The sequence below is a fragment of the Puntigrus tetrazona genome, chromosome 15, assembly GCF_018831695.1.
Source record: "Puntigrus tetrazona isolate hp1 chromosome 15, ASM1883169v1, whole genome shotgun sequence".
In the NCBI taxonomy this organism is placed as follows: domain Eukaryota; kingdom Metazoa; phylum Chordata; class Actinopteri; order Cypriniformes; family Cyprinidae; genus Puntigrus; species Puntigrus tetrazona.
In genome coordinates, this window is record NC_056713.1 from 8,804,666 (window position 1) to 8,948,844 (window position 144,179).

Sequence of the window (144,179 nt, forward strand, 5' to 3'; positions counted from 1 at the left end):
TGGCCATAGTCTGGGGTTTGTAGAGCAGCAGCCTTTGCCATGTCCCCTTTTAGGGTAATGAAGGCCTGTTCAGCCTCTGTTGTCCAATTCAATTCACCCTTACTGTTTTTCATTCCAATTTCCTTCACTAAAGCTCTCAGAAAAGCTGTTCTTTCAGTGTAATTCACAATATACTCTCTGCTGTAACCTTTTAGGCCCAGAAAAGACAACATATCTTTCACATTTTTGGATTTTGGGTGGTTTAGTATGGCTTGTTTGGTGTCATTTGTCATAGAGGTTCCCTGCCGACCCACTAATCGTCCTAGAAAAGTGACCTCTGACCTGCAGACTTGCAACTTTTGTTTGCTTGCCTACAACCCTACCTCAGCCAGAAGTGACAGCACCCTCTCTGTGTCTGTCAGACAGGTGGCAGCAGATGTAGATGCAATGAGCAAATCATCCACATATTGAACCACAATTGTGTTGGTATCGACTGTCAGATTGTCCAGCAGCTTTCTTAGCTCTTGGTTGAAAATGCCAGGGTTCAAAATGAAGCCTTGTGGTAATCTAGTGTAAGTGTACTTCCGGTCGTTGTATGTGAAGGCAAACACGTCCCTACTCTGCTCTGCTAAAGGTATACAGAAAAATGCATTTGCCAGATCTATACAGGAGAAGTGGGTGTGTTCTGGGGTCAATCTGGTTAAAATGGTGTAAAGAATAGTGGGCAGTGGTGTTGTCAGAACCCTCTCATTTATTTTTCTCAGGTCATAGACCATTCTATATTTCCCTGTGGAGTGTTTAATGACAGGCAGTATTGGGGTGTTCCACTCAGAGGTGGTCTCACACAGCACTCCCTTGTTCAATAGACTCTGAATGGTGGGGGCAATACCAGTCATGGCCTCACAATTATTTCTGTACTGTTTTTCCTTTACCACTGTTGTTTTGTCTATTTCAAAAGACACTGGCTGAATATCACAATAACCCACATCCTCACTTCCTGTTGACCATAACTTTTCTGGCAGGTTGGCTAGCATCTCCTCTGCTCCTGGCCCATCCATTATGGCATTAGTCTTTTCTCTGTTTGACCTTAACTTCTCGTAGCTGCCCTCACATATTTCCTCTATGTGTAGTCTGTGACCTCCTGTCATGTGGGATCTTTCCCAACCCTGTCTCTCATCTTCCCAATCTGCTGCCTGTTTTAGTCTTTTTACCATGGGGCCTAAGGCTTTGGCTCCATGGTGTTTACTGATCATTAAGGAGATGTGTGGTCCAGAGACAGTTTTCATTTAAAACCAGTCATATTGTTCCTCACTTAACCTTACTTCCACAGCTACCCCTTCCTTTCCAATGTAGATGACTGAGCCTTTCAGGTTGGTATGTCTTTGATCTACTTATTGGCTAAACTCTGTTGCATAAACCTCATCATTACTTTTGTCATAGTATAGAGTACAGTGTAATGGGTCAGAAACTGGCAGGAAGTGTCTCAACAGGTCTGGGTTCTGGTTTATCAGCTGCCTAAAGTTGGTTTGTTCTGGATGCAGCACTCTGACCCAATAAATGTCCACCCCCACTCTTCCTGCTGTAGTTAATACCCATTGACCAGCTGCAGGTACTAGACCATCCTTAATGGAGCAGTTTTGTGTTTTTCCATTTGGAAAAGTTAAAATGATGCCCTCTGGGCTACACAGAATTTTCACCCCCAATTTTACTAACAGGTCTCGTCCGAGGAGAGCAGAGGGCACACTGGCAGAGCATAGGAAAGGGTGCATGACCTTTTGACCTGCTACTTCTACAGACAGAGGTTTGGATATTGGCCAGGCTACAATTTCCCCAGAGAACCCTTTGACTTCCTGTACTTCACAGAAGAGTGCATCCTTTCTCAACCATTTCCAGCCTGATCGTAGAGAAGGAGGCCCCAGTGTCCTCTAAGGCCTGTACTGGCTGTCTGTTGACCAGTATAGTTAGGTAGGGCTCAGCCTCAGCCCCCTTATTGGTTCTCTGTGGGTCTTGTCAATAATCCGCCTGGTCTGCCTGGTTGGTAGACCACAGGACATTTCTGGGGACACCTTTTCCTCTTCCCTGAGGCCCTCCTCTGACAGGAGCCCTTCCCCGTGCAGGAGGTTGTCCCCCTCTATTCAGTGGGCAGTCTCTTTTCCAGTGATCACCTGCGCCGCACAGATAACACCCTTGCTCTCTCCCTGCCCACTGTCCAGAAGGTGGCCAGTCTGGCAGCGGGTCATATGGATAATCACGTGGGCCCTGAGGCTGATAGTTTGCTGCCCCTTGTGACACTTCCTGTCCTTTCATCCCTTGATTCATTACAAGCATTTTTTTCTGCCTCTATTTGCAATTTTACTAGTTGTGTTTTCAGTTTTTCTACCTCAGAATCCTCCCTTTCTTGTTTTTCCACTACCCCCACACATTTCTGGACTGTTTTCTACTTGTTGTAGTACTGCATTCATGTCTGCATTTCCCCATGGTCTATACTCTGTACAGGATAGGAGGACACCAGAATCCAGTGGATACTGGGTTGGGTATGTTGTTCTAACCCCCATGTCTTTCTTTAAATTTAAGGCTTGTAATAAGGTGGTTCCTGAGGCACCACCTTCTTTGTGGGGGCTGGTAGCTGTACCAGCCCTGGGTGGGGCCTGTGCCACCTGTTTAGAACCTCAGTCTATGTCCAGCTCATATCCAGTGTTTGTTACACTATCATTTTCTTCACCCTGACCTTTAGCTAGGCTTAGCCCTTTCATTGAATCTTCCCTACATTCTTCTCTGATTTCCCTTTCCCTTCTTTCGAGTTCTGTCCTCAGCATTCTGACATTTTCCTCCTCATGTATACTTTCTTCTCCATACAGACTACCTACTCTGCTTCCACATGCTGCCTCCTCCTTATGCACACCCGTCAGTCTCTTCCTTTCTCCAGTCAGCTGCCCTACGTGTCACTCTAATTCCTCTACTTCCTGAGTTATTTCTCTGTCTAAACTACTGTTAATGATTGAACTCATGGGTTGTTTTGTCAGTTCTTCATTTATTAGCTCTTACTTTTTTTTTCTTCTAACCTAGCCTCCTCACTTGGTTCTACCTCAACTGTTTTCTTTAATTTCAGCCTGTGTCAACATTTGTCTACACAATTTATCCTATACTTCCTTATAGGTAGTCATTTTATCAGTTTATATTTTACCCTAGTCCAATTACACTTCTCACAATTTGTATTATGACCAAACAGTCTGCACCATCAGGTTATAGGGGTGTTTGTATGTCTAACTTTTTTATGCTTCCCTATGGGTAATAATTGGCTTTTTATTATATAATCTAACACCACCTACTTTCCCAGGATCAATGTCCTTAATACAGAAACCACTGTGTGTGTACTGCTTCTTTCACTCTTGTTTTATTTCTGTCATTCAGTGTCCCAATCTCTTGGGCTCATGCATTCAGCTTTCTCCGCACTTGAGGCCAAACCCTCGCGTCCGTTCCTACCGGGTCACACTTAAGTGACAGTCCAGAGAAGGTGCGCGACAATTTGGTCTCAAAATACTCGAGATCAGCTTATCTCATTCACACACGCACTCAGGTACACACACAGATCGATATAACACCACACTTCACAATATTTCTTATACCTTTTTTGTACCACGCCGGGTTTTACAAACTGTAGAGTACCACGCCAGGATTCACGAAATCACTCTTTTAGTGAATTTCAACCTTTCTAAAAGGACATTACCATTTTGCTATTCATTTTGACTGCATTTACTACTTTAAATCCTTTGAATTCGTCAATTATTCTGATTTCAATATACAGAAAACCACTGGTGCCTCCACCACTCTAACCAGATAATTTAGAGTAATCAATCCTGCAGTTCTTTTGTGAAAAAGGTGACTGCTTACCTGTTTCGTTGTTCAGTACTGATGGTTGAAGCAGAGGATTCCCAGCAGAGACCTCGTCTCAGACAGATCCGGGTGCCCCCTCCAAATTGTTGGGAAAATCTTCGTTGTTTCCCTTCCAGGTTCAGGTCTGTCAATGATGAGACTTACTTTTAAATTTACTATCTTATTAGTTTAATAAAGTCAGAATAATTGAGACTGAGCTCAGGATACTGAACAACAGCATTAAAGGCATGCAGGGCAGTCCTGTATGCTCACACTACATTTCACACAATATTCTTGTGCTTGCGTCTTCTTCCCACTCAGGGTGTCCTTCACAGAACCAGGTGCAGTTGTTTCTTCTCGACCAGTAGATGGGCTCAGCAGTCTCCACATCCTGTTTCTGTAGATAAGACATTTTGCACAGCACATACACATAATATCAAGTAGAAAAACTCAGAGCATTTATGAGGCCTGGGCACAGTGCTTCTATTGAGTAAAACCTGTAAAACATAAATCCCACAGGAGGCTGAGGAGAGCTCATCTCCCTCCACCCATCCTGACTATGTTCTATAGAGGGACCATTAAGAGCGTCCTGTGCAGCTGCATTACTGGCTGGTTTGGGAATTGCACCGTATCGGTTTGCAAGACCCTCCAAAGGATAGTGAGGACAGCTGAAAAGATCATTGGCGTCTCTCTGCCCTCTATCACGGACATCTACACCACACTCTGCTTCCACAAAGCCCACAATATAGCACAGGATCACCCACACATCCTTCACACACATTATTCACCCTTCTGCCATCTGGAAAGAGGTACCGGGGCATTTGGGCCCTCACAACCAGATTGCTTAACAGTTTCTTCCCACAAGCCATCAGACTCCTCAACCACACCTGAATGGACTTTCTGTTCCATAAGCAGTCTTGCATGTCATATTTATTGTTGTTTGTATTTTGTGTCCTTGCACTAATTATGTTTTTGCCTTGCACTGATCTTGTGTTTGCACACTGGGTTTTGCACTAGTCTGCACACTTTGCACATTATGTGGCTAAGACACTGTCTTAGCTCAGTATCTGAGTTTTTTGTATTGTGTATTTTGTTGAAAGTGTGACTACATGTAGCACCAGGTCCTAGAGAAACGTTGTCTCATTCTATGTACTGCACTATGTACTGCACAGCTATATGTAGTTGAAATGACAATAAAAAGCTACTTGACATAAAGGTCTATTTTGTAAATGAGTGTAACGCCTGACCAGCAGAGGGAGCCCTCACCGGAATACTAGCAGTACTCAACCATCTGGCTTCTTCTCCACTTCCTGTTGGCTCAGCATAAAGCCAGAACACCTGGTCTAATCAGTGCGAAGTACTGCGTTACTAAGTGATTATACTGCTACTGTTCTGATATGCCTGTGTATGACCATAGCCTGTTTTGTTTCGACTCACGTTCCCTGGATTCTGCCTCTCTGTATTGTTTGCCTGATTGGACTGTGTACCCGTTGCCGACTTTCTGCCTTAAGTTTGACTCTGCTGTACTACTACCCCGAACCTGTTCGCTTATTGGATTGCCTACCTGGTACTGACCTAACGCTTGTGTTACTGTTTATATCTTTTGTCTCTTCCTCAAATAAACGCCTGCGAATGGATTCTACTCGGTCTCTGGAGTCTGCCTTACAACGAGCTGGCAGTAACACAAAAAATGTTAAATGTTATCATTTAATATTAAACGGTTTAACATTGCACTTGCAAAATTAACCAAACCAAAATAGTAAAATTCTTGCAATATTCATAAAGATCTGTATAGTCAGTGTGTCAGTTTTGTGAGTCTGCAGTTGGTCTGTAGATCCCCAAGCTGCCGACGATTCAGGTATGTTTTATTCTTTTTTATTAATGCAAGACAAAATACAAGAATATTGAAGAATTATTGACCGCGAGGGAGGTGAAGCAGAGGCAGAACTGAGGCACAATGGAGAAGGGTCCATGTAGAAGGGGCTTGGCACCTGAGGCATGGGACAATTGGAGGATGGAGCCTTCATGGACCTAGGCCATGGAGCAAAAGCAAAGCTGGGGGCCACGGCGGCACAGACAAAGCTGGGACTCTCTAGGGTGGAGCTGGCAGATCCTGGATTTTCCAGGGTGGCGCAGCCAATAGTGAAAGCCCTTCAGGGCAGAGCAGGCAAGTCCAAAATCCTCCATGGTGGAACAGACAAAGCAGAAACGCACCAGAGCCCACAAGGACTGTGACAGCAGAGCGGGAGCACACCGGAGTGGTGACAGCAGGAGCCCACCAGGGCAGGGCAGGTGGAGCAGGGGGCCAGGTCAGAACATGTGGGATTGTAACAGAGAGGTTAACAACGGCCTCTGTGGCCGAGACATTACAGTTTGCAAGTTCACCGGTGGCCTTCATAGACTGAGCAGAACAAGGACTCATAAATGGCTTCCATAGCCATGACAGGACGGGATAGAGATTCAGGATCAGCCCCCATAGCTGTGTCAGGACAGGGTGAAAGTTCATAGACGACCTCCTTGGCTGTAAAGGGACAGGGTGACAGTTCACAGATGGCTTCTTTAAAACAGTGATGGGACAAAGTAAAATCAAAGGCAAGACAAGGACTCAGGGATGACCGTGACGGGGCAGGACGAGGTTTTGCAGAGGTTCTGCAGACTCTGGGGATATGTCTAGAGGATCTAAGGCATAAGCCGACACCTTGAGGGGTCTTGGAGGAGATTTGTGGGCAGATGAGGCCTCTGTAGCAGGCTGGTGGACAGGTGAGGCCTCTAGAGGAAAGTGTGCGGCCCACACTCTCAAGATAGTGTTGGAAACTTTTTTTAGCTTCTTTTTAAGAAGAGACCAGGAGATTCTTGGTAAAGCAGGAGTTCGTTTTTTTTATTTCGTTGCTGTAGTCATCTGCAAGAAGTCTTCAAGAAATCTTTAAGAAAATCGTCAAGCAATCTCCAAGAAAATCTTCAAGAAATCTCCAAGAAACAAATCTAACCGAAACATGTTAGGTTGAAGTATATATGTTTCAAAGGGGGAGTACAACACAGAGGTGGAGACCAGTAAAACAAGAGTATGCAAATGCGATCAGGAACTTAGCCCAGAACAGGAACTTTCCCGATCCTTGATCTATTTAGCATCCAGGTGTCATTCAAATGCATAGGTGAAACAAAAGGCACAGTTGTACCTTAGGATTAGCATTCACACTTGATTTAGGACACCTACCAGATGTTCAAGAACTGAAAGACAAAAGATAACTGTCTCGGAGCTTGGGCTTCCTGCTCTTAGAATGTAAATCACAATACACATTCAGCATATACTGTTATATTGGCGTCTGTGTTTAACCTTTTATAAATTTGTAATACAACAATAGCAACCACCATTACAGGGAGCACAGAGGATAAAGGGACACACTCAGATTAAATAAAGATTTGAATTATCAGGTGATTTTGGCCATTGATCTAAGAAGTTCTCTAAAGCCACATTGAAGTCCCCTCCAAAGATTAATAAAGATTTGGAGTACTTGGTTGGTAAACTCAAAACATGTTCTTCCGCTTGATCAAGTTTTCATAAATATTAGTTAATACCAATAAAATGTGAAATTGTAAGCTAAATATACCAGCCATTTGGGTATCAAGTACGTTTTCTTTTGCCCTGATATGCGAGTAAATGAGAGTTGCCTAGAAAAACATAGTGGCCACATAGGAAACAGAAAGTATTAAGTTGCTATGACAACACATGTTGTGCTCTTACACTACCAAGATAGCACATGTATGTCTGCAAGATCTGAAAAAGCTCTTGATTTGGAAAGCATCTGCTGTTTACAAACATCTGGCAAACATCTTTCAGATGTCAGTTTTTCATACATTCTAATTCATAAACATTTTAAAGACATCTGATAGATGTATATTTGACATCTAATAAGAGACGTCCAATAGACGTATATCAGATAAGCAAACAACCTAAATAATACGTCTTGCAGATGCAAACGCAAACATGTAAGAGATGTCTGTGTGTTATGTAATATGTGTGCTATCATGATACTTAAATGAAGGAAAATTATTTATAAATTTGAAAAGTAATTAAAAAACCAAAAAGGTTTTACTTTTATATTTTTCAGTGTTTGAGGAGCTGAAGTATATGTACAGTAATGTTAGAAAAAAATCAAGGAAGATATTAAGATTTTCTTTTTTTTTTGTTAGTTTTACTGGATGCAGTTTAAAATAATGTTAAGTTGTAAACACCTTCTGTAAGGAGGCATTCAAAGGTTGCGTGCATAGTGTACTACTTGCTTTTCTGAAATGAGAAATCCTCAGGTGACATATACAGCCATCAAAGTCAGCCTCCAGAGGGTGCAGTCTATTACATGTGGAACAACGACATCCACTGTTTGGTTCCAATGTCCTCTTCTTTTTTGAAAAACTGACGATACCTGTTGTTAAACTCACTAAAACTACTGTAAACCTGTGATCTTAATATGTTACTACCAGCAGGAAACTAAAAGTTTAGCATTTTCCTAAAACAGTTTCTATGTTAAAAAAGACTTTTAGTGATTTGTTTGTGCAGTCTAATAATAAAAATTCCACAGACAAAAGAATCGTATGTCTATTAGGTTTTTATGTCTGTAAAATGACAAATTTTCAATTTACATAACCATTATTATGTGATAGGATATCCTGCTTATAAGTGTGTTTTAATGAAAATTTTTTTTCTTTTTTTCTGTTTTTGTGTAGGACCGAAAACCAGTATCAATTTACTTCACAATCTCTGGTTAAACAAACCCAGTGCTTTTACCCTGTATTACTGAGTGATTGTTTTAAGCTAACTTGTTAAACAGAGCTAATCCACCATGGCACGGGAACAAGACTACTATGCTATCATGTATGGGCTGGAGGAGCTTGATTTTAAAGGGAAAGCAGTGCCCAGTGATCTTGTACTAATAGGTGAACATGCCTTTCCACTTGTCATGAATCCAAGAGGTCAGGTGCTGATGGCTGCATCTCATTACGGTCAGGGACGTGTGGTGGTGTTTGGACATGAGCAATACCTAACACATTTCCCTGGCCTGATGGAAAATGCTCTTAAGTGGCTCATGCCACGTAATGGTGATGCTGCCATTGTAGGGATTCAGAAGAGATTATGTTTGGTAGCTGAAAACTTAAACCACTGTCCTTTTAAGATAGAGCTAGGAGACTTCCAGAATAGATTTGCTATATATATCACGGATGCTTACAGTGTTGAGAATTGTGCAAAGAATCTGATCGCTTTCATCAAAGCTGGGGGTGGCTTAATCATCGCTGGCCAGGCCTGGCATTGGGCTGCTACCCACCCGCAAAAAAACACTATAAGGAACTTCCCAGGAAACAAAGTGTGCAGTGTTGCTGGAATTTACTTCTCTGAACACTATGGAGAAGTTGGCATCTTTCCTGTTCCAAGAAACATCCCTTCTAGTTGGCTTGCTTTATCGTAAGTTCAGCAGACATTCTTAATTTTTACCAGTTCTTTAAGAAACATACATTTCACCAACTGATTTTTAATTGTTTCTTTTCAGTATAGGCAAGGACTTCAAAGATGACCTAGAGTTCTTGCTAGAAGGTGTGTCTGAGTTTGATGTCCAAGGTGAGGCTATAGCATCCGAGGTGATGGTGCACGGACCATTAGCATTTCCTATTGCAGTCACTCCAGATGGAAAAGCATTCATTGCTGGTGCCTATTACGGGCAAGGTCGAGTAATCCTGGTATCGCAAGAAGCCTACATGAAAAAGGACTCGCTGTCCACTTTTCTGATCAATGCTATCAAGTGGCTTGACGAGGGTCGCAAGGGTGTTATCGGGATTGTACCCAACCTAACCGCAGCCCACACAGTACTGAGCAAATCTGGTCTAGATTGCCAGTTGACTGGTTTCAGAAAAGATCTAAGCATCTACGTTTGTACTTCATACAGTGATGCCCAGTGTGCAGAGATCCAAGAATTTGTTGCAGAAGGTGGAGGTCTTATGATTGGGGGTCATGCCTGGTATTGGGCCCAGACCCACTGTGGCTGCAATGTGATGACTGATTATCCAGGAAATCACATTCTCAATAAGATGGGATTGAGTCTCTTGGGCAGCACCTTGTGTGGAGGGTTATACAAAGCTCCAGAAATTGAGCATAGTTGTAAAGAGGGGTACCACTTTCGTAGAATGCTGCATCGGTTTGCTGAACATGCAAGCCTGGGGCGAGAACTGACTAATCAAGAACAGAGCTGTTTGAAACAGCTGGGCAATGACTGTGCCAGTTACCTTGACATGCGATGCCATGACAGTGCCGACTATACTTCAGTGGTAGGGCTTCTTAGTGACATAGTGAAGAAAGTAGGTGTTCCACAAGTGTGTAGTAACTGCCCTGTTGAAAGTGCCAAAGACCACCTGATGCTCCGCATTGGATCTGAGGTGTACAAGGTGTCACCCGATCCAGATGCCCTTCTTCCATACATCATTAAAGACAGACCTAACTTTCCAACTGTGTCTAATGCAAGAGTTCGGATCACTGCCAACACTGGAGGTATGAAAGTTTTCCCACTACATATTATTTCTTGTTAAGGTTTCAAAATACTTGAACACTTTAAAATAAACATGTACTCAATTGTTTCAGGTTGTGAAGAATGGTTAAGCACAGGGTTATATCTTGCCCCTGGTATGAAGACATACATAGCAGTACCTCCAGAGATCGTCGGGAAAAACTGGCAGGTGATGAATCAAGTCTACACATTTATCTAATCAAGGAATTGTTGCTGAATGTAGTATACATGTAGTATACATGTTAAACACTTTGTGCAGGTGCAGCTTGGTTGCCAAACAGATAATATTGGTGGATCAAATGTTCTGAAACGAGCTCCTGTGGTCCATGAACGATTTCCTTTGAACACAGAAATGGTCCAAATCTGCAATCTATGGGGAGGGCTCATCTACTTAATAGCACCTCCTCAAAGCAAAGTGGATGGGGTGGAAATTGTCGTGCAGGACTCAGTACAGGTTCCATATTTCAAGTCTGGTAAGAATTCTGAATGAGCGTGAATGAGTTTCTGTTCAAAACAATACACTAACTTGTTTTGTGCCCTTAGGAGAGACTAGTGTAGATGACTGGGTAAACAGGATTCGTCAGGCTCCCGCTCCCTGGGCGGAGCTTGAGTTTGAGAACATAATCATGACACTAGAATCAGAAAATATAAGGAATCTGGACCGCCCCGACGAGGTGGCTAAATTTTGGGACACCATAATGAAAAGCATAGCTAACCTGGCAGCAAGTCCTTCCAAGTTTCCCCGCAAGGAGCGGTTTGTTGCAGATGTTCAGATCTCTAATGGTTGGTGGTATTATCTTTGTTAAAATAAAGGTCACTATTACAATAGAATCACTTAATTACACTCCCACTGTCCTGGTGATAACACTGTTCCGCCTTCTCCCCTTGCAGGTTTCATGCATGCTGGATATCCCATCATGATGCACTCCACATCTGCCCCAGATCTAGTAAATGTACAGGAAGCCTACAAAAGTGGTATTTGGGGACCCATTCACGAGCTGGGCCATAACCAACAGCGTGCAGTCTGGGAGTTCCCTCCACACACCACTGAGTGCACTTGCAACCTGTGGTCAGTGTACATACATGAGGAAGTGCTGGGTATAAATAGGTCAAATGCTCATCCAGACATGACTCTAAAAGAACGTCAGGCTCGTACCAAGATGTATTGCAGTGGCGGTAAGGATTTAAAAAGCTGGAGTATGTGGACAGCGCTCGAGACATACATGCAGGTATGAACATATATAACATTTCATATAATTATCATGAAAAATACAATTATGTAAAAACCAAATGACATATTTATACCTATTTTATCTCACCTTCAACATCACATTAAATATTTTTCCAGCTTCAAGAAAAATTTGGCTGGGATGCTTTCAAGAAAGTTTTTACTGCTTACCGAGACATGAAAGGAGTGCCAAATGACAATGCAGGCAAGATGAATCTATACGCTGAGACCTTCTCCAAGGTGGTCAACCTGAACCTTTGCGCTTTCTTCAAATCGTGGGGTTGGCCCATCCAGCCCAGCACACAAGAGAAAATCTCTCATCTCCCTGAATGGAGTGACCATCCTATGGTCTAGTAAGAACATCTCAGATAGCTTTTAACATGCAGTGTAAGTTTTAATGTAGCTAATGGGTAAGATTAAGTATAAAATGACATATTACTAACTTTAATGTAATGGAAATTAACATTTTTTTATTTCATTTAATAAGTACGTAGATGGTGTTGGGAAAATCTTCGTTGTTTCCCTCCCAGGTTCAGGTCTGTCAATGATGAGACTTACTTTTAAATTTACTATCTTAATTAGTTTAATAAATTCAGAATAATTGAGACTGAGCTCAGGATACTGAACAACAGCATTAAAGGCATGCAGGGAAGTCCTGTATGCTCACACTACATTTCACACAATATTTATATTCTTGTGCTTGCGTCTTCCTCCCACTCAGGGTGTCCTTCACAGAACCAGGTGCAGTTGTTTCTTCTCGACCAGTAGATGGGCTCAGCAGTCTCCACATCCTGTTTCTGTAGATAAGACATTTTGCACAGCACATACACATAATATCAAGTAGAAAAACTCAGAGCCTTTTTGAGGCCTGGGCACAGTGCTTCTATTGAGTAAAACCTGTAAAACAAATCCTTTAAGACATAAATCCCACAATGGGCAATTGATTTATGTCATGTAAAGTTATAAAATAATCAGAGCACTTGCTATCAACTAAAGGTGGCTATAGGCTACTGGAATAGAACATGTATGTAAAAAGCATGCATTGTAGTGTACGTTTTATGAATACTAAAAACTGCATGCACTGCAATTAACATTTGGGCATGGTTTGTTGTACTGGTTTATTTCCCTTTTTTATTCAAAAGAATAAATCATATATTGCTTTAAAGGACTCTGAATGGTTAATAGTTTTGATGTGATTTGAAAATACAAAATTAAGCCCTGTTGCTAATGCTCAAGAGTTATTAAATTCATATGAATGTGTTAGGCTAAAATTTGCATTGGCCACTGAACAGCTCATTCACCGGTGCATCAGAGAATTGCTGAAGGAAGTCGACCATTTCATTTAAGCAGCATTCTACAACAACTTTTGAAGTGATTTAAGGATAATTTTCTTCAGGAAAACTCATTTTAAATCTGTATTTTCTCTAAGTACATGGTACTACCTTCTAACATACTAACATGACAAATCTGAATGTTAGGGAAGAGTAGGGGGAAACGCCCCCATACTTTTGTCCCAAAATAACCACAAGATAAAATCAAGATGTATTTGCAGTACAAGTTTTACCATAACAGTTATGGCTCCTTTTTTCACTGAGCAGTAAGGTTCGGTACAGTGCGGTACGGTACGCCATTATGTTTGTTTCCATTGTAAATTTTTGCACCACTTTCAGAAGGTTACCTAGAACAACAAAAGGTACAAAAAACTAAACTGATTGGTTGACTAGAATCTTTATTTTTGTGAGTTTATTTACATTGGCTTATTTACATCACTGTGCACAAACACACACACAAAAAAAAAATGTGTATTTTCAAATTTATATTTTCATACAGACAATAGCTACTTTGCAACATGCATTCTTTTCTGTTTTTGTGGACTGGTGAAACGTCATTGCCCAAATCGCAGGTAATTTTACTCTTATGTCATGAAGTGTAATTTTAGTTGTTTAAAACAGAAATCTGTGGTTTATTTATAAAGATAGCGCCTGTATGAAAAATTACAATGCTGATTTCAGAGCTCCAGGGGATCACCGGAACATCAGTGCTTATGTATTCACCCGAGAGCAGCCTCAAGCTTGGCTAGTTCTTCTGACATTTGCCACTGATTCTGAATTCTCTGTAGTGATTAAACATGAGATACAATTCTATTTGGGATACGTTATATTTAACAGGCATTCATGGTCTCATGCATCTTTTTGTTCTTGGTCATATTTCTGGTTAACCACAAAGTTATATTTATCTTTATATATACTTTATTTTGAATTTGACCATAGTACAGCGCTTTGTTTGCATTCGTCTTTATTTCCTCTTTAGCCTCTTATACTTTTATAACGGTTAACACTGTACATTAAAACTTTATTGTATTACTGTAATGACCCATACCGCTCAGTGGAAATGAGCCAATACACCTGAGAGAAAATGGATTTCACAAATTCTATTCAGCAGCAAGAAAAAAAAAAAAAAAAAAAGTTGTTTTGTAGAACATCACGGTTCTGATATGAGAACAGCAGGACATGTAGATAGGGAGAATGTGTTATTTAATAAAAATATTATTATAATTTCAGAACAAAAGTCTTTGGGGAAAAACACTCCCAGGGGGCAATGGGTAATTACTGTAGTTATTCTGTTCTGAACATCAAGTCTTTTGATTTTCCATCAGATGTATTATAGTTATATTATAGTTGGTTGAATAAAATATTTGGATTTTATATTTAAATATTACTTCAATTAGCATCAGCCAGCAAAATATTTGAAATTATATTCTTTTTCATCTAAAGCTAAAACTGGAGTAAAATACCCCTTGAAACACGTTCAATTTTTGTAAAAGAAAATCTAATTGTAACAGGACAAACAAGATTTGACATGCAGATCCATCTGCAGGTTTTTATCATAAGACATGGTCATAAATACAGGCAGGGTCAAGCACCAGAAGACCGATATGGCAAAGGGAAAGCACAAGAATATTCCAGGAAACATGCAAGGGTCAAAAACAGGACAAAAAAAGAGAGAAAGATAATCCAGGCAAACAAGCAATAGTCCAAACAGGGGCAAACACATCTGGCACAAATGGCACAACTTTGACAATCTGTAACAGTCTTTTGCTTAAATAAGTAGCTGTGTAACAGATTTGGTCTGTTACAAATGTATAACGTTAGCAGACTGTTACTTCTATATAATTACAAACAGTAAGTACACTGTTTCATAACGTAGTTACGTGGTAAGTACATTTTATTTTATGTACAATGGCTACTACTACTAAGTACTTAGTATTTACTCTGTATTATGGACACCTTAAAAAAAGTGTTACCAATAATGTTTTGTGTTTATAAGTAACTTATAAACTTAATGTGAGAATCCAACAAGATGTTCAACAGGAACCAAAAGCAACAATCAACATATACTGAAGGCACTAATAATAATAGATAAAACTCACCTCAACAAAGCAGCGTGTCTCTCTGCCTTCACCATTGCTTGGTTGAAATATGTAAGCAGAATAGACAGCTGTGTGGTAGTGTGTGTTGTACAGTGTGGCGAAGTGATATGTGTTTAGAAAGAGCAGACATAAATGGACCACATCTGTCAGGGAAGCTCCCAAATCGGGAACTTTCTCTTTGTAGAAGAACTCAATGCAGTCAGGTGAATCCCTGAAATTAGCCACCACATGTCCATCTGTGGGGCCCAGGAACACACCAACGAGGACACACACAATGAAAGAGACCTCCATAAAGCAACAGACTACTGACAGACAGCTGAGAATAGAAGTAAATAACACCGCTCTCCTTTAACCTCTGTTTTCACTCCTTGTGATTCTGAAAGTTTCCAAATTTAGGGTGTTTGTTTCCCATGACTCAAAAGTGACCCAGGGAATAGCACTGATGTCTGACCTCGACATAACCCAAGAAAGGCCCTAGTTAACAGAAAAAAATGGTGCCCTCCAATTTATGCTCACTGTTTGTATTACTGATCACACGTCAAAGGTAAATCAAGGACAGCTTTATTTTTAACAGTGAACATGTTTCATTTCTAGCTAGATATATCAGAATAGATTACTTAAATTTAGCACATTGCCTATTACTGAACACAGGACATGGCTGTAATAATGGACTAAAGAAAAATGTTTTAAAACACAGGACTTAAATACACAAGGTAATTAACTAAATTAACAAGTCACGGCTGAAGACAATAATACAATTAAACATGAAGGGAAGGTAGGGCACAGAGAGCACGTGGCACGAGACAAAAACAATAACAAAAGAGTCCAAAGACAGGACAGTCGCATAGATCATTGAATCTGGTTAGACCAGAAGCATCTCGTTGTAAAAGGGGCTAAGCGAGGGTAATATAAATGTCTTGGTAATATAAATGACATGATCTCGCTCTCTGAGAGAGAGAGAGAAAAAGCGCAGCTGATATTTTATCAGTCCTATGGTTTTGATTATTTCTTTATAATATGTTTTTGAAAAAGTATATTTGACAATTTTTTTTTTTAATTTATATAAAAGCATGATTTAAGGAATTAGTTATGAAGTTATTATGAAGCACTACATCACTATCACATGCAGCCGCTATCTCAATATTTAAACAAATGTAATTTTGTAATGTTTTTGAACAAAATCTGCAATAAATGCGTCGCTCCATAGATAAAATAATGCATTGTTATTTCTAAACAAATGTCTAACTACACCGATTAACAGAGCAACAGCTCACTATCAGTTAGACAGGACACTGAAATTCTATTCTAGTTGCATTTTTCATCAATTGATTTCTTAAATTATCTTTTGATGCCAAACCTACTTGCCGACCAATGATAGAGAAAAGGTTTTTTTTGTAGTTCAATGCAAAAAGGCAAATTAGAGTCATTTTTTTGGGTCTCTGAAAGTGTTCCAGCCAGGTGTGACCCTGGAGCATGGAAACCTAAACACCAAAAGGTTTTTACAATTACATTTGGGATCTCTTTGTCTGGTCTGAGTATATAAGGAAAGTGACAAAACACAACAGGGTGCGATTCTGTAGCCAGATCGGCCCGTAGTGTGGTGTGTGTCCTGTAAGGGTCCCCCTTTTCCTGCAGAACGGAATCCAGAGGCTCATGGATATGCATACCCAAACTGCAGTATGACCGTACCTTAAAGCAGCAAAATTTTAATTTTTAATGAGCGCTTCAGTCAGGCATGGGCTTTACTGTTTATAGTCATTTCATAGAGATGAAGAACACAGAATAAAGACTTTGGGTGTGTTCCTCTCAGTTATATAGATCTGGAAGAGTTGGATTACAGCGCACAAATAAAATTCTTTAATTTTGTAATTGTTGCGTTTTTTGTGTACTTGCATATGTCATAGAAAACACCTTTTGTGGCCCATGGCACATAAGTTAGACAATAAGTGACAAGTAAAGGTAAAAACGTTGCAGAAATTGTATATATTTTAAGGGTTTCAAATTGAGGCCTTGTTTAACAAAGGCATATTTTGTAAACGAGCTGGCAGTAACACAAAGAATGTTAAATGTTATCATTTAATATTAAGTAAACAGTTCAATATTGCAGTTGCAAACAAGGTCATTTATATGACAACCAAAAACCAAAATAGTCAAATGAATGCAATATTCATAAGGATCTGTATAGTCAGTGTGTCAGTTTTGTCGGTTTGCAATCAGTCTATAGATCCCCAAGCTGCTGACGATTCAAGTAAGTTTTTTTTTGTTTTTTTTTTTTTTTTTTTATTAAAATGTAAGACAAAATACAAGTATATGAAAGAATTATTGAGCGGGAGGGAGGTGAAGCGGAGGAAGAACTGAGGCACAATGGAGGGCCAGGTCCATGTAGAAGGGGCGTGGCACCTGAGGCATGGGACAATTGTAGTCCTGGAGGATGGAGCCTTCATGGATCTAGGCCATGGAGCAAAAGCAGAGCTGGGAGCCACGGCTGCACAGACAAAGCTGGGACTCTCCAGGGTGGAGCTGGCAGAACCTGGACTTTCCAGGGCAGAGCAGCCATAGCGAAAGCCCTCCAGGGCAGAGCAGGCAAGTCCAAAATCCTCCATGGTGGAACAGACAAAGTAGAAACACACCAGGGCGGTGCAGGTGGAGAGGGAGCCCACAAGGGTGGAGCAGGGTTCCAGGGCGGAACATGCAGGACATTACAGTTTGCAAGTTCACAGGTGACCTTCATTAGTTGTGACTGAGCAGAACAAGGACTCATAAACAGCTTCCATAGCCATGACAGGACTGGATAAAGATGCAGGAACAGCCCCATAGCTGTGTCAGGACAGGGTGAAAGTTCATAGACGGCCTCCTTAGCTGTAAAGTGACAGGGTGACAGTTCACAGATTGCTTTTTTCTGATAGATGTCTTTTTGACATCTAATAGGAGACGTCCAATAGACGTATATCAGATAAGCAAACAACCTAAATAATATGTCTTGCTTTTTTTTACTTCTCTGAACACTGTGGAGAAGCTCGAGACATACATGCAGGTATGAACATAAAATGTAATACTTGTTTATATAATTATGAAAAATACAGTTATGTAATAACCAAATAACATTTATACCTATTTTCTTCAACATCACATTAAATATTTTTCCAGCTTCAAGAAAAAATTGGCTGGGAGGCTTAAGAAAGTTTTTACTGCCTACCGAGACATGAAAGGAGTGCCAAGTGACAATGCAGGCAAGATGAATCTATACGCTGAGACCTTCTCCAAGGTGGTCAACCTGAACCTTTGCGCTTTCTTCAAATCGTGGGGTTGGCCCATCCAGCCCAGCCCAGCAAGAAACTATTCTTGCCTGGCAAAATAAACGTTAATCTTGGTTAACTTATAATATTGTCTGAAATAACTTTTCTAGTAGGTTAGTGATTTTAGTGGTTTTCCGCATTGTTGGCGTGCTAGGGTGATTCAGATCAACGATCAATGGATGGAGCCGAGGGGAACGTTTTTGAGATCTTGATTGTCATGTGATAATGTTTTGTTCTGATACTGTTGCTTTAAATCTCGGGTACAGAGATAATAGGGGAGGTTGAGAGGGACAGTGTATTTTTGTGTTGAGGGTTGTTAATAAACGTGTGTTCATCAAAGACGTTGCCTTTACGGTCACTTTACATGGTGTCAGAAGTGACAAAATGGCGAAGTTTAATCCACCATCAAGTTTTTCCTAAGATAAACTGACGGAGTGGACTGATTGGAGAAAGATTCAAGCGCTTCTGTACTGCTACGAAGTTAGACAAGGAGGACGGAGAAGTGCAAGTGAGTTGTCTCATTTGGAGAACATTTATAAGTCGTTTGTATTCGCAAGTGAGGAACACAGAAATGACTTTGTGAAATCAATGAAATCGTCCTGGGAAAGTTTAACGAGTTAACGATTTTCTGAGGAAAACGTCATTCACGAACGCGCATGCTTTCATCAACGAGTGCAACAACCCGGAGAAAGAGCAGAGGCGTTCATCAGAGCACTGTATGAGTTGTCTGAGCACTGTGAATTCGGCGCCATGAGAAACAAAACATGCATCGTGGTCGGAATTGTGGATAAATATCTCTTTTGGAGACTGCAGTTGATCACGGATCTCATACTAGCACAAACAATTCAGACTCTTCGCCAGTCGGAGGAGGTAGCCACACAAGTCAGTATGCAAAGCGAAATGGTGAGCGCGGTCAGAGCAGTTGTCAGCACAGGTAAGCCACCTGTGAGGAGACAGCGCAAGCTAAGAGACAAAGTCTGAACCGACAGTCATGTAAAGTGCGGCTAGAAAAAAGGTAAAGAAAAGTAAATGTCACAAATGCCATAAAATTGGACAGTGGGCCAGAGTATTCTACAATAACAATAACAAGTCAGTGAGAGAGGTAACAGAATGTCTTCAGCAGCCTTCATACTGGGTCAGCAGCCATCTGGGTTCAGTTTACAATGCAAATGGACTAGAGGAGCAGTGGATGGTACAACTGCTGATAGAGGAAACCCTTATAAAATTCAAAATTGATACAGGGGCTGACTTGAACATAGTGGCAGAAGAGACTTTTAGCAAACTAGTTCCAGCAAAGAGACTAGAGACAGCCAATGTTACACTGGCCAGCCCTGGAGGTAAGAAAACCTGTCTGAGTTAGTTTCGAGCCACAGCAGGGTACAAAGGACAGTAATACCCATTCTCTGCCTATGTGGTCTGCAGATATAATGTCAATAACCTGCTGAGTTGGTCTCTATCAGCTGACATGAACCTTGTAATGAGAGTGGAGGAGACAAATAGATTGGCCACTGAACACAATGATGCGTTTGGGGAGCATGGCACACTCAAAACCGACCCTGTCATAATTCGGGTAAAAGACTCAGCAGTGCCTTGTGCAGTACACATTGCGAGGTGTGTTACAATACCAATGCTGCAAAAAGTGAAAGAGGAGTTGGAGAGGATGGAGGAAAATGGAGTCAGAGCAGCTGAAACAACCAACAGAATGGTGTGCTCCAATTGTTCCCTCTCTGAAGAAAAATGGCAAAGCATGCATTTGTGTGGATCTAAAAAGATTAAATGAAGCCGTAAAAAGAGAACATTTTGTGCTACCTACTGCAGAAGAGATTGTTGCAAAACTGAGTGGTGCAAAATTTTTCTCCTCCTTAGATGCAGCCACTGGATTCTGGCAGATCCCTCTCCTTCCAGATAGCTGGAGACTTACCACCTTTATTACGCCGTTCGGGAGATATTGTTTCAGGAGGCTTCCCTTTGGGATCTCAAGCGCTCCAGAGATCTTGCAGAGGAAAATGCAGCAGATGCTTCAAGGGCTGGACGGGGTAGAGGTCTTTATGGATGACATACTTGTCTACGGGTCTTCCCTGGAACAACACGACTGACGGTTGGAACATGTTCTGCAGAGAGTGGAGTCTACGGGGCTGAAGTTGAATCCTGAGAAATGCACATACAGACAAAGCCAACTTCGTTTCCTGGGTCACTTCATTAACGAGACGGGGGTACGGCCAGATCCAGAGAAGGTGGATGCCATCAGACAGCTGCCATCACCAAAGAATGTGCAGGAATTAAAAAGTGTCCTAGGCATGGTAAATTACCTTGGGAGGTTCATTCCCAACCTCTCAACCATCAGGGGGGGTGCTCTTGCAGCTACACAAGGAAGGTTAGAAGCCAGTAGCATACTGTTCCAGATGCCTTACTGATGCGGAAACTCTATATGCACAGATTGAGAAGGAGTGTTTGGCTAGTGTGTGAGCATGAGAGCAGTTTGAAAAATATCTGTGTGGCTTAGATGAGTTTAAACTAGTGACAGATCATAAACCACTTGTTCCCCTCATTAACAACAGGAGTCTTGACAACGTTCCAGTTTGGTGCCAAAGAACAGGCTGTACAAACAACAAAACAAAAGGGAAAGTAGACATTCAGCCTACACATTCTGACAAAACAGAGACTGTGCCAACCCAAGCAGACAGGGAAACATTTTCTACTTCTAGGCCTGGACTGATACTTACTAGGTCTGGAAGAGTCATTAAACCTATTGCACGACTTGACCTATAAAGAAGTAGGAAGCTTTATGCTCAGGAACTAGTTACACTGGGCAATGGAGAAGTTTTAGAAGATTTAACTGTTCTGTTCATTAGAACAGTAAGAGTTACTCTAAGGATTTGATTTATGTTCGTAATCTGAAAGCATGCTGTTTGCCTTGCTTGATAAGGTTTACTGTGAAGGATTTCGGGAAAAAATGGGGAGATGTCATGTGATAATGTTTTGTTCTGATACCGTTACTTAAAATCGCAGGTACAGAGATCATAGGAGAAGTTGAGAGGGACACTGTATTGTGTGTTGCGGGTTGTTAATAAATGTTTGTTCATCAAAGACGTTACCTTACGGTCCAAACTAGCTTAGCATGCTATTACTTAGGGAATGCATAAAAAATTACTCTTTGTGAGTCTATTGAAGAATGACTGCATTAAGGTAAGTGATCTATGGGGTAGCCTCTGACTAAGACCTGGACTAGCCCAGATGTGACGCGAGTCTCTAAGCAACCCAGACTCCTAACAAACGATAAGTCGAAACTAGGAAGTATTATAGTTAATGATCCAAATTTAATGATAATTAGAGGGATCAGCAGTTACATTTAAATAAATATAACTTAAATCACGAAAGATTGGAGTCAGATAAAATTATGTGAAGGGTCAGAATTAAAATTGGAATAGCAAAATAATAATTAATAAATATGAGTGATTTTTAAAGAGGTGCAAGGAAAAGACTGAACGCGCATTAACCTTCGACCAGGGCCTCTGGATTCCGTTCTTCAGGAAAGGAGGGACCCTTACATTATTAAAACCAATACGCTCACCTGTCAAAAGACTCTGATTTCTAGACCTGAGCGGAACAGACCACAGAGAAGTCTCCTGTGACCTGTCTTGTCAGTATGATTAAATTCTTATGAAAGATAGGACAGACTCGACTTGCTTTACCTAACCTTAGGATAAACAAAATAAGGTAGAAAGTGCAGGGCATTTGAGCACCATAAAACAATACATAAGTGAAGGTTAAAAAAGGTCAGCAAATATGGAATTTAAGTCAAAGACTTTATGGAAATGAAGTCATCAACTGCATTCACTCTTTCCTCTATTCCTTTCATTTAATATAGATTGCGGAAAGACTAAAAACAAAAATATGATCTGGTTATGATTGCTATCGAGGTGTGTCTCTTAACTCCAAATATGGCATAACTGTCTATTTTCTAAAAATAAACATTAACTATAACGCATTTCATAAAATACAACTAATGGCCAGATTTCCGAGAGGTAATGCGTTAAACTGCTGTAATTTCCTCAACCACTGAAAAGAATGGACTTTAGTGCTAGAACTGGTTGTTTGGAACTATTGGCTGCTTTATGCCACTTTACTTCGCATTCCTCTGTTTCAATGGAAGCCTGTTGGGAGTTTCACAACTTTGTTTCTAAATGGCTGTAATTAATTTTTTCTGCATCCCAGGCAAGTTTTTGAGCCCGTGGGTCACGTCTTCAAGCCAAGACCGTTTCAGGCAAGTCAAGACAAACTGCCAGAGCACAAGGAAATTGTGGTAGCAGTTTGCAAAGAAATCAGCGAACCTTCATACCTTTCTCTATTCACACCATGTCTTTTGTCTGTTTTTTATGTTTTTAAAATGTAGTTGTTCACATGTTGCGTACGAAGAGAAACGCGGCTCATGGTGTCATATCCAGCCCCCGTCCATTTTCGCAGCTGTATACAACAAATAGCTGCATACCCAAACTACAGTATGACCGTACCTTAAAGCAGCAAAATTTTAACTTTTAATGAGCGCTTCAGTCAGGCGCGGGCTTTACTGTTTACAGTCACTTCATAGGGATGAAGAACACAGAATAAAGACTTTGGGTGTTTTCCTCTCAGTAGATCTGGAAGAGTTGGACTACAGCTCTCTAATAAAATTGTTTCATTTTGTAATTGTGTTGCGTTTTTTGTGTATTTTCATATGACATAGAAAACACCTTTTGTGGCCCATGGCCCATAAGTTAGACAATAAATGACAAGTAAAGGTAAAAATGTTGCAGAAATTGTATATATTTTAAGGGTTTTTAAAGTGAACAGCCTTAACATAAAGACCTATTTTGTAAACGAGCTGGCAGTAACACAAAGAATGTTAAATGTTATCATTAACAGTTCAATATTGCAGTTGCAAACAAGGTAATTTATATGACAACCAAAAACAACCAAAATAGTCAAATTAATGCAATATTCATTAGGATCTGTATAGTCAGTGTGTCAGTTTTGTCGGTCTGCAGATCTCCAAGCTCCTGATGATTCGGGTACATTTTTTTTCTTTTTTATTAATGCAAGACAAAATACAAGAATATTAAAGAATTATTGACTGGGAGGGAGGTCAAGCGGAGGCAGAACTGAGGCACAATGGAGTGCCAGGTCAATGTAGAAGGGAAGCCATAGTGAAAGCCTTCCAGGGCAGAGCAGGCAAGTCCAAAATCCTCCATGGTTGAACAGACAAAGCAGAAACGCACCAGAAAGTTATAGGTTGTAGAAAACTTATTACAGGTTAAATTTTTGCAATACCTACTTTACCACACAGCGTACAGTACACACATGCATGAAAAAAAAAACTACTGTATTTCATGAAAAAAAAACTAATTTTCTGAAGGTTGTAGTATGAACAGTTTGCCAGACCAAAACTGCAATAAGAACAACAGTAAAAACAACCAAGAAAAAGCAGGCAGGATGACAGATTAACATGGCATCAATGAACATCATACTCACCAACATTTATGGGTTTGCCTGAACAAGTAGGCAAGGACCGTAGACAAAGACAAACTTTTTTTTTTGACAAATTGAACCCAATAATTTGTGTTTCTGGTTTCAGGGCCTCGACTTAATATTAAAGCTCAACCATCTGACTGCTCCACCCAAGCTCCATTCACACTTGCTAGTGTGTATTGCAGTGTTTCCCAGTTTTTTTTAAAACTTCCCACAGATTTAGTTTTCCAAGTCTTGTGTCAAGACTTGTTTTTGCATTAATTAGCATACAAATGACGTCCTTACACTCAATTTGCATTTAGACAAGCTTGGGCACTTACAGCTATGAACTGTAGCATACTGTAATATGACTGAATGCCCAATAAAGCTGTTCGTTATATTTTCGGCTGTCATAACAAGTCTAAATACTAAACAGGACCCATTAATACCACACAGGAATCACTTTGTGTTTTATTCAGTGATCAGGGAAAAACTGGAGGAACTAGTAAACGTTATCATTATTTGATCCAAAAAAAAAAAAAAAAAAAAAAAAAAAAAAAAAAAAAATGCAGCTTACCCACTTACCTCCATTTGTTTTTTAAAGCAGTCTTGCACAGTTAAAAATGGCGGGTGCACCAAAACTGAAAACATTATTTTATAGTCAAGATGGTAAACAGATTATCTTTTTAACAAGTTGACTTACATGTTTGGATTATTCGGAAATCTGTTATTTAATTTGCCGTAACACCACTGCTCACAAACAACGGCCCAGATAGCACACGTACGTCTGCAAGATGTCCATTAAAGATCTCCTGATCTGGAAAGCATCTGCTGTCTACAAACGACTGGCAGATGTCTTACAGATGTTAGTTTTACATTCACTTTAAATCATAAACATCTTAAACACATCTTATAGACATCTAATTGACATTTCAAAGGAGCCGTCCAATAGACGTCTTGCAGATGTAAATGCAGACATCAAATAGATGTTTCCTAGATTTACGTGTGCTATCAGGGGAGACGCCAGAGTTGCAATTTCAAAAGTATCATACATTATCAACAAAAGCTTTTTGTCAAATGCACGACAGCAACGTTCAAGGGTTTCCTTAAAAATTCTTCAGTTACATTAAACAATGTTAAGGTCACAAAAACGTCTTAATTTTTAAGATGTCTTAAATTTGGGGACAAAAAGACATGAATTGCTATATAGATTAAAATGAGAATTAAACTTCAAAAACTGAAAAACCTCTGTACATTTGTTTGTTGCCCATTTTTATATATAGAATATTATCCTGTTTGATGCTGTAAAGCTGTTTTGTTTGTTTGTTAAAAGCACTAAGCACTTTTATATAAATAAAAGTGACTTGACTTACATTCATTTGACAAATTGCGTCAAATTTATAGAAATGACTAAAAAACCTTAAGGGACTGGATTACATTTATCAGCTGATTTCGGTGGTTTATGATCTACATGGACCCTGCCTCCAGTAGTTCTTTAATCAGACTTAAATTCATTTTTACGAAAAAAAAGTGAAAGCTCACACTCACACTGGTTGTTTTTGTTGTTGTTTTTAATAGCTTTTTCTGTCTTCAGGTCTTTTCTTGTGCCTCAGGTCAGAACACAGCTCATTCCCTTTAATACTGGGGACAAATCAAAATTGATTGTGTATTTAAACCTATTCTGACTACATTTTACACTTGCATTTTATTTTGGAAAGTGATGAACACATAGCATTAATGTATTTTTTATATGCTTATTTATATTACAATTGGCGTAGTATTTAGGGTTAAAATCGGTTACATTTTTCTTTTTAAATTCCAGTGCAAAGAGGCACATTAGAAGCGTTACATGTATGGCTGTTAAATTTGACCTACATAATTGCAGTCATAATAGCTTATTTCTATATTTATGTTTTGCTTTAAGACATTAAGTTTTGCTTCTTTTTTTTTTTAAATGTTGAAATTAAAAAATATTATACTCACCCAGTAGGTATTATTTATATTCATATTGTTGAGGGAAACAGGAAGTTTTTCCGAATTTGTAAGTTCGCCTTGTTTGAGTAGTACCTTGTATTGTGAACACATTTTGTTTGTTTAATACCGATTTATCAAGAAGAGACCAAACAGAATATTGTATTCTTTTATTTGATAAGTATTTATAAGATATACAGTGCACATAGTAATGTATTCACTTTATTAAATAGTAGAAAGACCACCATTGCATATTTAAAAGTATTTTATTGAGAAAAGACATTAAGTATGACATATGTAACATTTAGTTAAAGCATAGCCAGAGATGAAAGAATAGGAATGTTATCGTTGAGTGAGTTCCTGACGCAGAGAAGACAACATCTTAGAAAGACCTTCGTAGAAGAGCAGAACTGTCTTTTTATAGTGAGCTTCTTGAGAGGGAGGTCTCCAGCTGTATGGGACTTTCCCAAATGTGACGACTTGAACCTGTAGCCTATAAAGGAGGGCTGCACTTAGAAGTGAGCCAGAAGTTAAAGTTCCACCTCTGCGACACGTTTCTCCGTTTCCTGACAGCCTCACCACGACGCCTCCGAACGACCGAGCTCGCCGATTACACAACTTTGTTTTTATTTCTAATTTATATTAGTATTTTATTTGTAATTTAACCTATATATAATAAAACTATATCTTATTATAATCAATAAGCTCGGCTGCCAAAAGACAAAGCAGAACAGACCACGGAGAAGTCTTCTGTGACCTGTCTTGTGAGTATGATTAAATGCTTCTGAGAGATAGGACAGACTTATTTGACCTAACCTGAAGATAAACAAAATAAAAGGTAGAAAGTGCGTGAGATTTGAGCACCATAAAACAATAAGTGAAGGTTAAAAAAGGTCAGAAAATATGAAATCTAACCTAATAAAAAACACAAAGACATCAACTGCATTCAGGGAAACTCTCTCTTCTATGCCTTTCATTTAATTTAGATTGCAGAAAGACTAAAAACATCATCTGGTTATGATTGTTATCGAGGTGTGTCTCTTGCTAACTCCAAATATAGCATAACTGCCTAAAATAAACATTAACTATAATGTGTTTCATAAAATACAACTGATGGCCAGATTTCCGAGAGATAACGTGTTAAACTGCTGTAATTTCCTCAACCACTGAAAAGAATGGACTTCAGTGCTGGAACTGGTTGTTTGGAACTATTGGCCACTTTATGACGCTTTACTTCGCATTCCTCTGTTTCAATAGAAGCCTGTGGTAGTGTTGCAACTGTTTCTAAATGGCTCTAATTAATGTTTTTCTACATCCCAGGCAAGTTTTTGAGCCTGTGGGTCACGTCTTTAAGCTGCGACTTGTACAGTTTCAGGCAAGTCAAGACAAACTGCCAGAGCACAAGGAAATTGTGGTAGGAGTTTGCAAAGAAATCAGCAAACCTTCCTACTTTTCTCTATTCACGCTGTGATTTTTGTTTGTTTTGTATGTTTTTAAAATAAAGTTGTTCTACGAAGAGAAACGTGGATCGTGGCGTCATATCCAGCCCCGTCCATATTCGCATCTGTATACAACAAATAGCTGCATACCCAAATTACAATATGACCGTACCTTAAAGCAGCAAAATTTGGATTTTTAATGAGCTCTTTAGTAAATGACAAAAAATTAAATGTTATCATTTATATGACAACCAAAAACAACCAAAATAGTAAAATTAATGCAAGATTCATAAGGATCTGTATAGTCAAGGCGTCAGTTTTGTCGGTCTGCAGTCGGTCTTTAGATCCCCAAGCTGCCGACGATTCAGGTACGTTTGTTTTTTTTTTATTAAATGCAAGACAAAATACAAGAATATAACATAACAAAAGTGAACACAGACACAGGAACACAGACACGATGAGGAACAAACTTCACAATAAGAGAGAGCTCAGGGTGAAGTGTGCACTGAAGTTCATGGGCACTCCAGCTGCTGAACTTAACATAGGGCCCCCACCGAAGAGAGTCTTCCAGACACCCCTAACCAGAAATAGGCTAGAGATTAAGAGGGAGGTGAAGCAGAGGCAGAACTGAGGCACATTGGAAGGCCAGGTTCATGTAAAAGGGGCCTGGCAACTGAGGCATGGGACTATTGTAGTCCTGGAGGATGGACTTGGGCCATGGAGCAAAAGCTGAGCTGGGAGTTACAGCAGCCCAGACAAAGCTGGGACTCTCCAGTGCGGAGCAGGCCGAACCTGGACTTTCCAGGGTGGAGCAGCCATAGCGAAAGCCCTCCAGGGCAGAGAAGTCCAAAATCCTCCATGGTGGAACAGACAATGCAGAAATGCACCAAGGTGGTGCAGGCGGAGCTGGAGCCCACAAGAGCAGTGACAGCAGAGCGGGAGCACACCGTAGTGGTTACAGGGTGGGGCAGGGTTCCAGGACGGAACATGTGGGATTGTAACAGAGAGGTTAACATTGGCCTCTGTTGCCAAGACATTACATTTACAATGGTTTCATTTTGCAAGTTCGCAGGTGACCTTCATAGTTGTGACTGGGCAGAACAAAGACTCATAAATGGCTTCTATAGCCGTGACAGGATGGGATAGAGATGCAGGAACAGCCCCCATAGCTGTGTCAGGACAGGGTGAAAGTTCATAGACGGCCTCCTTAGCTGTAAAGGGACAGGGTGACAGTTCACATATTGCTTCTTTAACAGTGATGGGACAAGGTAAAATCAAGGGCAAGACAAGGACTCGGGGATGGCCTCCATGGCCATGACAGGGCAGGACGAGGCTTTGCAGATGTCCTACAATGGATCTGCGAAACAGGTCGACACCCCTACGGGTTTTGCAGACTCTGGGGATACATCTAGAGGATCTACGGCATAAGCCGACACCTTGAGCGGTCTTGGAGGAGATTTGTGGGCAGATGAGGCCTCTGTAGCAGGCTGGTGGACAGGTGAGGCCTCTAGAGGAAAGTGTGCGGCCCACACTCTCAAGATAGCAACCACCATTACAGGGAGCACAGAGGATAAAGGGACACACTCAGATGTCTTTAAATAAAGATTTGAATTATCAGGTGATTTTGGCCATCAATCTAAGAAGTTATCTGAAGCCACATTGAAGTCCCCTCCAAAGATTAAAAAAAGATTTGGAATACTTGGTTGGTAAACTCAAAACACGTTCTTCCACTTGATCAATTTCTCAAATATTAAAGTTAATACCAATATAATGTGAAATTGTAAGACAAATATACTGGCCATTTGGGTATCAAATATGTTTTCTTTTGCCTTGATATGTGAGTAAAGGGGAGTTGCTTAGAAAAACGTTGTGGTGACATAGGAAACAGAAAGTATTAAGTTGCTATACATGTTGTGCTCTTACACTACCAAGATAACATGTTTGCAAGATCTGAAAAAGCTCTTGATCTGGAAAGCATCTGCTGTTTACAAACATCTGGCAAACGTCTTTCAGATGTCAGTTTTACATGCATTTTAAAAAAAAAGTCGATAGATGTCTTTGACATCTAATAGGAGATGTCCAATAGACGTATATCAGATAAGCACACAACCTAAATAATACGTCTTGCAGATGTAAATGCAAACATGTAATAGAGGTCTCCTACATATGTGTGCTATCAGGATACTGAAATGAAGGAAAATTACTTATAAATTTGAAAAGTAATTAAAATAAAAAAAGCTTTTACTTTTATATTTTTCAGTGTTTGAGAAACTTTTTTTTGCTTTACTGGAAGCAATTTAAAATAATGTTAAGTTATAAACACCACTTCTGTAAGGATGCATTCAAAGGTTGCATGCATAGTGTCCTGCTTGCTTTTCTGAAATGAGACATCCTCTGTGACATACACAGTCATCAAAGGCAGCCTCCAGAGGGCACAGCCTATTACATGTGGAACAGCGACATCCACAGTTTGGTTCCAATGTCTCACGATAAACTCACGATAGCTGTTGTTAAACTCTCTAAAACTACTTGTAACCCTTCTTTTACCCCAAGGGGTTAATTTAATATTTGTCCCAGAAGAATCCTGGATCCCCGGCCATTTAGATGGTGAATTAGGCCGGTATTTTCCTCTTTCCCTTCGTTTAATTTATATAAACTGAGTTTTCAATTTGCCAATATATTAACTTGCCAAATTCAATAAAATACAAATTTACAAAGAGGTAAAGAAAAAAGAATAACAAAGATTTATTGTTTTACATATGCAATAACTCATTTGGAGGACAAAAAAAACAAAAATAATAATCAGACATTATAGAAAAACCAAAACAACCCCTTTCTGTGTTCTGAACCAAAAACCAAAATAAAGTACACGAAAACTCTTTCCGGATCACCCTTGAGAAAACTCAATCAAGTACAGCATGTCAGTATTATATGCACAATAGCTTCTCATATGCAAATCAACTCAAACGTTCGATCGTAAACGTTGGGGCCCAGTTCGTTGGTGCACTTAAAACAAGTGATGAATTCAAGATAATCCTTAACGGAAACAAGGCACTTACGTTCTTCCGATGAGTATTTGTGAAACAATCTTCTGTTCCTCACGCACTCCACGTCCTGTCACGATCCGTCGGGAACACGAGCTGAACGCAACCGATCCACTTCCAGCGATGAAGCACGCAACTCTCCTCAGTCCCTCATGCACCAAGACGTTTGGTTGATTCACAAAGAGAGTTCCAGAGTTTAACTGTCTCTATAGCCGCCAGGCCAACGTAACACACGGCATGTTGAAGTGATGACTCGCGGGATAAAAAAAAAACTCAAATAAAATTAGATACACTTTAAATAATAACACAAAACCAAACAAGAATCGTAATAAAACGCTTTGGGCCTTATATTTTGGTAAATATAACAGTCTCCAAACGAATTACAAACTTTTCCCCGACAACAGGTCTTAACTGAAACGCCACTCACACCATGTGCGATACCTTTTCCTCATTTTTAGCTAATTTGTTACGTTGCTAATGACGTGACTCACGCCACAACGTAACATTAAGCTTAACAGTCATTGGCTGGCTTTAGCATACCTACATTGAACGCACTTTTTTTTATTTGACACAACCCGAACACAACTATGTTTGTTATTTGCTATTTTCCCAAATAAAAAAAATAAAATACATTAATACTCCAAAAAAATCGTATGTCTATTAAGTTTTTTTTTTTTTTTATGTCTGTAAGATGACAAATTTTCAGTTTACATAACCATTATTATGTGATAGGATATCTTGCTTATGATTGTGTCTTGATAAACATTTTTTCTCTCTTTTTTCTGTTTTTGTGTAGGACCGAAAACCAGTATCGATTTACTTCACAATCTCTGGTTAAACAAACCCAGTGCTTTTACCCTGTATTACTGAGTGATTGTTTTAAGCTAACTTGTTAAACAGAGCTAATCCACCATGGCACGGGAACAAGACTACTATGCTATCATGTATGGGCTGGAGGAGCTTGATTTTAAAGGGAAAGCAGTGCCCAGTGATCTTGTACTAATAGGTGAACATGCCTTTCCACTTGTCATGAATCCAAGAGGTCAGGTGCTTATGGCTGCATCTCATTATGGTCAGGGACGTGTGGTGGTGTTTGGACATGAGCATTACCTAGAATGTTTCCCTGGCCTGATGGAAAATGCTCTTAAGTGGCTCATGCCACGTAATGGTGATGCTGCCATTGTAGGGATTCAGAAGAGTTTACGTTCGGTAGCTGAAAACTTAAACCACTTTCCTGTTAAGACAGAGCTAGGAGACTTCCAGAATAGATTTGCTATATATATCACGGATGCTTACAGTGTTGAGAATTGTGCAAAGGATCTGATCGCTTTCATCAAAGCTGGGGGTGGCTTAATCATCGCTGGCCAGGCCTGGCGTTGGGCTGCTGCCCACCCGCAAAGAAACACTATAAGGAACTTCCCAGGAAACAAAGTGTGCAGTGTTGCTGGAATTTACTTCTCTGAACACTGTGGAGAAGTTGGCATCATTCCTGTTCCAAGAAACATCCCTTGTAGTTGGCTTGCTTTATCGTAAGTTCAGCAGACATTCTTAATTTTTTCCAATTCTTTAAGAAACATACATTTCACCAACTGATTTTTAATTGTTTCTTTTCAGTGTAGGCAAGGACTTTAAAGATGACCTAGAGTTCCTGCTAGAAGGTGTGTCTGAGTTTGATGTCCAAGGTGAGGCTATAGCATCTGAGGTGATGGTGCACGGACCATTAGCATTTCCTATTGCAGTCACTCCAGATGGAAAAGCATTCATTGCTGGTGCCTATTACGGGCAAGGTCGAGTAATCCTGGTATCGCATGACGTCTACATGAAAAAGGACTCCCTGTCCACTTTTCTGATCAATGCTATCAAGTGGCTTGAGGAGGGTCGCAAGGGTGTTATCGGGATTGTACCCAAACTAACCGCAGCCCACAAAGTACTGAGCAAATCTGGTTTAGCTTGCCAGTTGACTGGTTTCAGAAAAGATCTAAGCATCTATGTTTGTACTTCATACAGTGATGCCCAGTGTGCAGAGATCCAAGAATTTGTTGCTGAAGGTGGAGGTCTTATGATTGGGGGTCATGCCTGGTATTGGGCCGATACCAACTGCGGGTGCAATGTGATGACTGATTATCCAGGAAATCACATTCTCAATAAGATGGGAATGAGTCTCTTGGGCAGCACCTTGTGTGGAGGGTTATACAAAGCTCCAGAAATTGAGCATAGTTGTAAAGAGGGGTACCACTTTCGTAGCATGCTGCATCGGTTTGCTGAACATGCAAGCCTGGGGCGAGAACTGACTAATCAAGAACAGAGCTGCTTGAAACAGCTGGGCAATGACTGTGCCAGTTACCTTGACATGCGATGCCATGACAGTGCCGACTATACTTCAGTGGTAGGGCTTCTTAGTGACATAGTGAAGAAAGTAGGTGTTCCACAAGTGTGTAGTAACTGCCCTGTTGAAAGTGCCAAAGACCACCTGATGCTCCGCATTGGATCTGAGGTGTACAAGGTGTCACCCGATCCAGATGCCCTTCTTCCATACATCATTAAAGACAGACCTAACTTTCCAACTGTGTCTAATGCAAGAGTTCGGGTTACTGCCAACACTGGAGGTATGAAAGTTTTCCCACTACATATTATTTCTTGTTAAGGTTTCAAAATACTTGAACACTTTAAAATAAACATGTACTCAATTGTTTCAGGTTGTGAAGAATGGTTAAGCACAGGGTTATATCTTGCCCCTGGTATGAAGACATACATAGCAGTACCTCCAGAGATTGTTGGGAAAAACTGGCAGGTGATGAATCAAGTCTACACATTTATCTAATCAAGGAATTGTTGCTGAATGTAGTATACTTGTCCTGATAGAAAAAACTTTATTGCTCATAGGCATGTTAAACTCTTTATGCAGGTGCAGCTTGGTTGCCAAACAGATAATATTGGTGAATTAAAGGTTCTGATACGAGCTCCTGTGGTCCATGAACGATTTCCTTTGAACACAGAAATGGTCCAAATCTGCAATCTATGGGGAGGGCTCATCTACTTAATAGCACCTCCTCAAAGCAAAGTGGATGGGGTGGAAATTGTCGTGCAGGATTCAGTACAGGCTCCATATTTCAAGTCTGGTAAGAATTCTGAATGAGCGTGAATGAGTTTCTGTTCAAAACAATACACTAACTTGTTATGTCCCTTAGGAGAGACCAGTGTAGATGAATGGGTAAACAGGATTCGTCAGGCTCCCGCTCCCTGGGCGGAGCTTGAGTTTGAGAACATCATCATGACACTAGAATCAGAAAATATAAGGAATCTGGACCGCCCCGACGAGGTGGCAAAATTTTGGGACACCATAATGAAAAGCATAGCTAACCTGGCAGCAAGTCCTTCCAAGTTTCCCCGCAAGGAGCGGTTTGTTGCAGATGTTCAGATCTCTAATGGTTGGTGGTATTATCTTTGTTAAAATAAAGAAAGGTCACTATTACAATAGAATCACTTAATTACACTCCCACTGTCCTGGTGATAACACTGTTCCGCCTTCTCCCCTTGCAGGTTTCATGCATGCTGGATATCCCATCATGATGCACTCCACCTCTGCCCCAGATCTAGTAAATGTACAGGAAGCCTATAAAAGTGGTATTTGGGGGCCCATTCACGAGCTGGGCCATAACCAACAGCTTGACGTCTGGGAGTTCCCTCCACACACCACTGAGTGCACTTGCAACCTGTGGTCAGTGTACATACATGAGGAAGTGCTGGGTATAAATAGGTCAAATGCTCATCCAGACATGACTCTAAAAAAACGTCAGACTCGTACCAAGAAGTATTGCAGTGGTGGTAAGGATTTAAAAAGCTGGAGTAAGTGGACCGCACTCGAGACATACATGCAGGTATGAACATATATAACATATTTCATATAATTATCATGAAAAATACAATTATGTAATAACCAAATAACATATTTATACCTATTTTATTCAACATCATATTAAATATTTTTCCAGCTTCAAGAAAAATTTGGCTGGGATGCTTTCAAGAAAGTTTTTACTGCTTACCAAGATATGAAAGGAGTGCCAAATGACAATGCAGGCAAGATGAATCTTTACGCTGAGACCTTCTCCAAGGTGGTCAACCTGAACCTTTGCGCTTTCTTCAAATCGTGGGGTTGGCCCATCCAGCCCAGCACGCACAAGAAAATCTCTCATCTCCCTGAATGGAGTGACCATCCTATGGTCCAGTATGCATAAGAACATCTCAGATAGCTTTTAACATGTAGTGTCGGTTTTAATGTAGCTAATGGGTAAGATTAAGTATAAAATGACATATTCTTAGCTTTAATGTAATGTAATGGAAATTAACGTTTCTTATTTAATTTAATAAGTACGTAAATGGACAATTGATTCATGTCATGTAAAGTTATAAAATAATCAGAGCACTTGCTATTAACTAAAGGTGGCTATAGGCTAGTAGAATAGAATTATTTCTATAAAAGCATGCATTTTATATACAAACCATGTAGTGTACATTTTATAAATACAAAAAACTTCATGCACTGCATTTGGCATGGTATTTTGTAACGGTGTGTAAGAATAAATCATATATATGACTTTAAAGGACTCTGAATGGTTAATAGTTTTGATGTGATTTGAAAATACAAAATTAAGCCCTGTTGCTAATGCTCAAGAGATTTATTAAATTCATGTGAATGCATTGGCCACTGAACAGCTCATTCACCGGTGCATCAGAGAATTACTCAAGGAAGTTGACCATTTCATCTAAGCTGCGTTCTACAACAACTTCTCAGGGGATTTAAGGACACTTTCCTTCAGGAAAACTCATTTTAAACCTATATTTTCTCTAAGTACACAGTACTACCTTCTAACATTAAATGTACAAACATAATAACATCATTTCAGTCCCTAAAAATGTCAGCAGGCATAGTAATCTACTTTATTAGCTGTTTACCTGCATGATGTCTATTGGGGTTTTAAGTGTCCATGGTCACAGTCTGCTGCTGTGTGAGCTCATACCCATCTTCCATTTCACTGGACTATGAGGGATTCACCAACTAGCAAAGCATCATAGTCAGCGAAACAACAATGTAAGGAGCTGAATCAAAAACCTGTAAATGCAATAAGACTAATCTGACAAGGGATATCCAAAGGAATAAAAGGACTTCAAAAGAGAGTAAACAACACCACCCCTCCCTGTTGCTTTTATGACACCCTCCTCACCTCTGCTCTTCCTGCTTTCCCTCCTTCTGCCCAAAAGACTTGGCTTAAAGTTCATTAGGAATAAAGCATTATATGTCATGTGTTTTGTGAACCTATTGTTTTTTTTTATGTTTGGTCTTATTTAAAAGGTTGATTGGCAAATTGGTCTCAATTTCACAGTAATCACTTTTATTATGGAAAAGATTAAGAACTTGGTAGAACTGTGCTTTGTTGAGAAGGAGTGTGTCCTCCTTTTGGGTCTCTGAAAGTGTTCCAGCCAAGTGTGACACTGGAGCATGGGAACCTAAACACCAAAAGGTTTTTACAACAAAATTTGGGATCTCTTTGTCTGGTTAGAGTATATAAGGAAAGTGACAAAAACAACAAGGTGCGATTCTGTAGCCAGATCGGCCCGTAGTGTGGTGTGTGTCCCCATACACCATACTATGTACTTCTAAAGACCAAGTATAATGACCTTTAATGTTTGTGGACTGATTGGAGACAAAGATTCAAGCGCTTCTGTTCTGCTATGAAGTTAGACAAGGAGGACAGAGAAGTGCAACTGAGTTGTCTCATTTACGCCATGGGGAGTGAGGCAGAGAACATTTATAAGTTGTTCGTGTTCGCAAGTGAGGAACAGATAAATTACTTTGAAATCGTCCTGGGAAAGTTTAATTAACGTCATTCACGAATGTGCATGCTTTCATCAACGAGTGCCACAACCCAGAGAAAGAGCAGAGGCATTCATCAGAGCACTGTACGAGTTGTCTGACCACTGTGAATTCGGCACCATGAGAGACGAAACACGCATAGTGGTCAGAATTTTGGATAAAGATCTCTCTCGGACACTGCAGTTGATCACTGATCAGTATGCAAGGCGAAATGGTAAGCGCGGTCAGAGCAGTTGTCAGCACAGGTAAGCCACCTGTGAGGAGACAGCGCAAGCTAAGAGACAAAGTCCAAACCAACAGTCATGTAAAGTGCGGCTAGAAAAAGGTAAAGAAAGGTAAATGTCACAAATGCCATAAAATTGGACAGTGCGCCAGAGTATTCTACAATAACAAGTCAGTGAGAGAGGTAACAGAATGTCTTCAGCAGCCTTCATACTGGGTCAGCAGCCATCTGGGTTCAGTTTACAATGCAAATGGACTAGAGGAGCAGTGGATGGTACAACTGCTGATAGGGGAAACCCTTATAAAATTCAAAATTGATACAGGGGCTGACTTGAACATAGTGGCAGAAGAGACTTTTAGCAAACTAGTTCCAGCAAAGAGACTAGAGCCAGCCAATGTTACACTGGCCAGCCCTGGAGATAAGAAAACCTGTCTGAGTTAGTTTCGTTAACCTGTCTGAGTTAGGGTACAAAGGACAGTCATACCCATTCTCTGCCTATGTGGTCCGTGGATATAATATCAATAACCTGCTGAGTCGGTCTCTATCAGCTGACATGAACTTTGTAATGAGAGTGGAGGAGACAAATAGATTGGCCACTGAACACAATGATGCGTTTGGGGAGCATGGCACACTCAAAACCGACCCTGTCATAATTCGAGTTAAAGACTCAGCAGTGCCTTGTGCAGTACACACTGCGAGGTGTGTTACAATACCAATGCTGCAAAAAGTGAAAGAGGAGTTGGAGAGGATGGAGGAAAATGGAGTCATAGAGCAGGTGAAACAACCAACAGAATGGTGTGCTTCAATTGTTCCATTTCTGAAGAAAAATGGCAAAGCACGCATTTGTGTGGATCTAAAAAGATTAAATGAAGCCGTAAAATGAGAACATTTTGTGCTACCTACTGCAGAAGAGATTGTTGCAAAACTGAGTGGTGCAAAATTTTTCTCCTCCTTAGATGCAGCCAGTGGATTCTGGCAGATTCCTCTCCATCCAGATAGCTGGAGACTTACCACCTTTATTACGCCGTTCGGGAGATATTGTTTCAGGAGGCTTCCCTTCGGGATCTCAAGCGCTCCAGAGATCTTGCAGAGGAAAATGCAGCAGACGCTTCAAGGGCTGGACAAGGTAGAGGTCTTTATGGATGACATACTTGTCTACGGGTCTTTCCTTGTTAGGATAGCCGCTTTGCACACAAACAGGGAGGTAGTGCAGCCTGATTGTGGCAATTCATTCGACGCAGGTAAATGATCTCCGCTGAAACGCCGTACTCCAACACTCGTAAATCGTCTTTGGAGCAGAATAGTCACGCTCGGCTCCGAAGCGAAAAGCTGAATATGTGCTGCACCCTCTGCTCATTTATACCCGCGCTGTGATCAGTGGCAGCTGGATGCGATTAGCGCATGCCAATCTTCAATTCACTCGTTTAGATACACTCGAAGTAGATTGGTCTCTCGAAGCGAGATCCCAATTCGTCGGTCATCCGACGTGACTCGGAGTGACCGACTGAAAGAGAACTGAGGTACTTTGTAAGGCCAGGTCCATGTAGAAGGGGTCTGGCAACTGAGGCATGGGACTATTGTAGTCCTGGAGTATGGACCTGGGCTATGGACCAAAAACAGAGCTGGGAGCTACAGGGAGCCCCATAGCTGTGTCAGGACAGGGTGAAAGTTCATAGACGGCCTGCTTAGCTGTAAAGGGACAGGGTGACAGTTCACAGATTGCTTCTTTAACAGTGATGGGACAAGGTAAAATCAAGGGCAAGACAAGGACTCAGGGATGGCCTCCATGGCCATGACAGGGCAGGTTGAGGCTTTGCAGATGTCCTACAAGGGATCTGCGGAACAGGTCGACACCCCTAGGGGTTCTGCAGACTGATCAATTCTTAATCAATTTTTAATAAATATTAAAGTTAATACCAATAAAATGTGAAATTGCAAGACAAATATAGCGGCCATTTGGGTATCAAGTACATTTTCTTTTGCCTTGATATGTGAGTAAAGGAGAGTTGCCTAGAAAAACATTGTGGTGACATAAGAAACAGAAAGTATTAAGTTGCTATGAAAACACATGTTGTGCTCTTACACTACCAAGATAGCACATGTATGTCTGCAAGATCTGAAAAGGCTCTTGATCTGGAAAGCATCTGCTGTTTACAAACATCTGGCAATGTCTTTCAGATGTCAGTTTTACATACATTCTAAATCATAAAAATTTTAAAGACATTTGATAGATGTCTTTTTGACATCTAATAGGAGATATCCAATAGACGTATATCAGATAAGCACACAACCTAAATAATACGTCTTGCAGATGTAAATGCAAACATGTAATAGACGTTTCCTACATATGTGTGCTGTCAGTACTTAAATCAGTACTTAAATGAAGGAAAATTATTTCTACATTTGAAAAGTAATGAAAAAAAGCTTTTACTTTTATATTTTTCAGTATTTGAGGAGCTCAAGTATATGTACAACAGTAATGTTAGAAAAAAACAAGGAAGATATTAAGAAGATTTTTTTTTTTGGTTTTACTGGAAGCAGTTTAAAATAATGTTAAGTTATAAACACCACTTCTGTAAGGATGCATTCAAAGGTTGCATGCATAGTGTCCTGCTTGTTTTTCTGAAATGAGACATCCTCGGTGACATACACAGCCTGCCTCCAGAGGGTGCAGTCTATTACATGTGGAACAGCTGTTTGGTTCCAATGTCCTCTTCTTTTTTGAAAAACTGACGATACCTGTTGTTAAACTCACTAAAACTACTGTAAACCTGTGATTTTAATACGTTACTACCAGCAGGAAACAAAAAGTTTTGCATTTTCCCAAAACAGTTTCTATGTTGAAAAAGACTTTTAATGATTTGTTTGTGCAGTCTAATAATAAAAATTGCACAGACAAAAGAATCGTACGTCTATTAAGTTTTTGTTTATGTCTGTAAGATGACAAATTTTCAGTTTACATAACCATTATTATGTAATGGGATATCTTGCTTATACATTTTTTTCTCTCTTTTTTGTGTTTTTGTGTAGGACTGAAAACCAGCCGAAATCGATTTGGTTAAACAAACTCAGTGCTTTTACCCTGTATTACTGAGTGATTGTTTTAAGCTAACTTGTTAAACAGAACTAATCCACCATGGCACGAGAACAAGACTACTATGCTATCATGTATGGGCTGGAGGAGCTTGATTTTAAAGGGAAAGCAGTGCCCAGTGATCTTGTACTAATAGGTGAACATGCCTTTCCACTTGTCATGAATCCAAGAGGTCAGGTGCTGATGGCTGCATCTCATTATGGTCAGGGACGTGTGGTGGTGTTTGGACATGAGCATTACCTAGAATGTTTCCCTGGCCTGATGGAAAATGCTCTTAAGTGGCTCATGCCATGTAAGGGTGATGCTGCCATTGTAGGGATTCAGAAGAGTTTATGTTCGGTAGCTGAAAACTTAAACCACTTTCCTGTTAAGACAGAACTAGGAGACTTCCAGAATAGATTTGCTATATATATCACGAATGCTTACAGTGTTGAGAATTGTGCAAAGAATCTGATCGCTTTCATCAAAGCTGGGGGTGGCTTAATCATCGCTGGCCAGGCCTGGCATTGGGCTGCTGCCCACCTGCAAGAAAACACTATAAGGAACTTCCCAGGAAACAAAGTGTGCAGTTTACTTCTCTGAACACTGTGGAGAAGTTGGCATCTTTCCTGTTCCAAGAAACATCCCTTCTAGTTGGCTTGCTTTATCGTAAGTTCAGCAGACATTCTTAATTTTTACCAGTTCTTTAAGAAACATACATTTCACCAACTGATTTTTAATTGTTTCTTTTCAGTATAGGCAAGGACTTCAAAGATGACCTAGAGTTCTTGCTAGAAGGTGTGTCTGAGTTTGATGTCCAAGGTCTGGCTAGAGCATCTGAGGTGATGGTGCACGGACCATTAGCATTTCCTATTGCAGTCACTCCAGATGGAAAAGCATTCATTGCTGGTGCCTATTATGGGCAAGGTCGTGTAATCCTGGTATCGCAAGAAGCCTACATGGAACAGGAATCTCTGTCCACTTTTCTGATCAATGCAATCAAGTGGCTTTACGAGGGTCACAAGGGTGTTATTGGAATTGGACCCAAACTAAAGGCAGTGCACACAGTACTGAGCAAATCTGGTTTAGATTGCCAGTTGACTGCTTTCAGAAAAGATCAAAGCGTCTACGTTCGTGCTTCAGACAGTGATGTCCAGTGTGCAGAGATCCAATAATTTGTTGCTGAAGGTGGAGGTCTTATGATTGGGGGTCAAGCCTGGGGTTGGTCCCGGACCCACTTTGGCCACACTGTGATGACTGATTATCCAGGAAATCACATTCTCAATAAGATGGGATTGAGTCTCTTGGGTGGCACCTTGTGTGGAGGGAAATTGAGCATAGTTGTAAAGAGGGGTACCACTTTCGTAGCATGCTGCATCGTTTTGCTGAACATGCAAGCCTGGAGCGAGAACTGACTAATCAAGAACAGAGCAGCTTGAAACAGCTGGGCAATGACTGTGCCAATTACCTTTGCATGCGATGCCATGACAGTGCCGACTATACTTCAATGGTAGGGCTTCTTAGTGACATAGTAAAGAAAGTAGGTGTTCCACAAGTGTGCAGTAAGTGCCCTGTTAAAAGTGCCAAAGACCACCTAATGCTCCGCATTGGGACTGAGGTGTACAAGGTGTCACCCGATCCTGATTCCCTTCTTCCATACATCATTAAAGACAGACCTAACTTGCCAGTTGTGTCTAATGCAAAAGTTCGGATCACTGCCAACACTGGAGGTACAAACGCTTTTTTTCACTACATATTATTTTTTGTTGACGTTTCAAAATACTTGAACACATTTTAAAATAAGAATGTACTCACTTACTTCAGGTGATAAAGAATGGTTAAGCACAGGGTTATATCTTTCCCCTGGTATGAAGACGTGCATAGTAGTACCTCCAGAGATCGTTGGGAAAAACTGGCAGGTGATGAATCATGTCTACACATCTATCCGATTAAGCAATTGTTACTGCATGCAGTATACTTGTCCTGATAGATATGACTTTATTGCTCATAGGCATGTTATTAACATGAAGGGAAAACTCTTTATGCAGGTGCAGCTTGGTTGCCAAACAGATAATATTGGTGAATTAAAGGTTCTGATACGAGCTCCTGTGGTGCATGAACGATTTCCTTTGAACACAGAAATGGTCCAAATCTGCAATCTATGGGGAGGGCTCATCTACTTAATAGCACCTCCTCAAAGCAAAGTGGATGGGGTGGAAATTGTCGTGCAGGACTCAGTACAGGCTCCATATTTCAAGTCTGGTAAGAATTCTGAATGAGCATAAATGAGTTTCTATCAAAAAAAACTTGTTTTGTCCCTTAGGAGAGACTACTGTAGATGAATGGGTAAACAGGATTTGAGTTTGAGAACATCCTCATGACACTAGAATCAGACTATATAAGGAATCTGGACCGCCCCGACGAGGTGGCTAAACTTTGGGACACCATAATGAAAAGCATAACTGACCTGGTAGCAAGTCCTCCCAAGTTACGCTGCAAGGAGCGCTTTGTTGCAGATGTTCAGATCTCTAAAGGTTGGTGGTATTATTAAATACTCTCAGTATCTTTGTTAGAATATAGACTATTACAACAGAAACACACTATTAATATTAATTACACTCCCACTGTCCTGATGATAACACTGTTCCCCCTTCTCTCCTTGCAGGTTTCATGCATTCTGGATATCCCATCATGATGCACCAGATCTATTAAATGTACAGGAAGCCTATAAAAGAGGTATTTGGGGACCCATTCACGAGCTGGGCCATAACCAACAGCGTGGAGTTTGGGAGTTCTTTCCACACACGACTGAGTGCACTTGCAACCTGTGGTCAGTGTACATACATGAGGAAGTGCTGGGTATAAATAGGTCAAATGCTACCCGAAACATGACTCTGAAAAAACGTCAGGCTCGTACCAAGAAGTATTGCAGTGGTGGTAAGGACCGCACTCGAGACATACATGCAGGTATGACCATAAAATGTAATATTTGTTTATATAATTATTATGAAAAATATAATTATGTAAAAACCAAATGACATATTTATACCTATTTTATCTCACCTTCAACATCACATTAAATATTTTTCCAGCTTCAAGAAAAATTTGGCTGGGATGCTTTCAAGAAAGTTTTTACTGCTTACCGAGACATGAAAGGAGTGCCAAATGACAATGCAGGCAAGATGAATCTATACGCTGAGACCTTCTCCAAGGTGGTCAACCTGAACCTTTGCGCTTTCTTCAAATTGTGGGGTTGGCCCATCCAGCCCAGCACGCACAAGAAAATTTCTTATCTCCCTGAATGGAGTGACCATCCTATGGTCCAGTATGCATAACATCTCAGATAGCTTTTAACATGCAGTGTAAGTTTTAATGTAGCTAATGGGTTAGATTAAGTATAAAATTACATATTATTAACTTTAATGTAATGGAAATTAACATTTATTTTTTCAAGTACGTAGATGGACAGTTGATTGTAGTGTACTTTTTATAAATACAAAAAACTGCATGCTCTGCAATTGGTATGGTATTTTGCAATGGTGTATAAGAATAAATCATATATATTCTTTTTAAAAACTCTAGTTTTGAATCCAAAAGCTGTATCCTATTAAGCTGTTGTGCTAATTTTCAAGAGATTTAATAAATTCATGTGAATGTGTAAGTCTAAGATTTGCATTGGCCACTGAACAGCTCATTCACCGTTGCATCAGAGAATTGCCAAAGAAAGTCGGCCATCTCATCTAAGCTGCGTTCTACAACAACATTCAGCTCTGTATTTAGGGCAGTTGCAGGACCGCTTAAGATGGGGCAGCCATTTTGATCGATGCAGCAGTAAGCATTCCAGATGTACTCTGGGATGTTGACCCTTTTGACATTGTTCTTGATGATCCAGTTGTTAGAGGAAGGAATGGCACCGACCAGCACGTAAGCCTGATCACAGTTGGCACACTTCTGAGGTAATTTAAGGATATTTTTCTTCAGGAAATCTCATTTTAAATCTGTATTTTCTCTAAGTACATGGTACTAACTTCTAACATACTAACATGATAACATGACCTCAGTCCCTAAAAATGTCAGCAGGCATAGTAATCTACTTTATTAGCTGTTTACCTGCATGATGTCCATTAGGATTTTAAGTGTCCATGGTCATGGTCAGCTGCTGTGAGAGCTCATACCCATCTTCCATTTACTGGACCAGGAGGGATTCACCAACTAGCAAAGCATCATAGTCAGCGAAACAACAACATACAAATCTGAATGTTAGGGAAGAGTAGGGGGAAACGCCCTCATACTTTTGTCCCAAAATAACCACAAGATAAAATCAAGATGTATTTGCAGTAGAAGTTTTACCATGACGGTTATGGCTCCTTTTTTCACTGAGCAGTAAGGTTCGGCACAGTGCGGTACGGTATGCTATGATGTTCGTTTCCATTTAATTTTTGCATCACTTTCACAAGGGTACCTAGCACAACATGAGAGTGGAACTAAACTGATTGATTGACAAGAATCTTTATTTTTGTGAGTTTATTTACATTAGCTTATTTACATCACTGTGCACAAACATTTTTCTAATTTAATTCATACAGACAATAGCTACTTTGCATTCTTTTCTGTTCTTGTTCTGACTGGTGAAACGCCACTGCCCAAATCCCCGGTAATTTTACTGTATGTCATGAAGTATAATTTTAAGATTTTTTCGTGTGAGAATGTAGTTGTTTAAAACGCAGAACTCCATGGGATCACTGGGACATCAGTGCTAATGTATTCACCCGAGAGCAGCCTCAAGCTTGGCTAGTTCTTCTGACATTTGCCACTGACTCTGACGTCTCTGTAGTGATGAAACATAATGAAACAAATCATTTTGGGATACTTTATATTTAAGAGGTATTCGTGGTCTCATGCATGTTTTGTTTGTTCTTGGTCATGTTTCTGGTTAAGCACAAAGTTATATTTAACTTTATATATACTTTATATATAATATATACTTCATATCTTATGTGCTGCCCTTGGTATATGTACTGTATATAACTTGAGAGCCAGGTAAACTTTTCCCTAACATCAAGACTCTGAAGACATAAGCTCCTCGTCCACAGGTTTATTGATGTTGTAAGGAAAGGTGAAACTGAAACATACAAAATACATAATCAACCGATATATTCAAAATAAACGAAATGAAATCCCTTTTTTACCTTTTATTGTTGCACGTGTATGAATTAACAAACTTTATCTAAATTCCTAAGTTATATTTATATAAACTTAGAATGTTTGAGAAACAGTACAAAAAACAACCGCAACGACAATTGGCTACGAACCATAAGCTTCATAAAGGTAACACGGCCTTAAAGTAATGCTCAGCAATCGTAGATATAGCTAAAACAGTCAATACATACCCACGATGCTAAAACAGATGCAAGAAGTATGCAAATATAACAGTATAGCTTCAAAAAATGCTACGAAAACTACTCTCTGTGCTGAACACGCTCGCTTCCTCAATCACATGGCACAACTCTTTACTTAGGTTTCGACCTAAGATTCATAAAGGGATCACGACCAAATAAAGAAAGGCATAAAAGAAAGTTTCAGATTAAACAATAAACATGTTAAAGATAACAGAACATCTTATATTTATTTTGAACCTGACCATAATACAGCACTTACTTCATTTGCATTCGTCTTTATTTCCTCTTTAGCCTCTTATACTTTTATAACGGCTTTACATTAAAACTTTATTGTATTACTGTAATGACCCATACCGCTCAGTGAAAATGAGCCAATACACCTGAGAGAAAATGGATTTCACAATAAATTCTATTCAGCAGCAAGAAAAAAAAAGTGTTGTTTTGTAGAACATCACGGTTCTGATATAAGAACAGCAGGACATGTAGATAGGGAGAATGTGTTATTTAATAAAAATATTATTATAATTTCAGAACGAAAGTCTTTGGGGAAAAACACCCCCAGGGGGCAATGGGTAATTACTGTAGTTATTCTGTTCTGAACATTAAGTCTTTTGATTTTCCATCAGATGTATTCTAACTAGTTGGTTGAATAAAATATTAGGATTTTATATTATATTTTATATTTAAATATTACCAAAAGTTAGCATCAGCCAGCAAAATATTTGAAAAAAATGCTATTATACTTCCTCTCCTAGGATCGCCACCTTAACGTGGTGGAGGGGTTTGAGTGCCTGAATGACCCTAGGAGCTAGGTTGTCCAGGGCTATATGCTCCTGGTAGGGTCTCCCAAGGCAAACAGGTCCTAGGTGACAAGCCAGACAAAGAGCGGTCCACCTCACCCCTAATGGAAAACAATAACAATAATGGAGTTGCGACATCGCCCGGTACGGCACAGCCGGGGCCCCGCCATGGAGCCAGGCCTGGGGCTAGGGCCAGCGTGCGAGCGTCTGGTGGCCGGGTCTTGCTCCACGGGACCCAACAGCGGCATGGGGCCATTCTCCTGCGGGCCCACCACCACACGCGGCTTGACAGACGAGAGATCGACAGACGAATCGGTGCAGCTTCTGCAGTAATGCAGTCGCTGTACTGGTCTGTCATGGTGAAGGAGGAACTGAGCCGCAGGGCGAAGCTCTCGATTTACCGGTCGATCTTTGTTCTTACTCTCACCTATGGTCATGAGCTTTGGGTCATGACCGAAAGGATGAGATCCCGGATACAAGCGGCTGAAATGAGTTTCCTCCGTAGGGTGGCTGGGCGCTCCCTTAGAGATAGGGTGAGGAATTCAGTCACTCGGGAGGAGCTCGGAGTAGACCCGCTGCTCCTCCACATCGAGAGAGGCCAGCTGAGGTGGCTCGGGCATCTGTTCCGGATGCCTCCTGGATGGAGGTATTCCAAGCATGTCCCACCAGGAGGAAGCCCCGGGGAAGACCTAAGACACGCTGGAGGGACTATGTCTATCAGCTGGCCTGGGAGCACCTCGGTGTTCCCCCGGAAGAGCTGGAGGAAGTGTCTGGGGAGAGGGAAGTCTGGGTGTCCCTGCTTAGATAAGTGGGCCCCGGATAAGTGGAAGAAGAAGAAGATGATGAAGAAGAAGAAGCTATTATAGTTCATAATTCATAATTATTGATTATATTCTTTTATATCTGAAGATAAACCTGGGGTAAAATACCCCTTGAAACAAATAGAATTTTTGTAAAAGAAAATCTAATTGTAACAGGACGAACAAGAATTGACATGCAGATCCATCTGCAGGTTTTTATTATGAGACATGGTCATAAATACAGGCAGGGTCGAGCACCAGAAGACAGATATGGCAAAGGGAAAGCACAAGAATATTCCAGGAAACATGCAAGGGTCAAAAACAGGACAAAAAAGACAGAGATAATCCAGGCAAACAAGTAATAGTCCAAACAGGGGCAAACACATCTGGCACAAATGGCACATCTTTGACAACCTGTAACTGTAACTGACAATCTTTTGTTTACATAAGCAGCTGTGTAACAGATTTGGTCTGTTACAAACGTGTAACAGTAGCAGACTGCTACTTCTGTTCACTAGTGCTACGTGCAAAAAGATAAAATCTCTGTGATTATTTCTTCTTTGTTATTAGAAAATAAGAACAAAATGTATGCAAATACACATACTGTGCAAATAAAACAAAGAGTGCTTTTTCTCAGGTGAGCAGTAACGTTCAAAAAATATTATATTAAATAAAGCACTATGTTTACATTTTAGTTAAAGCAACCAAGTAACCAAGCAGGTGCTTCGTTTTTTTTTCCTTAAGTCAGTGTGGACCAGCAAATGTTTAGTTACCCACATTTCTCAAATATCTTCTTTTGTGTTCAGCAAAAGAAATAAAAGAATACAAGGACAACATGTGAGTGAGTAAATAATGATAAAAAAAACACAAGCTTGCTCCTTTTCTATGCTATTTTATTTTTTATTTATTATACAATAATAAAAAGAAAAAAAAATGCTACTTGTACAGCTTTACTGATACTTGTCATATCATTGCTGGATTGCGTATCTTTTGTTGGATCTGCTAAATGACTAAATGTAATGTAAATGTAATAATATTTGTGTTTAGTTCTGTGGCTTTAAGAGCTGCACGCATCCGTTTAGCTTTATCAGGCTCGTAGTTCGCATGCTTCATGTAAACATGCAAAAATGTCTCTATCGCACGTGTGCTACAGGGGTAAATCAATTAATCGCACGGGTTTTCCAACATATATGTTGCACTGTACAGTGCTGTCTCTCCTTTACCATTTCATCTGTTTTCACTCCTTGTGACTCTGAATGTTTCCAAATTCAACAACATTTGGATAAGTTGATAAAATAATTAAATTAAGTTGCACATTAACGTACATGTAGTTAAATATTGTTTATTTTTTTCCAGAAAGGGTTATAAGTGACCCATGTGAACAGCACTGGTGTCTGACCTCTACATAACCCAAGAAAGGCCCTAGTTAACAGAAAAAAATGGTGCCCTCCAATTTATGCTCACTGTTTGCATTGTTGATCACACGTCAAAGGTAAATCAAGGACAGCTTTATTTTTAATAGTGAACATGTTTCTAGCTAGATATATCAGAATAGATGACTTAAATTTAGCACATTGCCTATTACTGGGACACGGCTGCAATAAGGGACTAAAGAAAAATGTTTAGAATATAATAAGTAATAATTTAGCAATAATTAGGTAAACAAAAATAGATAAATAAAGGTGGATTTTAGTATTATTTATATACTATTATGGCTTATGTATGGTTAGCTTTTATGTAATGATTTCATTTAAGTTTTATGTTATGCTTTTGCTTTAAGCTTACATTTTGTGTTGACCTTCACAGAATAGAAAGTGTAAGAAAAGTGTAAGAAGCATTGAAAATCCCCATTTCCATTATAAGGGCAATAATTAAGATGTTCCAGTGAGCAAAAAATGTTACGTATCTACCCGGAAGATGACATGTGTCTATATCTTCCTAATGCATGGTGAGAGGGAGAGTTTGAGCGGCCAAAGACTGTCCAAGTATCACAAATGGAGAATTGCAGAAAAAAAGTTGAGTCTTGGGCTGTTGAGTCAGTTGAGTCAAAAGTTGAGTCAGAAAAAGATCAAACAGCCCATAAATCAACACGTGTAGAAAATGAGTGAGGTGAACTAAAGAGTTGAAGTACCAACATGGAGCTGTGAATCTAAAGGGTCTGGAATGTTTCCGAATAAATGAATGAATGGTCTCTGATCTTCTCATGTGTTCTTCAAACTCATCAGGCATCATAGGAGAAAACTCAGAACCGTTGTCTTGGGAAAAGACTGTTGCAATATTTGGGTTCCAATAATTATGGTCAACATGAGCTATGAAGCGTTCATTTCACAAAGATCTCCCTCCACTTTCAATTGCTTTAGCTTTAGGTTAGAATTTGTACAATTTTGAATGAAAGAGCATCATCTTTGGTTAATGCAGATTTTTGCCTTTTGTTTAGCAAAGCAGCAGTGTTTTTGTTTATTAAAAGCCTGATCATATTAGCTTCCATACTGGCATATTAACAAATTCTTGAAATACACTTTGCATCTGAGTCATCATTCCAGAGTTAACCAACACTAGATGGCAGAATAGTGACAGAATTCATGTGCCATTAGAACTCAGCAGGTCTCTGGGCCTCAGATTCCTACAGAATATATAACAAGCTAGAAAAATAAGACCATCTGTAGGAATTGAGTATTTTTTTATTAAGGCTTGTATTCATATTTTCCTCATCCTATACATCTACATATGCACTTAAATTATCTTAATCTATTGATAACTCTACTGAAGTAAATGTAAAAATAAGATATCAATCATGCTGAAACATTAACAGTTAAACAATTCCAAGTGAAAAAAATGTTATAAATAAAGTGTATTGCTGCATGTTATTTAAATAGATGTTTTAAACGGTTAAATCTTACATATTAAAATCACACAAATCGGGCAAATTATCACAGATGCCTTTATGAAATGGTTTCAAAACAAACTCTTTGAGACAATGTACCTTAAAGAAGCCGCATATCTGTGATTTTCAGACCCGTTGCAGAGCAAAGGTGTGGAACGGGCCGAATTCAAACATACTCCATCCACTCTCCTCCTCTGTGTCCTTTAAGTCTATGCATTTCAGATTTATTCATACATTTCCAATATATTTATGCATGAGTTCTCTCCACTCACCCCTCCCTGCCTGCACACCCCATCCCATTACTGTAATCCATCACCCCAGCATCATCCGCCATGCAAGCAGCCCCTGAGTTGCCATGGCAACCACCTCAGGCCCCAGCTCTTTGCAGCCGTGCTCTTATTGGAAGGAAGGCTCAGGCAGTCTGAGGCTGTCTGGTGGATGTGGTAATTGGCTTGGAGTCTCCAATCACTCCCCCCCACCTTCCAAAACACACACACACACACACACACACACACACACAAACTCAAACACATATGCACAAATAATGCAGCAGAACACACAGACATTTTTGATTTAGAAATGAATGTTATGGACAGAATTTAGATTTGAGTGCAAACGGGTTTAAATTTTGTGATTTGCTAAAAGTCAAGCTAGAAAGGAAAAGACAGGCATATTGGAATTCCAGTTGTGTTTGTAAAAGGAAAGTTAGCATTCATATGTGCTTTTTTTCTCTGGACCAAGACTAAATAATTAAAATAGCATGGCATAAAATACACCGATTACTGTTTAGTTAATTGCATTTCTCCACAACAGGCAGGCAGAAGGTGCAAATATCTGTTTTACAATTCACTCTTCCAATTAAAAGCAGAGCTTTACAGTACAGTGTCTGCTAGATTGCATGTCATTTATCAAGATGTAATGTTCTAGTTGTGGGGAGAGAGAGAGAGAGAGAGAGAGAGAGAGAGAATGAGAGAAAGAGCCTTATTTTATCTCACAAACAGTTTTAAAATGGTTGCAGCCAGTCGGTTTTCTAGCACTATAGCGGAGGAATTATACGGTGACCAGTATTAAAGTATTAAAAGTGCTACACCTTTTCAACCTAAGGTCTCAAATGCCGCCAAGGTGTCTATTTTGCAGCGAGATATGTTTCATTTAAACGGCTTTTATGTCCCTCTTAGAATTTACCGGGGCGTTTTTCGCTGCTGTGCCTTTAAGAAATCTAGTTGCACACTCTCTTCACATGTGAAATGAGTAACAGCTCTTTTCTGCACTTTTTCAAGGGCTGTGGGGTTTCTGTTAGGCCTGAGACAAGCTTGAAGCAGCAGCATCATTGAAAAAACCTCTGCCTATTGCTTTGTGAAATATTCATAAATCGGGGCTGCAACCAAGGAGTATTTTTATAGTTAGATAGATAGATAGATTCATCTGTCAGTTATTTATTGTTAATCTGCTAAAAGAAATCTAATAAATGGTATTTAAAATAATCAACAATCATTGCAATTGCATGGATATGAAAAGAAATAGTCAGTGTGTATGTGTGCAGAAAAAAAAATGCAGGGCTTGCCCTCTAACCCTAAAAAGTGCAAAACCATAAAAAGACATCAGAAATTAAATCATTGCTATTTTTCATCTTATTAGTACCTAATAATAAAATGTAACAATTTTTCCCTCAAAACTTGACTTTTATATTTAATTTTAACTTCCCCTAGGATATGTTGCTCCTTTGAGGTTATAATTCACTGACAAAATAGCTATTGTTTATTAGTGCTACATGGTTATAATTCCTGAATAAGTCTCTTTTTTGAAATAAGTTGCGCACTAAAATTGCTATAAAATCAAAGCCATGTCTAACCAAGTTATGTTCCAAATTTGAAGTTGATATCATGAAAATTGTGGTACATATATCAAAAATAAACATTTTTAATGCAGTGTGTGTGTGTGTGTGTGTTTACATCTCGATTTTTAGTAGATGCAAACATTTAGAGACAGATTAAAATATAAGCAAAAGCTGAACAATAGCTTTGTGCACTCCAACATGTAGCCAATAGATCAGCTTTTATCGGAGGGCGCGCGTTCAATAAAATCAAGTGAAGAAGTTTAACAGAGATTACTCTGTTGATACCCTTTAAACAAAATGGAAATTGAGTGCCTACAAGTTTTTTGTGTATAACATAATTTTTATATGTACTTTAACATTAACATGGACACGTAGGCTAAAATATAAGCCATTTATATATAACATTTAGGAGGTACAAAGAAATACCTTTTAGCTTTTACCGCCACGGTGACTGTACAGTTACTGAGAGTGCACTAATCATACGACCTCATCATATTTGTATAATACTTCTATGGTACGTTTGTCCCTTTAGAAGCTTGAAAGCTCCAGTTCCTATTCATTGTAAATGGAGAAAAAATAAGAGTTCCTTATTAGCTCAACTACTTCGTAATTGCTCTAAAAGATCCAAATAACTGATGTAAAACACAACCAAATAAACCCACATATAAAATCTCGCATTTTAGCGCCGCTTCACTGCAAACATCACAGAAGACAAAAAGGGATAATGGTACTTTTTTTTTTTTTTTTATTTCCTGCTTGTCAAAATGGACAGAAACAAAAGAAAGGACATTCTTTAAAATGGATCACTGAGCAGCAGTCATCAGAGCCGCTCAGCTCCACGAGGAGCACCCATTTCAAGTTCAATGAAAACAAATGTACAACTCAGTCCTGAGTCAGAACACGCTTCTTTTCTCCATACGTCTGTTTTATTTTTCTATGGACAGTTACAAGAAAGGAAAACACTCACGCGTCCTCTCGCACAAGAGTATCTTTTGTGTTCGTGTGTCGGGTGGGGGGGACTGCAAGCGAAAATCACAGCACAACAATACACAGGTAGAGAAGACCCTGCAAAATCAGCGAGACAATAAAGACGAAAAGAGCACAGATCTCAACCGAAGCCGGACGGAGAGAGGACGCAGCGGTCCACGTTGAAACGGAAATGTGGTTGCTCACCATTTTAATGATCTGGTTAAGTGCTGTGTACCCATAATGCCACTCATACTCTCACATCACTAAGAATACAATCACATCGTTATGACTCCGCCCCTCATCAATAAAGGCTTGCGGACTAAAACATATTTTGGTACAAACCGATCACGGCCCCTCTTTTAGCTTGACAATCGTTTGAAAATACTACAGAACATAAAGGTTAGTTTCTAACCAAAAATCTCACCAAGGCAGACAAATCATGACGTTTTTTCCCCCTTAACACTTTTAAAAGTAATTTGTGCGCCACTGGAACTGCAAAAAGGATTTCAAAAGACTTTTAGAAGCCCTTCCATCTGCCATTGGTCACACATACAGACAGCTCTGCCTCCAAACTCTTGCTATTGGTTGAGCCAGTGTTGCTATGCTGGGCCACCCAAACAAACATAGCAACGTTTTGAAAACGCCACAGAGCCACAGTGTTTTGGCTTCAGGAACCGAGAGGGAAAGAATCGACACATTACATGTGTATTTATTGTCCGTAATCGATACCAGCACATGCAAAATGTGTCCGTAATTTCATCTCGGGTCTAACTGCTTTGATTTTATTATCAAAACTCTCCAATAGTGCCCTCATCCAATAAAATCACACAGACTGTGCAAAATAGTCCTAAGTACAAAAAAGAACAACGAGGGGTTGGCTGAACAGAGAAGTCGATCTATCAAAATGTGAAATCAAGACTATTTCTACCGAAGACGAAACATTTCTACAGCTCTTTGAAAAAGAATCGAAAAGATTTACATATCTGGCATCAGAGTTGCCAATGGCGTAGCGCTCATTAAAACCATAAACTGGAAAATTATACAAAAATAGAAATAACCCAATAACATGGATTAATATTCCACCGGCAGCGTAGAAAAAGCTGCTTTCACATTTTGATGCATTACAGCACATGGAACATTTCACTTGAGTCTATAACATGGACTGATTCTGGAAAGACAGAGCACTTATCTATTTACAGCAAACGTCTCGCAACTTAAAGCTCAAGGACTCGGTGTAGAGAAAATGGCAGGCAGTCTTTTCAGTTAGGCCACGGATAAGAGGGGACTTTGGGTTCAAAACAGTCACCTCAGCACAATCGCACACACGCACACACATGCTGCCGTCCCCGTAACACTCCTCTGGATTTAGCTTGACATTTTTTCTTCTTTTAAGCAGGCTGCAGTAGCAAGTCTCAGAACACAAAGCAGACTTACAGATAGTAAAGAGCTCATTCTACAAAAGAGGCGCACAATTTTCTTGTCACAAAAAAGGAAAAATGGCCCTCCAAAGAGACCGTGGAAAAAAAAAAAAAACCAAAAAACCCAGAGTCTCCAAAGCTGGTCTTCAGTTTGTCCAGGAAATCAAAATCGATGGCATCTGAAATCGTCAGAATGTCAGAAACCCCTCCCCGTTTTTCGATACGCCCCGCCCCGCTGCAGTCTCCGCCCACTTTCATTCTGCCGTTTACAGGTTCAAAGTTCCACGAGAGTTTTAAAGCGCACATACATACAGACGCAACTTCCCCAGAGAGGGTCACAAACACAAAAACATTATTGCAGATTAAGTGTGCTTTCTTCGATTTTTTGTCCTTAAATGATTTAAAAACGATACTATTACAACATGCAAGCAAGTCATCATAAAAAAAGAGAACAATCGAACATTTAACGCCCTGTTTTTAAAACAAGGACAGACGTTGCCCGATAAATATACACTCTTAGAAACGCACCCTGGCTGAGAGGGAATTTTATGTTGGCTTGTTCAGAATAGGAAGAGAAGGTGGGGGTCATGTTGGAAGTACGGAATAAATCAGCAGATTTTTGAAATCTGCGTCTGCTTTTCTTTTTTTTTTTTTCACACAGAGCAAATTTTACTCTGGCTTGTAGACATGCACCTCAGGCCTTCCTAATAAAGGGATCTATACTTACGAAAACAGCTTGCAGCATTAAGTCTTCCCTAAAAGTGACCGATATTCTGGAATTTTCCGGATTCAATACAAGTTACGTTGATTACCACAGAAGTCATTTCTACTGGTCCCTGTAAAATGTGCAATAATAAAGAGGGGTGGGGGGGTATAATGTGGACGATTTTTTGGTCATTTAAAAGCACAAATGTGAAACTTGCATTATTATAAAACCACTTACACTACTTTTGCAGTTAAAATGTCTGTTAAAACTGTTGTTCTCATCATTTTTATGGTTGTTTTAGGCTGATGTTGTCATGGCAACAAAGTTATAAAATTGGACGTAACTTCACAGAAAAGGTCAGTAAGTGTTTTTCACACAGAAATCATGTTAACACATACTGTTTGTGTCTTCTGGCTGTACTTTATAAAAAAAGTATTTAAATACAGTTTGGTTATTGTAAGTGCCTCACTAGCTACATTGAACGTATTCAAGTAATCCATTTAAAAACGGATTGATGGCTCAATCGGACTGAAAAGCTTTCATGTAAACAACTCCATCAATCCGAATGAAATTTCAATCATATTGAATTGACATTAACGCAGTGGCTTTCTCATACGCAGCAAATGTGCCTCACATACTGTATGTGCTGAATTTTTGCATGGAATATATATATATATATATATATATATATATATATATATATATATATATATATAATGCGCATGTAAACAAATTATGTGATTAAAGCATTTCGGGGTTCATATAAACAGATCTTCCATAATCTGAGGTCAAGCAGAATCAAAATGCAGTGCTTGTGAAGTGCAGAGGTCTGGGTGGGATGGATTCTTCAGTCCTGCTCCCTCAGTGATATGTTACATTTTGTCTTGTTGACGCCTACAACTTCATGTTTTGTTCCGCTCGTGTCCGCTAAAGCCCGCGGTAAGAGGTCGACGCAGATTTTTCAGTCTCGTTTAAGTGTCATAGCCTATTTTTTTCCAATTCCCACACACACAGCGCTCTCAGATCTGAAGTGCCAGACTTTTGTGTTAAGAACTTGTTTCAATCGTCGCAGCAGGAAATAGAATTTACTGTATAGTTTGGCATAAAAAATTAAAAAAACATTGAGAATATCCAACCATGCACCTGTAAATCGTTTCTTTTTTGTTGTTTCTATTCTATAGAAACAACAAAAAAATATATATTTGTATTTCGTCCCTTTCTCTCGCTTTTCCACACACACATATACTGTATATAAATGACTTTAAATGTGATTTTATTTGATTGATAAGAGACGGCGTGTGCGGGACAATGCTTATGTTTACGTAATCTTATTTCCACAACTATAAAAAAAAAAAATCCCAGAATTCAGACTTTTTTGAGTCAGAATTGCGGTACAGATTTGAGTCAGAAATGCGAGTTATAAACTCGAAATTCTGAGAAAAGTTATTTTAACTTGAGATAAAATAATTCTCTTTTATTTTTTAAACAAGATTGCATTGGATCCAGCAGATCCCAACCTCTCCCTCACTCTAACTACGATTTTTTTTTTAAAGAAAACAAGAGACCAGTGTTGCGGTAATCAACATTATTCCACAAAGGCTGTCCATTAACTTGTATCAAACCGGGAATATTCCTTTTAACGCAAACTACGTTAGCGATATATCACCTTTTAAAAAAAAATTGACTGTGATGTGTCGCAAGAACCAAAAGTTGTACCTTCGAGGGATATGAATTATTGAAGAATTCATTCATCTCTACAACAGAAGTCTAATTACAGCTAGAATAAGGCCAAATTGAATGACTAAACACGATCTCATTACGTGCTGGTGTCTGCTCCTGAAGAATATACAGCTAAGAATCAATGGCACGCTGATACCATCGCTCACTAGAGCTAAACCAACCGAAAGCTGTGGTGAGATCACGTGGCACTCGTCTCTTTTGCGGTTGGTGCGTCATGTAATGATGTCACAGAGACTCCTCCCACTGACACGCCCCCCTCAGACTCGTGTAAAATGTCTCCTCAGCGACAAACCGTTTGGCACTACTCGTCTAACCACCGTAATCTGGAGTCAAACAAGAAGAAGACCTCTCTGATCCATGAAGGAAAGAACTCTTTGGAGGGACTGTTGAGGAAAGGTCTGCTCGAGTCCCAACTGACGTACAAAAATGTTAATCGCACCCTACGTTTTCCTTGCAGTCACCGTACAGGCATTGGGCGGATGAAACATGTTCTCTTCTGGTGGATGCTGGGGGAGTCTCTTTGGATCTGTGATGATGGGATAGAGTAGGATGAGACTGCTAGGGTGAAGTAGGGCACGGAGATTAGGTTAGTGTGATGTAGGCGGACGCTTTTTCCTTTAGCTGGCGCAGACACAGATGGCAACTCCAGCTCCCTGCAAAGGAAGAGCCACAAATGTTGTATAATATTGAGGCGTGTAATATTTGGCCATAGTTAGAAATATAAGTACTTGTACACCGCAAAATGTATTGTTTATCAGTATTTTTGTTTTTCTTGTTTGTTTTGAGAATTTTTTGTCTTGCATTTAGACTGTTTTTCTTATCACATTAACAAATACTGTTTTGTTGTTGAATGCACAAACCTCTAAAGATTGGACTCAAAATAAAATATATTATATATATATATATATATATATATATATATATATATATATATATATATATATATATATATATATATATATATATTATTTATTTATTTATTTTTTCAAATATTATTTTATATTATATTATATTTAGGCAAAAACGTTTTTAATTATCATTTATTAGTATTTTTGGTAACAATTTTGTAATAAGGTCCCATTACGTAACATTAGTTAATGCACTGACTAACATTAAGAAACAACGAACAATACATTTGTTACAGTATTTATAATTTTTTTTTTATTAACTGATGTTAATTAATTAAAAAACTAAAAACACTAGATTAGCTAGATGTATGCTTAAAGCATAACAAAAAACATACACAAATTGTATTTGTTAATAAAGCATTTATTGATGTTAATTAATATTATAATAATATTGTCTAAAAAATATTATGTAACTATTATGTATCTATCTTCTGAATATTATATACGTATACTTATGTGTGTGTGTGTGTGCATATATATACTTATTTTTATATTTATACAAATTAATATGAAAATAACTATATACTTAAATATGGTTCTATAATATCTACTGTACATGAACATATTCGAAAAAATAATAATAGGAATACGACTCAATTTCACACATCAATTTCAAACACATTCAAGCACATACCCTCTGGAGGCTCCGACATAGGGGGGCTTAGACAATACATGTGATACCCTCTGTCACAATCATCACAGAATAAAAGCTGATCCTGTAAAAATAATGCAAGTTGATCCTTGTATGCACATGTCCCCAAACGCCAGCGCTGGGGCCCTGGATTAAACAGTTGAGAAACACAACAAAGAGTGCACCGTTTGGTCCGTTTGACTTACATCGTTCTCCGATGTTCCGCACAGGCTGCAGGACTTGCACTCGATGCACTGCCAGCGGTAGGTCCTCACCGCCGCCGTCATGTTGACCGTGAACTGCAGGCACGACGGATGACCTGCAAAGGCCCGAGAAGAAGGTAATATGTTGAGAAAATTAATAAATCCCATTTCCGAGCGGAGCTTACACGGGTACGGTCGCACCTGATCGGCCGCAGTCCGCACAGGAAATTAGATCTTCAGGACAGCCTGTTTTCTTAGAGCCTCCTAGACAGAAGTCGCAGTAGCCGTTCGGGATGACAGAACCATCGGCTGCTTTTTTGGCTGCAAAGAGAAGAGAAAAGCGCACACATTTAATTGCAAAAAAAAAGAAGTTAAAAATATGCTATTATAAATTAATATTAGTTGTCGTGGACTAACAATGGATATGTTTTTCAGGTGTATTATACTATTGTTCATCTGTATTTGACGATCGTTCAAACGTAAACCTACGGCACCGTTCAAAAGTTTGCGGTCTGAAAGATTAAATTAAATTTAATAAAAATGTATTATTTTATTTTAACGATGCAATGTATTCAGCAAAAATGCATTAAACTGAACAAACGTTATAGTAAAGACACAAATTATGTTGCATGTCAAAAATATGCTGTTCCTTTAAAATGCATATTTATTAAAAACTGCAAAATATTGTATTTTGTTTTCCACAGATATTAAGCACTATTAAGCACGATCAATCACGATTAATCAAAAATGATTAAATAAATGTAGCCTTTTTTTCCTGTTAGAAATACTGACTACAAACATTCAAACGGCAGTGTAGAATTATTCCAGTGTTGTTCACTGAGAGCTAATTCATTAGCAATAATTTGAACCTTTTTGTCAAGTGTTACGAGAAAGAATGGCGTAATGAATATACATACACATGAGTCTCATGCAATGCGATGGTAAATATAAACAAAGTTGTTTGCCGTTTTGTTATTCGCCCCAAAAAAAATCACATGTCTGACGGCTCAGCAAATAAGTATCATTCATGCAAACGCAAAAAACATTTTAATACCAAAAGCTTTCTTCAAATCCCACCCCTAAATATGAGCAATAGTGCGAGCAGCGCTAACTAGATGTGCTCGTACGAAGCCCGCCGGATCGTGTAGTGCGTTTCTGTCCATATGTTTCCTATCACAGTGTTATATGGGCCTGCTGAAGCCTGCAGTCGGAGCGGAGGGAGGAGGACGGGCTCTCCACTGGGAGAACTGGAGGTCTGTTAAATATTGTCACAGGAAGAGAGGAAACTGCTGTGGAGACAAACAAATACACAGCAGGAGACTGGTGTATATAATTAACAAGCAAGACAAGGACGGCTCTGTGCAGCGCTCGGATCGCCTTGAATTCATGGCTGAACGGTCTGGCTTTCAGCCGGTTGAATTTAGTGCAACAGTGCAACTGCTTTCGCTTGCGTATATATGGTTGAACAAACGTATGTGGCAGTGTAAAACACACACACACACACACACACACGCAGTGATCATGAGCGGGTGATTTGGAGAGCTCTGGCCCTCTCCAGCGAGGTCATTAATCCACTCCATCCTCTAGAGATCCTATCAGTGGGGGAGGGAGCGTGTGTGTGTATTAGACAGAGAGAGAGAGAGAACGGGGGAATCTGGGCTGTTTTCTTCCCTAATCTCTAGAGAGAAGAGAGAGAAAGGACCAGGATAAGATAAGAGACAGAGGAAGTATTAAAAAACCCAGTGCAGATGAAAAAGTGTCCACAGTCCAAACCTCTGCGCGAAATCATACGCAAAATAATAGCGCATGCAAAAGTTGAGCGGGGCCAGGACTTTCTAATTCAAGGTGGCACGGAGACGCACGGCAGAGCTTGTGGTGTGTGTGGATATCAGCAGCAGCGTCGTGCTCGGGAGCTGTCCAGGGTGCTTAAAGACACGTTTCAGCACAGGTCAGGCCTCTGAACAGTGAGAGAAAGAGAGCTGGAGGTACTCAGACTGTCTGCGGTCCACTGTTTCACTGCTATCTGCTTAAAACCCTATCAGAAATTCTCACTTAATGCGTTGTAACACGCGTATAATTCAATAAATACATTCATTTCATTTGTTGTTTCTGATTTTACAAATAAGTCTTTGTATTTGCTCTCGGCGTTGCAAAATGCATGTTAATGCTTTTGTGGAGGGAATCAAAAGAACACCTACAAAGCTGGAAAAATCTTGTTTCAGATTTCATTTCGGAAGCATTTCACTTCTATCAAACTTAATGCATTTGTCAAACAGTATAAGCAGCAGTATTAGAAACAATATAAACAATTCAGATTAGATGTATATCAAATAAGCTCTGGTTACATGTTTTATGATGATAATATATGGACAATTATTATTCTTAAAATTGTTATTGTTGTTATCCACGCCTTGTATAAACATATTATTATCATCATAAAACACAAAGACAGTGACCAGGGTTTGATTTTAAAACATACACCACCCCTACTACTACTACTACTAATAATAATAATAATAGTGCAATTTTATTCAATAATTATTCATTAATTTTATTCATTAATTACTATACTTGTAATAATAATAATAATATTAAGGATAATAATAAAGTACATGTTTTATTGTTATTATTATTATTATTATTATTATTATTATTATATTATTGTTGTTGTTGTGGTTGTTGTTATCCAGGCCAAAAAAATTATTATCATCATAAAACATAAAGACTAGAGACCAGGGCTGGTTTTTAAAACATATAATAATAATAATGTTGTTATCCAAGCCTGATAAAGCAGCAGCAGAATCTGGTTGTCAATCTTGTCTTTGAGTCCTTAATACGGTTACATTCACACACAGTTCAGATTTAAAAGCAGCTGTCGGTTAATGAAGGTCTTGATGAAAGAACTCGAGGCGCGATTAGACTTACGTCGTGTCAGAAAGTGATAAGACTTTCAGTTTTACGTACGCTGCCGATATTACTTCGGTCACTGTCGCTATGGTTACCGGCAAGGAATATGAGTTTGACTCTCGTTGCGCGTTCATACAGACAGATTTCTTACGACCGTAAACTGTGTGAACGAGACGCTTCGAGACTCACACCTGTAAAGAAAACACGGTTGTCAATCCAAAACACAGAACTGAGAACACTATTCTGCAGCTGTGTGAATGTGGCCTAAAAACATTTAATGAGCATTTAATGATTATTATAATAATAATAATCATAATGTTGTGGTTGTTGTTGCTATCCAAGCCTTAAATACAGATTATCATTATCATAAAACATAAAGACATTTGACCAAGGCTTGTTACTACATAAACATATACTACTACTACTACTACTTAAAATACTACTACTAATAATAACAATACAATTATTATTATTATTATAAAAAGTAATCACCATAATCATCATCATCAAATAAACAATTAAATTAAACAGTGTCACAAACTAATTTCTTCCATGAAAACAAAACAGAGGTGTTGGTTTTTTGTTTTTTTTTATAGCCAGTTTTTTTTTAATGTCTAAAAACAGCTCTTAAATAACACTGTGAAGTGCCGCTCTCTCAAATCCAGTGTAAATCTAACACGTCTATGACACTTGAGCACAGCGCTTCAAGAGCCTTTAAAGAAATTCTCTTTCGACAGTTGCTGTTTCCCTGTGAGCTGATCTGAAATCAAGACAGCCAATCAGACGGAAGCTTGGCGTTTTTTGTGTGTAACCAGATGGTCAGTCGATGGTTCTTTGGCCCGAAGCTGAGACTAGCATACAGTGAGCAACCAGTTTACACTTGCCATGCAACTCGCTTTAATATTCAGTGGGTTAAAATAGTAAAAGCTAGTTTAAATAGAGGACGAGAGGCTTGGAATGCAAATTCTAAGGATAATTACTGGACGCTGGGCAGCTCACCGAAAATAAGGAACAAAAGACTCAAAGGTTAGCTCCACATTCACACTTCATAATTAGAGCATAAAAAAACTGGTGAAGGAGTGAAGTGCACTCCAGAAAGAGTGCTACAATCTGTCCTACACCAATATTGGCTGCGGAATATGACATGAGGGTGAATACATAATGACTGCGTTTTCATTTTTGAATATTGAACTATTCCTTTAAAGAATGCAGAAGAATTCATTTTATAGAACATTTGACCTCATTGTTTAATATTTCTAAAATACTATTATGGTTTTTACTAATATTATGAATTAGTTTATACTTTCCATGTTCATTTTAATTAAAATAATTAAATGTATTATTAAAATTAATATTTTATAATAAATTTAATGTCAATTTTGTTTTGTTAATTTGAAGGTATTATTTTTTTAAATGTCTATATGTTTTTAATGGCTCTAATTTTCAATTAAAATTAAACAGTTCAATTTACTAATATAAATACAATTTAAATCTATAAATCTCTCCACTGAGTGATTTTCCACTGTCTACAATAAAAATATTTTATATATATTACAGTATTTAAAATCGCATGTAGAGATGATTAAAATCACTAGCATTTAGTGAAACTTATTTTTCATTTAATACTGATTAATAATAATAATAATAATAATAACTATTATTCCAGTTAATATTACATTTTATTTCTAACCCTGATTGGAATATAGCAAAGATTATTCTTATTATTCTTTAAATAATTTTTTAAAATTATATATATATATATATATATATATATATATATATATATATATATATATATATATATATATATATATATATATATATATAAATAAATAAATGTGTGTGTGTATATATATATATATATATATATATATTTCTATATATATATATATTTCTAAATATATATATATATATATTTCTAACCTATTAAAATTTGTTTTAGTTGGTTTAGGGATGTTAAAAAAAATTGTAGCTTGAATGAAACCTGTTGTTTGTAGACATTAAGATTTTAAAGTGCGTTTTGATTTCTTACAGCTTCGAAAATTCTTACAGAATTAAGAAGTTATGAGAAGAAATCTATTCTTTTGTCCCTCTATCTCAAAGCCGGCTGTGCTCACGAGTCCCTGAGGAGCGCACGCATACACAAACACACATCTCCCTCTGAACAAACCCTCCGCTGCCTCATATGTACTAAACACAAAAACAACATATATGTATAAAATAAAGGCTTGAATAAAAGATCTGAAAGAGCAGAGAGTGAATCAGCAGATTCTGGCACAAGAGCGGGGCTGCCCCGTAGCCTGCCTGACTCCAGCAAAAGCCCATCAATGATTAAAAGCCTGCAGTCGTGTTTAAGGTGTAGTGTTCGAATGTCAGCCACGGGCAATCAATCCTGCTTTCTCCAACATGCAGGCACACTCACGTACACATATTCACACAGAAAAGAAAGATGGGAGGACAGAGAGAAGCAGACAGATGCTCTGTTCCAAAATCCAGCGAGCTGCCTCCATAGGCGGCGTGTTAAGGCATCGTAAGGAGCGATCCCCACGCAAAGAATGTTCCAGAAGGTAGGAAGCTTCATTACCATGCCCTCTTAGATACCTCATTCCTCATTTCAGTCACATGTTTCCTTTGTGGAAAAGGAAATCCCAGAATGAGAGTTCACTTCACAAAACTCAAAACTAGAATGTCGAAAAAATCTGTTATGCAGTATAAAAAATATTTTAATCTATAAATATATATATAGAGTTGTACACTAGTACATAGTTACTGATGTCGGATAGAACAATAGAAAATAGAAATAATAGTAAATGTTTTTTTTAGATCTCAACAGACGATTCATCAAAAATAAATGTATTTCCATATAAACGTTTTTATATAAAATATTTAATTCAATAACAGTAATAATAATCATGATCATCATCATAATAATACTCATTTTGTATTTAAATATACTTATAATTATTATTGTTGTTATTAATAGAATTGTTATACATTTATATATAAGAGTTTGAATTTCATTCAATATGAAAGTTGTATTTAAGTAACATATTTACATATAATTTACAATAATTTATAATAATAATGCAGTATGTTTTATATTGCTAATATAATATGATTATTAAACAGTGAATTTATATATGATTATTAATTAATTCATTCATTCATTCATTTAGGGGCAAAAACTTAAGATGATAAATTCAACATGAAGCTTATATTTTAAATTCAATAAAAATAATAATAAAAACAATAACAACACTTTCCACTCATAAATATGCAGTTATTTTTATTACTATTATTATTTTTATTTTGTTAATATAATATAATTATTTTACACTGTATGTATATATATATATATATATATATATATATATATATATATATATATATATATATATATATATAAACAAATTCTTTCATTCAAAAACAATAACATGTTATTTCCATATACTTTGTTTAAAAATAACAATAATAATAGATTTGTCTCGATAGTTCATTAAATAACTTGTTTAATTAAGGTATTATAAGATGCATTTCATTAGCTAGTATCACGCTAACACCAGACTCTATTGAAGTTGGGGCAAGTCTCTCACGCAGAGCTGCTGCCTATGAAGAGTTTTCCAAATCAGTCACTTTTGAGTTTCCCTGACAGTTAGGAAGCTGCTTTTCTAGAAGACATCTGTCTATGCAGACAGCAGACAGCGAGGCTGCACACTAGGTACTGGAACAAAGCCCTACATTAACACAAAAAAGAAGATGTGAAGAACAGAGAGATGAGTCGAGCCAAAAAGAAAAACATCGATAGATAGTTTTAGAGAAAGACGCAGGAGTTTCTTTGCCATGCCTTCCCACCTCCCCAAATCTTTCCCAATGCAGCATTTGGCCAATTACGAGGAGAATGCAGGCAGAACAGCACACTTCACAGCTTTCAAGTGTGTCTGCAGCCCCATGGGAATCCAAAGACATAGATAGGAAGAGGAATCCTCAAATACCCCCCCTCCCTTATCATTTCTCGCTCTCTCCGCACCCCTCGCCTTCTCCAAATGATCCTATAGTGACACCATTCTATTTTAGCAAGATCACACGTCTCTAATTAGGACACAATCGGCTGGGAGAGAAAGCAGCTCAAAGTAACAGCGCCACGGGAAGTTCTCGCAAAGCACCTGTTGGCACAAAACCGATCCATGGTCACGCGCCCCAAAAAACTTGGGAAAATCAAACTGGAATCGCGCATTTTAGCGGCTTCTCTCGCAGTGATAAAGATGATTCCGCATGCCTGGTCTGACGTGCGCGTCACCGTGACTGAAATAAGGGTTAGGTTAAAGCTTAAGGAGAAAGACAGATGCACATTTAGGAAGTCAAGCAGCGCATGAGTCACTGAAGGAGCGCGATATCACTCTGCACCGTTTTTGATTTGTCCTTCAGTATCTTAACAACATGCACAGATACATAAACGTGACAAAAGAATAGCGTTTCTTTTCTATTTGAAATCTTTCGCCACATTAGAAATGTGTTTGCCATCGGTTTTATCAGTTGAACGAGTCTTCGCTACTTTAGTAGTGTCCACATAGAAATATTAACCGGTAACAGTGATGATTATGATACATTTTTATTGCAAAAAAGCATCTTGCAGTGATTTCTGAAGGAATAAATTACATCCTAAAATGTATGGTATCGCATCCAAAATAAAAGTTACTGTGTGTACTGTGTATATATATAATTTAAGAAAAAGATTGTTTATATATTATATATATATATATATATATATATATATATATATATATATATATATATATATATATATATATATATATATATATATCAGTTATACAAAGTATAAATATATACATGCAAATATTGCACATATTTTCAAAATATATACATAGTATGTATATATAAATACACACAGTCCACACAGATTATTATGTAATTGCAATTAATCACGATTCATCATTTAACAGCACAAAAAAAAATATATGTATTTATAAAAAAATTTATTTCTAATAATACAACAACACTTTCTGGTTCAAATCTTATTGGCCGAGAGCCTTTTCCAGGTGTGCTATATTCTAAATGTACTTTTAAGAGTTTTTTAGGCAAGAACATCAAATATGTAGTTTGTTAATAAAGAGCCATTTGAAAATTTGCTTCAGTGTTTGCTTCAGATGTGAGATGAGAGCGGCTTTATAATTTTTGACTGCATAGCAGTTTTTATGATGGCTGTTGATTTATTATTCAATAAATAATATTGTATATAAAGAAGGAAGTTATTTTTACTTTAAACTTCTGTTTGTAGGATGCAGCCAACAAATGCACTGAGCGGCGCAGATACCCTTAAAGGGATAGTACGACAAAGATATTGCTTTCCTCTGTCATTCAAACCAATGTTTTATTGTGAATATGAGTATGAGTAATCACAATCACTCTCTCATAATATTTCATATAATACGGTGACATTTTCTAATTAGTTACGGAGGATTCAAACTTGAGATCTGAATCCATGTCTGAAGAAAACAGTTTGCACACTTGTGCCGTCGAACTGTTGTATAATCGCAATATCGCACTCATAACCGTGCGATATGGCTGTATATCAGCACTGACGATTGCTTACGGCCAAATCACGGCCGTGCTGAAATACAGCCGTATCTCACTGCTGCTAAATTGTTTTTTGTTGTAATGAAGGTCATATTTACCCAAAATACTCCTTTATCATGCGTCTTGTACTGCGGTAAACCTCATACAATAGCGTCTCCCGAAACGAACTAGCTTTAAAATAGGACATAAGAGGCACCTCATTAAGTTTTGCTGCAGTGTGGATGGATTTTACACAAACAAACGACACATTCCACATACAAACCCCCTCCTGAGCTCGGCTTTATTACTGCTACATCTTTGCCTAATCAGTTTTTGAGGTTGCCCGCATGCTGCACCCCACTTCTTGACCATGACAAATGGGCGGACTTCTGCTTTTAATAACCCCCTTCATCATACTACCACAGACACACACATACGCATGTCCATGTATGCCTACACATAAACAAACAGCATTTTTGTATAATTGGATTAGGAATGCAACCAGACAAGTACCAATCATAAATCCAATATATTGGCCAGGACAATTAATTTGTTGATATTTGGCCATTTTGACATTATTAGCATCGAATGACATATAATGAGTTTTGTTGGTATAAATGAATGTATTCAGCTGATGTTAAAAAATAACTTGGACTTTAGTAAAACCAACTGTGCAAAATTATTTTAAGCAATTGGAAGTATATATATATATATATATATATATATATATATATATATATATATATATATATATATATATATATATATATATTTCCATATATAATATATTATATAATATATATAATATAATTAGTACTGTCAAATGATTAATTGAGATATATACATGATATTAATATAAATATATATATATTTTTTCTATTTTAAAAAATATAAGAATATAAATATATAAATATATATGCACATAATTATTTCCTAAAAATATTTCAATAAATACAAACGCATGCATGCATATATTTAAGAAAAATATGTTATTTATATATTAAATATATTTATATAAAATTATATATTACAAACACATATATTATGTAAACAAAAACTTTGGCTTTAGATGCGATTAATCATAATTAATCATTTTACAGCATTAAATATAACATTTTAGAATATTTTTTTATTTATATTTTGTAAATATTATATTACATTAAAATATTAAATTATTACAATATCATTTAAAACTAGTTTGATCACAGTATGGTGAAATATAATATAACTTATTTTAATATAAAATATTCTTTAAAATAACTGTTTTCTATCTATTTCAGCTCAAAATGTTCATATAAAAGGCATTTTAGTCTTGTATGGGCCTCAATTGTTTGTCCAGTCAGTGGCTGAGTTGCATAACAGACCTTAAACAGAATGACATTGTGAAAGGAGAGGAGGATCAGCTTTTGGTGCATAATAAAACCTGATCTATGGTTGCGGTGCAGTCAGTCTGACATGCACACACACACACACACACACACACACACACACACAAGCCGATGCTGTGAGAAGCATGGTGACACAGAGCTCTAGTATGGAGTATGGAGCAGCAGATACGCTCAGAATATTCTGCAGCTCAAAAACACTGAATTAATGCCATGATCACACCATTCTTGCAGTGTGTTCACAAAAGCAAAACTACTCTGCAGAACAAAAAAGAATAAAATAACACAAACTCCAGCGTAATGAAGCTTCAAGACAACATTCGCAGAAATTGACTCTATATGCGAGTGGGAAAAACACATTCCAGTGAGACTTTTCCACCCTCCAACTTTCATAGAACAGATGGAAACTATAAACATTTGAAAATCAATATTTCCAACTGCTCAACCATGGGATTGTGAATCCAGAACAACTTCATGCAATATATATTATACTTATGATACTCCATGATACACCTGATGCTGAATGACTATATATATATTATGCATGTCCTTTGATGCTTATGCTTATGAAGAATGTGAATGAGAGGTTAGGGGTGGAATAAGCTCTTTTTTGGGAGCATATGCAGAATTTGACTCTGTGCCTCCCATCTGGTTAAACTGAAGAGACTGCTGTGCCATAATAACAACTGCTATGTATATGCGCATGTCATTTTCAAGGTTAGGTCACTTACTAGAAGTAAAAATACTTTCCAGTACACAATACAAAATGTCATGATTTTTTTTATTATATATAAAAAAATAAACAAACAAAAATATAATGAAAAATAATGCATGTGATACATTTTTGTTAATAATATGAATAATAATATATATTAGTGCTGTGAAATTATTAATCGCATTACATGTATGTGTATATAAATTTTTATATATTTTTCTTAAATATATACACATGTTTGTATGTATGTATATATATATATATATATATATATATATATATATATATATATATATATATATATATATATATATAATGAATGTATACATATTATGTAAACAAATCTTTTACATGAGATACAATTGCAAGTAAGCGTTTCCTATATATATATATATATATATATATATATATATATATATATACACACACACACACACGCACACGCACATTAAAATTAATTCATAAATTCATTAAAAGTAAAGTGATTAACTCAACAGAAAATGTATTTTTAGTTTCTGGTGCTAAACTTTTTCATCTCAGCGTGTTTACGCGTACATGTGAGAAAGAAAGTGAAGAAAAGAAAGAGCAAAGAAAATGAGAGAAAGGACGGCGTGGTAAGAGTCTAAATTATCCTAAGGAGGCAGTCTAGCCAAACAGCCCTCGGCCCTCTTCTTAATACAGAATAGCAAATGAGGCAGAACGCAGTATAACTCAACACTACTGTCTGCCCTCATATATATGCCAAATCATAAAGAGAATTCAGCAAGTCTCTCTCTTTCTCTTTCTCTCCATCTCTCTCTCTCTCTCTCATTCTCTGATTTAATGAACCTCCCTCCCCTCCATCCTTAAACCTAGAGAAACTCCAAACTCCACTGCCTCTCTCTCTCTTTCTCTCCTTCCCTGCTCTCGATGTACATATAACAACCTATTCTTTATAGCGGGAGTCTGGCTGGCCAGTCTCCATGGCAACACTATCGCTAGGCAACGGCCAGTGCTCTTCCTGCTTTGTTGCGGAGCAGACAGAAGTGCAGCTGTGGCAGGTACGGCTGAGGCCTAGCGGAGCGTGGAGTGCAGACAGGTAAACTCACACAGACAAGTATACTTTTGAGTCTACTGTATAATTAGACTTTTCGTGAGACATTTTTATGTAATGCATAACCAAAGTATTCATAATGTCACATCATAATGCACATAATAAAGCACTACAGGTTTTCACAAGCAACTGCAAAGGCAGTTTTATAAATTCAAATAGCTGCCTGTTCCAATTTAAAGATTTTAATTCTTTTAAAGACTAAAACTCCTTATTTTCCAAAAATTTTCCTTATTTTTATTTTGAAAAATGTTTGTCTTTATTCAAAATGAAGTAATGTGTGTATATATATATATATATATATATATATATATATATATATATATATATATATATAAACAAAAATATTTACATTTATATGTATATTAATGTAATATTAAATATAGTATACTATGTAATATTAATATATACATGTAAATATTGTCTAAATATATACTGTATGCAGTGTGCCTTTATAGAGTGCACACACACATCTATTATATTCACACACACACACATATATATATATATTTTTTATATATATATATATATATATATATATATATATATATATATATATATATATATATATATATATATTATTGGCATTAATATAAATATATGCATGTAAATAATTTTAGAATATATGCCAATATAGGACAAATGTTTCCAGTCTAATCCCATTTATACAGGCTTAACACAAGTAACACAAGTAAAAATACCCATTTGTTGTAATACAGATAACATGATTTTAAAACGTGTTTGATTATCTAGTATTGTTTAAAGGCTCTTTGAGGCATAATGCTATTCATTATTGCTTTGTTTTAACCAGGATAGCATGATTTTTGCCATCAGTTTATTGCAATTGACTGTTGTGCTGCTGTTGATAAGTTCAGCCTCCTCTCGTTCCCAGGTGTGCTGATATGCCATTATTATTTGTGCCGTGATTCAGCCTCACAATCACGATTCCTCTCGTACAAACAGCATGAGGGAATTCATCTGAAGAAGGGAGTCATTCCGAGCTTTCAGAGCAGTTTGCTTACCAGCCATAATCACCGCAATTGTTCATAAAAAAAGAGTATGTGATTACTCAGGTGCTTGTGTATGTGTTACATGTAGAGGAGAAAAATAAAAGCGGGGAGCGGGGAAGAGAGGGGGAAAAATGAATATAATTTAGGAATGAATGCAGAAAGCAAACAAACAGACAGACAGACAGAAAGACAGATCAAATCTGACCTTCAACGCTATGAAAAAAATCAACCCCCACCACCATACAAAAAAAAAAAAAAAAAAAAAAACCCTGCTACCCTTCCAACTGTCCTCTTGCTGACCGTGTGTCTTCATAAACCTCATAAGCTCTCACTAGTTTATTCGTTCGGAAGAACTCATTTCATTTATTCGGAAAAACATTTCCGCGATCTCTCAAACGATGTGCTTTGCTTAATGATGGTGATGGAAGTCTAATTTGAAAATATTTCTTGAATAAAAAGGCCCAATCTTTTCATCTCATCTTTTCATAAATAAAACGATTATTAGATATTACATATTAGACGAAACTTTAACATTAGATAAAAAGTGTTCAAATATAAGTTTAAGTAAAAGCACCAAAAATGGAAATGAGTAAAAGTGAACTAAAAAAAATCTAATAATTATAAAAAAATAAAAATAACAAAATTAAAAATTTAAATTAAACTAAAATTAAAATGGAAACTGAAGATATAAAAGGCTATTTTAAAGCGATATTATTATATAATTAACACTAAAATTGTATCACCAGTAGATGATTAAACACACTAATTTTTACAGTATAATCTTGGCTAATATTTGCTGTACTTTCATATTAATTTTAAACAGTATACTATGAGTTAAAAGTGAACAGAACCAGGGATGCTGTAGAATCATCTTTTTATTATTATTATTATTATTATTATTACAGTAATCTCTTTTAAATCTCCAGAACGTCCGAGATGCTGAGATACCCAGTACTATGCTGGCTTTTGCTTCCCAGCATGCACTAGGACATAAATAAATGATGTTGTTGAATTTTTAACTATTTGTTGGGCGATCCGACTGTCATCGTATTCTCATAGGTCACTTGTATCGTAACGTTCAGGGTTTATTTTGATTGCCACTGCGTGCAACAGTATTTCTCAAAACCCATTACTTCCCTTTCCGTCCGTGCAAGATTATGATTTCTGTGCTTTAACATTCCATATTGCCAAATATAATATAAACTGCGAGAGTTAAGAGCTAATCATAGTGTCTGGCTTCTTGTCTCTATGTAAAACAATGCAAGGCATTGTATTCTGTAACACAATTACACTGGAAGGGAGAAAATTAATTAAAAGTTAAGAACTTCTCGGCTAAAGGGAATGTTAATTATCATAATGAAAAAGAACACAACTATTTATACTATTATCTCGCATTGCAGTGCGGTTATCTTTTTTTACCACAGTATGTAGGACAGAAAATGCCTCCGATTTTACTTTAAAATTCAGAAAATTAGGGTTCAATCTTTGCAAAATCCTGACGTTTTTTTTTTTTTAAGAGTGTGGGTGCAGAGTGTGTGTGTCTGTGTGTGTGTGTGTGTGTGTGTGTGTGTGTGGGGGAGGATTTTAACTAGAACTCCCAAATCCAATTTTCAGGTGCACATCTAGAGGGTCGACCTCAAATGCAAACAGCGATCCCCCCGCCATCTAGCCCTCTACCCTTTCTCCCTTCACACTGACACCAGACAGCACCCCCAACCACCCCACCCCCGGACCCTGCTGGACAGCCCCCAAAAAAACCCCCTCCGTCCCACCAGCAGCAGCACAACACTATATGAAAAAGAATATGAGCAGGCATGAATTTTAATGCAGTCGCTCATCTCAGCCAAGCAGCCTCACTTCTGCAGTGGAAATAAATAAAGAGGGGGGAAAAAAAAAAAAATACAGAGAACTGATAGATGAATCTTAAATCAAAAGGAGATCGAGCGAAAGGCATAGGCAGAAAGACAAGGGTGATGGGGGAAAGAGAGAGAAAAGGATGGCGAAGGAGTAGAAAGGGGGAAAGACGGAGAGCGAGAATGAGAGGTGAAATCTCATCTCTTGGCTGAATAATCTGTCATTCATCAAACCGATAGAACGGAGGGAGCTAGAACAGCCGTAAAACCAAATAAAGCCAGAGGATGGGAATTTCGGATTTGGTCCGGCTCCAGTTCTCTCCATTTTGAGTTGGACGGCTCTAGCTATCATGCCTACATCTACATCTTTCTCTTTTGGTCTAAATATTGCATGAATAATGCATGGGCCTAGGTTTCATTAAAACCTCTCTTATTAATAATATTGCTCGTGGTGGTGGAGTAGGGGAATATGGGATGTGTGTGTGTGTGTGTGTGTGTGTGTGTGTGTGCGAAATGAGAAAACGTACCATCCTGCAGACGCTCGCGTTTGCGTTCTGTTGGAAAATCCTGTAAAATTGAACCACTAATATTCTGCGCTAACCAGCTTTGGAATCAAAAAGCCAGTGGCGGTAAGAGGTAAACAGAGCGATGGGCAGGCCATTTCAGCCTAGCACTCAGCCAGATAACTCTGGGAGGCAAATGGGCATGATTTCACAAGGACACGGCAATGAGGTCGCTGTTACCTTGTCTTTGTCAGGGGAAAAAAAAAAAAGGATATAGACCGAACACAACAAAGCCATAAACAAGGAGTGGAAGATTGTGATACTGATACATGGCTTCTGCATGATACAGTGCGCACTGCAGTGCAGAAAAGCACTTTCCTAATCAGTATTTTTGTCTTCGTGTACCAGTAAAAATGTCAAAACTAAAAATGTATTAAATAAGGCCAATTTACATGTGCAGAACAAAAAAATCATAATAAATCAAAGAATATATAATGTTTTATATGTAAACTACCACTCAGAAGTTTGGGGTCAATGCTATTTTTATTCTTCTTATTATTTTTATGTAATAAGTTTGTAATAAATACTTTTATTCAGCAAGGACACATTAAACTGAACAAAAGCGATACAATTCTGTTTAAAAAAATATTTCTATTCATCAAAGGATCTTTAAAAAAAATAATGCATTAAATTAAGAAGCACAACTGTTTTCATTGATAATAATAAATGTTTCTTCAGCATCAAATCGGTTTATTAGAATTATTTCGTAAGGGTTATGTGGCACTGTAATTATGCTGAAAATCCAGGAATAAATATTTTAAAATATATTCAAAACAGTTGTTTTAAATGTAAATAATATATATAAAATTGAAATATGTAAAAATAAAAAAATATTTCATAATATTACTGTTTTTACCTTAATTTTTCTTTTTTTACATAAATTTTTACTTTCATGCAGCATCGGGAACATAAGAGACATTTCAGAAATATAAAAACTACCCTTAACTTCTGAACAGTAGTGCATATAAAATATTGTCATAATTATTATTTTGATATTATAACAATTTCATTATAATATTTTTTACATTTTTCAGTATGATTGGTCTAAAATGTTTTAACCAACACCGTGAAATAATTACCATCTGACAAAGTTGTTTTTAATAATAGTAAAATAAGCTGTTTTACTGTGTTCTTGATCAAATAAATTTCAGTTTGGTGACAAAAAAAAAATAAATAAATAAAATAAAATAATTCTTACTAAAACCAAACTTTGAACGGCAGTGTAAATCTCACAGAACTGTGTTAGGCGTATGCTTAAATATTCCCAATGAGGTAAAATAAATAAATAAGTAATTTAGGATAGGCTGTATATGATACATCAGGTTGTTGTCAGGACATTTGTACCGGACAATGACAAAATACTGATTATAATAACTGCAGTGTGGCTCCTCATAGTAATGCATGTGTGAGATGATTAATACCCTTTTCCACCAAAATGGTGCTGGTGCTCAGGGACGTCGCTCAGAATCGTACCACATTTTTACTTCAGAGCCAAATGATGAAATAACTGTTACTGCATAACCAAGTCTTTTTTTTTTCCATACAGATTTTTGGCATATCGCATTCAAATCCATTTCACAGAGGCAAAAAAAAAAACACACACACATTAAATCCAACGTTTTTTAAAAAAAAAAGCATCTCAGTCCAGCGGCTTTCAAATCATTGTTATTTTTGCCATTCTGTGCATGTAACATTATTACATACGAGTCAGCAGTCTGGGACACAGCATATGCATGAACGTGTAAAACATGCCTTGTGACTTTAGCCCCGCGGCGAGACGTGAAGACGTGAACAGAAGTAAAAAGTTCAATTTCTCCGTCGTGCTTTTCCAGCTATTCTTCGTTGCTCTATGAGAAAGTCTCTTGGCATCTCGCTGACTCATTATATCGTAACTCTAGCAGATATGGATATCGACAACAGCGTCTCCACAAACCGATCCGAATTCACCACTGGCGAAAAAATGACAGTACCGGATCCAAATCGGATTTGAGTGCAGTGTGAACACAAGCTTTGCTAAGCAGTCTTTCGCTCGTGGTAATAACCATAATTACAAGATGACAGGTCGCAGATTCTACTGCGTTAACGTCTTCAGGACCAGATGGATAATAATATAGCGGCAAACGGATCCAGGCGTCGTTGTTGATGACAAAATACTTAATAGCGATGTTAATTCACCACAAGAACAAAGAAAGAAGAAAACCGTTGATATTATAGGAGTTCAGTATGAAAAGAATAATAGTAATCAATTCACACATATTTGTAAATAAAATCTTTTTATTTCAGACAGATGGGGAAAATAAAGTGGCTGGAGTAGCTTCGCAGCACAACAAAAGTAGGAGGAAGAGGACAAAACAGGGAGTCAGCTGCTGCATTGCGCACTTCCAGTCAGCTCTGTTGATTAGAATGAACGATCTAGTTCGGTCATGAGTAGTTTTGTAAACTTTAAGTGAACGCCGCCCCTGGTTCCTGGCGATAACGGTGCCTGGTTTAAGACCAGCAGGATTACGAGGCCGAGTCAATTTGGTCCAGGCCAGAAGCACCTTTAATTCATTGGAAATGCGTGGAACAGGGCTAGATTGGACAGCGGCTCCAGCACCAGCACCGGGGTCAGTGGAAAAGGGGTATGAGAGTGGGTGAGTTGTGTTAGAATAGTGGTACTCTGTGGGTTGTGGTATGAGTGTGTAATCCATGGCTGAGGCTGATGCTGGGCTCACGTTTGTGGTTGTTCTTGCGCTGGAAGGGCAGTGTGTGCCGTTCGGAGTCTTCCTCACCCTCTTCGTCTGCCAGGTGTGTGTGAGTGTAATGGTAACTCAAACCTGGACGGTTCTTGTAGCGCTTCCCACAAACTAAACACAAAGGAACACACGAGGAAATAAAGAGAGTTGAGTTGTTTAGGTTGTCGTTTGGTTAATAAAATAAAATAAAATAAAATAAAATAAAATAAACTTTTTTACAATACACTAAACTATAAGAATAAATAGTTAATTTTATTTTAATTCAAGAAATTAAAAGTATTTAAAAATATTATATGTGTATAGTAATAGCTATTACATAGGTGTTGTTGTTGATATTATTATTATTAATTGTAATAATGAAAACTTTTAATTATTAATTTTAGTATTTAAATTATTTTAAATTATAAGTATTATCTTGTATAGTAATACTACTACTTCTACTAATACTACTACTACTACTACTACTACTACTAATAATAATAATAATAATAATAATTAGTAGTAGTAGTAACTTTTGGTTAATTTATTTTCAGATTTTAAGAATGTGAATGTGTGTGTGTGTAAAAGTGATCACTCGACACAATTAAACTTGACGTTAAATATCTCATTATCAGAAGAACTGCATGTTTATATGGCTGTATGGTCCTCTGTTACTTGTTCTTCCATTCCTTTCCCCATGCTGTGTTTAATAATGAATGTAGAATTCTATTCAGTGTTCTTTTGTTTATTTGAGCATGATACTCACTGTCACACACATATGGCTTGTCTCGATCCTCTAGGGATGCTGGTTCCTGTCTCTTTCTCATCCCCCCAACGCCACATGCCTGGACACATCAAAAATCGCATGTAAACACACACAGATTCGTTTACAGTTGGCAAGCAGTCTATTTTACACAGGTGCGGCTAAAGAAGCATTGTTATTCTGGCCTTGCGGAGCCCCCGTCCCACTTCCTCCTTCAAGCTTTAAGCAAATCCTTTACACAGCATTAATTACACCTAGCACACAATTATCGCAGCATCTCTTCCACACACTGCCGGATAACTATGTGGGGTGTGAGAGATCTTAGAGGAAGTAGTGTGCCCCAATTAACAGCACAGAAGGTGAGAGATTCTAGGGACTGAATCGAAGACATTCTGTTTTTTATTCTTGTATTTTTTTTCAGTACTGAATCTCGCATGCATTTCTAAATTACATATTTATTATAGAATTTATATATATATATATATATATATATATATATATATATATATATATATATATATATATATAGTAGTCAAATGGATAGAAAACATTGATCAAAGTTGTCCTAAAAACCAAAATGTGCTCGTCTTGGGAAACTTTCATAACCTTTTTCGATCTACTTCAAATGTATTATATATATTGAGTATTATATATATATATATATATATATATATATATATATATATATATATATACATATATATATATATATATATATATATATATATATACACACACATATATATATATATATATATATATATATATATATATACATATACTGTATATATGACATAAAATACAGTATATATTGTACAAATATTTAGATGTATTTACATATGTATTTATATTCATATAAGTATATTTAATGAATAAAAGCAACATATTTTTCGTAAGCATATATGTGCATGTGTGTGTATTTACATTTGAATTTATATAATGTGCAAATGAATAATTGCCCAGAATGTATTAATTATATAAAACTTAATAATCATGGCCTAGAATATATACAATATTTATGACTATTTCCTCTAGTTTCTGCATAGACAAGTACTGATTTATCATTATCATTACATGCCATCACACATGCCATATTTTTAAATCCACATGCCTTATTTCTCATTTCACTTGTGAACCTTGTATCTGAACAAAAAGTCTTCCTTCTTCAGGCTGTGGTTATTTCATGCCTTGAATGCATTTCTGTACAGAACCACTTACGATTCCTGCCTTTCATGTATGTGGGGTTATAATTACAGATGAACTTCGCCATGTTTTCAGTGTGCTATCACACATCAGGTGTTGTCTTTAAAGTGGTATTAAAGGAGGTTTTTCACGGCTGTTCGGAAGGAGCTGCTTTGAATCAACACAAAGCCAGTGGAACGCAATGATGAAAGCTACACAGGGATCAAACCTGGAGATGTGCTAAACAGCCATAATGGATCAATGGCTGATGAGCTACAATGGCCTGCTTTGTTCAGACAGCAGCCTTGAAGAAACAGGAATCCTAGATTAAACAAAGAACCTGCAGGGCTCTCTGCAAACCTGTGATATATTAATACAAAACCTTGGGTTGCGGGTTTAATTGACAACAAGAGCAGAGTTTCTCAACTGGTCAGCTTCAACCTAAAAACCTTTAACATGTTTGCTTTGACAGCAGGAAACAAAATAATACCGAATGTAAACGATCGAGTGTTTCTGACAATATAATACCGCATAGTTCTGAGAGCGAAATCAATTATCTATTCAAAATCCATTGCATCGAAATTATGATCCAGACCCATGAACTTTTGGCTCGGTACTCGAATGTTGAAATGAGTTTTGAAGCAAACAAGTTGAGTTTTGAGTAATCAGCCTACAATACTGTATGATTCACTCTTGCATTAGTATGATTCATGCTAATTAATTTGTGGCTGCAGAACATGTTATAGTTTCATGTGTTTTACCCGTCCTTTGGTGCGATTCTTGCGTTTGGGAACATCCTCCTCCATCTCATCCATGTCCAGCTCGTGAGGAAAATCACCCACCAGCAGCTTCTGTGACCACAAGGAAAGACCAGCACGTATGAGTCAGATGTTCTGTACGAACAACGCTAGAATGTCAAACAAGCTGGTGCAGGAAAGACGAATGGGAGAATAAAGAACCCTAAGAAAAACCATATGGAAAATATTCTTTATATTAGTTGGTAATGTAATGGTATTAAAGGTGCAACGTATATAGGATTGACACAGAATGGTTAAACTAGGATCTGCAGTCCAAATTCAAAATATTGGAGACAATACACAGGTTTTTTTTACACCTGGCTCCTTCTCCTCAGATTTGAGACAAACTACACACGAGTGCACATGGCAATAAATGAAATTAAATACGCTGAGTTTTCCACTAACTGCATACTGCACCTTTAAGCAATTCGCCCAGGTTTATCCTTTCATAAGCACACACAAAAAAATGTTTTTAAGCATCTAGTTGAAACAGTCTTTTGAACATGTAGATGTTGTTATATAAGATGCAGTGGATAATGCTAATTATATTACGGGGGCCGTTGAATGCTTGAATCTGATTGGCTGACAAACATTCTGAGGCGTAATTATTTTCATGGAAACGCACGGTGAAGGTAGTTCCGGGCAGCTGTTGACCGCATTACAGTTTCGTATCGCCAATTGTTTTGAGTCATTTCAATGGTCCTTACAGCAAAAGATCCAAAACCCACAATGACAACGGCCAAAACAAATAAATATAGTAAACAGTGGAATTAAAAAAGAACTGACTGTGTTCATGTTTCTCGCTCTCTATCTCTCGCGCATATAAAGTTTGCACGCGTTAACATAAGTGTTAATGTTCTTAGCGCTACTCTGATGATTTTATCAGTAACATAACACTACATGACTTCTCACATCAAGCGAGGTAACAACAACACTGCTGTTCAGGAAGAAAAATGTACTTCATGTTTCACTATAACTAGAGACATTGCTGCTGAACACTAGGTACTCTTTCTCTGAACTTAGAAATCTGCTCTCATAACTTAGTTATTAACTGTATCAGCCTGCTATCAACGGCTTAAGCCTCCATTACTGTGTCAATCCTATATATACACCATTACAAACTAATGTTTACTGTGAACTAATATAATTCATAATGTCGTTTTCATTATGATTGTCCTACTCATGATAGATATATAAGTAGATATTATCTGATTGATGTCTTTTGATGACAGTATAAAAAAAAAAAAACTAAAAGATTAGGTATAACAAATTCCATGCCCGGAATTATTGGCATGGTTAAACAATCTGATCATCCCAAATAACGCGTTGTTAACATAAAAGATCCCACTTTATATAACTAATATGTACTTCAAATAATAAATGTAATGTACGCACGCGGGGTTCTGTTTATTAACCGCTTGAGAGCCGGAAATTACATAGAGCCAGGCAGAGTAGAACTGAAAGCACAACTAGATGAATTAGAATGGAAGCCGTATGATTAAACATTTGAAGTTTCACAAAATACTGAATAATTTTTTCATTATTGATTGTACATCATACAAAGGTCTAAATTATCGTACAAATCTGGCAACACTGTGTGAATTATTTTTCTAATAATTCAACGGCCCTTCATCAGTTATTCATTACATGTCATGTATCATTAATGCGTATTGAATGGAAAAGGTTTTAGGGTAAATACCTATGGTTATGAGTTTAATCAAACTATTACACTGCGTCAACGCCAACAAGTAACACGCGAAGCAGTGGCAATGCCATGAATTTAAACCCTGTGTATGTTTTGTTTTTCTCCTAATAAAATCACACCAGCTTGTTCTTCTGAAGTATTTCAGCTTGTTCACCTGGAGTATTATGGGGAATTGTTTTTGTTTAAAATAATGTCATACCAGCTTGTTCTTCGATTTAGCTTGAAACTTATTGAGGCCTAAAGCCCTATTCACACCAAGAACGATAACTATAACTATAAAGATAACGATGTCCACGCCAAACGATATGGTAAGCGCACATGCGTTAAATTTTTCAGCTCATTATGGCAGGATTGGCTGTCAATGTTTGTATTGTTTAGCAGAGAAAATCGTTTCTCTGTGCCTTTGTTATAGTTTGGTGTGGACTCTGCTATTCTTCAATATTTAGAATGATGTCAGCGTTATATTCATAGTTATTATCCTTTGTGCGAACAGGCCTTTAGCTGTTTTACTGAAATGACGTCGCACCAGATTGTTCTATGTTTTCACTTGAAGTCTATCGTGATGTTTGCTGTTTTTGTCCAAAATGGCGTAACACCAGTTTGTTTAACGCGAAGTATATCGAAGCCTTGACTGTGATGATTGCCTAGCAAGTGCACAACTGTAAGCGCACTCAAAATATACGGCTGTGGGAAGTGAACAGCAGTAGCAGGGAGGCGCACAGCTTTTTAACTCCTGCTGGGGCCTGAGGCGAAGCAAGCAGCAGGATCACAGGTCCACTCCCAGGGGACGAAACGCTCTAAAGAGTGACTCTTAATTGAAGTGCTAATTGGTTAACTGTCCACCCCTGGGATAGATGTCATGTTGCGTGCAAAACAGGGAGGGTGGTGACACTAGTGACAGCTCCATCGACTGACAGGCGGGTTCATTAGGATCTATAAGCATTCACACGTCGACGCGGTTAAATGTAAGTACCTGTAAACCCCGAGACGTTGAAAATGTGCAACCGCACTCCGCAAAAATCAATAGACCAACTTTGTCAAACGTACTGACATAGACACATACACAATAACAAAAATACACTCACAAACATACACACTTTGTGGTTAACAAGGAAGTCTGCCAGTGGGGGCGTGTCAGCCCTGCAGGGATTTGTGTTACTGCCAAAAAGAGACACAAGTACTACAGAGAAACCAGAAGGGGAGAGAGAGGAAGGGAGAGGAAGACGGCAAAAAAAGCAGAAAGAAATGCTGAATGGAGTGGTGGGAAGAGCGTTTTGGGTAACCAAAAACAAGACATAGGGACAGTGTCTCAGTGTGTAGTTTAGTGTGTACTTCAGGGCAGTGTGTGTAAAACCTTCTTTATCTAGTTGACTACTGTGTTGTGTTTACAAAACTGGGAGGAAACCACAGTTAAGGAATCTTTCTTACCTGGCATTCACTCATGGGTTCCTCCTCTTTTGTTTCAACCTTCTTATCCAGCAGTTCTCCACTGAGGAGTGACTCCAGAACAGGACCCTCAGGAACACCCCCTTCTTTCTTTAGTGCTGCTTCATAGTCTGGACACACCGCAAACAATTGTCACGCCAAGGCATTTCTAAAACACTAGGTCAGACAGTGTTTCTGTCATTTGTTTAAAATCTTAAAGTAAAGAAAATGTACAGAAATTGCATGTAAAACCATTAACGGTCTCACACAAAACCTATAATTTAATGATAAAGCCATAGCCATAGCAAAGCAATGAAAAAAAACTGTAGTTCTGTTCAAACTGTGTGTTTGCAAGATTATCCTGTCGAAAAAAAAAAAAACAACATATGTTGGTTGGGTATGTTTGAGCTGGTCCTAAGCTAGTCATAAGCAACTAGCTCCTGCTCAGGACCAGCTAATAACCAAATCAGGATCATCTTAAGCCAGCTCTAACCAAATAAGGACCAACTTGAAGCAGCTGCCATGCTTCAAAATGTATCTAACCATGCTGTTTTTTTTCAACAGAGAATATAATACCAAGTGTCCCAAAAAAGGGTCTATTAAAGGGTTACTCCAGCCCAAAATGAAAGCGAAGAAAATACTTTTTGTATGGAAATAAAACAAAAAAGAATTACTTTATTCAATGATTCGACACCTTAACGTCACTGTAGAACCATTTTGGAGAGCATCTGCTGGCATAGCATACACTCTTCGGTGTCAATCATGACGTTTCATAATATTATGTTAACACTAGAACTAATCTGTAACTACCATTTTGACTGTTCATGCTAGACTGAACTGAATGCCATTTTTGTCATATTATATTTAAAATTCCAGGTTTTACAATGTCATATTTTATGATGCCATCACCCTAAAAAAATATATTTTTGGTAATGTATAATTGTGTAAGAGCTAGACCTCGCTTGTTCTCCCGGCAAACAAGAGAGCAAATGGCAACAAATATGAAACCGTGCAGAATATTCTGTTAGATAAAACATGTTGAATTTTGGAAATTATTATATATATTTTTTTAAATACATTTTTACTATACTTTACAGCGCTCTGGAGTTATTGGAAGTGTTTGGATTACATGAATCAGAAACGATTATATATAGCCACCAGTGGAATCATAATGCATCAATAAATGGAAGGCCATTATAATGGCTGTTTTGCGTAGCATTGCAGTAAGCTATTTTTGATTTCATGCAACCAGGCTCTCAGCCTAACATACCTGGAACCATGGCACAATAGTTTTTTTTTTTAACAAAAGGGAATTTCAGCTTAGCACTAGAATATAAAAACCAACTCGAACAAAAGTTGCTAGGCAACAGTGAAAAGTCGCAAAAACTGAAATTATACGCCGTTTGTAATGCAAACAGCCATTTCACCACTTTGGCCATTCAAGGTAGAAATACTGAAAACTCTGTTGTGTTTTGTAATTTTCTAATAAAATAACAACATTAAAACAAAATATACACAAATTTAGGAAAAGTCAGGGTATCATAGCTATATTGGTTGTTTTTTTAGTTCTAGTGTTGAACCAATGATAGCAGATGGACTTTTCTGACCTTGTCTTTTATATTTTTCTGGACCTTGACGGTGAAATTTACTTGGCAGTCAATGGGACAGTCACAAGTCTCCTGGTTTCCGTGCAAAATATGTTAAATTATGTTTAGAGGATGAGCTTTTACGAGTTTGGAACGACATGGGGGTCAGTCACATTTTAATTTTAGGATGGAGTATCCCTTTAAATTGAACTGTTATGCATGTATTTTTTGGTTATCACCTTAATATAACTTCCTAATATCAGAGCACTGTAAAATGTGCATTATTAAGGGTCAAATTTAGTTTTGACATAACAATGCTCAGTTTTGATGAGAATAAAAGACTTATTGCAAAAAAACCACCTTTCTAATTCCAAACTTATTTTGGTCTTTTTAAAAATACAGATCAAGTGAATATCAAAGGTTTCTGGTACTGCAGTTCAAAGATTCAAAGATTTATGTTTGTCTTTCTCAACACCGACTTTCTCTCTCACCGATTTTAAACTCAATGGGTCCGAGACGTGGATCTTCTAAGATGTTTAACCGTCTCTTCTTTCTCCAACAGCGTGCAGGATAAGTATAGAGCTGCCCCGGAGCCACACCTGGGTTAAAAAAAGAACAAGAGCCATTGTTTAAACATCAAAAACTTGACCTCACAACAGAAATCCCCAATATAGTGAGATGTGTATATACTGTACACATAAACACACACCTGGCCCACGATGGGTCTTCTCCATCCATATGTAGCAGTTACTCTGTGCTACGCCTGTTTGGGAGTCAAGAAAGGGCAGGCGCATGGAGCGTTCAGCACAAAGTCGAGCATTATAACTGCGGCAGTGCTCGATGGCCTCACGGTAAAACTCCTCACCAAGACTGGAAACAATTAAAAAAGGGGAATGTCTTTACAAGTATGCTTGATTTCAGCGCTCAAAAAACAATATTTATTATTTAAAGGTCCCATGAAAATGAAATCATTCTTCATCCGTGCGTTTGAAGCCATCTATATGCTAGTGTACACTTAAACATTGACCAAATTCATATTTTAGCACATATGCATTCAAAATTAACCAATTTTTACCCCTACTGGGAAATTAGAGCAAAAAATATCGATGAGTCACGTTGAGCTAAACAAATTTCTTTCCAAGTCACTTCAAGGGGTCTTTAAATTTTCATCCAGCTATGCAGAGAACTCTTTGTACCGTCATGCAGGAGGTGAATACAATTCTTGGCTTGCATCTTAACTGGAAAACATCAATTTAATTTCCAGCTCTGTTAAGGATATACTACATGCGCATTGTAATATACTGTACAGAATTTCACTTAAGGGTAAAGAGCTCAGGTGTTAGGAACCGCTGTTTAAAAACACTGCAGCACGAGAACAGCGGTGTGCATTAATGGTTCATGTGGCAAAAAAAAGAGCGCACTCAACAGTTCTGTCCTCAAGAGTATGTTTGTATGCTCGAAACCGGTCAGGACAAAAGTACCGAACAGTGATTTTATTGCTGAGGCTGCACTCAGCAAACTGCTGTATTTGTAAAACAATTTTAACATCACTCATGAATAAGTCAGTAGCAACTGTTATATATTGCTTTACGTATGAGTAAATTTACATTCAAATTTGAATATATGAAAACATATGACTCAAAGTCTAATGTGATTGTTTACATTTTTGCCGGGGTGGATGGGGGCTGCCTCGTGAAAAAGAAGTGCACTTCATTGAATCATTTACTAAAAGCGCTAGTGTACTTCAAATCTTAAAGGTTATTTAAAATTTTTAATGAACCAAATGCCACTTAAATGAGCTTAAAAAGAGCACACTTTCAAAAAAGTGCTTTGTATATTAATTTAAAAAAAATATTACATTTTTATTAAAGGTTTTGCTTTAAAGTACATTTTAAGATTACCATAAATGGTGTTCAGTACGTTCAGGCAGTACATTTAATCAGAATTCAGTAATTATGAATTTATTATATGTAAAGATATAAGTGGAAGTGAAAAAACAAGTTAAACTAACTGCATTTAATATAAAATTAACTCTAATATATTTCATTTAATTGCAATTAACATCCAATTAAGTGTCTGAAAACATTACATTCAGCTCACATGTGGAGTATATTATTTATTTTCTCCTTCTTTTTCTTCTTCCGCTTCGCTCCAAACACAGAGTTTAGCAATCATTATTTAACAGTGCAAAATGCCAAATGACCAATCAAAAGCAAGTATTTCAGAGTGAGTCATGTAATAATGTTTGGCAATGTCATAAATCAAAGTGTTATTGAATTTAGTCCAGATATTCTTTTGATTCTGCTCTAGTTTATTCAGGATTGACGTTTTTCTGTATTTTTCTCTCCCATTGTTAACACAAGGAAAGATCAAAAGTGCAGAAATAATTGGGAGATGCTTAAAAAGGCCTGACAATACTCTCCTTAACCCTGCTCTCCTGCGGTTGCCTTTTCTTCTGTCCTTCTTTGTGCAAACGCACTGAATAAACTCCCTGTTATGTTATAAGCTATTGTAAAAATGAGCCCCATGGAAGTACCGGTGAGTTTTGGGACACAGTCCCCGGTTTCTGATGCGTCATCGTTTGTTTCATAGTAATCAAAAGCACCGGTCTGCAAACCGGAGTGAGAAATGAAGGAAAATTGCATCATGCAACAATGACCGCATCCCTGAAACAAGTCTGATAACAAATTGACAGAGGCTTGAGGTGATGTTGGTGATGTAAGTGTAAAACCATTGTGATTGGTGAACTCATCCGTTTCTCCTTGCGGGGGAATGATGAAGAGCCCTGTGGCTCAAGACTAACAACGCAGTCAGGCTGAAATAAATAACCCTCATTTCTCCAAACAAAATGGCGGCCAGAGCAAAACAACACATTTTCTACCTAATTTAGTCCGTGTTTGATTTTGGGGGCCACATCCTGGTCAATCTACGCAGGCTGGAATCAATCCTCAACATGTGGGTTGAAAAATCACTAAGTGTGCAGGGGCAGTAAATTACAGTGCATCGAATGTCATATGCTCGGGTCCACCAGAGGGGAAATATTAAGTCCTGTGGTGAAGTGCTGTGGGCTCCATTTAAACACCTCTACACTCAGCAGATACTCAGTCTGTGCTCAATCTCGCACAATAGACCAGGCAATATCTAAAGGTCAGCCAGCGAGTGAAAAACAAAGTTTGGCGTCTCTGTGATTATGTGAGAAATTGTTCTTCAGAGAAAGTCCTTGTCAAATGAGCTTTCGAGACTACCAAGGCTTTCCGATTGGAGTTACTGTGCGATTTTTTTAAAACAGAATACTCTATAATGGGCCTCTCCAACAGGCGAAAAGAGTTGGGCACAAAACTGCGGTTCCCTCAACGACTTCCTGAATCGGTGAGATAAGGTGGCTTCTCTTTATGGCAAAGCTTGTATTCATATCCCATGAGCACAATAAAAAAAACTATCAATTAGATTGTAACATACATAAGGAGCCCTGCACCTAACATCCGAAAGAAAAAAATAATATTGAGATTTATTACCAATATACCAATTCGTTGTTCATTTTAGTCAAATAATTTACCCCTATTGGCTTTGAAACACAAAAGAAGATATTATAAATGAAATAATAGTTTTGGTTAACACTGATTTCCATTTAGTTTTTGACTATACAGCATAAGTCACTTTTCAAAGTCTCTTCTTTTGTACTTGTGAATGTATTTGTCTACCAGCACTTTTCAAAGTCTCTTCTTTTGGATCAAGGAGTTTTATTTACATGAATGATGGCAGAATTTTCCTTCTGATTGGGCTGAAAGTTTTAAATAACCCTCAAAGCGCATTTCTCCAAACAAAATGGCGTGCCAGCAAGCATTATGGAAGGATGATAAATTGATAAATTCTACCTAATTTAGTCCGTGTTTGATGGAGAAGCGCCACATCCTGGTTATAAATCTCCATCCAAAAGCTGGAATGGGGAATTTCACTGATAGCTGGATAAACATTTTATTGATTCAACTTAACTAATAAACACAAAACTCACTAAATATATGGTTTATCTGAGGGCAGTAAATTACAGTGCATAACCACGAATGTCATAATCACACTGGTACAAAGGGTCGCTGGTATCTGTAAGGACAAACGTGTAACAGAACATTAGCAACAACGCTTTTTGGTAAGTCCTGTACACTTTATAGTGCTGTGGGCTCCATTTAAACACCTCTACACTCAGCAGATTGATGTCCAGTCTGTGCTCAATCTAGTTACATTAGACCAGGCAATCTCTAAAGGTCAGCCATCCTAAAGTTTACACCCCTGGATAAAAATTCCAATTACTCAAAGTTTGGCGTCTCTGTGATTATGTGAGAAATTGTTCTTCAGAGAAAGTCCTTGTCAAATGAGCTTTACCATTCTGAGACTACCAAGGCTTTTCGATTGGAGTTACTGTTGCGATTTTTTAAAACAGAATACTCTATAATGGGCCTCTCCAACAGGCGAAAAGAGTTGGGCACAAAACTGCGGTTCCCTCAACGACTTCCTGAATCGGTGAGATAAGGTGGCTTCTCTTTATGGCAAAGCTTGTATTCATATCCCATGAGCACAATAAAAAAAACTATCAATTAGATTGTAACATACATAAGGAGCCCTGCACCTAACATCCGAAAGAAAAAAATAATATTGAGATTTATTACCAATATACCAATTCGTTGTTCATTTTAGTCAAATAATTTACCCCTATTGGCTTTGAAACACAAAAGAAGATATTATAAATGAAATAATAGTTTTGGTTAACACTGATTTCCATTTAGTTTTTTGACTATACAGCATAAGTCGATGTGAACCAAATGTATTTGTCTACCAGCACTTTTCAAAGTCTCTTCTTTTGTATGATGAAGAAGGGAAAAGGAGTTTTGGATTTACATGAATGATGGCAGAATTTTCCTTCTGATTGGTTTGGTGACAAGTTTTCATGTAATTAATTGGTTTAACTTGTCAAACGCATAATGCGTGCTCAACCCTGCCAAAAGGGGTGCTATAGCAAGCATTATGGAAGGATGATAAATTGATAAATTCACACTCAAAACGAGGCAGAAGTTGTGATAAGTCCATGCGCATCTTTCAGTGGAGAACGGTTTTCTGAACAGTTATAAATCTCCATCCAAAAGCCAGAGGGCGCTCTCACGGAGAAACCCATGGGGAATTTCCACAGTGATAGCTGGATAAACATTTTATTGATTCAACTTAACTAATAAACACAAGACTACGACAATATATGGTTTATCTGAGTACATAGTAACTAGATATGTAAACAGTATGTAACCACAGTATGTAAGTTCACACTGGTACAAAGTATTCACATCTCGAATGTGTAACAACACGCTGGTATCTGTAAGGACAAACGTGTAACAGGACATTGGCAACAACGCTTTTTGGTAAAGAAAGTGTTACACTTTATATTAAGTAAACGATTCCTAGAGATTTACTATGGAATTACTCTGATGTTACACGTATAAATTGTGGTTGATGTCCAGTATGTTACACTTCATATCGTGGATAGTTACTGAAGAATTCCAGATCAAACTCCTCTCACTTTACATATCCCTAAAGTTTACACCCCCTGGATAAAAAAATTCCAATTACTCAAATACATATTGCTACAAAATGTAGTTATATAATTCCTGTTACACGGGTACTAAGTGAATTGACAAAAAGTGTTGCTACCAAGGTCCTGTTACACATCTGTACCAACACATACCATTCTGTGGGGTTGTTACATGTGTTACATAGTTACAAAAATATTACAATAGCTTTAGCTAGTAGAACACTGTGGTTACATACTACGTACACATCTAGCTACTATGTAAGTACACAGGATTCAGGGCCACTTAATATAAGGGGGGACCCGTACATTATTCTGCATAAGAAGCCACATCATCTCACCGAAGGATTTATTTTAAACACTCCAATGACTTTGAGTTTGAGTTTGGAGTAAAAACGTATTAGTAAATAGGGTACTTTAACGTGCGATCAGAAGGAGCAGTATTTACTACACAGAGAAGGTACGCAATCCATTTCATAATATTGACATTACTTCCTTATATCGATAATATAATATCGATTTTATTGTCTGTGCCATTTTTACAGAAGCAGTTTTACTGACAAGATGCAAAGACTATCACATACGATTTATCGCCCAGCCCTGACATGCATTAGCAATAATTACTTCTCTTATTGTCAGCTTTTTGATCAGCTACTTTCGTCATGGGGCGACCATTTGAGGAGAATCTTGTTGAGCGTGTAAATTACAGTTACTCAAAACGTCTAAGCATTCGTGACGTCCCAATATTCCTATACTGTGAGCCTGCTGGTGGTTTAAATGTGCAGCCACCTTAGCAAAACTTTTTTTTGCAACTTTAAGCTGGACAATACGGCAAGTTTGAGTGAGCAACTTGAGAGAAACCAATGGAGAATCTATACAGGGAAATACTGCACCAAGCATACCTGTTCTTAATGACAGTTCCACTTGATTGCCTAAGAAGAGAAGAAAAAGACAGAAATAGACATGAGCAGATGCAGACAATATCTGATTCCTATGGAGGTTTTGGAGAAAAAACAAACCAGCAAACAAAAAAAGAGTATCAACATAGATCATACATTAAGTCAGATAATAAAGCAACAGAAATGTTTTTTTATTGATGCCAGTATTTATGAATACCATGACCTACAGCAGCAGCAATAATGCACATGCATACGTAATATGATTTAAAGGGACAGATCTTTCTAAAAAATAATTCTCATATAGCTCAAAACACGTATACCTTTATTTCTGTCGGCGCAACACAAATGGAAATATTCTGAAGAAGGTTTCTGCTATTTTTGCCAAAAGCAACACTAGATCCAATTTAGTTTCATTATGCAAAAAAAATAAAAGTAAAGATATTAGAAAACCTTCTTATGAAGAAAAAAAGAAAGCCATACAGGTTTGGAACACCATGAGTATATTACAGAATTGTTAATTTTGAAAGAATCGCTCCTTTAATAACAGCATAGGAGACACAAAATTAAATAAGCAGAATAATCACTCAAAAGTTATTGCAAAATTTTAAAAACAGGATGTGTTTACTATCCACTGACAAGGCTTTCGGAAGACACGCTTCTGTTAATTGGGCGAAGCGTGCTGATGGTGATCATTTCAAAAAGACCAAATACCAGCCTGATTAACTGGCCCGGCTGATATCTGAAACCAGGATCTGGAAACCTTGACCGTTTTCTGATTTGCCACATGAACAGCATGAGGCAGCAGCGTGCTGCAGTTTAACAGCTGAAAGGAAAAGCGGTTACAAGAATAGCAAACGGAAAACACGTCTTATTGCCTCTTTAACTACGTTACAGAGAGATGCATTATTTGCGGTCGTTGTATTCACGCTATATGAGAGCTCCAAAAACATTAGGTATCTTGGAGGAAGAATGGAGAAATGGGTTAGGTTAGCTAATATAAGAAAAATCAATAAGAGGAAGCAAAAGCCTGGAGCAACCCAACCAAAGTTTGGCTTGTGTGCGGGCAGAGCTGGCCAGGAATGACATCCACGGGGAAAAGTGTGTATGCCAGTGTGCCACGAGGAAGAGCTCTCACTTCTTTGTGTGTAAAACTATGCTTAGAGGGAGTGAAAGGTCAGAGTGTGTGTGTGTATGCCGTTGTGTGTGTGAATTCGATTTTAGCCTTCAGATAGTTGATGCTGAGTGTTATGATCTGACTTTGATCTAACCAACCAATGAGACAGCATAGCAGGAGAAAATACACACATAGTTTGGATCCCATTTCTGATTCATATAATATATCTTGTACAGCAATACAGTGATGTTTGAATATGTACCAGGGCAGCTTGTACCTGTGATTATTTTTAACAACTCCACAGTTCAGAACGTGCTGATACTTTATTTATCGGTTAATCCGGTAAAAGATACACGCATGTAGTTTTATGGTGGGCACCTTCATGAGTTCATGTATCCCCTCGAATTATTAAAGAAACCTTCATCGATTTTTTCATTAATAGCCTACATTTCATATGTACATTTTTTTATTTCTTTCTAAATCGATTTCTTACTTTAGCCAATTTTCTCGTGGGAAAGAAGGACTATGTCATTTTAAAAATAGTTATATATATATATGACATATAATATTTTTTTCATATATATGATATATTAGTGCTGTAAAATAATTCACGATTAATTGCATCCAAAATAAAAGTTTTTTTATGTATATTTCAAAAACGTATATATTTAAGAAAAAATTACATTTTTATATTTTATATATTTTCATATATAATTTTATACATGTAAATATTTAAAAATGTATGTTGTATGTGTGTGTCTTTATATATACATAAGAAATATACACAGTACACACACATTTATTATGTCAGCAAAAACTTTCATTTTGGATGCGATTATTAGTTTCACAGCAAATATATATATATATATATATATATATATATATATATATATATATATATATATATATATACATATGTATGTATGTGTGTGTGTATATATATATATATATATATATATATATATATATATATATATATATATGTGATGTGTGTGTGTGTGTATGTATATAAGTGTATATGTGTATATATATATATATATATATATATATATATATATATATATATATATATATATATATATATATATATGCAGGTTCTTGTCCTCCATACATAACTGTTGACTTGCAACCACAACTTCTGCAAAACCCGACCCAAGTAGAGAGCAGACAGAATCCAAACAATTTCTTCCCAATAATTTTGTCGCTGTAGACTTGGGCCCAGACTTGAAAGCCTTGAAAGGAAACGGGTAGCGAAAAAGACACAAATGCAAAGCAACTCACCCCTGAGGTTCAACCCTCTGCCCCTCCCCCCTCTGCCTCTTTCTAGTCTGAGCACAGAGCCGTCAAGCCCCCTTCTCCATTCCATCACCTCGCTCTTGTGTGTGCTGCTAGTGGAACAAGTCTGGCTTTCAGTAATAAGTTGACAGCTGTAGAAAATGGCCGCTCTCGGTTTGTTTGTTTTTTTTTTTTTCTTTTACACAATCTCATTATATTATACTGTGGCGGTGGCCTTGAAAGCTGTGAAACGTGTCTTGCTGGAAGACGAGAGAAAGCCGGCCATATGGAATTCAGTCTGAAAGTAGGCCGAACTCTTTGAATTCCAATTTTCTCGATCAACGCCTGTTCCCTGCAGTTCTCTGCGTAATTTAATCACAGCTCCTCGTATCGGAGGTGGCCGGCGTTTCGATTGTGGATGACAACCTATGGATTTCTTTAATAGAAGCGGGGATCCATGTTTATTGTGAGGGAGAATTTGGACAAAACCGTTCAGGCCGGGCTTTAATTTGTCGGCACCAGTGACAAATGGAGCGCAGATCTAATCAGATACATCTGTGGCGATTACTCTTGTGTTTTCATTACATTTGAGTTCGGTGCACGGTGTTGCTATATTGGCAGCATATATCAAAGCAAAGGCTAATGAAAGAAAGCATCCGAATTATAATCTACTTTCTTAGAACTATTTTTAGTAGATGCTGCCCACTTAAGAGGCCTTTTTTGCATCTAAAGCCTTTAAAGGGAACCGTCAACATGTAAAATCCTGTAATAAAATGTGTTCGGCATTGATAACGCATACTCGAGACGATATGAATGCACGCGTGTAATAACCACTTACAATTTACACAAAGAAAGCCAGGCTGAAACACAGACACGCACTTGCTAAACAAAGGAAAGCAAGAACCTCAAGAGCGGGATGCCTTTTCCCCAAACCATATGAGAAGGAAAAAAAGATGATTGGAGAGGAGCGCATAGCTTCCAGCATCCACACTGTCACTCCTGTGCAAAGCTCAACTATGACCCTCAAAAATAGAACAACCTCCAAAATTAGCTCTTCTTCTGTAGCCTATTTAATTGAAACCAGCGAGGAGGCAGAGGGAGATGTTGTCCAAATCCGTTTTAAAACTTATTGGTGTATACTTCATTATACTCACTACACTAGCAGAAAACTCCCCACAGTGCCAATTAGTCTCAATTAACGGATGTCCTTTTGAAAAGTAACAGAGAGCTCCCTCTAGAGGCCGCACTGTGTCAGTAAAATACCAAACTCGTGTCTCAAGATATGGGATGCAAAACACATGCACACACACATGCTTGAAAAATCGTTTTCATTTTAACTTATATAAAATCATTTTCATTTTAACTCATTTATAGTGAAACTCTCGTGTGCAATATTCTTTTGTGGATTAAAAAAAGATGTCTATGCTCCAGAGTCCTAGAAAAAAAGCTTAAGACCATTATTTTTATGCCAAAAATATTTTTTAAAGATTAAAAAACACCTGTATTTTGATTATATAGCATTTGAATTACTTTTTCCATCAGTTGGTCAGTGAAAGTAGGTATATTAAATAATGTACTTCCAGCTGAACATAAACTTCCCATTAATTGAAGAAATGTATTTAATAATTTTTGCTCAAAATCACTTGCATTACAGGGTTGAACTTATAGAATGCAGTCAACTGCAATCTGTGCACACATAAAAAAAAATAATTCTTGTAACCAGGAATAGATTCTATATATATATATATATATATATATATATATATATATATATATATATATATATATATATATAAATCATAAAATTAGTAATACTTTTATCATTAAATTTGCCATTTTATTATCAGTTCAGCACATGATGTTACAACTATGACAGTTTTATTTGATTTTAATTCTTGTACATAGGTAAAGCACAGCTGACTGTTCTTTCTTATGTTCATTTTATTTTATTATAGTTTATCTAATATGTACCCTATAATATTTCTTAATAATAAAAAAATATGTAAAAAAATACACAAGATCTGGGCCTTTAAAGCTTGTTTAAAAAGTCATATAACACTTTATGTCTTCGTGAAATGTGCCAGATAGTACTTTAAATCTGCTATCTTTACATAAGCGTCAAAAACCCCCCAGATGGTAGTACCATATACTGAATGATTTCCATATTCAAACCAGCAGTCCAGGGTACTTCAAAGAATACTATGGTACTTCTTTATAAGTGGATCTCAGCGTCACATGTGGGTGTAAAGGACTTGCAACCATGTTGAATTGCTGTGGCTGGTGCCACTGATGGTGGAGGTTGACTAATATGTTGATGTGGCCCACGGTATTTCCACGAGCTTAGGACTGTTAAGAGAGGATATTGGCATGCCCATCCCCCACCAGTACTGTAGATTACACTTCGCAATAGCAACCTCCTCGAGCACCTCTCCCTTTTCGTCATCCGCCCCGCTACCCCTCCCTCTTCTTTTTCACTAGACTACCCAGTCAAATGATTTATCTCATTTCTTTCTTCATCTGCCTCTCTGCCTCTACAGATGTGCTGGTGCATTTCCCTCAGCCTGCTGAAGACTAGCTCACTAGGCACTGGAAGAACTGCAGCACATTAACAGATGCATAGTCAAAACTCAGCCCTGCATTAGCCGAGGCCAAATGTTACATAAACATTTATAAATCTCATAGACTTAAAAGAAAGCGCACGTTGATTATGTTGGACAGTGGATAGCCGTTACTGTTGGATGTAGGATGATTGTACTAAAAAGAGAAATGGTTTTTTGAAAAGTTTTGTGTATAGCGAATTGTAACGTGCACTTACGAAGACGACTAAAATGCCATGCCAGTAGTTGGCGATGTTGCTTTGTACGGAAAAGCTACGTCTGCACACATACACTTTTTACTATAGACTTATTACGTATTGGGAAGATGGAAGACGTCGCCGTTTTCACATTTTTTCACCATTTTTCGCAAGTTGACATATGTTTACTCTTATAATTTAAAAAAACGTACATACCGAAATCCATTTCAAACGTTTGTGGTTTCAGGACGCCAAAACGCAGCTCTTCTGTAAATGTACAGCCAAAATATATAATGTTTTTTACATTTAAAATTGCACAGTCTAACCGCCCCTTTAACATTCAAATAAAAACATTGTCGGAAAAACAAGAAATGAATACTAATATGAATATAAGGGACAGGCAAGTCAACGGTCAGCAGACGGTCAACGCCAGGCCTATGGAGAGTGACAGTCGGGTTAGTTGTTTGGTGTGTTCCACTTGTTGGCTCTCGACGGTTTCGCATCAGACTCGCGTCGGTGGCAATTTGTTCGATTCAATGTGAGATCATTTTGAAATGCAAAGGTTTTAATAACAACATGAGCCGCTTAAAATAATTAAAGTCATCAGTGTTACTGATATTCAAAATGGTAAGCAAGCGCTGCTTTGTTTACGTTTCGTAAATCTGTCTTTATCTCATATATGTTTGTTTTTTTACGATTTTATGCATATGACAATGTTAATTTGTTTGGTTTTGGTCGAATAGATGTGCTACGCTTCTGCTGCTGAATCTATACAGGATCTATACAGGTCCTATATAGACCCCCGTCAGTCCCATCAGTCTGCACCATCTAGGGTTTCATGACAGAACTTGGCATTCGATTGTAGAGACCATTGGTGTTAATTGCTCTAAAATCAATTTAGGATTACAGTGCTATTTGGAAATGCAGCCCAGTATTATTTTACAAACTATTTTATGAAGTGACGAATTGGAATGATGCGATTTGTATGGAAACATATAATTCTTAGGACAAAAAAGTAATCACAAACATCCTTTAACACTAAATATAAGTCAGCCGGGTGTAAGCTGTGATCATATGAACAAATTAGATCCTACAAATACGAATTAGTCACCAATTCAACAAAATGGATAATAGTTACAAAATCCCATGAGAGTGTTTTAACATTTAAATCCATCAAATGCGCGCATCTCAAAATCCAGTCAACAACTGATGAATACAACTACGTTCCTGTCCTACATGTTTTGCATTTCTGAAAAGCTTATATACTTAGATGTATGTCACAATACAAAAAACCCCACATCTGTTTCAATGCAACTTTAAAGGGCTGTTTTTCAGCACTGTTCACGGATGCATTAAATCTATTCATATTTTATACAGCAGCCGAAAAGAGAAGATAATCTTTTAAAATGAAGCGAGCATATTATTTCTCCAGAGATGGAGATGGACAGTTAACATGCATGGGAGCCTCTTTATTTCAATCAAAAGTCCATTTTCTTGACTAAAAAGTGTTTCCAAATAAATTTTTCTCCAGTGATGGAGAAATAACAGTTGGGAGGACAAAATGGCATTTACTAGACAACAAGCAGCACGTGACATATAAAGCACTAGCTGTTTGCTTCACGTTAAAATGTCACCAAACGCTGCAAAATGTTGGGTATGTTCATTAAAGATACCAACTTATGTGACTTTTTTTCATATGAATTGTAAGTCTATGGTTTTACCCTCGAACACTCGTGGAAAAAAATTCATCCCAGTTCACCCAGCACAAAGCCAAAGGATGCACAAAGCAGCATGAAATTAGTTCCATATTCATCAGCATCACCTTGGAGAGGAGTTTCGGTTTTAAAAAGTGTCAAAACATCTCATTTGTATGCAGAGCCAAATGAGATATTTGAAACGTACTCGCCAAAAGTGTTAATGCTGAAGATGCTCGATGAATTTTCAGAGATTGTCTGCTAAAGACACCTGCGTTCCGCCGTGGACCGCGGCGCTCGCAAACACCCTCGCTCAGATGAAATACCCAAGATCCTTCGTTGCAGTAGAGAACCATATATCCTCAGAGGCATTTGTCTGCTATATTGAATTGCCCTGCTGTGTTTGCTGGCACGGGCTATGTGTTCACATAAATCGTTGCCTGTGGTGTAACATGGACCTGATGTCCTGCCGCATGTTCCACTGCTTGAAAAGACTGCACGACTGACAGGAATGCTTACAGGTGCACTTGCACGGTTATTTCAGTTGGGTAAATCCCGTTGCTTATTATTATATTCGCGTTCGCACTGCGCAAAATACATATTTGGGGACCTATCAACCGATTTGTGAGCATTCACCTACGTACAATCTGAAACTCGCCCTCTACCTCGCACATCTCGTGTGATGCTCTTTGCAGATCGTATTTAAGCTTTTATTTTCCCCTCTTGGACAATATATAGTTTCCTTTAAACGAGTATTCCTATGGATCTCCAGTGAAAATGGCTAGCGGGACAGTTTGTCTCGTAGAGAGATGAATATTTCAACCCTGTGCGATTTAATAATATCTGAAATCTAGGGAGAGGATCTATCCACCTAATAACGGCGAAAGAAGAACAGCTATAAATCTCCTCTGATGGACCCACATTTAGCAATGGACTGTGCCATGCAGCGCTCTTCTGCTCCAAATGCATGTTCTGATTCATACTGACACACACACTAGTGCTCAGCACAAAGTACGCACGAGTCTCACGAGGCCGGCGATGCTCATGAACATGCAAGTTGGAGATAGCGCGCAGTGGACATTAGGCGCTAGCACCTTGATGCATACCTTCCTGTGTGAAAGCCGCGGGAATGAGGGATATTCGTTCGCTTGGCAGTGCTAGGTACAATCGTTATTTGTTTAAAGCGCTGCCCTATAGGCGATCTCACTTCAGGCCAGCCTCTGATTGCGTTACGCAGCTAAACCGCGGCAGACCACCAGCTCGACGTATCAGCGAGATCGAAAAACAAAGTCATTCTCAATCAAACAATGCTTTTGTAAGAAGAAGATATATCTCAAATAGTGTGGCTTTGTTGAAGAGTGGTGTGATATTACTTTTCGAAGTCATAAGACTTAGGACATAGAACAATTTTCACCTGGCAGATGATAAATTGGGTGAAAAACCCATAGACTTGCACTGATGGAAGGACACAAACAATACCTAAAGTCCAGAATATTACAGAGGTTTGAGAGAGAGCGCATTTCTGAGCTTGGGCTTGCAAGAAACAAACAAAAACACCCTTTTTTACTGTACACAGCATTCAACACGTTCTTATTTCATACAGATCGTGTTCGTGCAATGCAATTATTTGCATCATTTTTTGCAATAAAAAAGTGTGCATGAAAGCCACAAATTTAATCGTCAGTTGGGCACGAGTCGTTTGTCAAAAAGCCTGAATTAACCTGAATTGGTCTGCAATTTGCCAAAACATAAAATAGTTGGGAAGTTTCGTGTTTTAAATATTAATTCCGCGTAAATATTTAAATGTGGTGTTTTAATATTTGAGAAGTTTATTTGCATAAAACAGATAACTCCATTTTTAACTATTTTCAAAAATCATGTTTTGTGCATCCCAATTAATCTCAATCAATCAGCATTTGGGTTATTTTGATTAGGTTAAAAAAAAAACTGTTAATGCATGAGATTAAAACACAATAATAACATGATAACTTAATAAAACACATTTTTGAGAGAAAACAAATTTTATATATATATATATATATATATATATATATATATATATATATTAAATATAAACAAACAACAAAAATGTCCCATACTAACCCATAAATATAACTGTTAGTTTGAAATAAGCTGATTGTGCAGAAACATAATAAAAAATGACATTTGGCCTTTACTCAAAATTCTACATAATTCTAAAACATAAAATTGTTCAAAACATAAATAGTTTACTATTCACTGATAGATCTGTCTAACAAATTTGGAACTGCCAAAAGGCAAAATAAACATTTGTTAACTGGTGACATGGATAATATCAATGGCAATAATCTCAAAGTTGCCAAATATTGATCCATTAAATCAATAGTATTTCTCACTATCTGAGCCGCAATAATAATAATATTGTGATTTATTACATTTATTTTACAGTTATGCAAATAATGTATTTTGAATTTGGATTATAAATTAATTTTAATATAAATGAATAAAACATTTAATAAAATAACCTTCTTGTATACAGAATATTATTTTTTTCCAAAAAAAGTGAAAAATTTGAAAATAACACAATCGTTTTAAAACAAAATTCCGTTATTCTATCATCATTTGTTTTTTTCTTATAGGACCATACAGACTAAAGGGAACAGGACTGGAAATGGTCAGGACTCAAACTATTCTCCATTTACATGTGTAGGCGCAAACACCTCTTTGAAAAATGCATTACAAAAACTCAAAACAGCGATTCATGGTATATCAATATAGCATTACGACTTACCATCTTTTTTAAAAGGAATTCTAATGTCAAGACGTTTTTGCATGTTTTCAATAGCTTCTATTCTCCAAACTACTTTACTCAGATGTTCGCACTGACAAGACTGAGTCATCAGGAAGCGACACCCTCCCTCGGCCTTCCTCGGTCGGTCCACATCTGATGATCTTCCCACAAGGTGTCTCACCTCCCGAAAAAGAGCGAAAGGGAGCACACCACGCTTCTCTAACCTTCTAAACAACTCCTAAGTTCAAGTGCAGCGCCGCAGTACACTATATAGACTACAGATGCTAGCGGTGCACTATAAGATCCCTGAGCAACAGTGTGATGACTGACAGTGAGTTAGGTAGCTTTGGAGAAATAGGTCATAGAGCTAAAAATACCTATCTGTGTCTCTCTCTCTCTCTCCTCTTGAAGACAAAGAGAGTCTCTCTGGAAAAAAAAAAGTGAGTGAGTGAGTGAGTGAAATGAAGAGAACAGCCCACCAGTCTCAGAAGAAGAAAAATGCCCTTATAGATTTGCAGCCGCTTATGCAAACAAACATTAAAAAGGGCCCGAGTATAGAGATTGGGAGGAAGGATCTAGAACCGGGTGACAGTCTTCGGCTTAAAAAGCGACAGTGTGAAGAATTATAAAGATCTCATTTTCCTCAGAGCAGTGAGGCAAAGCGGAATAACTATCCAAGAAGTCCGCATTCCGCATCCTACGAGATGACTGGAAGAGACAGGACACCGTCACTTTAGGAAACTGGGAGAGATAGTGGAAGATAGATGAAAAAATAGAGACAGTAAGTGAACCTGAGTAATTACTAGAGAGATGTGAGAACCAGTGGAGGAAGCGAGGCTGAACAAAGAGAAATACGCAACGGGAACAGTGGGAAACTATTCCAAAAGATTCCCAATGAAAAGCCATCATTTTGGTGAAGGCATGCCAGTTAGCAGATAATCAGCAATCAAGGCAAGCATAATTTAATCACCATCTTTTAGAAATGAGTGATTTATAAAAGCCAGTAATGTAAATTAGATTGGCTCCTCAACTGATATCTCCTCATGGCTTCAGAAGTACTGCACTTTAACTGGGTTCTTTGAAGAGGGTTATTGAAGAGCGTAACATCACAGTAATTCAGATGCTGATTGCAGCCCGTCTTTCCGTTCATTCATGTTTCTCATGCAAATACCTCAAACGCACCAAGACTCACACCTGACCTTGTACGCGACTAAAAAACACCCATCCGCAGTCAACAGCGAAGTTCGCCGCTCAGGGAAGCCGATCAAACCAAAAAGAACCCTTATGAGATTCGGGCATTTTTTATGTATGAGTTACTTGCATGAGTCACTGAATCAAAACTGAGGATTTACAAAATCCACAGCGGTTTAATTCCTTTGCAGAAAAGGAGTAGATAGAGCTGCTGAAGTTAATCAAGGTGCTGTGGATGATGTTAATGCAAAAACATTTCACAAAGTGTAGCCTACCGACAGTTAGTGCATTGACTAACATTAATGAGCAGCTAATAATACATTTGTTACGGTATTAGTTATAAATAAATCGCTCATTGTGAGTTCACGTTGTCTTATGTTCGTTACAAAAGGCTAATAATACTAACAGATACAACTTTTGGTTAAAAGGTTGTATTAATAAACGCTGAATCTAGGTATTAATGGTTTAGCCAATGGCTTCCGTTCAGAAAAGTCACGTGAGGCAGGAACTGTAGGTAGGATAAGGCGATAAAGCTATCTGCAGCACACATGCCAATGCATACTTAATTTGTCAAGTCTGAATGCACGTTACTATTGTAAATGTTACAAAACACTTGTCTGAATTCAAATGATGTCGAAGCTATTCGTTTAAATTTGCGTTGGCGGCATTGTAGAGTAACCGACACCCGAATGGTATTTCACGTGTATTACTCTAGTTTATTATTCTTCCATGCATTGTAAGTTACCGAAAACGCTATAATTTGTCATAAGGTGAGAATATATTACCTCGTAAAACCCTGCAGGCCGTCTACCGAACTCTGCGCGCGCGCCGCTCTGGTTAACGGTTTTTGCGCGAGATTTATGTCTCGTGCGATTGTGCGCAAAGTCGTTTCCATTCACAAAGCTGAAACAGTATGAATAACAACGTTATCAATGTAAGTAGTCAAATGTTCGGTGGCAGTGCTCAAAGTGCTCCATTACGTTGTATTAATTTTTATTTTTAAAAATAATATTTAAAAAAAGTAATTTGGCTGCGTTTTCGACGTTTTCACTTTTTTTTAGACACACATTCAGACTTGCGTCAGCCTATATGTAAAGATATATTTTTAGCTTTGGTTTGGGTAACGTTTTAACCCGCTGCACTGTGGCGTTACCAAACTGCAACCAAAATACAACGTTGTGGAGACGTTGGGTCCAGGTAAGCAATCGTGGCAGTTACCGGAGAGAGAGAGAGAGAGAGACGCAACCTCCCGGGTTAAAACCCCGGCACAAGTGCAATTTCCTCATTATCAGATCCCTATAAAAGCTAGACTCACGCGTTCGCGTTAAAAACAAACACGTCTCCCCGTTCGGAAGGTCCCCGTCTCTAGCAGACGAATGTAAAGCAATTTTTGGCACCGAGCCCGTGTGGCGTCTGCGTGCCGCACGCCGAAAAAATGTGTCAGTGTGCACAAAGGAATCCAATGGAAACTTCACAGAATGTGCACTGATGCAACGGCGCATAAGAGATATCAGATGTTGCACGCCACTAAAAACGTCACGTTTAAAACACGCATTCGCTCTAATCACACTAAGAAATCATTTTGGACGATGCATGTAATTTTGCACCGCCTAACGTGTGCGATCGGCGCGTGCAGAGCAGCCGCCGAAAACCCCATTGGTGTGATAAACTAACATTTTCCGGTTCTGGCAGTTCGCACCTAAACGCTACGCTCTGACAGACAAGACCGCGCGCGCCAGTTCGTTTTGTTTGACACCATATTACACAAAAGCAAAAGCGAAAAGGTTGAAGCATCGCGGTTGATCTTGCGACTCGGCGACCAGAGAACTCTCCGTTTCCAATACCAACAACTGTAAGTTCCCGGTGATCGATACTGACCAGGGACGCCGGGTCAACATTCTCCACATTCCTCCATATCACTGTGCATATGCAGAAATGACACCCGAGACCCTGCACTTTACAACATGCCATGTTTGCCCAGATGACAAAATGTCGTCGCGTGCATTATGATTTATTGCATTTCAGCACGCGTTCGTAGTTTAAACCTCGCCGGCATTTTTACACTTTTAAAGGTGTTTGCATATTTTGTGAATTACAACGAAAGCTTGCCCGTTGCGTGACATGTATTCCACAGCGCGCAAAAATGTAAATATTTTTTACTTACGATTTCAGAGGATTTTGGACCACTGTGGCCATTTTGATATAGAATGATACAATGTAAGACTGCAGATCCCCGGTATTGTACATGTAATATAGCAGCAATTTCAATTTCATTCATTCTCTGGGGCTGCGGCTGGATCGGCCGGCCAATAGGAGCGCGGCTGACTGACGGTCGATGCGGGGAAATGTAGTTTTTATTCCCTGGTGGCGCCGGGAGACAGCTGTGCGCGTACTACAAATAGCACAATGCACTGCGGTTAACTGTATACAAGTCCCGCCTTGATTTTGGATGGGCAAGCCAAAACATCTACTGTAAATTCAAGGTTGGATTGCTGGACTGTCTGTCAGTATTTTTGCTCTCATCTCAGTAGCTTCTTATAATTCGTAGACAATTAGAAATATTTTTTTTTAGAGAGCGACGGGCAACTTAGCTGTGAAGAGCGACGAAGTCGATATTTCTTATCCTGCTATGCATGGATTATATTATATCTTTTAGAGATAATCCGGTAGTCACTGATCAGTTTAATTATTGCATAGCTTTTTCTTGCTAGGTGTGTGCTCTGCATATCATTAACGCAACTCCATTGACTTCTGTTGTGAGCTAATAATAGTTTTCATCCTCTGAATGCGACCCTTAAAACTTTTCTGTATTTTTACACTTTAATCAAATCAATTGTTGTTAAACACTTCAATCCAGCCTGGCCTTAAAACGTGCCTCGCGCAAGGAACATTAATAATTCTGCTATGTGTTTTTGTTCCGCTTATGCAATGAGAGAGGCGTACGACTAAAAAATGGTGAATATTATCAGCCAGGCTGACCTCTATTAGACATGAAATGCCTGCAAAGGGCTCTTCAGTCCAGTTAACTGCAATGGCGCCACTTTGAAGGCATTCTGTGACATGTGATATTTATAGATCCCTGCTAACAAATATTTAATGAACCTTAGCGAGCTCTATGGAATGACTGAACAAAAAAAAAATGTCCTGTTGATTCATAAGGCATCGCTGCAGAATCGGTGCATTTTGGGGGGATTTTAGAGTCGTGTTAATCTTTTTTCATGTAACACGTCGCTCTGCAATGAATACTAAAACTCTATTTAAACATCAGCGCTATTCTCTTAACAGCATTTTCACTAAATGTAAAAAACTTTGATTTCCTGATCATACAATAACGAGACTTTTCGTGGAGACTCGTTTTTTATCGACCTGATACTACAGTGCAAACTTCTGTATTCTGCACACAAAGGCCGCCACGAGACAGTTGACGATAACAGCCGCTAGAGGGCGTAAAAAAGCTCGACGGTTCACGACAGCACACAACGAAGTAGCAACAGCGCCCTCTTGAGTCCAGCTAGAACAACGACTAGCGTAAACAGTAGTAGCGGCTAGCAGTCCTGGGACGGTTGTAGTTCCAACTAGCTTTCCTGGGAGTTGTGATGGTTTCAAAGCTTCCGCGATGTCTGAAATGTTGCTGAAAGATATGGAAGACATTTCTCTCGGGCCTGTTAAAATGGACGAGCAGAAGGAAAACGGACGGAGTTTTCTCCTGGTGGACGAGAACGAAAGCTTGCAGGTTTGTTATTGTTAGCTTCTGCGTTAGCCGTCGAGCTATTAGGTAAACAGCACATGTAGGGTCCTAGCTGTTTTAAAACGCTTTGACAGGTCCGTTCCCGAGCACGCCGATGGCCAACTATTGTATGTTTAATTAAAATAACAAACGGATAAACTAATCCTAAACTGTCAACACGATTGCGCCAAATTTGACAGCATTTAGGCATCTTTAGCCATTGATCAATATTGATTATATCAAAGGTTTGTTTAGTTTTTTGTCACGCTAATGGTCCACATGCTACAGCAGATGATGCATCTGTCAAAACAACGCTGAATTATCTCGGTTTATACTGCTGTTATGGCAGTAACATGATATTCAGATGCACTTTGGTATTAGCACGGTATACCGATGTAGTAGCAGTTATCTATGAGCTAGACACCCAACGTTGAGAGTCAACAATGACAGTGTCACTTTGTGTAGAGACCCAAAAATGAAACTTCATTACGCGCTTACTCTTTTGTTGTTTCAAACCCGTGAGACTTTCTTCCTTTGGCGGAGCACAAAAGGCAGGGTGACTCATGCATCATTCATGATGACATAATTGTCATTTTAGGTGACCTGTCTCTTTAAGATTCTTACAAACGGTGACAGACAGACAGACAGACAGACAGTTAGGTGGGGCAGGCATCCAAGAGGAAGCCTTAACACAGAGATTTTGCAAACTCATTGTGAAATTACAGCAGAAGACACCCAATAATGCACGCAGGATGAATTGATTAGAATAAAAATTCTGCATGCATCTAAAACAGAACTGAACCGTCCTTGTTGTATGTTTGTAGGTATGTAGGGCCTGTACGTCTTAGAGGTTTTCTGTTAAACATTGTGAACTGCTCGCAGATGTGTGGATTTTGTTATATTGTTCTTATTGGTTATGTTTGTATAAATCATGTAATATTATATTTTATTTGCATATACGGTAGTGCTTTGGTAATATGGAATTGAAAACTGAAATTGACTGAATTGATTTGGTAAAACAGATGATGGATGGATGGATGGCAAAAAGATAAACAACTGACAGACAGATACATGGGGCAAAGATGTCTGCATCAAAATAAATTCACAAAAGTGATTTTATGTCCATAGAAAACACATTAAATGTAATTAAAGAGTCTACTTTTGGGGTTTTGAATATGTTTTTTTAAAAATAAAATGTCAAAAATTGTTTGAAATTATGTTGCATTGTCATTCAGTGTAACACAACATTTTTAATACTTAAAACTTTAAACAACATGCTTATCGACTTGTACATATTAAAATATATAAAAGGATAAGGAAGCGTATGCGATTTTATTGTGTTTTAAATGAGTAAAATAGTCTTAGTGACAAATGGGCACAAACTAGGATAGTGGCATAATGTAAATAATGTGAAATTGCAACTAATTAGTATTTGGGCTAAAAGTAACTCATCTTTTGTGTCATAAAAATGGATTTTTGTTGTAAGTATGCCTGACATATGATTCTCTTCTTCCCCCAGGCCATCAGACTCCTCTACACAGACAATTGCCATATAGACAGATAGATAGATAGATAGATAGATAGATAGATAGATAGATAGATAGATAGATAGATAGATAGATAGATAGACAGACAGATAGATAGACAGACAGACATATATAGACAGATAGATAGACAGACAAAAAGACAGATAGACAGACAGATAGATAGATAGATAGACAGACAGACATATATAGACAGATAGATAGATAGACAGACAAAAAGACAGACATATATATAGATAGATAGACAGACATATATATAGATAGACAGACAGATAGATAGACAGACATATAGACAGACAGACAGACAAATAGATAGAGTAACAATTGCTGTAAACCTGATGTCTCTTAAACTCTTTCTGTCTTCCAGGTGAAGAACGAAGCAGAGTTTTTGCAGAAGTTGGGCTGCAGCGCTGCTCAAGGAGTCAAAGTGCTTTCTATCTTCGGTAACACAGGCGACGGCAAGTCCCACACGCTCAATCACGTGCTCTTCAGCGGAGAGGAGGTGTTCGCCACGTCCCCTTCTCCGTCCTCGTGCACGGTGGGCGTGTGGGTCGCCTACGAGCCGCGCCTGAACCTGATCGCTGGACACGGAGGGCCTGCTCGGGGCCGCCAGTCAGCAGAACCGCCGCATGCGCCTGCTGCTGAAGGTCCTGGCCGTATCGGACGTGGCCATCTACCGCACGCGGGCCGAGAGGCTGCACAACGACATGTTCCAGTTCCTCGGGAGCGCGTCGGCCGCTTACCTGAAGCACTTCACACCTGAGCTCCGCGCTCTGTCGAGCCGCTGCGGGCTGGACGTGCCTCTCTCCAGCCTGGGACCTGCTGTTATCGTCTTCCAGGAGACTTTTCGCACTCAGCTGCTAGGCCAGGGTAAGTCAGAGCGAGCAGACTTTCACTGTTTACAAGGCCTGCAGTGTTTATCAATATGAATACAGCATTTTTCTGATACATCTTGTTGCCAAAGGCTGTTGTACGACTAGCCTGGGGGCAAAGGGATTGCTGTTTAAACTTGGGTCTGCACGCCCTCATGGGGCCTAAACACATAGCCATGGGGGTCTTTGAAAAAGTCCTGAATTTCAGAATAGAGGAGAATCCCGCAGGAAAAACGCAAGTTGTCAGTCAAACTGAAGGCTCTATTTCAAACTCGGTTGTTTCATTGTTCCTGCTTTTATTTCTGTCTGCTTAGTGATGAGAATTTCAATTCGTTTCATTGTTTCTCTGTAGACAGATCTTTTGAGAGATTTCATTTGAATCAGTAATACATGGACCGTAATGTTCGTTTTTATCTGTTATTTTAATCAAAAATGCATTAAATTTTGATGCATATGACTAAATGCAAGATGAGCATGTTTTTTCATTTTTTCATTAAAATTTGTTTTGAATTTGATGTCATGAAGAAAAACAAGATTTATAAAATCAGTAATATGTCATAATACATTTTAATAATTTGTCGTAACATATTTTAATAATTTTTGTACTCTAATGTGTTCAAAGTGTGAGGATGTGTATGTGTGCATGTAGGTGTGTGTGAGTGTGTGTGTGTGTATATATATATATATATATATATATATATATATATATATATATATATATATGAAACCAAGATGAAGATCTTACATAAAGATATTACATAAGATATAACACAATATTACATCTTCGGGTGTCAGGTTGCTTTGCAATACAAAGCAACCCAACACTTGCATTCTTTGAAAATGCGTCCTTTTTATTAGGACACGTTTTCAAAGAAATACATTTTCTACTTTTGATGATTTGACAAAAAGAAAAATCTAAACACTGGAGGTAACTTAATGGTTAATCAACTAGTTATCTAACACAGATTGCTGGAAAATCCCAAGACGGTGTGACTCAGAGGTGTGGAGTGTAACAAAGATCACAATACTGCTCGGTTATAATTATGCCCTTGGGGAAACTCCAGGTTTTCAGCATGCGACAAGAGTTGTATAAAACCCGTCCAAATCTTTAAATCCCTATAAAACTTCTTTCATCGCTTTTTATTTTGAAACGATTTGATTATTGGCTTCCGATGAAGTGTGTCAGGCTTGAGAAATGTGGGTTTGGTTTGTTTTTTTCACCCAGATGGCTCTGTCCCGGGGCAAGCAGACACACTGCTGCAAAAGCGCTTCCATGACTTGGGCCAGAGCACAGACGCCTTCAGCTCCGTTCAGTACGTGGGCACCCAAACCGTCACTCCCCCCACGGACTACTCCCAGTTACTGCAGATAGTCAATCAGCAGGTGAACAACACGTCCCAGCGAGCCCCGCGCCAGCCTGCCATTGTGTTCAGTGCACTGCAGGTACGTTGCTTTCTGTGTGTGTGTGTGTGTGTGTGTGTGAAGCGACCCTAAAAAGACATTAGACACCAAAAGCTTTCATATTTGGTTTGATGTATTGCGTCTAATGCAGTTACAGCAAATGTACATATTTAAAGAAGTAGCTAAACAAAAAAAAAATGTAAATGTCATAATCATAAAAGAGGAAGTTTAGCAGAATGTTCACGAAGCTTATTTCGTTACATTGAAAGTAAAGGGTGAGCAGGGAATAACAAAAAAGTGGTTAATCTGACTAGGGCTGTGACGGTCGCCGTGACAACCGCGGTGGTATGTCTATTGCCACCGGCGATGGTGCACATGATGCCACACGCTCTAATGTTAATACACAAATTTCCATTATAATGCCATGTTACATCGCGTTTCCTTTATAATCTAATTCATACACACAACAAGCTCATTTTGCGCCGGACAGAACATAACTCATATGATAAACGTCATCACCGTGTCGACTAATGATGTCAAGCGATTAATCACCGTTAATTGCACCTAAAATAAGCTTTTTTGATTACATAACATATCTGAGTATACTGTTTTTATATATTATGTATATAAATACACATGCATGTGTATAGTTAAGAAGAAGGTGTTGTGGTTAAATTTTTAAATATTATATATTATTATAGTATATATATATATATATATATATATATATATATATATATATATATATATATTATTATTATTATTATTATTATATATTATTATTATTATTATTATTATTATTATTATATAAATATATACATGTAGATATTTTCTTATACATGTAGATTTGTGTTTATATATGCTAAATAAATATAAATTATGTGAACAAAAACATTAATTTTGGATGTGACTATTTGACATCACTAATGAAAATTATTCATAAAAATCACCAAATCAGCATATCAAAAGGATGTTTGAGGGATCATGTGACACTTAAGCCTGGTTGCTAAAAATGTAACGTTTCCATTACGAGAATAAATTCTATTTTTAAAATGTATTAAACTAGAAGGTAACTTTTAAAATGGTAGTAATATTTACAATATTAGAATTTTTACCAAATTTGAAATCAAATAAATGCAGCCTTTGTGAAGGTTGTTCAAAGATCTCACCAATCTTTTGAACAGTAGTGACTCAAGTGTCCTAAACTACTCTTTGGGGTCAGTGTATGCATGATTGCGTTCACCTTCGTTCACCGAGCATGCTTGTGAAAATGAGCTTCACTGGACTTCACTGCTCTGCTCTCTCTCTCAGGCCTTGAGCAACAGGTTCTGTGGTGAGATCTCAGATGACAAAATCAGCATATGCTCCTTTTTTCCTGATGAATATTTCACTTGCCCATCGGTCTGTCTCAGCTGCAAGTAAGTCCCCGCACGCTTCGAACCGTAGATTGAATGTTGGTTTTTTTCTTTTTTTGTTGAAAACACTGGTGTACTGTCTTTGACGCATTAATAAATCAAGAAAATTGCTGCTTTGTCACACATCAGACTCTAATTTCATCACATCACAGGGATCTCTATTCAGCATGCAAATGTAATATATGGAAATGAGTTGCACATGAATGTAATTAGATTGTTTGTTATTGTTTTATCTTGTGCGTGACTTAATAGAGCAGTACTTAAGAACTAGCGAATCATAACTAACCTCTCCAAAATTCCACGGCTTTAGTGTTCGGTGTAAGAATGGCATGAACCACCAGAAAGACGGCGTCTCTCACATGGCTGATGGGTTATGCCAGTATGCCCATCAATACAACAATAAAGTTCTCATTTGTAAGGTAGGAACACACTTATTTTAGTTTTATTTGTATTTTTAATTCAATTATTTTTTTTTGTTTTTTTTTAGTTCAATTTCTTTTAGTTTATTTATTTTTTTGAGGTTTTATGTTTAGTTTAGTTTTTATTTTTATGTTTTGTCTTGCTTGTTTTTGTTTTTGTTTTAGATTTGTTTTTGTTTTGTTTAATGTAATATATATATATATATATATATATATATATATATATATATATATATATATATATATATATAATTGGGCATTTTTTAATTTTTTTACAACAAGGTGTCTTTTGTTAACATTTGTTAATGTATTTGTATAACAAAACATTTAATTCAGTATTTATTTATTTTGTTAATCTTAGTTCATAAAAATACAATCATTCATTGTTAGGTCACAGTGCATTAGCTAATGTTAGCAAACACAAGTTGCGATGTTAATAATGCTTTAGTAAATGCCAAAATGTTCATGTAAAAAAAAAATAATAAATAAAATTCTCACTTAATTGAATTAAAATTGTTAAGACTTAGCGCTTAGATTTAATGAGATTTACCACATATTTCCTGTTAATTGAGGTTTTAGATTAACCGGTTTGCAAAAACTGTCCTCTATGGATTATATTTCTCAATTCGAAGGATTATGAATAGATCCAAGGGATGATAAATCATTTCTTTTACCCATGCAGAGGTGCTATGAGAGCGGAAGGGAAGTGATCGTCATACCGAAAACATCTGCCTCCACAGATAACCAATGGCTTGGTCTTGCCAAATATGCGTGGTCAGGGTAAGTAAGGTTGTCTGAAATTAGCCTCTAAAGCTGGTCTCCGTCCATGCCCTAAACCCCGCTCTCGTTCTACAGCTATGTTTTAGAGTGTGCCAGCTGTGGCATCATCTACCGCAGCAGACAGTACTGGATGGGCAACCAGGATCCAGAGAGCAGTGTGGTGCGGCCAGAGGTCAAGCATGTCTGGCAGGGGGTGAGCTGTTTTTCCGCCTTCCCCTCCGTGTGCCGACTCCATCGATGCTCACAGGGGTTAATGTCGTTTGTATGCTTGCAGACCGATGCCTTCCAGACAGACCATCAGAATGCAGCTCAGCGGGTTTTGGATGGAATGAATTACATAATCCAGTCAGTGACCGAGTACAGCTCAGGCCCCACTAAAGCCGTCACTTCCTGGCTCACGGACCAGGTCGCTCCACCCTACTGGAAACCTAACTCTGAAATCGTTGTGAGTTGATACGCCGTGTAGGAAGAGCTGAGCAAGTGCATTGTTTTATTATGTAAAAATGCCACGATTGTCTGTTCAGGAATGTCATGGTTGTAAGAGAGCGTTCGAGGAGGCGGAGAGGAAACACCACTGTAGGGCATGCGGGGAGGGTTTCTGTCAGGCCTGCTCCACTCACAGCATGCCAGTGCCCGAGAGAGGCTGGGGAGGCACTCCTGTACGAGTGTGCGATGCCTGCTACCGGCAGGGAGGACCCCAGCACGCGGGACAGGGTGAGGGCATCGTTCTTTAAAAAGAAAAACAACACTGTAAAGCCTGATTCGCACTGAGACCGATGCTAAAAAAACGAGGCTAACAGTCAACGAGTGTTGCTTTCACACAGAGCGTGAAACCTTCTGCTAATTAATCCCAGTACGCTAGGTGCGTTTTCATCTCGTATATGGCTTTTACATCATCTACTGCTTGATACACAGCATTAAATTATAAATAACTTTGGGCTCTGCATCACTCTCTTTGTATTTTATAATGCTTGTCATTTTTCATAAACATCCGTTATCGTTATAAAAATACCATAAGCTACATAAAAATATATACAGAAAATACATCATATGAATGTAAATGTATATATCTGTGTTCAGACACCAATGGCAATATTTTCAGATGTAACTGACAAAGCTGAATTTTCAGCACTATTATTTCAGTTTTCAGTTCTTTTAATATGCTGATTTGGTGCATTTATTATTATCCATGCAATTTGGCAGCAATCACACTTTAAAAAAATACTAGATATAGAATCTCTTTCTATTTTAGCTTGTCATAAACTCGAAATATAGAATATATAGATCCATATTAATATGACTATACTTTTTTTTTGCAATATTTTTTGGCAGTATTTATTGCTTTTTATGTGCTTTTTTTGACTTTTGTTACTATATGTCTGGTTCTCAAACGCTTGCACGGGTAAAAAGGGGTTCTCACACTTCTTTTTCAGTTCTTCAACGGTCTAGTTATTTAGATCCAAAATACTAACAAAAAAAACCTTTGAATTGTAAAACTGTCAACTACACCAATTCAAAAATGGTTAATGAAACGATGAAGTTTTCTTCGGATAGTCTTAACGTATACATTTCTATGGAATTCCATACAAATTGTGCTACTGTCGACATATTTTCACCGATTCTGCACGTGCTTACTAATATCGATAGATTATTTGGCCTTGTAAAAACGTAAGCACTACTCTCCTGGGTTGTTGAGTTTTTAATGGTCTGTGTGTGGGATGTTTACTGGTTTGCTGAGCTGAGACATGACCCTCTCTCTTCTTTAGTGGCCGTTACAGAGCCCCGGACGCTCGTCGCCCGCAGAGTGACAGAAGTAGCCCAGTCCACTCTGGATATGGTCTCCACCGCAGTGGACTACCCTCTATGTGAGCGTTACCATAGTGTTATATAGCTTACGCAGAGCCAATCAGTTTTTTTTAAACATCATATCCTCTTTTCAGGCTTCGTAAAGGGAGTGGCGAGACCAGACTACTGGATCCCAGACCATGAGATCACTCGGTGCCACGGCTGTACTAAACCTTTCACCCCCAGCATGTCCAAGCATCACTGCCGGGCGTGCGGTCAGGGAGTGTGCGGGAACTGCTCGATGAAGACCAGGCCAGTGCCCTCTCGTGGCTGGGACCACCCCGTGCGAGTGTGTGACGGCTGCGCTGACAGCAGGGATTCCCTGTGACCTTGCTGCGCCTCTTTAGTGCCGCTTCAATACAGTTTGGTGCTCAGATGCAGGTTGTAGGCAGTTTTCATCAGCCGGTGTAATCGGGGCTGGGAGGAGGATGAAACCCACTGCAGTTGCATAGACAAACACTCAGGCTCTTCAAAGCATTAGAGAGCGATGATATCTGGGTTATATTTCATCTCAAAATCAAAAAGGAAAAATGGTATGTTGCATAATGAAAATCAGTTTAGTACTGGGCAACAATTAATTGTGATTGATCGCTTCAAAAACCTTTTTGTGTACATAATGCACTTATGTGTGTTTGCTGTGTATATTTATTCTAAATAAATACACTCACATGCATGCATATATTTATGAAAAAATGTTTATATATATATATATATATAATATTTTTCCTATATATATATATATATATATATATATATATATATATATATACACACACATAATAAATACACACACATAAAACTTTTATTTTTGAAGCGAATAATCATTGCCCAGCATTAGTGTATATTTATATCGCATCCAAAATATGTTTTTATGTGCATAATATATCTGTGTGTGTGTGATTGATATATATATATATATATATATATATATATATATATATATATATATATATGTGTGTATAAATGCACACATACAGCATATATTTTTAAAATATTTACATTTCTGTTCATATAATTTACATTACAATTTATATTTAAATATAAATAAAATATACAGTACACACATGTACTTTGTAAACAAAAACTTTTTTAATCATGGTTAACCGTTTGAATAATTATATAATTTTTTTTTTTGACTTTGGGATGAATAAACAACCCAGAACTGTTTTATTGTTTCTAAGATTTGCTACAGAACTTAAAAAGAAGAAAACAGAAAATACTAATTTTGATAGATTCTAGCTGTTGATTATAGTGCTGGCACTGAAACGAAACGCCTTCTAAAAGTGCATTTCTGTAAATAATCTGTCGAATTAAACAACGTCTCATTGTTTCCCAAAGATGTAATCTCTATAACTAAAACACAGAGAGCAAGAGCAGGAGATATTAACATATCTAATACATTTGTAGCCTTTACCTTTATAGGGACAGTTTTCTATTTTATGCCAGGAACGAAGCAGCAGACGTAGACAAGTTAAACTTAGAAGTCACATTCCAGCAATACAGTTTCTCTCTTCAGTTCATATCTCATTGTATTTTATTTTTATTAGCATTGTTCCTTTCTGAAACAACGACTGCACTTTATCTAATATTTACTATTGTGGTCAACTTTCTTTAGTTGAGAGCCATACAATCTAATACGTGAGATGCAAACTGTACATATATAATGAGAATGGAATTGCTCTACAGCTTCTAAAGTGCCTAATGGATCTCAACCACTATCTTGAATATAACAGGATGATTTCTCGGTGTGGGTGTCTGACATTTAATACAGGCTTACACTAAACTCGGTGCAGATGACTGAATGTTGAGCTCCCAGCACGATCGCTCTGTGGTTTCCTAACATGTGTACAGCTTAGAAAATGGCTTATATAAGGCACTTTATTCATATCTGATTGGAGAGAATCCATGTGGAAATTCTTAAAGGGATAATTCACCCGAGATATGAAAAATATATCATTCACTCACCCTTATATCCATCCATTTGGGTGAACTATCCTTTTTTTTTTTGTTTAGTTTTTTTTGTGTAATAGAACAGTCTTCTATGAAGGGATTTAACCAAAGCAATGGTTTTAATTGCATATAACCGAACCTGCATTCGACAATCCTGCGATCTTTGTTTTGATTGGCCAGGTACTGTTTTTCAGGCTTCTGATCAGAACATTAAAGTTATTTCAAAGCAGCCTGCCCTCTTGATTCCCGAGGTAACAGACATCTACGGAAAATAATGGGTTCTAGCGCTGTAAGTGAACAAACGCGAGGTCGTCTGGAGGTAGAGGTCTAGATTTCCTGCTCAGGGGCCTTAAATAGATGAAAGGACGCCGAATCCGATTTAAATCGTGGAGGTTGTGCTCGCATTTCCTACATTTATAACATTAGCGTCCGGCAAACGGCCTGCCCCCATCACATCTACAGGAAACCGTCTTGAGAGCTTTACCGATTGTAATGTCAGCACTTGCGCGAGCGTCATTAAGCATCACACGCGCACTGTAAAACAGGGCTGTTAATGGGGTCAGGTGACCGCTGGGACCGGGCTGTTACCCAATAACCAGGCCAATTCTCTTAGGCCGGTCAACAGTGACCATCGACACGCGGCGTCTAGAGAGCAGGGCTGCTAAAATGCCAGCGTAGCATGCACTACAGGTCAAAAACTGGAACCGTTCAAAGTTTAATTAATTTTTTTTTGATCACTTTAGATCAAGATCAAAAACGCTTGAATTAAATATTTGAATTTAGTTTAAAACGCGGCGATTTTTTGAAAATGAACTTTTGCGTGTAACACAAAGCCAACGGAAATCTGAAATCTGAACGCGCACCGCGTATAAAGTCGCCGTCTTTCGAACGAAAGAGTCGACTCCGAATCATTGAAAACGAGTCGTTTTCAAAACGAGTCCGGCGACGTCAAAGTGAAATATTAGCATATTCCCCGCCCACTTGATGGTCTTTTTGCGTTGCTTTGAGCGAAAATGCAGATTCATTCTTTGCCACCAGGTGCCTCTTCTGGAGCTTTAAATGGCATCGACCACTGGAGGGGTTTGGAAAAATGAATCGTTTTGGGAGTCGTTAAACAAATAAGGTAAAAAAAAAAATAAATAAATGCGTATTATTAAAAAAGTGTTTTTTGACTTGCATGCATGTCAACCTGTTGTTTGGGACTCCCAAAACCAGATTTCATAACTCATAATAGGGGTTTAAAGTTAAAGAATTTTGAATATTGATAATAATAAGTGTGTGATGATCATATAAATAATAATAAATAATTATTACTCTAAATGTACATTTAGTACATTGTAAAAGTTCTTCACTTTATTTAATGTCTTTAACTTCATGTAATTATTTGTTTTTCTACAATAAGCAAAAATAATTTGTTACGCATTTTCAGTAAAACGAAAATAAAAACAAGGCCATTAACAATGAACTTATAAGGGCAATGCAAAGCTTTGTCGTATAATTGCTGTTGTTTTTGTTAACAAACTATAAAATATTAAGATTAAGATTTTATTTAAAAATAGCTGCAAAAGCAATGTTTCTTACATTTGTAATATACCAGAAATTAAGCTAGACAGAAATTATTATTAGTAATAATAATAATAACAAAGCAAATAGCAAAATGCTAATAAATATAAAGAAGAAAATGGAAATGCACATAAAATAATAAATGCTCCAATAATAAATGGTCATGATTTAAAAAAACATGCAATGAGTTGCACTACCACACTTTATCCAGCAGGTGGAGGCATCTCTCAGTTCATTCAGGATTTCACTCATTGTAGGATCTCACACAGTGGACCTTTTTATTATATTTGCATCGTTCTATAGTTTATATATACAGAACTTCACATGTGAAAGCCTGCTGAATAAAAAAGGAGTCGACTCGACAGTAGACCTCACTCGGTTCAGTTAAGGATAAAAGGATGAAAATAGCCCCATGTTACCTGACTCCACTGTTTAATCCAACACTCTTTTATAATTGATATTGTTCTTGTACAGGAAGAGAAAGATTAGTGCAGCAGACGACGATCTGACATGAATACTTAAGCATTTCATTATTTTCCTGAAGGTCTTTACTCCTAAAGCGTGCACAGTTGCACAAGAAAAGACTCCCGACACGTTTCATACCTCAGTCCTTCATCGGGACAGGAAACACTCCAGTTAGGAAAATTAAAGATCATTTATATCGTGAGCGTGATTTTTGCTCATCGCTGGGAAAACCTGTGAGAAGTGTACTACTTAAAGAGTTTTTTAAATTCTTAATAAAAAGCCGTGAAACAGTTTTCTCGTTTGAAAAATGCAATTTCATTTGATGACTGGATTTCAAGCATCGTTACTTAATTCTTCAGTGTCACGTGATCATTTAAAAATCATTATATTATGCCGGTTCCCTGCTTAATATTACTGAGAAAAGACGGAGAGAGGCAAATGATCTTGTCGTCTCTACTTGTGTGCCATTGGCATCCACTGCTCTAGTCCAAATCCTTACATGTTTGACTGCAAGCTTGTTTATGGGTCTCTTAAAATGCGCGACATGGACAGATCGGTCCGCTGCAGGACGCTCTCGTGCAGTTTTTGCGGTTATCTCGCGCGGCAGACGCACGTGCCGGGACAAAACCAACACCAAGCATTATTATAATTCCCTAATCCCAATTTCGCGCGTTATTATTGCAGCGCCGACGCTCCAGGTTTGCTTTAAACTTCATTTGGGACATCGTTTTGTCCGAATGCACCCACGGACCGCAAACGTTACTAAAAAAAAAAGTCACAAAAACTGCTCTGAATGCTTACATGTAGTGTCTGCTGTCGTACTGGAAGCCTTCGTGAGGTTAATTTATATCCCGAGCCAGCGCTTTTCTGCTCACCGCGGCTCTTTTTGGGTGTTTATTAACGGCTGTTTTTCCTTCGTATCCATGGAAACCCATCCCGCACTGTCCCGTTTTCTGCCTCTTCCACGCATGCGCTCTGAGGGCGCAGGACAATGAGAGGAAAGCCACCGTCTCGCATTTTCTCACGCTTCCCCGGGGAAGACGTGGCGCCTTGCTCGGGTCCATTTAACAATTCTGATCTTCAGCTTCTGCCGAGACACAAAGAGGCACTAATAGGCAGTCCTGCCGGTCTGTGGGCTTGATGGTCTGTGACCATTTCATTTTCAAAAAGTCCATTCATAAATCTTTTCAAGGGACTCTATTGGAGCGCCGTGAACAAGAGGGGCCACACAGCGTAATGGAGCAGAGCATAACATCAGTCCGCTGTTTAGTAGCCCCGGGGCCATATCGAAGACGTTATCAAATCTTATTTAAACGCAATAAATACAAATTATAAGAATGAAGAACATGTCTGTTTTTAAAATACAGTAACTCAATAACTTCACCAGATGAAATTGCACATTCTGGTTATATTTTGCCGATAAACTGTTTACTAAATATGTAAAAGGTATACAAAAATTGACATTTCATATATTTATTTAACGTATTGTTTATCATTGTTTTAATTATATTTCATTGTTACATCAGACGCAATTAAATGTTTTATGTATTTTTTAATTCTAATTATTTGTGTGTGTGTGTGTGTGAGATATACAGATTCATTTCATATGTATTTTAAATATTATTACATATCCATTTAATAAAATAATTACATTAAATTAAAATACATTCAGCATTATTTTAGATTTTTTTGGGGAGGGGGTGAATCAATAACATTCATATTCATTTTATCTGCAATAAATATTCAAACAAAAAACATTTTCTTTTTTCTCCTTGTGGTGATCCCCATATTCTCATTACACACACACGCACACACACATACATATATATATATATATATATATATATACACACACACACACACACACACACACAGTGGGTAAGGAAAGTATTCAGACCTCCTTTTTCACTGTTATATTGCAGTCATTTGCATTTGCAAAATCATTTAAGTTGATTTTTTTCATTATTGCACACACAGCACCCCATATTGACAGAAAAAAAAACAGAATTGTTGACATTTTAGCAGATTCATTAAAAAAGTGAAATATCACCCGGTCCTCAGTATTCTGTGACACTCATATATTTAACTCAGGTGCTGCCCGTTTCTTCTGATCGTCCTTAAGATGGTTCTGAGTCCAGCTGTGTTTGATTAAACTGATTGGACTTGATTAGGAAAGCCACACACCTGGTCAGAGCAAATGAGATCCATGAGGTCAAAGGGAGTTTTTTTTTTTTTTTTTTTTTTAAATCTGGAACAATTCAGTTTTTTTCTCAATATGGGGTGCTGTGTGTACATTAATAAAAAAATCTCCATCTCCTCTTTGCATACATGAATCAAGCCACCAACAACGGTACCATTGTTTATATTATATTATTTATTTATCTTTTATACAATGTAATTACAATAGAAATATGTAGGTTTAAATACAAAATTCTGTAAATAAAGATTAAAAATAAACTCCACTGGTTTGTTATCACTACACTAAAGTTTACAATCAACTTTATGAGGTAATTTAATTCCCTGGTTTTGAAAAAAAAAAAACCTAGATTTTGTCAAGGGGAGAGCGTGGACAAAAAAAGAGCCAGGGCAATCGAGTGTAATAAATTCACCAGTTTGACGCCACACGACATCCGCTCGGCCAAATTACAAATGCATTGTCTTTGGAAAAAGGACTATTTTCAGATTCATTGTGCCACAATACACCCGCTTGACCCTGTAATAAACAATTGATAAGAAAACCGGGAGGTCGATTTCTAACACATGACGGTCAAAATGGCCTTTTGAAACAGGAGTTAAAAACATTGTGCCTGCCTCGAATGTCCACTGCTATTAAATCTCCACAGGAAGAGTGTATTTGTTCACCTCGCCGAGCACAGTGTGCAGTCTGACTTTGATCATCTAGCTTTGACACTTGGAGGCTCCACACACTCCGGAAAGCTCATTCAACGTCTTATTCGCACACTTGGATAATTCCCCAAGAAAATAAAAATACGACCGTCGAGCATTACTGAACAATAAATGTGCCTAAATGCTCCACGCTGGAGAAAATGTGAACCTCTTGAATGAGCGGCATCCGAATCTATTGTTACGATAACTGCGTGAGATCTTATAGCGTAGAGTGTGTGTGATTATTCGCCTGCAATTAAAGACAATTATTCCCATTCTTAGACCAGAGCGAGTGAAACAGTGCTGACAAGAAACAAAAGCCAAGACTAATATGCATATTCAATGTTTTAACATACTGTAATATGGGATATTTTAAGCATGCATGAACGGGACCAAATGACTCTGTCCCTTTAAGAGTCTGTGTAGTCGTTCCATTGCTTGCAAAAACGAATCTTTTTTCTAAATTTCCTTCACAACCACCCATTTAACACATTTTACCACCCTATAATGGTCATAGAGTTTCTGAAATACATTCATAACAACTGAAAAGCCCTATGAAACCAAATAAGGTTGACCAAAGTCATATTTTTCATCAGTTCGGATTATAAAAATAAAACTATAAACCTCAGAAATTTTGTTCCAAATCTCTAAAGGGTTACTAGAAGTCAAGGTCACTACAGTGGCATTTCGGTCTAGTTTTTGCATTGCATGATGGGTCACCATCGTATAATCAGGGTTGGAATGTACCTGTTGGTGGAACTAACGGCATCCGCTTGATTCAGAGCGGATCCTTCAATGGTTCTGATTCATTTGGAATTAATGAACCTAACGGCCACAGAAATGGGCAATAAATAAAGTAAACTGAAAGCATGCTATTTACACCACAACGTAAACTCAGTTCTACAAGATAACGTAACCCAATCATAATCATTTGGTGTATCGATTTTCAAGTCGCCAATTTATTCCACCAGTAATCCTTTCACCCTGTTCAACGTAAATAAATAAGGGAAAACCGAGAATAATTAAAATCTGATTAAAAATAACCATTCTAATCAAATAAGAACAATAAATAAACTTCGACCATCGTCTAATTTCAAAATATCCCTTCAAGCAAAATCATTCATTTTCCAAGCAAGGGTCATTACCGGTGGAAGTAATGTGCAGGTATCTCTTTCAAGCTGTCTTTTAAGTGCCCAACATGTTGTGACGGTCTTGCGTTTGATTCTTAAAAATGCAACCGAATGATCTCTTACATCAACCAATGCCCTTGAGCATAAGAAAAACCCCTTAGGAGACAAAAAAGGGGAAGGGGAATGGGGTATGAAATAGTTCAGAGCCTCCTTACGATTATAGTTCAATCTCAAAAGTCTTTTGCAAGTCATTCGAAAAAGGGTTTGGCGCTTTCGGTTGCGATTTGGACTCCAAAGCAGCCCACTTCGCCTCAAAATGCTCCGCTTCCTGGGAACCGCCCGTGGGATTCAGATTCAGACTCTCCATTGGCCAACCGGTGCCGCTTTTTACGGTACTACCGTTTTGCGTGACACTCGTAGTCGTGGTCGTTGATGGGAAGGAGTTATGCGGGTGGCCGTTGACGGTCGGAGGAGATGCGAACGTGGTGGTGGGGAAGCCCCCGGACAGGGTGGGGAAAGCTGATTGTTGGCCACCGCCAAGCGTACCCGTCTTCGGCCCCATCCCGACCCCCATCGCCACTCCTCCACCCCCTGTCCCGGCCGCAGAGCAGAATACATTAGCCACCATCTGTGACGGTGTGATGCCCACCACGGGCACACTGGCGTTGGGATAGGTCATGCTGTTGGCCAGACTGGGCATGTACGGCTGCATAGGTACAAAAGCCGGTTGGAGGGGCTGTTGGGGGAACATGCCTACGGGTGCGGGAGTGACGTCAAAGGCCATCGGGAAAGGCTGCATGGCGGAGGGAAGGGAACCGGGAGCGATGGGCATGGTGGGCACCGGCGGAGGCTGCTGAGTGGGTGGCGGTGGTAGGGTCGGCGGAGTCTGCTGCTGGGCTTTCACCGCTTTAGCCACTTCCTCCAACCAGCGTTCTGCTTCGGACGGGGTTCGTTTATGGCCGCCCTGAGAGCGGGTGGAGGAGACTGGACAGCCGGCTCTGTCTGAACCCATGAGCTTGTAGCTGGAAAGGAGTAAGAATGTTAAAACATGTGGCCCTGTTCTGGACTTTTAATGCGGCGTGTAACACCGGTGGATGAAAGCAAAGTTTTAAATCTGAAAGTGCACCGCGCATAAGGTTATTGTCTCTCAAAAGAAAGAGTCGACTCTGAATCATTGAAAATATATACCTTCCATAACCAATAGGGGCGCTTTAATATGTGACTGTGCTGACAAAATGAGCCTGGATGCGCACAATTTAAATTTTGAGGTTTTCACAAAAATGAATTCATTAAGCCAGGGGTGATGAACTCAGTTCTTGGAGGGCCGCAACCCTGCAGAGGCCCATCTTTTTAAATAAGCCTGAAGGACCTGATTAAATGGATCAGGTGTGTTTAACTAGGGTTGGAGATACTCTGCCGGGGTATGGCCCTCCAGGAACCAACTCTGACAACCCTGCATTAAGCCCTCATCTAGCCATCCCAGTGCTCTAAATAGTAATTAAACATCTAAATGAATCTTTATTTGCATGTTTTCTGAGAGGAGTACCTTTTCTCTGCTCGCTTCTCGTACTCCGAAGCACACACATAAAAACTGAAGACACCTCATATATATACATACAGTAGGCTAAATATATTTACGTATTCATGCAAACATAATATGTTATCTCTTAATTGGATGTGTAACATTATTTTAGATACCCTAAAGGGATCGTTCACCCAAAAATGAAACGGCGTATGCTGTTCTGCGTTAGCTGCACTACGCAAATAGATTGGTAACGTTGTTTATGCTTTGATCTGAATGAAAACAATGCACTATTGTCACGAAAAGTATTCTTGCAGCTTCGTAAAAAAGTACGTTTGAACCACTGATGTTACATGGATTATTTTCATGATTATTTTCAAGATCCTTTTAAAGGGATACTCCACCCCAAAATCGTTCAATAACTATAAAAGCTTCCTCTGTGTTCGGAAAATAATTTTTTTGTAGGACATTAAAAATAGGGAATGTCAAAATAAATATAATAACATTTTCTAAACTTGCTCATTGTGATTCATTTTGCCAGCAATATTCACATGTTGTAATGTTGAAAACAGTCTGTGGATACACTATAATTTTTATGATTAAAGTTTGGGGTGAATATTAAGAAAATAATTTTTATAAAGGACACATTTAATTGATCTAAAGTGACAATAAACGCGGTTATAAAGCTACAAAAGTTTTCTATTTCAAATAAATGCAGTCACTTTTAAGGCTCCATTCAAGGAAACCTGAAAAATATTAATCAACAAAAACAACACAATTATGTAACACTGATAACAAGAAGCATTATTAAAAAAGATAACCAAATTACTGGATTAATGGATGCCAAAAAAACAGCTTTGTCGCAGGAATAAGCCTTGGTGAGCATTAGAAAGCCTTTTAAAAACATGCATGTGGGATGGTGCTACCTTGCGGTGGAGCAGGTGGAGGGGGAATGGCGGGTGGTAAGCAGTTGCTGGTGGCTTTGGCACACAGATCCTCAGATGGTTTGGTGAAAGAGTTGTTGATTTGGCTGCAGAGAGCATTTATGCTGTCCACCTCTCCTGCCACTGATAGATCCATCTCTGGAACTGACACAGAACAACAGAAAGGTCAGTCACACCTGTTTTATTTCAGTGGGCAATGCATACAGTAAAAGGGATTTTGCTTACTGAAATAACCTGGATCTATTATATAAGGTAGAGATGCAGGATACGAGATGTCTAAATCTATTTATGTTTCTGCTGTTTTCTTTTTTTCAGAGAAGATGCGTTAAATTGGCATTCATAATGTTACATAAAACCGTTTATTTTAAATTTTAAAAAAAGAAAAATGTATCAATTTCCATAAATTGCAACTGTTCTTGACCGGCTAATGAGCAAATCAGAATGATTTTCCAAGGATCATGTGACAGTGAAGACGCTGAAAATTCACTGAAAATGATTAAAAAAGTATTAATAAATATATTGTGAGCATCTTTAGTCTTACTGTCCCTCAGCCTTTCAATGGTAGCGTATCATATCAATTACAGTATTACAGATTAATAAAATATTTGTAATTTATCATATTGGTACATAATATGTGCTGAAGATATTTGCTAATTTTCCCTATTTTTACATTTAGACTTTTTTACATACATGCATAATGTAAGGAATTATCAGATCATCAGAATCAATCAATGTTTCTCATAATGATATTCTGGTTTGTATTGCAGTCCTCAAAGCAAGATACTACATAAAATATGCATATCTGCATAAAATATGTCCTACATTTTTCATTATTCACGAATAAACCCAGTCAAACCTAAACATACGACCCATAAAAAAACGTGCGACCCGTAATTCCTCTTTTAAAATCTAGTCTAAGGGATTGAGCTAGAGATCAGAGAGCAGTTCAATTTTGCAAATGCAAAACATGCTATTTATAGAGCACCACACTAGAAAGGATCGATGGAAAGTACCTGTACATCACATATCTACAGGTGAATGCAGGAGTTTTATGGTCTGGAATACACGCTCAAACGATTTTATGAGTACAATCATAAGGTTTCGGTGGAAGCAGGATGCTTTTGTGCCGCTTATTTGTTTGCAGGCTCAACACGAGATGTTTGAAAAGTCCTCTGGTTGATGACGCACAGTGCACATAAAATGCGCTATCGCATGTTTAAACATCGGCACTGGGTCAACACCGCTCGAGTACACAACATCTAACCTGGGTTCTTGGTCTGGAAGTCCGTCTTGCGCTGCAGGGTTGACGGGAGATCATTCAAGCGCAGGGAGAGCTGTCGTTTGAAAGGGGAGTTCTTCTGGCTGAGCTGTGGAAAGCCGCGGAAAGAGCCCTGCCGCACCAGCTGCTCGATGGGAGCGTGGCGGCGAGGGATGGCGTGAGGCCCGCCTGGCTCCGCTCGCTCCCCCGGAGACGCCGCTCCTTCTGGAGGAGATGCATTTCCGGGAGGCATTGCAGAAATTCCACAGACTTCTGCAGAGAGGCGCGCTTGCTAATAAGAATCTTTTTTCTTTTTCTTTTTCACAAAGAAAGCCTAGAGTGATCGTAATGAGACTGACCTTTCTTTTTGTCCTGCAGTTGTTTCATGATGTCCTCTCGGTCACTCTGCTGTCCAGCTGAGGAGACGCGGAAGGAGCCTTCCCTCACAAATGATGTGCGGCTCGCATCGAAGGAAGCTGTGACCCCGCACTCCTTCTCTCTGCGCTGCTTCCGCTCAAGGCAGGCGGCAAAGGCGCATCCGACCGCGTGACTCAAACGTTCTCCCTAATGTCGTGGAGGATTGGCATCATGACAACACTGACAACACTGATTTTTTAAATCAGTAATCATGTCGTAAAATATAAATAATATAAGACATAAGTGATAACATAAGATAAAACACACACACATATATATATAAATAATGTTAAGTATGTATTAAAGGCATCTGATAGTACATTAAATGGTCTCCCTATAAGTATGTAGATAATTTTGTGGATGATGGCAACAATATAAAAAAAAAAAAAAAAAAAAAAATATATATATATATATATATATATATATATATATATATATATATATATATATATATATATATATATATATATATATATATATATATATATATATATATATAAACACATATGCACACATTTAAAATAATTTATTAAAATGTATTAATTGGCTAATTTAAAAAAATGAATATACACATGTATTTATATATATATATTTCAGCTCTCAATATATTCAATATATGTTTCAGTATATCAATATATATTTTTTGTTTAACTATAGAGCCCTATAGAGAATATATGCTTTACCTACATATTACACACGCACACATTTCATTTTTATATTTGTATTATTAATTTTTTTAGATTAGATAAAATGCTTACTGACAATATATGTCAATGTTATTTTCATTTTAGATAGATAAATTAGCCAATGAGCTATGAAAAATTCTAAGAAGAAAAAAGCTAAAAAAAGAAGTATTCAAGATACTTACTTAATGTAAGTAAATGAATCATGTTTAAAGGATGCTTTTATAATTACACTGGAGTATGAAAGAAAAAAATAGTCTGGAAAAATTATCTATTTTTTTAAAGTAGCATAACTAGGTTAGTCTGTGTTTGCCTACACTGCATGCAACTATTGTTTTGGGACAGACAAAAACATCATATGGTCACAAAATGTTTTTTGTCTAGACTAGTATTTGGATCCTAATCAAAATTCCATTTCATTCTGGTCCTTAATGTGTTTTTCTCTGTGCCCCAAGTACAGATAACAGTCCCTAAGCAGTTATTCCGGTTGAGATAACACTGCCATAATCCTTTTCTTAATCCCACTTTGCGGGGAATAGAGGCTAAAGAATTAATCCCCGCTGGGTTCTCCTCACCGAGTCCTTCAAGGCCATGAAGCAGTGGCACATCCAGCGGCGAGTCGTTCCATCACGGCAGATGTAGGAGAAAGCTTTGTCGTAATTACGATCAGGTGCGCAGAAGGACACCTTCTCAATGGTCTGGTCAACAATGAGGTCCTACAGAGAAAGTAAAAAGGGGCGGACCGGTTGTTTGGGACATCTTTAACGACAAAACGTTTTAACATGCAAATAAAAAGAAAGCAAAGTATTATGAAAGTGCTCGTCGCATGGCTAGATTTGATGCACATTGCATTATAGTGTTTCGAAAACATGAAACCAGCTTGATTACAAATTTTAGATTACATCCCAGCAACTACAAAGCCACGTTTGAAACTAGAATCTTCCTCTTATTTGTCCGTGACCCAAACACACTGTACCGCCGTGTCCTTTTGATTCTTCTAACATGACTAAAGCTTTTTGTGTAGCCTGGACCTCCCACTGTAACAGTGGCTAGTGTTTCCTTGTTAGGGGGCCACGGCAAATACATAATGCATGAGCTGAACACTGTAGAAGTGGTAGGTGAGGGGTGAAGCAGAGGAAGACCGGGTCGAGGTGAGGGGCCCGCTCATTGTTAGCCAATTACTGACCGAAGGGGGCCTAGTTAGAGCTCTAAAAGCTCTGTCATGGATGACTGTGTTCTGAGGGAAACGGGGGGGTTTACAGTGGATGGGAAGAACTTCATGGCTCCGTGACTTCTGACTCATCTCAGTCGTCAGGAATAAGTCTGGTCTTGTAATCAATAACACTTTCAGGGCTCGACAATAAGCGCTGCCTGACGGCCCGGGACATCTGTGAAAGATGCTCGAGACAGTTTCAAGAATGTTAAGAAAGCATTTTGGGAATTTAAACAATGTTTCAAGACGAGAACGCCGATGCTTGAACACACAAATACACAAAGCATTAGGTCGAAATAATCATCTCGGTAAGCATCCTCACAAACACAGTTGGTTATGCATTAAATGCACATAAACATTTGAGAGTGAAAGTAAAGTAATGGCAGCCTAATATAACAGCCTGCTGCTGTCTGTGTCTTTAACAGCATTAAAAAAATAATAATCCAGATAAAATACAAGTCAGTTATTAATAATATTGCTTTCTTCATATTGCTTGCAACATTTACATTTGTAAATACATTCACTGGAGGAAGAGTTATTATGCATGATGGAGTCAAATTTTGGGCAGAAGTGACAGTTTACAGTTAAAATGTCTTAACGATGGATTCTTTTTTTTTTTCACAAGATTTTAATTGATGGGTATCTTGTGGATTATTTTATAATTTATTTACATCTTGGATCATCTCAAATTTCGTTCATTTTTGGGTAATACATATATATATATATATATATATATATATATATATATATATATATATATATATATATATATATATATATATATTAAATCATTTAATAATGCAACAATAGTTAGACTAGTTGTTTTTACTATGGCTTCCAATGCGGAATGCAAAGTTGTGAAAATTCATTGTGGTTACATGGTCAATTACATGGTTAAAAACTATTAAAATAATAACAATTTATGTATTTATTCATGCATTTTTATGGTGGGGCTATATGACATTTTGACAGTGTGTCGCTTTTAAAACAAATATATCCTCCCGAAAGAAGAAAGCTGTTGATGACGAGCGCTTGTCAGGATCAACTAAACGCTGGTTTTCAAAAGTACGTGAATTTTTGGCCTCATGTGCGGGCCTTGGCCAATGAAAGCTGCCATGGAGTCATCTAACGGTCTGGCTACACGAGACTAGGTCCAATTGAGCCAGTAGAAAAAAAAAGCCCTGCCTTTTACTATTATTATTAGACTGACTGGTGAATTTTAACCAGAGCGAGGAGAGTAGGAGGTGCAGGACACACAGGTGGTGTGTGACAGAGGCAGGAAGGATTTAGGTGGTACTGCTGACTCATATGCATACGGGAGGATTACCAGAAGAAGGGCATAGTGAGTGAACGACTGAGTCTGAGGCCCTTACGAGAAACAAAAAAAGAAAGCTTTGTGGCCTTCCGCCTTTTACTGTGTGAGCTGAAAAGGAGGAACGGGGGATAATTGAACTCATTATGTGAGGCCTTTGACCTTTTCTGGTTAACTTTCCGGGTTTTGTGCGAGGGAAGGATGTTACATTAATCCTTGAACTTTGAAAAGAAAAACCCAACCGTGAGAGACACAGGAACCCTTGGCCTTAAAAGTCATCTTGTGTCTGAGACGGTCTGTGTGATGTCTCATGAAGCTGGATGGTCATGTGACAGGTCTTTTGGAGGCCGGCCAGCTTCCTCCTACTGCATATTTCGTGTTTCCTACAGATTTACTCTCTTTGCTGACGGACTCGGCTAATTGATGGCTTGGGAGCTTTTCTGGGCCTCGAATACTTTTTTAATCTTGATTAATGGCTTTCAATGGACACGCAACAAAATGTCAATACACACTTACCTTGGTTTTGTCGTCCACTACTCTCAGGCCGTCAGCAGACACCCAAAGCACAGCCTTGACAGTTTTTTTCCCACTCTGAGAAGAAATATTGAAACAAAATCAGCCTTTCTCGACGGGAAAGCACTACTGCAGAGGTTTCGATTTGCTCTGCACCAAGCACAAGAATTTTTGCTATTTTTGACATTTCTGTGACAGGTTTAGCTTCTGTTGGCTCAACTTGTACTCAAAGTGTATCAGAAAGCTGTCCAACGGTACGCTGACCTGTGCTGCAATGCATTGAGTTTCAGGGACAAGACTCATAAAGGCCAGAAAACTAGTCAAAATTGCTACTAATATATGGTTACGAATATAATTTGGGTTATGTTATTATTCATTATTATTACTACATTTGCCCTTGCTTATATATAATTTACCAGATAAAAAAAAAGTTCCTTTGTAACATAATTTTTTAAAAACTTTTAAAAATTAAATTGCATGTTAAAATATATTGAAATATAATACAGTTATTTTACATTTCAATTATACTTCACAATATTATTGTTATTAATAATAATGGTGGAAAAAATGGTGGGAGACCCCAAACAGTAGGACAATATTAGAATTATTCTTAATAATAATAATGATAATAAAACCTAATTACTTATATTAATGTAAAAAAATTGACTTTTGGGGCCCAAAACAATGGGACAATATTAATAATAATAATAATAATAATACATACTGACTCATATTAATAAAGACAAAAATCATACTGACTTTTGTAACCCAAAAAAGTAAGGCACTGTTAGTATTGTAGGCGTTGTTTTTTTTATTTTCACAGCCAAACTCAGCATTGCATGTAGACTGCAGTCCCACATGGAGAGGACATTGAGGACAGGCTCGGTGGACTGCAAGCAAGCTCTCTAGGTTTTGATACAGGGTTTAAATCTTTGATTAAATCTGTTGTGAGTGCAAGTCTGTCCGAGAGAGTGAAGGTTAGCACACCATGAAATGCATTTAATCTTGGGAAAAAGAACTGTAGGAATAAGTTGAACTGAAGGATCCCACTAAATCAAGAAAAACTGAGGGATTCAGCTGACGTTACAAGCATCCCAAAAGTCGCTGTCCAAATTTGCTAAGACAGCAGAACATTGAGGAAATTACACTGGCTGAGGAAGAGACCGGGAGAATAAGGAACAAGCACAAACTCAAAGCAGAATGAGATAAAGGCTTTGGGGGTTCGGGGAAGAAGAGAAAATAAATGAAGTGACTGTGTAGACAGACGCAGCGGGAACTGCCAACATGGGGATGAAAGAGCAGAGCGTACATGAACAGATGGAGGGGCCCCAAAGACAAGGGCCACACACACAGACGGCACTAGCGGGGAAAAGTTTTTACATGATAAAAACCATTAGATATTACAGTTCTGCTCTGACAGTTCAGTAATGAGATTCGCAGGCTCAGGATATGACTATTGACGGAGCGGCGATACTGAAGATAAAGCCATCGACAGAGCAGCCACGCTCCGTAAAGATAGATTTTTTAAATAAGTGAGACTTTGTAGAATCTCAGTACATAAAATCATAACTCTTTACGGGTGCTCAAAGAGCTTATAGTCTCCTGCGACGCGAAAAGCAGGCAGTGAGGGGTTTTACAAAGGGATGGGAATCAGACGTCAAAATTATACTTACGTTTCCTTTTTGTCTGGTTATGCATATGACTTAAATTGACCCACCCGAAGACAATATACGAATTTGCACTATACACTATACAGAAATTATATAGATCTTATATATATAAAGTATATATATAGAGCATATAATATATAAAGTAACTTTAAATATTTTATAAAGCAGTTTTATAAAGTAATATCTTTTTTTTTTTGTTTTCCGTTTATCGAGAAACTTATCTACATGGCATTTTTAGTGCATAGTACAGATGCCTAATAATAATAACAATAATAATTATGATGATAACAACAACAATATTGTTATTATTATTATTAATAATAATAGTAATATTAATAAGACAAAATTACTGGATTTTATTACTATTATTATTATTATTATTGAATTATTATTATTGAATTTAATTTTATGCTAAAAATAATTAAGACTTTGTAAATTTCCTACCATAAATATATCATCACATTGCATTTCGCATGGCTAAGATCTTAATTTTCTTTTTTTTTCTTCTGCACCCTCAGATTCCAGATTTTTAAACAGTTGCATATCAGCCAAATTCTGTGATATCCTAACAATATCCTTACCATACACCGTCAGAAACCTGGTGTATAAATCTCAACTTTAAAAAGGCGTTTTTTGCCTCACGTATCAGTAGGCCTACTACTCTTTTACAAAGATGGCACGCATGAGCAATTTCTGGGCAAATAAACAGAAAAAAATAAACATTTCTATAAAATTAACACATGATTATATTATATTACTACGAATTTATGATTATTAGGTCTAGAAAACAAGCGCACGGCTGTCGATTAGCTTTTTCTCAGCAAGCGTATGTTTTATTGCGTGGGGATGGAAAGCACTACAGCACTCACCACTTTCAGTTTTTTCACTGCTTCTTCACACACATGCATCCCTCTGGACTCCTCTACCTCCACCAGACCAAGGTACTGCAGAAAGAAAAAATACAGCGAGAGAGAGAGAGAGAGAGAGAGAGAGAGAGAGAGAGGTCAAAACTGATGAAATCCACATTTTCTATATTTCATCCTCTACATCTACCACACCGTTATTTCCCAGAACGGCATCTACGACGCACTGTGAAGGAAAAAAAAGGAAAATAGCGTTGTGTAATTTTTTGCTGAGGTTATGTGAGAAAAACAGACAAGAAGACAAATTTGCTCAACCTCTTCAGGGAAAAAACTAGGGCTTGTTAAGAACCCGTTGAAAACACAGCAGAGGATATATTTTGTGGGACACTTCGCCCAGCCAAAACCAATCAAAATGTCCTCACGCGGACACAATTAATAGTCATCAAGCCAGGGTTATGTGATTACGGTGGCCATGAGGACAGAGGCCATTACAGGATTACATCTCAGTCGCAAAGAGACTCCTGATGCCTCAGGCTGGAGAATAAAATTAGGCTGAATTTAATTATGCAAGATCCACTGCAATACATCCTCCACTTTACTTAATGATACAGACCATCTTTAGTCTTGAAAGAGCCTCTTTTCATTTTCAAAACAATACTGTCAAACCATTTCAACTGAATTAATTATACGGCATGCTGATTAATTTATTGCATTTATCGCGTGCGAAGCATGCAAAAGCCTCTAAATGCCGCTTGAAATTTTCTTGTAGGTTCGTTAAGTCCACTCCGATGGCAATGAGTAGGTTCTTTTAACTGCCACAAATGTGAAATAAATGACCGTAACCAGAAGAAAATTATCATTTTATATATTGACCTTCACAAAGGCTATATACAAATGTACACTATATAACCTACGCAGAAATTATATAGATTTTACAGCAACTTCAAATATTTTATAAAGCAGTGCTCAGACAAAGCAATTTCTAAGCAACTGAATACTTCGAAATCAGAATTATAAAAACTAATTAGCAATATAAATGTTTATTTCTTTTAAAAATCTATTTACATCATGCTTATCGATAATTTTAGGAGAAAATTTCACAAGGCTTTTGCACCTGAACTCTTCTTACATAAGAATTCTGGGAGAAAATCCATTTTGTGGGAATTATAAAAGGTCAATTTACTAATTTGACTTTAATAGAATATTAATATTAACCACATTCTATATATTGTGATATTGTTTCACACTAAATTAATGTGTAATATCGACCGTCCTGTTTTAAGTCATTAAAACATTTACCATTCAGAAGTTTGGGGTCAGTGATACTAAAATACACTGAATTAATTGGAAAAGATTTCTAGTTCAAATAAATGCTGTTTAGTCTTTCTCTTCATCAAAGAATGACGAAAAAAAGATGTATCATGGTTTCCACAAAAATATTAGTTGAACTCAAAACAGATCTCAATACATTTCCTAAATATCCTGAATTTTTTACAGCAGCAAATCATCATATTAGATTGATATCTGAAAGACCATGTGACACTGAAGACTAGATTAATGATGCTGGGAATTTTAAAATCTATTCAAATTAAAACGGTTCTCTTAAAGCGCCCCTATTATGGATTTTAAAAATGATCTTTCATGCCGTGGCTAACAAAGCTCTAAGCCGCTTCACTTCAGCATTAGCATGTTGCTAACCCACTTGTCGGGTCTTTTCGTGTTGGTCAGAATGAAAGTGCACATTTATTCTTTGCCACAAGGTGGCGCTTTAAAAGCTGAATCAAAAATGAATCGTTGAATGAATCGCTCAACAAACAAGGTGAAAATAAAAGTGTTCGTTTATTTATATATTACAATAACACTTCTTTTTACTGTATTTTTAATCAAATAAATGCAGTCTATTGAAAACAGATAAGAGAATTTCAAAAACACTGAACAAATCTTCCCAACGCTGAACTTTCAGCATTATTATATACAACAATCAACGTCCTATTCCAGCCATTAGTTTGATATTATTATTGTGTGAGCGTTTGATAAGTCACCCTTTAAGTTCAAGTGGTGTTTGCTCAAAGCTCTATAGCTTTTGGCATTGTTCCAGACACTGTGAGGGTGTTACTGACTCAAACCTTTAAAAAGTCAATCTATATCTGGCTTTTCCCATTATACCCGTGATCGTTCTTCCTCCCGCACTAGTGTCGCTTTCAAACAACAGCCTCTTAGCGTGAGTGCGTTTTCATTTAAAAAGTCAATTACACGAGTGTTAATTCTTAGAACAGAGTGTGTCATATTGAACATCATAAACTCCACTCTACGGACATTTATGCATATTTCCCATTAGCTCCAATCAACATGAAACAGACGCAGGTTACTTTCATTATACACTTTCCTACCCTTGTTGCGAATGATTCATCTGTGCTTATGTTCCAAAGAAAGGAAATATTCGTCTTTGTAGTCTTTAATCAAAATGTCACACCCTGCCGTCTAAAGTAACCTCGCATGCTGAAAGCCTTGTGTGACCGCACTTTCAGATCGTCTTATTCTGAATTATTAAAGCAAGATGTCTGTTAACAGCCCTCCGGATGAATTCGGAAGCCGTGCCATTTCACTTCTCGACTCACCCGGACAGGAAAGTTGCATTTGCCCTTTCGCACAGCCTCTTCGTCTGCCTGCCATTGGTGGGGCCGGCTGGCCTCCGGCATGTAGGTGGGCTTCTTCCTGCGCAGGCTCTGACGCAGCTTATTCATCTCCACGCTCTCGAACTCTCTGTTGCTGAGAACAAAAAAAGAAGACACATTAGTATACGATGTGTAAAAGAGCCCTTATTTTACCTCGGGACCAAAGTAACGTGAAAAAGTCACACACCAGCTGGGTGACATTTTGACTTATCATACAGGAGGCAATATTTCCAGTCACGCTGGACAGGGAGGATGCAATCTGATCTGGATTTGATTTCGTAATTAAATCCAAACTGTTCATTTCATATTTTGGGGATGCAAATAACCCCATAAACGGATTAAACAGAAATTACAGAAAACGTATTCACTTCTGTCTAAAAAACAATTGCTTTGCTTCCCAAGAGGCCTATTTATGCAATATAATTAGGTCATTCATTCTACTCTTAATTTGCATTGGTAATTTCAAATTCTGATGCACAACAGCACAAAGCCAAGCTGCTCTGAAGAATGCAAATATCCAGAGCCGGGTTAGTCCAAGTTATACATTCACATCATGACAGTTCCACTGAGAAAAATATACAGTAGCACATATAAATGAAATCATTTAAGCACGCTAAGACGTTAAAAATGAAAACGTAGGAAGAAAAAAAAAATTAATTGTGGCATAGCTTAGTCTCCCTTCATTCTGAACCCATAACACATTAATTCTTCAGTGAAACACAAGAAAGGTTTGATATTTACTATTATTTTTAACAGCTGCATATTTCATAAGTCTTTTTAACTTGCAGTAAAAGTTGCACAAAAAAACTTCATATAATACTTGAATTTGAACTTTATTGCAATTAACAAAAAAAAACTATATATATAATATATACATATACATACAGTATATGTGTGTGTGTGTGTGTGTGTGTGTTTGTGCATATGTGTATTATAAGGGTGTGTTTAACTCTCTTATACAAATTGTGAGTGAAATTTTTTTCTGGTTCTGGGCAATGATTAATCGTATCCAAAAATAAAAGTTTTTGTTCTATGTGTGCAAATGTGCATGCATGTATATATTTAAGAAAAATAATATAATAATAAATGTTATAAATTATATGTCTGTGTCTTTATATATACATAATAAATATACACAGAATACAAACTTATTATATAACCATCATTAATGAATTAATCATTGCACAATTTTTTATATCACTACTAAAAATAATACGGAAACACTACTAAAAGTTTCCGTATCACTATTAAAAAAAGGCAAGTTTTAAGGGAGTTTAGAAGAATCATCATTACCATCTTTTGGGACAGTTCGGCATATCTTCTCATTGAAAAGTTGTAAACTTCGCACAAACTGTTGTACTCCGTTCTTCGGTGTGAACCACAAGCCACACGACCGCTTTCACTTTTATAGCTTCACGTCAGTGGCCAAAAGAGCACGTTTCCCAAAGCCCTGGAGCTTTACGGGTAACAGGTGGCAGACGTGGAGCACCGGAAGTACCACTATAAACGTCTGGCCTCTAGCCCAAATGTATATACCCAAAACACACCCACATACTCAAAACACCATATGCTCCTATATGAGCGTGTTTTTTTAATAGCTGCGGCGTCTAGGTCTCTCTGGAGGCTTTGCTCAGCTCTGGCACGCGCCTGTTGCTGAGCTCGACATATCGTGCAGGGGTCAGACGGGATACGCAGGAATCCCTCGGCAGAACCCCACCGGCAGCTGAGTAAACCGCACGGCATTTTTAATGAGGCAACGGGACATTACGGTAATGTCAGAGCGGCTGAATGTTTGGGGACATTCGCATATTCAAGATGACCAACGAGCCGGTTCATTTGCAGGAAGAGGAAAGGGAGGGGCTTCCGAGATTCTGCTCTACTTTCAGGGTTGATCTAATGGCTGAAAGGCTGCCAAAACTACAGAAGAGCAAAGAGGGAGGAGAAGACGTTCGTTCCGGAGACAGAGAACAGGCCAAAAGCCAGGGAGGGAGAAAGAGAAGAGACTTTATAAGGAGAAGAAAGAGAGAGCTTGAGATGTAGAAGGGGAGGGAGACAAGACTAAACTCTCTTATTGAATCTTATTGAGGTCACAGTTGTAATGTGTGTCGCTCACACTGTTGGTGCCAGTCGCAAATATCCTGACTTTCAGCGCTGGGAATGTCAAAACGACATATTTTAGCAGATGATTGAGTTTCCTGGAGAACTAGTTGACTAATTGGTCTTAAACCCCGTATTAGGCTGGTCTGAGGTTAACTTGACTCTTAGAGGGTGACTGCAGAACAAAAAAGCTATACCTTTCAATGTCACACGATTAGTGACGCACCAATATTAATGATCAATATTAGAAGAATGTGTAGTGAATAGTCAGTTATCTTAGGACGGTATACTATTATAATACTGTATTCACGAATAGCTTTTACGTTTATACTTTCCATTATCGTTATAATTTTAGTTTAGCTTGTAATTATTTTGTAACGTGCTTTTGTCATTTTATATTAAACCAAAATGATAGCATGAATCTAAATGTGCATGATTGACTGTTTAATTGATTAATTAATTACAAGCAATATTTGCTCAAATGAAAACGCAAGTCAAATAATCAAGCCTAAAAACAAAAGATCTAAAATAAATTGTGAAATTTTACTAGATTTTTGGTATTGCCTGTAATATCGACGCATAAGGCAAAGAAAACAATTTGTTCTAGAGAGGTTCTTATGAGACTTGCCAGGGAAATTTCCAAAACATGCATGTGAAAGTCACACAACAGCCATAACAGCCACCCAATCCATTCCATGGAAATGATTTCATCACCAAATGAAAACCAGCTGGAGCAACATGGGTAGAGCGAACAAAGACTATAATCAAAACAACACATTCAAGACTTCATACACAAAACATCTGGTAGATTACTTCTCTTTATGTGTCTGTGTGATGGCTCAAACATATACCCGATATATCAGCTTCAAACATCTTAAACAAGACAAATATATATATATATATATATATATATATATATATATATATATATATATATATATATATATATATATATATATATATATATATATATATATATATATATATATATATATATATATATATTTATATATTAATATAAATTATATATTAATATTGTGAATACTACCAGCTTCTCTGAAAAACAATTGATATAGTTATCATATAGTCATTTTTTGTTTATGTAATATAGGCTGTGTTTGTATATATATATATATATATATATATATATATATATATATATATATATATATATATATACACACACATACACACACTCATACAGTTTATATTTTGAAAATATTTTACATTTCTTACATATACTTAATATAAAAATATAACATATTTTTCTTAAATACATGCATGTGTGTGTATTTATATATACATAATAAATATACACATACATATATTATATGAAAACAACATTTATTTTGAATTTAATTATGCAAGATGAATCATTTGAAAGCACTATTTTAAATTAACATTTTAACAAAGTTACGGCTTCATACTGCTAAAAGTAGTTCAATGGACTACTTTTATGCTATTTTATAAAGATTTTGTGAAACTTCAAAGCGAATGTGAATAATAAATGAATTCTCATTTCTGAGTGAACTATTACTTCAAGGTTTGAAGAGAGAGAAGAAAAGAGAGAGCAAGTAACAGGCCGGCGAAGGGTCTAAAACTCACTTAGGACGCTTCGCTGAACACGAGGCCTATAGCTTCACAAGTAAATAACAAATCAAAAATGGCCCCTAGAGCAAAAAGCACAAAACCTACAAAAGACCATCTTAAACCCCCCTGCGCCATCTCAGCCTGACTGTAGTGAAACCGATGAGGTAAAGCCTGCAGCATGGCTCCGACTACAGTACAGAGGCCAAGGAGCGGATATAGCCTTTGTCTGATTATTGCTAAAATCAATGCTCTCTGTGCAAGCAATCGCACCACGGCAGCTGCCTGCGCTCATTTCAGAGACACCGTGGGTGGACAGTGTAATGGAGGCTTTTTGGATGCTTTTGAAAAAGGGAGTAATTGTAGCGTGACACTCCAGTCTCTTACGGTAGGCTGTGTTCAGGCCCGGTAACTGGCACGGAGAGGAGAGGCGGAAAAATGGACGCTCCTGATTCGTCGCAGCAGGGATTAACGGGAATTGAAAATTCTGTCATTTATTTCATCCTCGTTTTTCACTCACCTTCTTGTTGTTTCAATCCTGGCTGTGACAGTTCTTTTGAAACATGAAAGAATTAAAAAAAAACATTCATGCTGCTCAAATAAAATAAGTAAATGAATGTGATCAAAGGCCATCAGGCTTCATAAAGGACATTTATATGGGACAATTTATATTATTATTATTATTATTTTTTTTTTTTTATATAGTATGGAAACCAGGAGCTGAGATATTCCTCTAAATATAGTATTTTGTATTCAGCAGCAGAAAAAATGCATGAAAGAGTATAAATAATGACAGAAATTATTATTTCAATACCCTACGGTGAAAAGTTATATTATCCTGAGACAGGAAATTAAGGTTTCATATATTTGCAGCATTACAAAATCATCATTATTTTCACTATTATGTTGACAACTGACAAATAACCAATGCTAAAGTCTATAATTAATCTAAATAAAGTAACAGTGATACACAATTTTTTTAAGTGCTACAAATAACCTATTAAAAATACAAAATATAAAAAAATTAAATACCTAATAATATCAGACACACACACACACACACACACACACACACATTATGTATAAGTATATATATATAATATATATAATATTTCATGCATCTCTAAATTACTACCAACATATTAAGCAGCACAACTTATTCTAAACATTGATGATAATGTACCAAATAAGTACTTACTAATAATTTCTGATAAAAAAATATATCACACTGAAAACAAAAGAAATAGCTGCTAAAAGTTCAGCTTTGCATCACAGGAATAAATAAAATTTTAAAATACCTTCAAATAGAAAAAAAGTTGTTTTGAACTGCAAAAATATTTCACAATATCACTATTTTGACTTTATTTTGCCGAATAAATGCCGCATTTAAAGTTATTGTGTCCTGTTTCACCAAATAATGGATCAAAAATAAGCCCAGTCCGGGTGTACACACATTTCCCGAGGACAGATACAGATCCACCCGCCCATGACCCAGTTTCAGTACCTCATAGACCCCGTTTGCAAACATCATCTGACCCAGGGATCAAAGGCGACTTGTTTCTCTGGCCATCTGCCGCAGCGCGTCTAAAGAAGCTGCGCCACATCACACCTGTTCAGATTGAGGTTACGCTCACACACATAAACACGACACCCGCACACACCCACATACGTCAAATACAGACGCCAGTAATCGTGTTTGCAGATGACAGGGGGGGAAAAGGGGTCAGAGCGAATGTTTATCCTAAGAGAAAAACCTCTGCTAATATTATCAATACCAATACAAGACAGTGACACAGTGACCATTTCGCACTCACAGCCGGTGTGAATATGTGGGTCATCCCGGTCTGCAGTACATGCTGTCGATTCAATCGCGTGGGAGTTTTCGATCAGAATTCAGTGACATAAGCCGCACGATGTTTTCAGTAGGCAAACCTGAACCACTGTCCTGGTAAAACAATCCTCCTTTAAAATGTACGTCTGTGCGCGTGTTGCTTTAAAGAGTTAGACAGCCGAGGGCTCTAATGCAGCGAGACAGCTGAATCAGAGGCTGCCATCAGCAGGATGAGTCTTCTGTGCTCGATTGACACTCAGCCTAACCAACAAAGGCTACTGCGGCTTTTTCCAAACCAAATTTTCTCTCAATCTGCCACGAGCTCAACTTAAGAGGCATTATTTGGCATGGATGCTTCTAAAGGATGTTTCCTCGCTGTGATGTATATTTTAGGAATAGCTTGTTTATTAGCAATACACGGCGGCTATAAAAAGACATCAACCTCTCTTTTGCTAAGCTGCCTTGCCTAGAGTCAGAAACTGAGATAATGTCTTCTGTATAATGACATTTGTGCTCTGAGTGTAATGATTGTTGAAAAAACGCGTTGGGTGCGGACCATTGGTCTATGAATGGATTTTAATATGTTGTCATTGAAGATGAATGCTAGCTAGTTTTATGCGTATAACATGTTATGTTTACAGTGTGTGTAGTGGTCATAGACGTAGTACTCTGTGCATTAAAGTTGCATTTTTATATATTTGTTTTTGCACTAATTGGCTGATGATGGAGCAATAATAACTATTCATTGTTAAACAACTTGAGATACAGCTACAGTAAACTGGCACTTTGATGAGTGCTTGCGGTTAAGAGTTTTCTTCAAGTATTAAAGAGTACAAAGATATTTTTTCTACCTGGTCTCACAGCATAGTGAGACAAAATATGTACTAACAAGTACATATCATTGCAGTTTCCAAAAGAAATGAATACTAGAGGCAGTAAAACTTTTTAAAAGCGGTACTTTTGAATGTTAGCATCACACATCACACTAGCTTCAATCTAGCTTCAAATTCTGTGTAACGACAAAACGGTTCTGAGGTAAATCTGTGTCAAAGGAAGCAGAAATGGCACGATTGCATCAATAAATGTGTTTTTATATCAGTTTTAGATTTGTTAACACTATGGGGTAGGTTTAGGGTTGGATTTGATGTAGCGTATATTTCCAATGTTATAAAACACAATACATAACTATATCAATGTTATGAAACGTGCAATGTTACGAATTTATCACTTCTGGAGAGAAATAGCACAGACACTAAACAAAGATAAAACGAACTAGTGTCTAAATGCCCTTAATTGTACTTAAAGTGTTGGCACGCACATGCACACTAGTTAGTTTCAGTGTCTGAGCTAGTTTGACAATTTAATTATGCAGTAAAGTATGCAGTAAGAACAATGGCATGCAATTTGAAAATACATAGTGTGATTTTTTATTAATATTATCTATTGCCATTGAGAGATTTGCATAAACTGCAAAAATAACATTTCCTAAGGATTCAGTAAACCGTCAGCCAAGAAGTTAACAAGCCAGAACACTCGAACAGAGCCACAGTGTTTGCATGTTACTGGAAATCAACCACTGAATGGCATACCTGGCTGTCACATTATGTTGCAATGAGAAAAAATAAAGAAATAAATCTAAATAAATGGCATGCACAAGGTTTTATTGAATGTGCAGACAGGACAGTGCCGCAAGGAAAGAATGGTGAATGTCTTTTAGCTTCTACAGTCTTGAATTATTGATTTTGTTTATTTTGGGTGAAGGGCAGGACATTGAAAATAGCTCTGAGGCTCCTTTTTCAACAAAATGGCCACAAAGAACACAGTTTCTCATAGATTATCCAACAGACACCAGACTGACATAAAGGAGGTTCTAAGAGCCGAGACTACATTGATATAAAGGCTGACCTGTCCAGACAACCGTGTGTAACTCAGAATTGTAACATCTTGATTTTCCATATTAAATAACATTCCTAACCATGTTCATAAAACGAACATAAAACAAAGACTGGCATGCAGCATCAGATATGAGCTCGAAATAGCTTAGTCCAGCTGTGTCCATAACAACGTGGACTAGTGATGAGTCACAATGCATGGCTGACTCATCAATTGGTAAGGTTCATCCAGTATTTTATTTTTTTTTTCAGACAAAAAAAAACCGGAAGTTGTTTACTGTGATTTAGCAAGCGGTATGTTTTCCTGGACCAACATTATTTTTGTACCTTAAAAACAACATCCCCATTAGCCAATCAGATTGCAGGGTTAGGATTAGGGTGGGGTTGGGAGTTAAACAACATCCTAATCAACCTATTATTTCCTTACAATTCAAGGGTCAATTAAGTTAAGGTTAGGAATCCAGTTACGACTGTGTTTGTTGACAAAGATGTTGATCTATGAGCATGCCCTACTTGGTAAAATCATTAACGCTCTGCATCAAGTAGGACACGTTGCTGGATCATCATCTTCTGTGAGTACTGGAAAAATATGCAAAGCAAACAAAAAACAGTTTTTCCTTTTTTTGTATTTCCCCTATCAAAAAAGCAAGATAAATTAGTCTAGAATGCATAAAACAACAAGACTTTTTTAAAGAGAATACATCTCAAATTGCATAAATTTTTGTTACCCAATTATCAAAATATTCTTACAATGTTCTTACAATGTATTTTTAATAAACAACTCAAGGTATATTTACTATAAATCAATCGTATTTACTTTTACTTCTGTATTTATTTTTGCTTCTAGAGTAATTGCATCCCGTCTTAAGGATGCTCCGATATTTTTACAGGAAACTATATTGGAAACAAGATCATTTTGACATGTGCTGTGCACAGAATATAAAAAACCCTACATTAGTGAAACTTTAGTTGCATTCTCTAAAAACAATTTTTATTTTATTACAGTATTAGTTCGTTTATTTAGTTTTATAGGCTTACAGAGGGTAAAAATTTGCGTTTTTAGTAAAAATGCTTCTTCATATACAAATGTAAGTGACCTATTTCTCCTTCTTCGTGTCGTGTGTGTAACTGTGGCCCTTTAAGGCCACCAGTAAGAGAAACTGATAGGTAGAGACACGAGAGTCCTCTCAGTCCACTGCGTTCTCTGTAATGATGCCCTTCCAGGAGAGGAACATCAGACACAATCAGACATCAATTTGTGTTCTGATCGTCATAACAAGCCCGCGTTGCATTTGATAACCACAGACAGCGACAACAAATAAATCTAATAATAGAAAGACAGATAAGTATCAGCTAATCTGTTCAGTTGGTATATCAATTTATCTATTAATCTGAGCCATATGGAGGCTCATGCAGCTACTTCCTGTAAGAGTATTAGCCAAACACAAGCCTTCAGAATAAGCTTGGTTACTAATCTGAGAGATGCACCGCTTTTAGGGCCCATGCATTTCGAAAAAATGTAATGAAAACAAAACATTCCACCGAGGCTCATTCTTCATTTTTAAATGGAAAAACAACTCACCTCCCATCTTCCGTCTCATCCATATCACTGCTGAAACTCATTTTAGAGAGATGTCAGAAGAGCAAAGCCAGGTAAAGTATCAAAATCGAACCACCCGAGGACGTTTCACTGACGCTCGATGAAAAGCTCGAGGCAAAATGCTGTTGAATATTCAGTTTTGGGATCCAAAAGAAGGAGGAGGCGACCACACCTCCTCTTCAGAGATTAACTTGGAGGAGGCGACAATAACACATGTGCTCGGTCTCATCACCATATGTGTCCTCGCCCACAGAAACATGCGCTGACGCACGGAGACATGCGAATTTGGCTGGATGTGCTGAGCTGCAGCCTCTGAGGAACAAATCAACTTTTTGTCTTTCCACAACATAGACAGCGAGGGGAGGATGGAGAGCGAAAGATAGAGAGACGGGGAGGGGAGGGGGAGAGAGGAACAGAGGAGGAGCGCGGGCGGAGGTGATTAGACTGGAGATGGTGATGACACACTTTCAGTCGCCCATCTGCAGTGCCAGTTGTCTGTGTTGTTGTGTTTGTACTTGCTATGTTCTTCCTACTCGGCTCATCATATACGCTTATGAAATAGCTAATGTAAATGAGGTATGGTTGTGTTATTCTTACGTATTAGTCTCTGCGACCAAAGCACAGTATGTGCACGTAGTCACAGCACACTTCCTATAAGCCTATTAATGCTATAGTTATGAAGAATGACCTCAGTGTTCTGGAGACTGCTCGAGATTCTACTTGCGTAACAAAATGCCTTCCAAAATTTAAAGACATACTGCTTTTTTGGTGCATTTTTTTACTGCAGTTTTTCCTAAGGAAGCAAAATACTTATCTTTAACGTCCATAACTGATTTTGAAATCATCTGATTATTATTTAGAGGATTTGCTCTATATTTACTTTTGGTCATCAGCTTTTGACCTAAAACATTACTTAAACCTCCTTTTTTGCAGGCAAGGCTTAAACCTAGTCCCAGAGTAAAGTGTAAGTCGGAGCTGTTTTAACTGAAGGAAACTTGCATCATCTGATCTTAAAATGTATCATTACCTCTGTTTTGGATCAAAATGCACACCAGTAATATGTTTTTTAAGGCACATGTCCCAATTGAACTATTGTCTAGTCCTGGCTTAGTCTAAGCCCTATCTGTGAAACTAGGCCTAAGTGATTTAAAGGTAATATTTTAATCGTTCGAACACAAATTTCCATGTTCACAGACAATTCTCACGATATGCAGACAGTCAAAGAACTATTACGTTTTGATACTATATACGTTCAGAATTTTAAAATTCATTAGCTTTATTTAAAATAAAAAAACTTCAGTTCTCTTGCGAACCCTCAGAGGTCTGTGAACCCCCAAATGATCAAATATAAATATAAATAAATCATTTACCAAATTATCGTTCTGTTTGTATGTTGCTCAAGCCGAATACTGTTTATACTTTCTAAACAACATAACCTAAAGTTGTCTCTGCATATAAAACTTAGAGAGGAAATAGTATTTGGGAACCCTTCATTTCACTAACTAGTGCTAAAAAATTAAGGAGAAAATAAATTCCAAAATAAATGTCCAAAATCTTTAAATCAATATGAATTTAATAGGAGGACTTAAATGCAGCATAACTCATGTTCCTTCAACTTCCAGCTGTCTTATGCTGGCTGTATAATATCTTGACATATCTTTTAAATCATGTCACTTTTCTAGACTGGAACAGGGGAGTCACTTGGCCGGGGCCGACTGGTGGAGCTTCCCTCTGGTGCTGAATTGATCACGCTCTGTTGACTGAACTTGTCCTAA

At 37.8% G+C, this 144,179-nt stretch overlaps 5 protein-coding genes and 1 pseudogene across 10 annotated transcripts in view; 4 read left to right on the plus strand and 2 right to left on the minus strand.

Annotated features, from left to right (window-relative positions):
• Positions 1 to 12,261, plus strand: part of LOC122359480 (TRPM8 channel-associated factor homolog) — a 31,704-nt gene extending 19,443 nt beyond the window's left edge. For both annotated transcript variants that reach the window (XM_043259797.1, XM_043259798.1), the window contains exons 2-8: positions 8,575 to 9,307; positions 9,393 to 10,384; positions 10,475 to 10,569; positions 10,660 to 10,873; positions 10,944 to 11,183; positions 11,292 to 11,629; positions 11,749 to 12,261. In XM_043259797.1, coding sequence (XP_043115732.1) covers positions 8,691 to 9,307; positions 9,393 to 10,384; positions 10,475 to 10,569; positions 10,660 to 10,873; positions 10,944 to 11,183; positions 11,292 to 11,629; positions 11,749 to 11,982 — 2,730 coding nt within the window. In that variant the 5' untranslated portion in view covers positions 8,575 to 8,690 and the 3' untranslated portion in view covers positions 11,983 to 12,261. The remainder of the gene's footprint in view (positions 1 to 8,574; positions 9,308 to 9,392; positions 10,385 to 10,474; positions 10,570 to 10,659; positions 10,874 to 10,943; positions 11,184 to 11,291; positions 11,630 to 11,748) is intronic.
• A 14,066-nt stretch (positions 12,262 to 26,327) lies between these two features.
• Positions 26,328 to 35,251, plus strand: LOC122359549 (TRPM8 channel-associated factor homolog). Its single transcript, XM_043259876.1, has 8 exons — positions 26,328 to 26,573; positions 31,089 to 31,821; positions 31,907 to 32,898; positions 32,989 to 33,083; positions 33,198 to 33,411; positions 33,481 to 33,720; positions 33,833 to 34,170; positions 34,285 to 35,251. Exons 2-8 carry the CDS (start codon positions 31,205 to 31,207, stop codon positions 34,525 to 34,527), a joined length of 2,739 nt encoding a protein of 912 aa, XP_043115811.1. The 5' UTR covers positions 26,328 to 26,573; positions 31,089 to 31,204; the 3' UTR covers positions 34,528 to 35,251.
• A 4,272-nt stretch (positions 35,252 to 39,523) lies between these two features.
• On the plus strand, positions 39,524 to 42,795 carry LOC122359550 (annotated as a pseudogene).
• A 9,107-nt stretch (positions 42,796 to 51,902) lies between these two features.
• On the minus strand, positions 51,903 to 104,641 carry dpf1 (D4, zinc and double PHD fingers family 1). Of its 5 annotated transcripts, none has more exons than XM_043259142.1 (12): positions 104,556 to 104,641; positions 89,496 to 89,525; positions 83,734 to 83,894; positions 83,516 to 83,623; positions 81,442 to 81,569; positions 78,273 to 78,362; positions 76,333 to 76,411; positions 75,567 to 75,698; positions 57,957 to 58,076; positions 57,759 to 57,871; positions 57,556 to 57,637; positions 51,903 to 56,666 (listed from the first exon to the last, which is right to left on the minus strand). In XM_043259142.1, exons 1-12 carry the CDS (start codon positions 104,627 to 104,629, stop codon positions 56,596 to 56,598), a joined length of 1,188 nt encoding a protein of 395 aa, XP_043115077.1. In that variant the 5' UTR covers positions 104,630 to 104,641; the 3' UTR covers positions 51,903 to 56,595. The 5 variants fall into 5 exon arrangements, with proteins under 5 accessions (XP_043115077.1, XP_043115078.1, XP_043115076.1 ...); XM_043259143.1 differs by having other exon boundaries at positions 83,734 to 83,787; positions 104,556 to 104,637; XM_043259141.1 differs by lacking the exon at positions 104,556 to 104,641 and adding an exon at positions 102,495 to 102,641 and having other exon boundaries at positions 57,556 to 57,631.
• On the plus strand, positions 103,845 to 113,022 carry si:ch211-11n16.2 (zinc finger FYVE domain-containing protein 1). Its single transcript, XM_043259138.1, is given in 12 exon segments — positions 103,845 to 104,063; positions 105,969 to 106,180; positions 106,182 to 106,471; positions 107,699 to 107,916; positions 109,186 to 109,292; positions 109,600 to 109,708; positions 110,391 to 110,488; positions 110,564 to 110,681; positions 110,763 to 110,933; positions 111,013 to 111,202; positions 112,255 to 112,353; positions 112,429 to 113,022. Coding segments are annotated over 12 exon segments (1,962 nt in total). The 5' UTR covers positions 103,845 to 103,946; the 3' UTR covers positions 112,662 to 113,022.
• Positions 113,023 to 118,665: 5,643 nt separating this feature from the next.
• On the minus strand, positions 118,666 to 142,750 carry numbl (NUMB like endocytic adaptor protein). Its single transcript, XM_043259589.1, is given in 10 exon segments — positions 118,666 to 121,299; positions 121,302 to 121,349; positions 122,776 to 122,937; positions 124,058 to 124,324; positions 124,411 to 124,615; positions 125,727 to 125,867; positions 128,193 to 128,267; positions 130,729 to 130,803; positions 133,341 to 133,491; positions 142,387 to 142,750. Coding segments are annotated over 10 exon segments (1,920 nt in total). The 5' UTR covers positions 142,428 to 142,750; the 3' UTR covers positions 118,666 to 120,544.
• Positions 142,751 to 144,179: the final 1,429 nt, after the last annotated feature.

Bases quoted from the DNA above. Each gene is read 5' to 3' on its own strand.
- LOC122359549 (XM_043259876.1), top strand. From the start codon at position 31,205: ATGGCACGGGAACAAGACTACTATGCTATCATGTATGGGCTGGAGGAG. The intron at 32,899-32,988 runs GTATGAAAGTTT...CAATTGTTTCAG, and splicing joins GGTTACTGCCAACACTGGAG to GTTGTGAAGAATGGTTAAGC. The intron at 33,412-33,480 runs GTAAGAATTCTG...TATGTCCCTTAG, and splicing joins GGCTCCATATTTCAAGTCTG to GAGAGACCAGTGTAGATGAA.
- dpf1 (XM_043259140.1), bottom strand. From the start codon at position 102,604: ATGAAATTGAAATTGCTGCTATATTACATGTACAATACCGGGGATCTG. The intron at 83,895-89,495 runs GTATGCTTGGTG...AATTGTTTCCAG, and splicing joins GGAACTGTCATTAAGAACAG to TCTTGGTGAGGAGTTTTACC. The intron at 81,570-83,515 runs GTGAGAGAGAAA...CGGTGTGTCCAG, and splicing joins ACCCATTGAGTTTAAAATCG to ACTATGAAGCAGCACTAAAG.